The sequence below is a fragment of the Coregonus clupeaformis genome, chromosome 29, assembly GCF_020615455.1.
Source record: "Coregonus clupeaformis isolate EN_2021a chromosome 29, ASM2061545v1, whole genome shotgun sequence".
Lineage (NCBI taxonomy): Eukaryota > Metazoa > Chordata > Actinopteri > Salmoniformes > Salmonidae > Coregonus > Coregonus clupeaformis.
Genome location: NC_059220.1, coordinates 60298509 through 60435876, shown reverse-complemented (window position 1 = coordinate 60435876; position 137368 = coordinate 60298509). Strand labels below are relative to the sequence as shown.

At 46.1% G+C, this 137368-nt stretch overlaps 2 protein-coding genes across 2 annotated transcripts; one reads left to right on the top strand and one right to left on the bottom strand.

Annotated features, from left to right (window-relative positions):
- Nucleotides 1-37114: 37114 nt before the first annotated feature.
- Nucleotides 37115-100560, bottom strand: nrp2a (neuropilin 2a). The gene is given in 18 exon segments (XM_041855669.2): nucleotides 37115-39544; nucleotides 39735-39794; nucleotides 45704-45736; nucleotides 47189-47285; nucleotides 47972-48237; nucleotides 52941-53102; nucleotides 53255-53335; nucleotides 62023-62167; nucleotides 62310-62500; nucleotides 62503-62658; nucleotides 64055-64199; nucleotides 72194-72349; nucleotides 73061-73230; nucleotides 73564-73719; nucleotides 75245-75475; nucleotides 81003-81184; nucleotides 91003-91180; nucleotides 99687-100560. Coding segments are annotated over 18 exon segments (2799 nt in total). The 5' UTR covers nucleotides 99760-100560; the 3' UTR covers nucleotides 37115-39227.
- On the top strand, nucleotides 49232-50803 carry LOC121545200. The gene is made up of 2 exons (XM_041855671.2): nucleotides 49232-49684; nucleotides 49896-50803. The coding sequence occupies exons 1-2, from the start codon at nucleotides 49529-49531 to the stop codon at nucleotides 50637-50639; spliced, it is 900 nt and encodes a 299-aa protein (XP_041711605.2). The 5' UTR covers nucleotides 49232-49528; the 3' UTR covers nucleotides 50640-50803.
- Nucleotides 100561-137368: the final 36808 nt, after the last annotated feature.

Here is a 137368-nt window from a genome sequence, read left to right as displayed (position 1 = left end):
CCATCTGGTTTGCGCTTAGTGGGACTATCATTTGTTTTTCAACAGGACAATGACCCACAACACCTCCAGGCTGTGTAAGGGCTATTTGACCAAGGAGAGTGATGGACTACTGCATAAGATGACCTGGCCTCCACAAGCCCCCGACCTAAACCCAATTGAGATGGTTTGGGATGAGTTGGACCGCAGAGTGAAGGAAAAGCAGCCAACAAGTGCTCAGCATATGTGGGCACTCCTTCAAGATTGTTGGAAAAGCATTCCTCATGAAGCTGGTTGAGAGAATGCCAAGAGTGTGCAAAGCTGTCATAAAGGCAAAGGGTGGCTACTTTGAAGAATCTCAAATATAAAAATTTGTAGAACACTTTTTTGGTTACTACATGATTCCATATGTGTTATTTCATAGTTTTGATGTCTTCACTATTATTCTACAATGTAGAATAATAGTAAAAATAAAGAAAAACCCTTGAATGAGTAGGTGTGTCTGTTAGGCCTACTGCTGCTAGGTAGCTCTCTCTCTGCTCTCCCCCTCCCCTCTGTCTGTCCTTGATTGCAGGAGTGAAGTCTGGTGTGCGGGAGTCAGGGTTCCAGCTGCAGCTCATTCACCATAATCACCTCAGCCTTTAAGACCCGGTCAAACTTTCCACTCATCGTCAGATCATAGTCAAGACAACCATGTTAGTCTCGCTGCCGACTCAACCGGTCTGTTTTCGCTCTTGTGTTTTTTGGACTGTTTATTTACTTTTTCTCCTGTGCCACAGATATTTGGAACCTGACTCCTGCCTCCGCTTCACTCCTGCCACCACCATCCTGCTCTCCACTATCGGGCCTCTCCTTTGGACTCACCACGGACACTAGGACATTACGGTACCACACCTGCCCTGACCTGGATCTGTACCCTCCCTGTAACCTGGACTTGCTCTTCCCCATTTATTGGAAACCTGGACTATTGAACATTATAATAAACCTGTTAAAACTTCTCTGGCTTGGTGTACTTGTCTGCATTTGGGTTCTATCCAGTTAAATCATAACAGTATGATCTGACCAACATGAACCCAGCAGACAGTAGCTCGGATACCACCCCAGAGTGCACTCAAATTTGGACTGCCATAGCCAATCAGGGCATTCTACTTGGCCAACATGATACCCTGTTTAAGACGATTGCTGAGGACAGTCAGGTGCTGCTTAATCAGGTTCAATTACTCACCAATCAAGTGTCTGCCCTTACTACCCCTTCAGCCCAGATCAGAGAGCCTTTTGTTCCTGCTCCAGAGCGCTATGACGGGAACATGGGAACCTGTGGCGATTTTTTGACTCAATGCTCGTTAGTGTTTGAACAACAGGCCCTCACCTACGCCTCAGAAAGAGCCCGTATTGCCTACCTTATCAACTCTACTAGCGGTTCCGCTCGTGCCTGGGGATCCGCGGTCTGGGAGAGTCAGTCGGACATTTGCAACGCTTACGTGGCCTTCACCACGGAGATGAGGAAGGTTTTTGACCACCCCGTACGAGGCAGGGAGGCTGCGAAACGGTTGTTTTCTCTTCGGCAGGGGGCTCGTAGTGTGGCGGAGATGGCAGTGGAGTTTCGGACTTTAGCAGCAGTGAGTGGTTGGAATGACGAGGCATTACAAGGAGTGTTCATCAATGCTTTGTCTGAGACTTTAAAAGATGAATTGGTGTCATATGATGAATCGCCTACGCTGGATAATCTTATTTCACTCACTATCAGGTTGGATAATCGGATTCGGGAGCGCCGCCGGGAGAGGAGTGCTAGTTCCAAGCAACCTGTCTGTCATCAACAAACTCCTCCCTGCATCGTCCCTACGGAGAGAGCCGTGTCTTCCCGAGTCGATACGAGGAGCACTGAACCCGAAGCCATGGAGGTGGGTCGTGCACGGTTGTCCTCAGAGGAGCGTGCACGTCGTATTCAGGCTCGGGTCTGCCTGTATTGTGGAGAAGCTGGTCATTTCGTTCCTTCCTGCCCAGTTCGTCCGGGGAAAAGGGCCGGCTCATCATTTATGGGAGAAGTTTTGGTGAGCCGAGCAGCGGATTCTTCCTCTTCTCCCCGCATTCTGCTCCAGGCATCCCTCCAGTGGCAGTCCCAGAATTTCTCTGTTAGTGCGCTGATTGACTCTGGTGCCGACGAAAGCTTTTTGGATAGAGAGTGGGCTCAACAAATGGATTTGGAGACTGTTCCTATGGACTGTCCGCTGCAGGCTAAGGGTCTAAATGGACAATTGTTGACCCGCATTACCCATCAGACTGTTCCTGTTTGTCTTAGAGTGTCGGGAAATCATCAGGAGAACATTCAATTCCATATTATCGACTGCCCACAGACTCCCCTGGTCCTTGGTATCCCCTGGCTCATAAAACACAATCCACACATTGATTGGGTGACAGGTAGCATTGTTTCATGGAGCACATTTTGTCATGTGAATTGTTTGTGTTCTGCTCAGACTCCTGCCAGTACTGTGCCTCAACCTCCACTGGAGTCCATGGATCTTTCTGCTGTTCCTGACGTGTATCATGACCTGGCATCCGTTTTCTGCAAACACAGAGCTACTTCTCTTCCTCCTCACCGGCCTTACGACTGCGCCATTGACCTCCAGCCAGGAGCCCCGCTCCCCCAGCAGTCGCCTGTACAATCTCTCCCGGCCGGAGACGGAGGCTATGGAGAACTACATTCGGGACTCCTTGGCGGCAGGTATTATGCGTCCTTCCTCGTCACCTGTAGGAGCGGGATTCTTTTTGTTGCTAAGAAGGATAAGACCCTCAGACCCTGTATTGATTACCGTGGACTTAACAACATCACCATTAAGAACAAGTATTCTCTGCCTTTGATTAATTCTGCTTTTCCCCTCCTTCATGGTGCTACCATCTTTACGAAACTGGATCTACGAAATGCGTATCACCTGGTGCGCATTCGTAAGGGTGATGAATGGAAGACTGCCTTCAACACACCCTTGGGACATTTTGAGTATCGGGTTATGCCTTTTGGGTTGTCTAATGCCCCTGCTGTTTTTCAGGCACTAGTCAATGATGTCCTTCGGGACATGTTGAATCGGTTTGTTTTTGTCTATCTGGATGATATCTTGATTTTCTCAGAGTCCTCCCAGGAACATGAACTGCATGTGCGCCAGGTGTTGCAAAGGTTGTTGGAGAACAAACTGTTTGTGAAGATGGAGAAATGTGAATTTCATGTGTCTGAGACCTCTTTTTGGGTTACATCATAGCTCAGGGGAGCTGCGGATGGACCCAGCTAAGATCTCTGCTGTCACGGACTGGCCAGCTCCCTCTACCCGCAAACAACTTCAACGATTCCTGGGGTTTGCGAACTTCTATAGGAGGTTCATCAAGGACTACAGCCGCATTGCGGCGCCACTCACCGCTCTCACCTCCATCTCACGACCGTTCGCTTGGAATGAAGGGGCCGAATCAGCGTTCGACGAACTGAAACATCGCTTCGCCTCGGCTCCCATTCTGATGCAGCCGGACCCCGACCGCCAGTTTGTCGTGGAGGTGGATGCATCCGACACTGGGGTAGGTGCAGTGTTGTCACAACGTTCTCCTGAAGATAACAAACTGCATCCCTGTGCTTTTCTCTCAAGGAAACTTTCTCAGGCAGAGAGGAATTATGATGTTGGAAATCGTGAACTGCTCGGCCGTTAAGCTGGCTCTCGAGGAGTGGCGACATTGGTTGGAGGGGGCGGAACAACCCTTCATCGTTTGGACGGATCATAAGAATCTGGCTTACCTCCAGTCAGCGAAGCAGCTCAACCCCCCGTCAAGCCAGGTGGGCACTATTTTTTGGGAGATTCAATTTTTCTCTGTCTTACCGTCCTGGGTCACGCAACGTCAAGCCTGACGCCCTGTCTCGTGTTCATTCGGCTGTTGATACTGGTAGTAACCCTGAACCCATTTTGCCTCCTACCTGCAGTATTGCAGTCATCACATGTGACATCGAGGGGATTGTTAGACAGGCTCAACATCATCAAGCTGACCCTGGGAGGGGTCCTCCTAACCGGATGTTTGTCCCTGAGTCTGCTCGCTCCCAGGTACTTCAGTGGGCTCACTCGTCTCCCCTTACCTGTCACCCTGGAGTTTCGCGGACCCTTGACTTTGTGCGACGGAAGTTCTGGTGGGCCACGATGGAGGCGGACACTCGAGCCTTCATTGCTGCTTGTACGGTATGTGCACGAAGTAAAAACTCCACCCAGGCCAGCGCTGGTCATCTACGACCTCTACCTATACCCAGCCGGCCCTGGTCGCATATCGCTATGGATTTTGTCACTGGACTTCCCCCCTCATCTGGTAAGACTGTCATTCTTACGGTGATTGATCGTTTTTCTAAGTTCGCTCATTTTTTGGCCCTACCTAAACTGCCCACTGCCAGAGAGACGGCTGATATTTTGGTTGAACATGTGTTCCGCTCTCATGGTCTACCCACGGATATTGTCTCTGACAGGGGTCCCCAGTTTGTCTCCCAGGTGTGGAAAGCTTTCTGTAAAGCTTTGGGCATTACATCCAGCCTGTCCTCTGGATATCACCCCCAGACCAACGGGCAAGCCGAGAGAGCGAACCAGGAGATGGAGACCGCACTTCGCTGTGTCACTGGGTCTAACCCTGGGTCATGGAGCTCCATGCTCCCCTGGGTGGAATATGCTCATAACACCTTGACTAACGCTTCCTCTGGTTTGTCTCCTTTTCTGTGTGCTCTGGGTTATCAACCTCCCCTGTTCCCTTCCCAAGAGAGGGAACTTGCGGTACCCTCGGTGCAGTCCCACATGCGCCGCTGCTGCAAGGTCTGGAGGAAGGCCAGGGTAGCTCTGTCCCGAGCTTCGGCGTACATGCAGAGGCAAGCCAACCGTCACCGGTCCCAGGCTCCCGGTTACTCTCCTGGTCAAGAGGTATGGCTGAAGTCACGGGACCTTCCATTGAAGGTGGAGTCGAAGAAGATGGCGCCTCGTTTTATAGGACCGTTCAAGATACTGTCTATTGTTAACCCCTGCGCGGTTAAGCTACAGCTTCCTGCCTCCCTACGGGTTCATTCCACCTTTCATGTTTCCCAGATTAAGCCTGTGTCGGTTAGCCCTTTGTGCCCGCCCTCTCGTCCCCCTCCTCCGCCCAAGATCGTGGGTGGGGGTCCGGTCTACACTGTCCGGCGACTTCTGGATGTTCGCCGCCGGGGTCGTGGTTTCCAGTACCTGGTGGATTGGGAGGGTTATGGTCCTGAGGAACGTTCCTGGGTGCCCAGGAGCTTCATTGTGGATCCTGCTCTGGTTCGTGAGTTTCATAGGTTACATCCTGATAAACCCTGTCGGCCGCCAGGTGGCGTCCGTAGAGGGGGGGTACTGTTAGGCCTACTGCTGCTAGGTAGCTCTCTCTCTGCTCTCCCCCTCCCCTCTGTCTGTCCTTGATTGCAGGAGTGAAGTCTGGTGTGCGGGAGTCAGGGTTCCAGCTGCAGCTCATTCACCATAATCACCTCAGCCTTTAAGACCCGGTCAAACTTTCCACTCATCGTCAGATCATAGTCAAGACAACCATGTTAGTCTCGCTGCCGACTCAACCTGTCTGTTTTCGCTCTTGTGTTTTTTTGGACTGTTTATTTACTTTTTCTCCTGTGCCACAGATATTTGGAACCTGACTCCTGCCTCCGCTTCACTCCTGCCACCACCATCCTGCTCTCCACTATCGGGCCTCTCCTTTGGACTCACCACGGACACTAGGACATTACGGTACCACACCTGCCCTGACCTGGATCTGTACCCTCCCTGTAACCTGGACTTGCTCTTCCCCATTTATTGGAAACCTGGACTATTGAACATTATAATAAACCTGTTAAAACTTCTCTGGCTTGGTGTACTTGTCTGCATTTGGGTTCTATCCAGTTAAATCATAACAGTGTCCAAACCTTTGACTGGTACTGTATGTGCAATGTGATTTCAGATTTAAATAGCCCTCTTAATGGGTACATGTTGATAATTTGTTGGGGATTTTTGTTCAAGTTTACGCCATATTGGCTTAAATAGGTAATACTCCATATTGGCTTAAATGCGTACTCCACCCATGGTCTACCAAGGTTTACAAGTGCCAATCTTTGAACTACTACAGTGGCTATGTTGGTCTATTGTACTTCAAACAATGAGTAGGCAGTTTGCTTAGGATTCAAACCTTCTTCAGAGGGATAATGAATTTTCAGTGTCCTGTTATTAAAATGATGTATATACTGAACAAAAATATAAATGTAACAGGCAACAATTTCAATGATTTACTAAGTTACAGTTCATATGTGAGAGGTGATTTGAAGGAGTCAGGCGCAGGAGGGTAAATCACAGAATACAGAGTTTATTCCGTAGTACAGAGTTACGCTGGAGAGCGTCAAACAGTCCAGTGGGCAAAACAGGCCCACTGGAACAAAACAGGCACACAGGGAAGATATACCCCGGCAATATAAAATACACGTAGCTCAACCGAACTACTCTCTCCTCACATTAAACAATCACCCACAAGGACAAGGGGGCAGAGGGAACACTTATACATATACTAATGAGGGGATATGAACCAGGTGTGTGTAATAGACAAGACAAAACAAATGGAATGATCACAGACAAGAGCAGGCACGTACTGCAGCCAAGCTGGACACTGAGGTGCTCTATATCCGTGTCCATCACCCATTCTACTGGCGCCACAATGCAGGAGGCTGGGAGTATGGGGATGTTGTCTCTGGGCCTCTCCTCTGTGTCATACAGCCGTGACAGTGCGTCTGCCTTCACATTCTTCGTACCCGGGATGTATGATAGTGTGAAATCAAACCGGGTGAAGAATAATGCCCACCTGGCCTGGCGAGGATTCAGCCTCCTCGCTGCCCGGATGTACTCCAGGTTACGGTGGTCCGTCCAGACGAGGAAACTGTGTTTCGCCCCTTCGAGCAAGTGCCTCCACACGGTCAGGGCTCGGACAACAACCAACAGCTCCCGATCACCAACGTTGTAGTTCTGCTCTGCCGGGCTGAGCTTCTTGGAAAAGAAGGCACAGGGTCAGAGCTTGGGTGGCGGGCCCGAGCATTGAGATAGGACAGCGCCTATCCCTACCTCGGATGCATCCACCTCCACTACGAACAGTAGTGATGGATCAGGTTGGGCCAGTACCGGGGCTGAGGTGAACAGACCCGTCAGTTTACTGAAGGCCCTGTCAGCCTCAGCAGACCAGCGGAGCCGGGATGGCCCACCCTTCAACAGAGATGTAATGGGAGCTGCGACCTTGCCAAAGCCCCGGATAAACCTCCGATAGTAGTTGGCAAAGCCAATAAAGCGCTGCACCTTCTTAACCGTGGTTGGAGTCGGGCCAATTACGCACGGCTGAAATGCGATCTCCCTCGATCTCCACACCTGAGGTGGTAATGCGGTATCCGAGGAAGGAGACGGACTGCTGGAAAAACAGACACTTTTCTGCCTTGGCATAAAGGTCATTTTCCAACAGTCGGGCCAGCACTTTGCCAACCAGGGACACATGCTCGGCGCGCGTAGTGGAATACGCCAGAATGTCATCGATGTAGACCACTACACCGCGACCAAGCATGTCCCGAAACACCTCGTTCACAAAGGACTGGAAGACGGCTGGAGCATTCATCAAACCGTAGGGCCTCACAAGGTATTCATAATGCCCTGTGGGTTTGCTGAATGCTGTCTTCCACTCATCCCCCTCTCGGACACGCACCAGGTTGTACGCACTCCGGAGATCTAATTTGGTGAAGAAGCGCGCCCCATGCATTGACTCGATCACTGAAGGAATGAGGGGGAGAGGATAACTAAATCGTATTGTCTCCTTGTTCAGTGATCGATAATCAATGCAAAGGCGCAGACCGCCGTCTTTCTTCTTCACAAAAAGAAACTCGAGGAGGCGGGTGAAGTGGAGGGATGTATAAACCCCTGGCGCAGGGACTCGGTGACGTATATTTCCATAGCCTCCATTTCAGCCTGTGACAGGGGATACACATGACTCCTGGGAGGCACAGCGTCCAGGGCGAAGTCCTGCGCAGTCCTCGTCCCCTGCCTCAGGTGGACCAGCTGCTCGCCCGCCTCTCGACCCTCGGGCGGGTGATCGAAGACAGCCCGAAAGAGGCGAGCGAACTCCCCGTAGTTGTCCAACGCGGCTCCTCCTTTGTTCCAGACCGCATTTGCCCACTCCAGGGCTTTCCCTGAGAGGCAGGAGACGAGGGCGGACACCTTCTCCCGCTTCAATGGGGCCGGGCTGATGCTGGAATAATAGAGCTCTAGTTGGAGGTGGAATCCCTTGCAGAGAGCAGCCGTCTCGTCAAACTCCCGTGGCAGGGATATATGGATCCCTCTGGGTGCTGGGGTGTGGGTGGCTGGATCCGGTCAGCCAGCTGGAGAACCCGATCCATCGCTTCTCCCAAGCTGGCTAGCATCGTCGAATGCTCCTAGACCCGTGCCATGACTTCAGGCATGCGCTCCTCTCCCGCTGACTCCATAGTTGGGTGGGTGATTCTGTGAGAGGTGATTTGAAAGAGTCAGGCGCAGGAGGGTAAATCACAGAATACAGAGTTTATTCCATAGTACAGAGTTGGAGAGCGTCAAACAGTCCGAACGAAACAGGCACACGAGGAAGATATACCCCGGCAATACATTTACGTTTACATTTACGTCATTTAGCAGACGCTCTTATCCAGAGCGACTTACAAATTGGTGCATTCACCTTATAGCCAGTGGGATAACCACTTTACAATGTTTTTTTTTTTTTTGGGGTGGTGGGGTGGGGTAAGGGGGGGGGTAGAAGGATTACTTTATCCTATCCCAGGTATTCCTTAAAGAGGTAGGGTTTCAAGTGTCTCCGGAAGGTGGTGAGTGACTCCGCTGTCCTGGCGTCGTGAGGGAGCTTGTTCCACCATTGGGGTGCCAGAGCAGCGAACAGTTTTGACTGGGCTGAGCGGGAACTGTGCTTCCGCAGATGTAGGGGGGCCAGCAGGCCAGAGGTGGATGAACGCAATGCCCTTGTTTGGGTGTAGGGACTGATCAGAGCCTGAAGGTACGGAGGTGCCGTTACCCTCACAGCTCCGTAGGCAAGCACCATGGTCTTGTAGCAGATGCGAGCCTCAACTGGAAGCCAGTGGAGTGTGCGGAGGAGCGGGGGTGACGTGAGAGAACTTGGGAAGGTTGAACACCAGACGGGCTGCGGCATTCTGGATGAGTTGTAGGGGTTTAATGGCACAGGCAGGGAGCCCAGCCAACAGCGAGTTGCAGTAATCCAGACGGGAGATGACAAGTGCCTGGATTAGGACCTGTGCCGCTTCCTGTGTAAGGCAGGGTCGTACTCTCCGAATGTTGTAGAGCATGAACCTGCAGGATCGGGTCACCGCCTTGATGTTAGCGGAGAACGACAGGGTGTTGTCCAGGGTCACGCCAAGGCTCTTCGCACACTGGGAGGAGGACACAACGGAGTTGTCAACCGTGATGGCGAGATCATGGAACTGGCAGTCCTTCCCCGGGAGGAAGAGCAGCTCCGTCTTGCCAAGGTTCAGCTTGAGGTGGTGATCCGTCATCCACACTGATATGTCTGCCAGACATGCAGAGATGCGATTCGCCACCTGGTTATCAGAAGGGGGAAAGGAGAAGATGAGTTGTGTGTCGTCTGCGTAGCAATGATAGGAGAGGCCATGTGAGGATATGACAGAGCCAAGTGACTTGGTGTATAGCGAGAATAGGAGAGGGCCTAGAACTGAGCCCTGGGGGACACCAGCGGTGAGAGCATGTGGTGCGGAGACAGCTTCTCGCCACGCCACTTGGTAGGAGCGACCGGTCAGGTAGGACGCAATCCAAGAGTGAGCCGCGCCGGAGATGTCCAGCTCAGAGAGGGTGGAGAGGAGGATCTGATGGTTCACAGTATCAAAGGCAGCAGACAGGTCTAGAAGGACAAGAGCAGAGGAGAGAGAGTTAGCTTTAGCAGTGCGGAGAGCCTCCGTGACACAGAGAAGAGCAGTCTCAGTTGAATGACCAGTCTTGAAACCTGACTGGTTTGGATCAAGAAGGTAATTCTGAGAGAGATAGCAAGAGAGTTGGCTAAAGACGGCACGCTCAAGAGTTTTGGAGAGAAAAGAAAGAAGGGATACTGGTCTGTAGTTGTTGACATCAGAGGGATCGAGTGTTGGTTTTTTGAGAAGGGGTGCAACTCTCGCTCTCTTGAAGACGGAAGGGACATAGCCAGCGGTCAAGGATGAGTTGATCAGCGAGGTGAGGTAAGGGAGAAGGTCACCGGAGATGGTCTGGAGAAGAGAGGAGGGGATAGGGTCAAGCGGGCAGGTTGTTGGGCGGCCGGCCGTCACAAGTCGCAAGATTTTATCTGGAGAGAGAGGGGAGAAAGAAGTCAAAGCATAGGGTAGGGCAGTGTGCGCAGGACCAGCAGTGTCATTTGACTTAACAAACGAGGATCGGATGTCGTCAACCTTCTTTTCAAAATGGTTGACGAAGTCATCCACAGAGAGGGGGGGTTCAGCAGGGAGGAGAAGGTGGCAAAGAGCTTCCTAGGGTTAGAGGCAGATGCTTGGAATTTAGAGTGGTAGAAAGTAGCTTTAGCAGCAGAAACAGATGAAGAAAATGTAGAGAGGAGGGAGTGAAAAGATGCCAGGTCCGCAGGGAGTCTAGTTTTCCTCCATTTCCGCTCGGCTGCCCGGAGCCCTGTTCTGTGAGCTCGCAATGAGTCATCAAGCCACGGAGCTGGAGGGGAGGACCGAGCCGGCCGGGAGGATAGGGGACATAGAGAGTCAAAGGATGCAGAAAGGGAGGAGAGAAGGGTTGAGGAGGCAGAATCAGGAGATTGGAGGGAGAAGGATTGAGCAGAGGGAAGAGATGATAGGATGGAAGAGGAGAGAGTAGCGGGAGAGAGAAAGCGAAGGTTGCGACAGCGCATTACCATCTGAGTAGGGGCAGAGTGAGTAGTGTTGGAGGAGAGCGAGAGAGAAAAGGATACAAAGTAGTGGTCGGAGACATGGAGGGGAGTTGCAGTGGGATTAGTAGAAGAACAGCATCTAGTAAAGATGAGGTCAAGCGTATTGCCTGCCTTGTGAGTAGGGGGGGACGGTGAGAGGGTGAGGTCAAAAGAGGAGAGGAGTGGAAAGAAGGAGGCAGAGAGAAATTAGTCAAAGGTAGACGTAGGGAGGTTGAAGTCCCCCAGAACTGTGAGGGGTGAGCCATCCTCAGGAAAGGAACTTATCAAGGCGTCAAGCTCATTGATGAACTCTCCAAGGGAACCTGGAGGGCGATAAATGACAAGGATGTTAAGCTTAAATGGGCTTGTGACTGTGACAGCATGGAATTCAAATGAGGAGATAGACAGATGGGTCAGGTGAAAAATAGAGAATGTCCACTTGGGAGAGATGAGAATTCCTGTGCCACCACCCCGCTGACCAGATGCTCTCGGGGTATGCGAGAACACATGGTCAGACGAGGAGAGAGCAGTAGGAGTAGCAGTGTTTTCAGTGGTAATCCATGTTTCCGTCAGCGCCAAGAAGTCGAGGGACTGGAGGGTAGCATAGGCTGAGATGAACTCTGCCTTGTTGGCAGCAGAACGGCAGTTCTAGAGGCTGCCTGAGACCTGGAACTCCACGTGGGTGGTGTGTGCAGGGACCACCAGGTTAGAGAGGCAGCAGCCACGCGGTGTGAGGCGTTTGTATAGCCTGTGCGGAGAGGAGAGAACAGGGATAGACAGAGGCATAGTTGACAGGCTACAGAAAATGGCTACAATAATGCAAAGGAGATCGGAATTAAATGAACTAAACATCTGGGAAAGGAGAGAGCGGGGCCTCCCTCACCACAACACCCAAATATAACTCTCCCAACTTCCACCTCAGAAACTATAATTGTTGTAAACTACAGCGGTTCAATGTTTTCTAGGAATAGACTAACTTAGTTTATTCAGCTAGCTAACTTGGTACAGTATTCTTCTGTGAAAATCGTCCAGGGCACCTAGTCATAAGACGCCACAGCCAGCTAGCATGCCGGACTCCAACAACACGGTTTAGCACCAATACTCGGCCACAACAAACCACCAGTGTGTCAACACGCCAAGCAGATCATTCGTGTCCGTGTCTAACGTTGTGGGTTAGTCCCGACAGCTTGAGCGAGTCCGTCGTCAACTTATTCAGCCAGTTAGTTAGCTAGAATAGTTAGCATACTAGCTAGCCATTGCTTTCAGACAAAGAAGAAACCACTCCTTTCACGGCACGAACACACAGAGAGAGCCAAGCTAACGTTAACTATTCACCCATGTCCCGAATTCCCTTGAACGACTCTGGCTACCAATATGTAAAAACAAAACACAAATGTAGGTTATAACTTACCCCTAGCAGCTACTGTTAGCTAGCCAAGTACAAAGCTATCCACTGAATTGACTCAGCCAGTTCGCGTCTGTTCGCTAGGTCGTTCCAGCTATTGTTTACTAGTAGCTATCCAGGTAGCAACAAGCTAGCTAAATTTCAAGCACAGTAGCCACTTACTACCTAACGTTAACGCTTCAGACAATGAGGTTAGAAAACAGCTGAATGGTAGGCATTATTGTATGTAATTATTGTAGGCAGCCAGCTGGCGTAATTACAGGCACTCTCAGGCGTGAAACAACTATCCACCGTTGCTAATAGTTGCCAGTAGCTACCCGCTAGCTAGTCCAGGTAGTGGGTTAGCTAGCTAGCTTAGTGCTTCACCGGAACGAATACAAAATACACGTAGCTCAAACGAGCTACTCTCTCCTCACATTAAACAATCACCCACAAGGACAAGGGGGCAGAGGGAACACTTATACATGTACTAATGAGGGGATATTAACCAGGTGTGTGTAATAGAGAAGACAAAACAAATGGAATGATGAGATATGGAGCGGCAGTGGCTAGAAGGCCGGTGACGACGAACGCTGAAGCCTGCCCGAACAAGGAGAGGAGGCAGCTTCGGAGGAAGTCGTGACATCATATGAGGAAATCAGTCAAATGAAATAAATAAATTAGGTCCAAATCTATCGATTTCACATGACTTGGTCACAGACACCTTTAAAAAAAATGGGCCACACAATGGGCCTCAGGATCTCGTCACAGTATTTTTGTGCATTCAAATTGCCATCGATTAAATGCTATTGTGTTTGTTGTCAGTAGTTTATGCCTGCCCATACCATAACCCCACCGCCACTATGGGGCACTCTGTTCACCAGGTTGACATCAGCAAACCGCTCGCCCACACGACGCCATACATGTGGTCTGCGGTTGTGAAGCCGGTTGGACGTACTGCCAAATTCTCTAAAATGACGTTATGGTAGAGAAATGAACATTCAATTCTCTGGCAACAGTTCTTGTGGGCCTTCCTGCAGTGAGCATGCCAATTGCACGCTCCCTCAAAACTTGAGACATCTGTGGCATTGTGTTGTGTGACAAAACTGCACATTTTAGAGTGGCCTTTAATTGTCCCCAGCACAAGGTGCACCTGTGTAATGCTCATGCTGTTTAATCAGCTTCTTGATATGCCACACCTGTCAGGTGGATGGATTATCTTGGCAAAAAAAGTAATGCTTACTAACAGGGAATTAAACAAATGTGTGCACAAAATTAGAGAGAAATAAGCTTTTTGTGCATATGAAACATTTCTGGGATCTTTTATTTCAGCTCATGAAACATGGGACCAACACTTTACATGTTGCGTTTATATTTTTGTTCAGTGTATATATATATATCAAAAGGGCTGTATGTATTTTTAGATATAGGCCTACTGGAAATATGTATTATTATAGCGTCATTATCTCTGCAAAAATAAATACAAATACAAACATCACTTTAAGGTACATATTCATTTGACAGAGGTAATGAACTGTCCATTGATCAGCACAGCAATTGATAAAACAGGAACATGTTTGCAAAACAAGTGGTTCTGAGCTAATGTCAATATTAGGTAAGCTAATGGTTACAGGAATCAGGAATGCAGACAGGCTAGCTCATCATATCTATATGAGTGCCTGTGTCTAACACACCACCACCAGTTGTTATGATGGGCACCTACTGACAAAAGAAAAGGATGGTATTATAAAAAGAATGTCTCAATGACATGTATTGCTAAAATAAAGGTTTAAGGAAATACAGACAGGCACCACATTACTACAAGATAAAACAGCTCACTTGAACAAGCCTGATGGTCTTGTAAGTATAAAAGCAAAGCCAACTTTCATCTAATAAAACAAATCTTGAAAAGGTAGTGGAATGGGATAATGGCTTAGTGTGGTGTGTGAAGAATCAAATAGTATGCGGTACAAATCACATTATTGTGAATTAGGCTGTTTTTTGTCTTTAATAACCTTATAGTTTATATGATAGGGTAAGAAATATGTACTAAGCTCATTATATTAAGTTATCTGGGTATATATCATTAATTGAAATGACAAATCAAATGAGGTGCAGGACATCTTCTAGATTGTGGCTTTAGCAATATTCCTTAAAATCCTTGAAAGCAATTTTACATATAATTAATAAACTATTAACAATAATAATTAAAAGCAATTTTACATAGAAGTAACACATTATTAAAGTAAAGTAAACATTTTCAAAGTAATGTTAAGATCTTTTTTCTCAAGTGGAGCTATTTTTAACGAGTGGACCTATCAAAACTTACTCAATATCAATGCTTTATGTCTAAAAAAAACAAACAATATATATTCATATGTGCACACTCCAAAGACAAAGTCACTGTACAGGATTTAGTAAAACAATTTTTAGCACTAAGGTATAGCTGCCCTACGCAATTACATTAGCTTTGTTACATGCACAAAAATATTAGCCAGAAGCTACTGAAAGTAAGAAAACAACCCGAATGTGCACTTTAAACCTGTCTGGATCAATTGAGCAAGTGAAAAAAACAGATTAAAATGTTAAAGTCCTCTCTTTATTCTTCACTTTCTTTTCTCTTCCCTATCCTCTCTCTCTTCCCTTTATTCATTCTCCTCTCTCGCTCTCCTCTTCCACTCTGCTGTTCTGCTGCCCAGCATCTTGGCTGCAGACCTCATGTTCTTCAGGGAATCCTGGTTTCTTCTCCTGGTCTTCAGGGAAGCCTGGTCTCTTCTCATGGTCTTCAGGTTCACAATGATCACAGCAAAGACCATCCCCAGCAGAGCACAGCCCAGCATTCGACGCCAAACGGGTCTCTCTCCCCTTCGATCAAGAGGGTTGTAGTTATTGATAAACAGACCATGTTCTTCTGGTCAGAGATGAGAGCACATCAGTATTCCCCACTCTCCTCCAGTGAGAGGTTAGAGAGTTCCAGAGAGACTTATCCATATATCTTGTGTCCAGAATAACATTACCCACCTTTGTAGTCTTTCTGTACCACACAACCCTGTCATACTCTGGGACATCAGAGCTGCATGTGAAGGCAACCTCCCCTCCCTCTGAGAAGAACTCTTTGAGGGGCTCAGACTTAGGGCACACATTTACATTTACATTTACACCATTAGACAATATGATATGATAACTCTTGATGGCGGCTTCTTCTGGCGATCATAAAACCCTGAGTGGTGAAGCATCAGTGATGGGATGACTAGGGAGTAATTTCCTGACAATTTTCCATCCACGTCTTCTTCCCTTGATGACTTAGGATTCTCCCCCACCATGTCTTTGTCCCATTGGGGTCTGGGTTGAAACAGGGAAGCACAGCCTTCTCTCCCACATAATACTGACAATACTGTCTTATACAGTAGATCGCTAAGATGGTCTGACTGTAAACACAACGCTGTCCCTCCACTACCAGGCAGTAGTACATGTATCTGCCTATGTAATTAAATGTGAAGTTGGTCATATGAAGAGAGGATCCGTTCTCATCCAGCAGCACTCGGCCCCTTACATCCTCCATGAAGGGCTTTGCGGATTCGTTCATGTCCCAAAAGTGCTTGCAGAGCCATCTGACTGTAAAGTTACCATCCCCCAGGAATCCCCACACTGCAGGTCTAATTTCCCTCCCAAATGAGCATACAGATAAACTGATGATACAGCTACAGTACTGCAGACTCTGAGGTTGATGCTTTTCTGGAGTTTCACCTTGCCAGCTGTCCAGCACTCTGCCCTGTATAGTCCAGTGTCTGACAGAGAGGTTCTGGCTCAGGACAGTTGAAATGTTATGAATCAATTTCAGTTTCAGTCGATCCCTTAATTTTGCATTCAGTGTGGAATTTTCAGGTGAAGTGTTAGAAGTGTTCCACAAAAGCAGGCTCTCTTCAGCTTCGGATTTAACAATCAAACAGTAGTCTTTTCCCACATTGTTGTAAAAAGCATCATTTTCTCCTTCTGCTTTAATTTAATAGATTTCTTGGACAGCATGTATGGTTCCCATCAGAACAGCCAGTAGAATGTTCAGCTTTGTGACAGAAGCCATTGTACACACTCTGTCTCTGCTGATATAAACCATGGTTGCATTATGGGCCTGTCCCTGTCAACTGAAAGTTTCCACTTTTTTTAAACATTTGACCAACACTTTACATGTTGCGTTTATATTTTTGTTCAGTATATATTATTTTAGTCTTACACAAAGAGATTCTGTTTAAAAAGTAATGATTTTCCACTCAAAAATATCTATGTCAAAATTATTGGCACCCCTTTTTTTCAATACTCCAGCACCCCTTGCGAGGATAATGAAACTGAGCTTTTTTCTCAAAAATGTTCATGATGCCTTTGACCTTAACAAGGGCCCCAGGAGCAGTGGAAGCACAAGGGGCCCTTGTTAAAAGGTCAAAGGCATCATAAACTTTTCTAAGTACCTGGACATTTTTGCCAAAACCTGGTTGACTCTGCCAGGAGGCTGAAACTTGGCTGCAAGTGGATCTTCCAGCAAGACAATAACCCCAAGCACACACCAAAATCCACAAAGAAATGGTTAATTCACCACAAAATCTAAATAGTGCAATGGCCATGTCAGTCTCTAGACTTGAACCGCATTGAAAACCTGTGGTTTGAATTGAAGAGGGCAGTCCATAAGCGCAGTCGAATTATATGAAGGATCTGGAAAGATTCTGTATGGAGGAATGGTCTAAGATCCCTACCAATGTGTTCTCCAATCTCAGAAAACATTTTAGAAAAAAGCTCAGTCTCATTATCCTCGCAAGGGGTGCTGGAGTATTGAAAAAAATGCTAATCATCTTGACACATCTTTTACATTAAAAAAAAACTTGTTAAACAAAATCTCTTTCTCTAAGCGATTGTGTTAAGACTAAAATAATATCATACATTTTTTGAGCATACAGTATTGCTCAGTATTTGTATTATTTTATACAGTCTTTTCAAGGGTCTTTATCAAGGGTGGCAATACCTTTGGAGGTGACTGTATACAGTGCCTTCGGAATGTATTCAGACCCCTTGACTTTTTCCACATTTTGTTACGTTACAGCCTTATTCTAAAATTGTTATTTTTTTTAAACAGCAATCTACACACAATACTCCATAATGACAAAGCGAAAACAGGTTGTAATAATTTTTTGCAAATGTATTAATAATAAAGAACAGAAATACCTTATTTACATAAGTATTCAGACCCTTTACTATGAGACTCGAAATTGAGCTCAGGTGCATCCTGTTTGCATTGATCATCCTTGAGATGTTTCTACAACTTGATTGGAGTCCACCTGTGGTAAATTCAATTGATTGGACATGATTTGGAAAGGCACACACCTGTCTATATAAGGTCCCACAGTTGACAGTACATGTCAGAGCAAAAACCAAGCCATGAGGTCGAAGAAAATGTCAGTAGAGCTCCTAGACAGGATTGTGACGAGGCATAGATCTGGGGAATGGTACTAAAAAGATTCTGCAGCATTGAAGGTCCCCAAGAACACAGTGGCCTCCATCATTCTTAAATGGAAGAAGTTTGGAACCACCAAGACTCTTCCTAGAGCTGGCCGCCCGGCCAAACTGAGAAATCGGGGAGAAGGGCCTTGGCCAGGGAGGTGACCAAGAACCCGATGGTCACTCTGACAGAGCTCTAGAGTTCCTCTGTGGAGATGGGATAACCTGACAGAGCTTGAGAGGATCTGTAGAGAAGAATGAGAGAAACTCCCATACAGGTGTGCTAAGCTTGTAGCGTCATACCCAAGAAGACTTGAGACTGTAATCGCTGCCAAAGGTGCTTCAACAAAGTACTGAGTAAAGGGTCTGAATACTTAGGTAAATGTCATATTTCAGTTTCAAAATTCTAAAAACCTGTTTTTGCTTTGTCATTATGGGGTATTGTGTGTAGATTGATGAGGAAAAAAATGTATTTAATCAATTTTAGAATAAGGCTGTAAGCTAACAAAATGTGGAAAAAGTCAAAGGGTCTAAATACTTTCCGAATGCACTGTATATCTGTTTTTGCTCTGTTATGTTATGCCTCGATGTTGCAATACTGGGGACCCTGTGATGTTGAGCCCAATATCTACTAATCTCTTTCTCTGAAATGTTGAGGGCCTGACATGTCAGAGAGGAGAGAGCAGAGTGCAGTGGAAAGGTCACTGATAGGTTGAACCATAACAGATTGAAAATACTGATGTGAACCATGATTGCATCATGGGCCTGTTTCTTGCTTCTTGACAACTGAAGGTTTCCACATAAAAAAATTTATGTTCCAATATGAAGATGCTTTTTCTTACTTCTAACCTGACTAGGTTCTCCTTTATCCACTCCACCCCTGTCACAGAGACATCATTGTACCAACACGTTTTTTTGTGCATTTACATTACCTAAGAGCATAATTTAGCAGATGCTCTCATCCAGACCAATTTACAATAAGTGGCTTATGTTCTTGCCCGTCACTAACACACCTGATTCAAGTATTGAATCAAGCAAAGTCTTCTCTCTGGACTACAAAACAAAAGCAGGTGTGTTACTGCAGGCCTGGACCTAAAGCCTGCACACCCAGTAGCCAAGGAGCTAAATTATACAATTATATAGAATAGTTGTAATAATTTACAATAGAGTAGAATAACCTTATATTTTGGGTTATGATATGATAAGACAGATGTAATAAACTCATGAGGTATTTAGTATTAGTTATATTCTCCAAGAATCAATGGGTACTGTTGCAGAGCACTAGGTTAGGTCCTCAAGGTGTCAAGCTTTTACTGTTAATGGTGTTGAGCATTGGAAAAAAGTAAATGCTATGTGGCACAGAACAATGCGTGATATTACATTTCTTGGCAGTTTTATGCTTTTTAAGAAGATACTTGAAATTAGATATTTCTGTTGTGTAAGTATGCTTTATATTCTACAGAATGCAGCAGGCCTAATCCTGGAGAGGATATTGGAGTATATCGACTTTTTCATGATGAGGGCCACACTTTAAGCCCTATAGCCTATCACCAGTATCCTGCTTTCAATTCAGCCAAGGGACAATGAAGACCAGAGATGGAATGAAAAGGCAGCTGCCACATCTGAGCTGCTTAAAAAGAAGGGGAATAAAAGAACCTTTAAAAAAACGGAGACTATAGTCCTATGTCCATCGCCGTGCAGCATACGCACATAAGTAGGAATCGAAAAGGGAAATCTTATCATTTGGCCCACTCACAAAAGGTCTAGAGAGTGGCTTATCTGCTTCATCTCTCCGGTCTTTTGTGCGAGTGGAAATGGGCCCTCTGTCAGTCAGCTGCCTCTCACACGTCTCCTTTGTCCCCAGTGACTTCGATGGCTGCCATGGCCTGTCTGTCACATTGTGCATCCCAAATGTCAACCTATGGGCTCCTATGGGCTCTGGTCAAAAGTAGTGCACTACACAGGGAATAAGTTGCCATTTGGGATGCAGCCACAGACTCACAGTGCTCATATCTCCTGTTCATTGTGGGGCCTCGCTCTACCTCACTGTGCAGCACAGCAGGACCGTAAGGCCTCTTTTAGGTACATCTTTTATTTATTTAATTCCTCTCCCTTTTCTTTTTTCCCGTCCATGTCTTTGTTTTCCATCTGAACTGAAGTGGGTTGACTGACTGACAGTTTGATGGGCAGAGTGAGAGAAGGATAGGGGGTGTATCAATCAAAAGCTTTGGCACAGAGGTAAAATGGTAGGCCTATATGATTGCACTTTGGAGCATGGAGAAATGTTACATTCAGATCTCAACAGAGACCAAAGGGATATCGGTTTATGAACCCATTTATAAACTGGGTGGTTCGAGCCCTGAATGCTGATTTGCAACATTATACCACGGGTATGACAAAACATGTATTTTTACTGCTCTAATTATGTTGGTAGCCAGTTTATAATAGCAATACAGCACCTCGGGGGTTTGTGGTATATGGCCTATATGCATAAGAACAGCCCTTAGCCGTGGTATTTTGGCCCTATAACACACCCCCTCGGGCCTTATTGCTTAATTAACTTTGTGGTATACCTTTCTTTGGAGGGGAGGGTTGTTTTGACTTCAGCTCATGTCCTCTGTTGAATCACACAGTGAGATTGTGATATTAACACCTTAGGTTGTTCTCATTGTACACAGTTTGTGTAGATGTTCCAACCTCATGACATCCAAAAATTTTAATGTAATCCCTTAGTCAGGTGATGTCAAATTTCAGAATCTCAGAAAGAGCAGGACATCATGTTTAGCACCACAAATGCCACAGGCTTTCATAAATCTACCCAGAAAATACAGAAAAATATTTTTCAACTTCTCTCTTTTAATAAGTAGGAGAGCACTCCAAATGTTGTCTTTCTTAATATTTACTGGAACTCCCCCGAAGAGACAAGCCAGTCTGTCAATATCAATTCTCTGTAAGATCATATTAAACAACACTGCCTTGACAAACCAACTTTGATAATGTCGGTTTCCACTGTGAGGGCAATCTACTATCTTGTTTTAAACACAACATCCTGTCTAAAATTAAAGTATTTGTTAATATTTTTATTGGACAGGAGAGAAAGGGAATAATAGGAATAGAGTGTGTCATAGGAAGTGTGTAGGAACGTGAATCACAGACACTGGTACATGAGTGCTGTAGGCATAGCACAAACCACTATACCACAGCCTTTAGGTATTCAATACACTTTACACACAGGTGAAGTGGTTTAGAAGGACACGTCTTTGGTCCCTGTAAGCACTGTCCTCTTATTGAGGAGTGGGAGAGGAAGGCAAAGGAGGAGAGAGGAGAGGAAGAAAGAGAAGGGGTGAAAAGAGGAGAGGGGAGAAGAGGAGAAGAGGAAGGGATTGGAGAAGAGGGGAGTGGAAGAAGATCTCTCTCTGTCAGTCAGGCTCTCGCTGACAAACACAAATAGACGCTTTCTGCAAACACTGAACCTTTACCACACTCCTCGCGAGAGTGGGAGACAGCGAGAGAGGGGGGAGAGGAAGAGAGAGATAGAAGGGGGAGTTGAAGAGAGAGATTCGCATAGACAGAGAGCCAGAAAGGGAGATATGAAGAGAGAGTGGAAGGGGAGAGTGAGAGATAGTGCCAAAGTTAAGATAAGCTTAATGAACATGTCAGTGAGCATGGCTGTGAGAGAGACAAAAAAGAGAGGTAGCTTGAACGAGGGATGCATTAACTCCACTGTATACAGTATGAGTGGGTGGGTAGCACAGTAAGGTAGTATGCCATGCACTTCTTCTTGACAAGCTGCAGCTTTTGTACATCTTTACTCATTTGAGTACCATGACTACCATGCTATAGTGCGTTTTGGGGCAGTCTCGTATCATAGCTAGAGTGACTCCGAGGCTTTCTGTAACCGAAGGTCTGAAAGCATTGGCAACTGGCAAGAGAAAGAATACGTTATTTTACTGTAAAAAACAGAACATTTACGTGACTTTACATTTTTCCAAATTTTGTTGTGTTACAGCCTGATTTGAAAATGGATTAAACTGAGATTTCTCACTGGCCTACACACAATACCCGATCATTTCAAAGTGAAATTATGTTTTTTGAATTAATTAAAAATAAAAAGCTGAAATGTCTTGAGTCAAAGGGTATTCAACCCCTTTGTTATGGCAAGCCTAAATAAGTTCAGGAGTAAAAATGTGCTTAACAAGTCACATAATAAGTTGCATGGACTCACTCTGTGTGTGATAATAGTGTTTAACATGATTTTTAAATGGCTACCTCATCTCTGTACCCCACACACACAATTATCTGTAAGGTCCCTCAGTCGAGCAGTGCATTTCAAATCACAAAGACCAGGGAGGTTTTCCAATGCCTCGCAAAGAAGGGCACCTATTGGTAGATGGGTAAAAAAATATATATATATATCATTTGGAGCATGGTGAAGTTATTATTTACACTTTGGATGGTGTATCAATACACACAGTCAATACAAAGATACAGGCATCCTTCCAAACTCAGTTGCCGGAAAGGAAGGAAACCGCTCAGGTATTTCACCATGAGGCCAATCATGACTTTAAGTAAAACAGTTACAGAGTTTGATGGCTGTGATGGGAGAAAACTGAGGATGGATCAACAACATTGTAGTTACTCCATAATAATAACCTAATTGACAGAGTGAAAAGAAGGAAGCCTGTACAGAATAAAAAATATTCCAAAACATGCATCCTGTTGGCAACAAACGTGGCAAAGCGATTAACTTTTTGTCCTGAATACAAAATGTCATGTTTTGGGCAAATCCAATACAACACATTACAGAGTACCACTCTCCATATTTTCAAGCATACTGGTGACTGCATCATGTTATAGGTATGCTTGTAATTGTTAAGGAATGGGGATTTCTCATGAGGCTGGTTGAGAGAATGCCAAGAGTGTGCAAAGTTGTCATCAAGGCAAAGGGTGGCTACTTGGAAGAATCTCAAATATAAAATATATTTTGATTTGTTTAACACTTTTTACTGGTTACTACATGACTCCATATGTGTTATTTAATAGTTTTGATGTATTCACTATTATTCTACAATGTAGAAAATAGTAAGAAATAAAGAATAACCCTAGAATGAGTAGGTGTGTCCAAACCTTTGACTGGTACTGTATGTAAATTGAAAAACGAACAAATATGTTTTCACTTTGTAATTATGGGGTATTGTGTTTAGATGGGTGAGAAAATAATCTATTTAATCCATTTTGAATTCAAGCTGTAACAACAAAATGTGGAATAAGTCAAGGGGTATGAATACTTTATGAAGGCGCTGTATATATTGGCATATATGCTTTTTTAGTTCATATTTTGACTTGTGGCTATTGACACTAATGATATCAGGCTATAGTCACCTACCTAGACTATTGATCTACACTGAACAAAAATATAAACGCAACATGTAAAGTGTTGGTCCCATTTTTCATGATCTGAAATAAAAGATCCCAGAAATTGTCCATACGCACAAAAAGCTTATTTCTCTCAAATTTTGTGCACAAATTTGTTTACTTTCCCTGTTACTGAGCATTTCTCCTTTGCCAAGATAATCCATCCACCTGACAGGTGTGGCATATCAAGAAGCTGATTAAACAGCATGATCATTACACAGTTGCACCTTGTGCTGAGGACAATAAAAGGCCATTCTAAAATGTGCAGTTTTTTCACACAACACAATGCCATAGAAGTTTTGAGGGAGCGTGCAATTGGCATGCTGACTGCAGGAATGTCCACCAGAGCTGTTGACAGAGATTTAAATGTTAATTTCTCTACCATAACCCGCCTCCAATGTGATTTTAGAGAATTTGGCACCACGTCCAACCGGCCTCACAACTGCAGACCACATGTAACCACGCCAGCCCAGGACCTCCACATCCGGCTTCTTCACCTACGAGATGGTTTAAGACCAGCCACCCAGACAGCTGATGAAACTGTGGTTTACCCCACCGAAGAATTCCTGCACAAACTGTCAGAAACCATCTTAGGGAAGCTCATCTGCGTTCTCGTCGTCCTCACCAGGGGCCTTACTGCAGTTCAGCGTCGTAACCGACTTCAGTGGGCAAATGCTCACCTTTGATGGCCACTGGCACGCTGGAGAAGTGTGCTCTTTACGGACGAATCCCGATTTCAACTGTACTGGGCAGATGGCAGACCTTGTGAACAGAGTGCCCCATGGTTGCGATAGGGTTATGGTATGGGCAGGCATAAGCTAAGGACAACGAACACAGTTGCATTTTATCGATGACAATTTGAATGCACAGAGATACCGTGACAAGATCCTGAGGCCCATTGTCGTGCCATTCATCTGCCATCACCTCATGTTTCAGCATGATAATGCACGGCCTCATGTCGCAAGGATCTGTACACAATTCCTGGAAGCTGAAAATGTCCCAGTTCTTCCATGGCCTGCACACTCACCAGACATGTCAACCATTGAGAATGTTTGGGATGCTCTGGATCGACGTGTACGACAGCGTGTTCCAGTTCCCGCCAATATCCAGCAACTTCGCACAGCCATTGAAGAGGAGTGGGACAACATTCCACAGGCCACAATAAACAGCCTGATCAACTCTATGTGAAGGAGATGTGTCGCGCTGCATGAGACAAAGGCTGGTCAGACCAGATACCGACTGGTTTTCTGATCCCCGTCCCTACATTTTTTAAAGGTATCTGTGACAAACCGATGCATATCTGTATTCCCAGTCACGTGCAATCCATAGATTAGGGCCTAATAAATGTATTTCAATTGACTGATTTCCTTACATGAGCTGTATTTGTAAAATCTTAGAAATTGTTGCTTGTTGAGTTTATATTTTTGTTCTTGATGATCATATTGGCAGCTTCTCCTACCCCTCTGTCAAGAAGGCTAGCATGTGAGTAGCATAGCACATTGCTACAGTCTGACTTTGCCTTGATGTACTGGGTCGCCTTTGAACATTACTTTCATTTCTATCATTATGCGCTTTTACAGATACAGCATACATCTGTAAAAGTAAAACAGTTACAGCAATTTACAGTGGCACGTGCATACATTTTCATAAGAGGGAATTTAACGCACAATCCTGACATTGAAGAGTCATGCTCTACCAACTGAGCTACACAGTTCAGGGTCCCCAACGTGAACAGAGGGTCTCCCAAGGGTTCTATGCATTTATAGTCCCAATCATAGCAACTACAGTATGAATAATGAACTATAAGAACTATAGGAAGTGTTAAATTAAGCGTAAGGGCAGTGATCTGGCACCCGGGGAGCACTCGGAGGAGGGGTATCTTCTTTCCGCAAGAGTGGGTCCTACTCCCGGCCTGACAGGTGGCTGGAGAAACTGCCTGAGAGTAAGTGTAAAACATTTAGTAACATATATTGTTTCTCTTTGTATGTTTTTGAGATAAAGACAGAGGTGAAAGAGAGAGATAGAGAAATTGCTGAAAGAGCACTGGGCTGGATTTAAACCCATACTGGCAGACCGCTGGGCAAACCCAGACCACGTAAGTGTAAATTTTAAAAAGAGCTACTCCCTCTGCCTCGGGGCAGGCCGTGACAGATAATGCATTTGTGCATTACCGAGAGGGGATAGCCATCCATCATGTTGGTGTGTGATCGTTCGCAGGCAATGCGATCCCCCTCTGGGTGTCTGTCTGTGGGGTTGGTGGGGATGGGGAGGCCTTGGGTAGTGCAGATGGACACAAGACAGACAGGCAGGCATATGTGTGTGAGGGTTAGGGGGTTTTGTGTGTCAGTGTGTGTCAGTGTGTGTGTGTGCGTGTGTGTGTGTGTGTGTGTGTGTGTGTGTAGGCAGACACGCCAGGTCAGAGCATCTGGAGACAAGGGGCTCTCACTCTGTCAAACAGTGCCGGTTATTTATTTGGTTGGGGACATGGGAATTCGGGAAACATCTACTTTTTGATGAATAACGGTGTGTCCGGCTGGCATGTTCCCCTGCCAGTATGTTATGGTACCATGCAAACATACATGGAATCACGCAAGTACATGTACACATACACACAATCACGCAGTACATACATGATGTCACACGCACAGGCATGCACAAACACTGATCTTATCTGCTCATACTCTATCTTACAAACATAGAATGCAGCAGATTTCATGAGTCATATTCGTTGGGATAATGTTTTTATTGTACGTCTCTGAGTTTTCGACACCCTCGCCCAGACTCAGCCCAGCAGGGAGCCAGTGTCTGGAGTAGAGTGAAGTGGAGTTTCTTTCCTAGTCTGGCGTACAGTGAGGAATGATCTGTTGTTTCCACTACTATGTGAAAATCACCTTGAATAGCTCAAAGGGCCATTGATGTTTTACACAAATATGCATATATTTAACTCAGCCGCTACAATTTGTGTATTCAAAGAGTAGGAACATCTGGAAAAAATAGAACTTTGTAGCAGATTTTTTTTGTGTTAATGTTGCATGCCAGATGGGCCATTTCTGGGCACATATTTCTTCTTCTAAGGTGATACTGATGGTTAATTTGACCCACCGCTGACCTCTGTTCTTATGTTATTTTATTCATAGTAAATCCTGTTGTGCCCCTTTTTGCCTACTGTACAACTATTCATTATAACAGCCATTGTTGCTTCTACAAAATACAGAGCTCAGGATAGCACTGAATATGCACGAGTGCACATACATCCATGTGCGCACATACACGTGCACACACATACAGCCCCCCCCACATACAATCCCCACTCAAACACACACGTGTGAAGTCTGTGTTTCCTCCCCAAGTGTGTTTGCAGGACAGGCCAGGCAGTTGGTGGCGAGCTCCAAGGGTCCCTCCACTGGTGGTCCCTCACAGAAATAAGCCTAGGGTGACGCCTTTTTAAACAGTTGAAAAAATAAAGACCGGATATTGATGCATTACGTGGTATTTGGAGAGAGATATTTTGCACGGCGACTCTCAGGTGTTTGTTGTTTTGAGTAGTGTATTTATGGAAAGTGCAGTGCTGCCTCTTTGTGTGCGGTCTATTTATGAGAGGAAGGCCTTTTGTGAGGCTTGCTTATCCTACAGAGAACTGTTTACAGCTAGTCCCACTGTCCCAGTGCTGTTTTGTCTTTGTCCCAAATGGAACCCTATTCCCTACACTCTTAGAAAAAAGGGTTCCAAAAATGTTCTTTGGCTGTACCCATAGGAAAACCCTTTTTGGTTCCAGGTAAAAACCCTTTTTGATTCCAGGTAGAACCCTTTTGGGTTCCATGTAGAACCCTCTGTGGAAAGGGTTCTACATTCAACCTAAAAGGCTTTTCCCTGGAACCAAAAAGGGTTATTCAAAGGGTTCTTCTATGGGGACAGCCGAAGAACACTTTTAGGTCCTAGATAGCACTTCTTTTTTTTCCTTCTTTTTTTATACAGTGCACCTTTTTCTTTTATCAGGGCCAATATTTAATAGGGTGCCATTTGGAATGAAGCCTTTGTTGCAGAGGCCCAGCAAAATAAAATCTTGAGAGAGACCGATAACAGCATTGGGCCCTATTTCTTATCAATTCCATTTTGCTGTATGTATAACAAAAATTAAACAAGACTTTTCCTTTGTCTTATCTCTCCGTTACCATCATCCCCAGCTATTTTTTCATCCTTGCACCATCTTCTAGCTATCTTAAACCCCCTCCTCTCTCCACACTGTGTGCAGGGATCTCACCACACTGTGCCTAGAGATTCTTATCTCCTTACTGGGAATTATCATATTCTTGCTAAAACAATACCATGCAGGAACATTCCTGGGATTTGCAAAGATAAAATTTTACATTCCAAATGTCTTCCATAAATTCCTCATGAACACTTCCATGACATAATTCAGCAGTGATTGAAAGAGGTTCTGATTTGAGTGCACCTGTGTGTGCGCGTGTGCTTACGTGTGTGAGCGCACGTGTGTGTGTGCATCCTTTCATGTGTGTGTGCGTACCAGAGTGTGTTTAAGTGCACGTGTGTGCATGTAGGAGGCAGTGGTTGGAATGATGCTAAACTGAGTCTTTGAGCAGCTGACTGGGGTTGTAAATCCCTTCTCCCCTGGGTGCTGTTACTTAGAGCAGCACAAAACTATCAGTCAAAGAGAGAGGGGAAAGAGCTGAGAGGGGTGTCATCACAGTCATTACATAAAGTACACTCACACACGCGGGCACACACACGTGGACAAATGTGTGTGTGTTTATGTGTGAGCACGCATGTAGGCACACATACACACACTGTCAAGGCCTGTGAACATACCTCCTACAAGGCATGGGAATGTACCGTCAACAAAACCCCTGCTCACTCAGTGAGTGAAAATGAACAGAACAAACCATCAGTCAACTTTAACCAAACATAAAAGAGTACATAAAGTAAACGTACCCATACCAGACCCTTCATACTGCAAAAACACACTACACATACAGTACATTCCTCACCCAAGCTTCTCACTCTAAAAATTATTAAACAGTTGGAATATGACTAGACTAGCTAAATAATGTAGATTGGGTAAATAATTTGTTGAAGAAGAGTGAATTTAGATGCATATTATTTATGGCCAAACTTTGTAGGCTCAAAGGTTGTTTTTTCGTAACAGAATTGTCAATTATTCCGAAACAAATTGAAGTGCTATTGAATTTTATTATCTCTTCAATGGAGTCTGTAATGAAAGAGAAGTAATTTGAGGGAAATTGTGAGAAGGCCATTTGAATTGTTATTCACAAAACAAAAGACAAAAATCTGCCTGCCACATAATAGAAACAAAAGAAAGCTCTTGAGAACAATCGGCTGAATGATGGGCCTCAAGTTGCATTCGGTTGTTTAGGCTGACTCATTTCTATTGAAAGTAAAGGATTTTCATTTTTACATTTTTGATTGCTGGTTTTCAATATGAAATACAGTATGTCACTTTGTCTTTCACCCGGATTCATACTGACTCACTCCCTTTCAAATAATTGGTTAATAATATGGCAACCAGACCTGGACAGAAAATAGTTGTATTTTGTAGTTTATAAAAAAATACCAACATTTCAAATACTCAAGGTAGTCAAATATAGTTTATATAGAGTTTAAACTAAAAGGCAACTATTTTCTTTGATGTTCAAATACAGGTCTCAGAAAAACAAATAATATTTGGAAGTATTTTGAATACCTCTCAGAAAACCAAATAATATTTGAAGGTATTTTAATATATGCAAAAATATTTGATGGCTGCCAAATATTTGATGAAGAACCAAAAACTACAACAGTTAGTTGAATTTGTCTAAATAGATTATCATAAGCACATGGTTTGGAGGGCTCTTAGATATGAATCTTAATATATCCTACAGCCCAGAATGAAATACATGAAGGGCATGGAATCACCTCAACATAAGAGTAAACCACTTTTGCAGCATCAAAATTACTATCAAATATATTTTCTTAATGAGTAAGATAAGGTAATACGGTAACACTTGACATCAAGTTATTTTTTAAATTTTTTATTTAACCTTTATTTAACCAGGTAAGCCAGTTGAGAACAAGTTCTCATTTACAACTGCGACCTGGCCAAGATAAAGCAAAGCGGTGCGATAAAAACAACAACACAGAGTTACATATGGGGTAAAAAACATAAAGTCAAAAATACAACAGAAAATATATATACAGTGTGTGCGAATGTAGTAAATTATGGAGGTAAGGCAATAAATAGGCCATAGTGCAAAATAGTTACAATTTCGTATTAACACTGGAATGATAGATGTGCAAAAGATGATATGCAAATAGAGATACTGGGATGCAAATTAGCAAAATAAATAACAATATGGGGATGAGGTAGTTGGATGGGCTAATTACAGATGGGCTGTGTACAGGTGCAGTGATAGGTAAGCTGCTCTGACAACTGACGCCTAAAGTCAGTGAGGGAGATAAGAGTCTCCAGCGTCAGAGATTTTTTGCAGTTCATTCCAGTCATTGGCAGCAGAGAACTGGAAGGAATGGCGGCCAAAGGAGGTGTTGGCTTTGGGGATGACCAGTGAGATATACCTGCTGGAGCGCAGACTACGGGTGGGTGTTGCTATGGTGACCAGTGAGCTAAGATAAGACGGGGATTTGCCTAGCAGTGATTTATAGATGACCTGGAGCCAGTGGGTTTGGCGACGAATATGTAGTGAGGGCCAGCCAACAAGAGCGTACAGGTCACAGTGGTGGGTAGTATATGGGGCTTTGGTGACAAAACGGATGGCACTGAGACTACATCCAATTTGCTGAGTAGAGTGTTGGAGGCTATTTTGTAAATGACATCGCCGAAGTCAAGGATCTGTAGGATAGTCTGTTTTACGAGGGCATGTTTGGCAGCATGAGTGAAGGAGGCTTTGTTGCGAAATAGGAAGCCGATTCTAGATCTAACTTTTGATTGGAGATGCTTAATGTGAGTCTGGAAGGAGAGTTTACAGTCTAACCAGACATCTCGGTATTTGTAGTTGTCCACATACTCTAGGTCAGACCCACCGAGAGTAGTGATTCTAGTCGGGTGGGCGGGTGCAAGCAGCGTTTGGTTGAAGAGCATGCATTTAGTTTTACTTGTGTTTAAGAGCAGTTGGAGGCTACGGAAGGAGTGTTGTATGGCGTTGAAGCTCGTTTGGAGGTTTGTTAACACAGTGTCCAATGAAGGGCCAGATGTATACAAAATGGTGTCGTCCGCATAGAGGTGGATCCGAGCGTCACCAGCAGCAAGAGCAACATCATTGATATACACAGAGAATAGAGTCGGCCCGAGAATTGAACCCTGTGGCACCCCCAGAGATTGCCAGAGGTCCAGACAACAGGCCCTCCGATTTGACACATTGAACTCTATCTGAGAAGTAGTTGGTGAACCAGGCGAGGCAGTCATTTGAGAAACCAAGGCTATTTAGTCTGCCAATAAGAATGCGGTGGTTGACAGAGTCGAAAGCCTTGGCCAGGTCGATGAAGGCGGCTGCGCAGTACTGTCTTTTATCGATCGCGGTTATAATATTGCTTAGGACCTTGAGCGTGGCTGAGGTGCACCCATGACCAGCTCGGAAACCGGATTGCATAGCGGAGAAGGTATGGTGGGATTCGAAATGGTCGGTGATCTGTTTGTTAACTTGGCTTTCAAAAACTTTCGAAAGGCAGGGCAGGATGGATATAGGTCTGTAACAATTTGGATCTAGAGTGTCACCCACTTTGAAGAGGGGGATGACCGCGACAGCTTTCCAATCTCTGGGGATCTCAGACGATACGAAAGAGAGGTTGAACAGGCTAGTAATAGGGGTTGCGACAATTTCGGTGGCTAATTTTAGAAAGAAAGGGTCCAGATTGTCTAGCCCAGCTGATTTGTAGGGGTCCAGATATTTCAGCTCTTTCAGAACATCATCTGTCTGAATTTGTGTAAAGGAGAAGCGGGCATGGGCAAGTTGTAGCGGTGGGTGCAGAGCTGGTGGCCGGGGTAGTGGTAGCCAGGTGGAAACATGGCCAGCCGTAGCAAAATGCTTGTTGAAATTCTCGATTATTGTAGATTTATCGGTGGTGACAGTGTTTCTTAGCCTCAGTGCAGTGGGCAGTTGAGAGGAGGTGCTCTTATTCTCCATGGACTTTACAGTGTCCCAAAACTTTTTGGAGTTAGTGCTACAGGATGCACATTTCTGTTTGAAAAAGTTAGCCTTTGCTTTCCTAACTGATTGTGTATATTGGTTCCTGACTTCCCTGAAAAGTTGCATATCGCAGGGGCTGTTCGATGCTAATGCAGTACGCCACAGGATGTTTTTGTGCTGGTCAAGGGCAGTCAAGTCTGAGGAGAACCAGGGGCTTACACATGTGTAGTAACTTTGTGATTATTACAATAGCAACATTGTTGTTCCATAGGACTTTGGAAATTGCTTTATAATTGCATAATAAAGGAGTTATTACGTAAATGGAATAAGGAACAGTCACTATTCCTCTTGTGTACAGTAGTTACAAAAACTCTCAGCTCATTATGTATGCAATTAAATGTAACTAGAAAAGTATTATGTAACAACATGCTAATAAAACGTGCTCCAAAAGTAATTACAATTTTATTACACAGGCACAAGAACAGTTTAATGTTAAGTGTTACTGAGAATGCTAACAGTAACAAAATATGGCTATTAAGTGTCGAAAGGAAACTAGATATCCCAAAACTTCATTTTTGAATCAACTACAGCCAAGGTAGGTGGACAATCATGTTAGTTTGTATTCTGGGTAAATTATCCCTTTTAAGATAGTATAGTGTGTGTTTGAAAATGGCTTTGAATTACTCTGCAGTATTTCAGCTATAATACAATGAATTGCAGCTTTCAACCTTTTCAGTGGCATGTTGAAAGAGTCATACAGTATTTGAGCATCAAAACTTATTTATACTTATCTGTACAAAATATAATTGGTTAATTGGGTTGACTTGATAATGTACTCCTGGGACAATGGACATTCAGGTGAATGGACATTTACAGATTTTTTTCCCATATAAATGTATTGTGAATGTGCTAGAGCAGGGTTCTTCAATTCCGGTCCTGGAGGGCCGAAACACTTCTGTTTTTTATTTCTCCCTGGTAGTTAATTGCACTCACCTGGTGTCCCAGGTCTGAATTAGCCCCTGATTAGAAGGAGAGGATGAAAAACAGAGGTGTCTCGGCCCTCCAGGACCGGAATTGAAGAACCCTGTGCTAGAGTGATGAAACCACTCTCCTGCTGCGCTACGATGTAATGGTGCTTTCAAGACAACTGGAAACTCTGGGAAACAAACGTGGGCAAATCATGACGTCTGTGATCTCCAGGTCAGAAATTCTGAGCTCTAGAAAGATGCCAGTGTTTCCGACTTGGAATTCCGAGTTGGATGACCCTTCAAAACGATTTATCCCTATTGGAACTAGTATTGAACGTGGCATAAGGATTGCAGGCATGTGCTTTATCAGTTGCTGTAAGGTAGGGTTCAGCCAGGAGTTGATGGACAGTCGTAAGAGCGAATGAAATGGTAGGGGAAATCCCAGCTTCAAGTGGTGTCAAATTTCACATCCTACGTCACACAGGCGGAAGAGAACCAGGGCACCGCTCGATGTAAGCCATTTCGATCTACGGTGTCCACAGATCGATGTACAAGCAAAAATGTTGGTCGGAACCGGTGCCAGAACCACGCAGGTCCCCTAAACAGGGGACTTTAGATCTTTATGAAAAACATTTGACTTAAAAGGTCGACCAATAACTTACCATCTGAATGGTAATCACAAACAGAGCAATACATTGATAATTGAAGGTTTCCTCTTGGAATGCTGTCTTCAGCTTTAAGGGCGCATCATTCAATCAGCTCACAGGGAATATGTATACTGAGTGAATTTCCTGTATGATGACCTTCCATGACAGGGGAGCGAGAACCAGGCTGCGTCACAAATGGCAACCTATTCCCTATATAGTGGTGCACTGACACTACTACAAAGTTGTGCACTATGTAGGGAATAGGGTTACATTTGGGACACAGATCCACATTGAGTCTGGCCTAGTTTGAGCTCACAAACAGAGATACTGTATGTTCTTGTTCTAATATTTCCTCCATTTATTTGCTTTCAGAAGCCATATCCTGTAGTGGCGGAGATGAGAATGAATCGCCAGGAAAGAGTGACAGCCTGTCTTTCTGTAAATGTTTAGAGAGGTGGCTGTGGATGTCACTGCGTTGGGGCGATAGCGGTCATAGAAATATAATTACTAGAAGGGAAGTAATTAGGTTAGTCCATGGAAATACTCCTATGGGTACACTCAATGTGGCCGCTGGTCCACCTATTACAGAACATTGACTTGAATGGGATAGTCTATTCTAGAATCTAATTCCATTTCTATGGCCGCAGCAGCCCGGATCCCCTGTACACCCCTCCTCTGACCCAGATATAGGCTTTGAACCATTGGCAAATGGGACAGGACAGGCAGGGATGTGACTGGGCTGACTTCCCAGGGTGCCTTGTGGGACAGGGGGGCGGCTCAGTGGCAGGGAGAATGATTGTGTGGGGGGAGGGAGGGAGTGATGTGAGGGGTCTGGATGCTGTTGAAAGGCATACTGGGTCAGTCTCTTAGTGCTTCTCTGGGATCCGCTCCTGTTCATCACTAATGGGGAGAATGGACTGTCACTCCGTCTCGTTCTGATCCAACTCTCTCAGACTGTCAATAGGTCTATCTCTCATCTGTTGATTCAGTCACAGAGAAAATCCACTCAATCCAACTAAACTACAGTCAACAAACACACCAACAACCAACAAAATATACAGCAACACCCAATCACACCACACTCTCCTCTCTACATATAATCAAGATACAAATAAATGATTGGACCTACAGTGAGGGAAAAAAGTATTTGATCCCCTGCTGATTTTGTACGTTTGCCCACTGACAAAGAAATTATCAGTCTATAATTTTAATGGTAGGTTTATTTGAACAGTGGGAGACAGAATAACAACAACAAAAATCCAGAAAAACGCATGTCAAAAATGTTATAAATTGATTTGCATTTTAATGAGGGAAATAAATATTTGACCCCTCTGCAAAACATGACTTAGTACTTGGTGGCAAAACCCTTGTTGGCAATCACAGAGGTCAGACGTTTCTTGTAGTTGGCCACCAGGTTTGCACACATCTCAGGAGGGATTTTGTCCCACTCCTCTTTGCAGATCTTCTCCAAGTCATTAAGGTTTCGAGGCTGACGTTTGGAAACTCGAACCTTCAGCTCCCTCCACAGATTTTCTATGGGATTAAGGTCTAGGCCACTCCAGGACCTTAATGTGCTTCTTCTTGAGCCACTCCTTTGTTGCCTTGGTCGTGTGTTTTGGGTCATTGTCATGCTGGAATACCCACCCACGACCCATTTTCAATGCCCTGGCTGAGGGAAGGAGGTTCTCAACCAAGATTTGAAGGTACATGGCCCCGTCCATCGTCCCTTTGATGCGGTGAAGTTGTCCTGTCCCCTTAGCAGAAAAACACCCCCAAAGCATAATGTTTCCACCTCCATGTTTGACGGTGGGGATGGTGTTCTTGGGGTCATAGGCAGCATTCCTCCTCCTCCAAACACGGCGAGTTGAGTTGATGCCAAAGAGCTCGATTTTGGTCTCATCTGACCACAACACTTTCACCCAGTTCTCCTCTGAATCATTCAGATGTTCATTGGCGAACTTCAGACGGGCATGTATATGTGCTTTCTTGAGCAGGGGGACCTTGCGGGTGCTGCAGGATTTCAGTCCTTCACGGCGTAGTGTGTTACCAATTGTTTTCTTGGTGACTATGGTCCCAGCTGCCTTGAGATCATTGACAAGATCCTCCCGTGTAGTTCTGGGCTGATTCCTCACTGTTCTCATGATCATTGCAACTCCACGAGGTGAGATCTTGCATGGAGCCCCAGGCCGAGGGAGATTAACAGTTATTTTGTGTTACTTCCATTTGCGAATAATCGCACCAACTGTTGTCACCTTCTCACCAAGCTGCTTGGTGATGGTCTTGTAGCCCTTTCCAGCCTTGTGTAGGTCTACACTCTTGTCCCTGACATCCTTGGAGAGCTCTTTGGTCTTGGCCATGGTGGAGAGTTTGGAATCTGATTGATTGATTGCTTCTGTGGACAGGTGTCTTTTATACAGGTAACAAACTGAGATTAGGAGCACTCTCTTTAAGAGTGTGCTCTTAATCTCAGCTCGTTACCTGTATAAAAGACACCTGGGAGCCAGAAATCTTTCTGATTGAGAGGGGGTCAAATACTTATTTCCCTCATTAAAATGCAAATCAATTTATAACATTTTTGACATGCGTTCTTCTGGATTTTTTTGTTGTTATTCTGTCTCTCACTGTTCAAATACACCTACCATTAAAATTATAGACTGATAATTTCTTTGTCAGTGGGTAAACGTACAAAATCAGCAGGGGATCAAATACTTGTTTCCCTCACTGTAGCCCTCACACAGACACAGTGATTACAGAATGAGTAATGACCTGTGCGTCCACTACTGGCCCTGCCTTCATCTCCATTGCATAACAGTAGAGATTAATTAGCTGTGTGTTGGATACATTTCCTGTTGCGACCCTCAAACGGGGCCTCTCTCAATCTGGTCCTATCAATTTACAGATGCTTTGAAGGCTGGTCTGGCCTGGTGCAACGTTAGAAGCGAGACGTCTCTCTGATGTCAGGAAAGGAAAAGGCCCCTGTGGAGTATTCCTTTTCCAACAGATAGAGAAAAGGGAAAAACATAATTTGGCAAAAACATTGTATTTTTTTTAGTGTTAAGAACAGAGAGCACCCCAACCCAAACCAACCCCCCCCCTGGGATCAATCAAACTTGCTTGCTAGGTAACAGATGGTGGTGCGCTCCTCTGTTGGTTCGGGTATTGTGTTTAGGGACCATAATTGGGCCGTTATGTTGCACCGCAGAGCGTGCTAACAGCCACGCACCCACTTTGACTGGGTAACTACATGTCAAGGCTCTGAATCACTGGTTGTGGAGCAGTGGATGTTACACCTTCAGTAAAGAGCCCACTCAGAGCGGAGCAATGGTTCCCAGGAGGTAGCTAACAGTGAATGCTGTCAATCCATTGTGAAGGATATGAAAAGTTATGAGACATTTACCTTTTTGGTCTGTTGTAATAATTTCCCCCTTCAAGGGATATTTTAGCAAATTATGTAATTTTTGAACTTTCCCTTTAAATTCAATACAAGGTCTCTTCATATTATGACTGTATCCATTTTCTCCCTCTTACCAATACCAGCCAATGAAATCCTTGAAGTCACGGATATGTTGCACGCCATACCTTCTGGTTGTGTTAGCGTTTAGGTATGAGGGCTGACATGGCTAAACAAAACCATGTGTAGGAGATGGGGAGCCATGTAAATGGAGGAAGCAGAGTAATCATGTGTGTGTGTACGTCTGTGTGTTATTGTGTGTGTGTGTGTGTAAGATGCTGGGCACTTCAAAGCTTTGATGTTGGAGCTCCTAAATAAGGGCGACTAGAGGTCCGGGCTAATGGGACGCCATGGAGAGATGAGAGGAAAACTGTGGCTGGCTGACACTGTGTGTATGTGTGTCTGTGTTCATGTTTGTGTTTGAAAGCCTGTGTGTGTGACCTATACAGAGAGTTTGTCAATACAAACGGTGTACAGTGTGTGAATAGAAATGTGCCTGTGAGGGTGTTTGTTACAGTGTACGAGTGTGTACATGGCTATGGACCATACAATGTACTGTGTGTGTGTGTGTATAAGCTGAGGTTACCTCAGTATCCTCATACTAACAACCCATCTTAAACTCACACAAACCAAGACAAACGAGCACATCCAGGGATGACCACCTACACTCTCTGTATGGTATAAATCCTTTATTAAATAATCATAATAACAATATTAATAACAATCATAAAAAGAACATTTCTGTACAAAGTCCCCAAGCAACAATTAGGTCTAACCAGTGTCAGGGTGGTCCTTGTGAGGTTTAGCACCTCTCTTGCCCAGAGGGGTGAGTTTGACCCATTCTTGCCCAGGGAGGTGCGTTTCAGCCCCTCCTGCCCAGACAGATTAGGCTACTGTTCTGTATCTGTAATCTGATATGGGCTCCAAAGGCAAGCTGGATCACAGAAGCTCCAAGGCACTTGGAAGAGAGTCAGTGGGGTCCAGTGATGAGAGCCTCTGGGATAGGAGAGGGAAGGTGGGTTGGTGGGGTGTAGGGGATAGACTCTACCTCACGGCCCAGCGACCCCCCCAACAACCGGGGCCTCTCGGTCAGCACTAGCCTGGGTCCACTCCAGTGCATCCAGACGCACACAGCCCTATACATGCCCAGCATTTCATCAGAATGACCGGGATACTCCGTCTTCGGTGTGTTGATGTGTGTGTGTGTGTGCTAGCATGTGCACGCTGTGTATGCATGAGTGTGTGTGACAGTGTGTGTGAAAGTGAGAAGTCTGAGGTACAGCGGAAAGATTTACAGTTCTCTTTCCTTCTCCTCCTTCACAAGGCTAGAGAGTCCAGAGGGAGCCGATGTGTGTGTTTAAATCCTCCTGATTTACCTCTCCCCATAAACCTGTGTCCCGTTAAAACTCCAGCCTCACCGTGACAACACAAAATGGAGTCAGAGTGTGAAAACAAGAGCAACAAACATCAAACGAGGAGAGCACGAGTGAAGAACCATGACAACAAGACCACATTGGTCCACTCTGAGGAAATGGTGTCCTTCCATTGGTATTTCCTCTACTAATCGCTGACTTAAAGCTCAGATGTGTGTCCACTGTCCAGTCAATGGTCTAGAATAGATATATTTAAAAAAATATATGTATCCCACTGTGCGTTTTATCGTTCATTTGTTCCTCATCCAACACACAGAGAACATTGTCCCCGGAGAGAGGTTGATTTAGGATATAGGTTCTTTATTATTATTTTATTTATTTTTTGTTCTCATTTGTAGATGGCTATTCAGTGTCTGCCTGGATTTCCCAGCAATCCATGGGTTGCACTGACCAAAACCATCTTCACCTTAACCTTTTGCTTCACCTAACCACAGTTTACTGTAAACACGTCCTTCGACCTTCTCTTTGATACAACCCACCGGCAACAACAGCCTGAAACTAAATCTAACAATAAACTCCTTTGCTTTCTATCTTCAACAGAACACGTTTAGAACAGAACATGACTAGAACCCCCCCCCCTCCTTCCCCCATTCCCTCCTTCTATCTTTATCAGCATTCACAGGCTGGCGACGGGCCAAAACGAGAAAGAAAACAGATAAGGTCGGAACAAATAACAAAAAGACATACACCAAAGACAGTGCTTAGTCTAAAAATACCACAGACCTGTCAGAAAACAGGGTGGAGAACTGAGGCTGATGTGTTACAGAGACGCAAGAGTCTAACTGAACAAAAACGCTTCATAAATAATTCACTTCACTAGGTTCTAGGCCACTGTGTCCATGTGATAGAGAAACACACTTTCTAAGCACTAAATGATCACCTGTCTAAGGCGTTGTCTGTGTCAATGAGTTTAGCCTACCGTCTTCCTAGTTTAAAAACTAGACCTAGAAAACGATGATGTATTTATATGGAGTTCTCAATTTTTTGGGGGGAAAAGTAGGTATTTGCGGCTTGATATGTGTTGATATTTGATTTAACACCCCCCAGCAATGGAACAGTCCGCTATAGGGACCGCTCTGGGATATCCCCAGTCCTTCCCTCATTGGTTTTGGTCCAGAAAACCCCACCCTGGACTGCACTACTTTGAGTGAAGCATGGGGGGGAGGGGTCTCAAGATCAGTCTAAAAAGTGGCTTTTCCCCAAAATGTCCTTCCATCTGGCAGGTGTAGTCCTTCAGCTCAGAAAGGAAATTCACGGTCCAAGCAAACCAGAGAAAACAAAGGAGAAGATAATCTCCTCAAAATGTCCGCCTCTCTCCTTTCCTCTACCCCTCTCCACTCTTTACTATTTCTCCTCATGCCTCGGTGCAGCAGCGCTGCTGGTTGAGCTTCACCTTGTGCTTGAGGCCGTCGTACAGCTCAAAGTTGTAGTTCTCCAGCGTGGTAGAACTACGCGATGACAGGCCACCGTAGGAGCATGTGCAGTAGAGCAGCAGGCCGGCGCACACAGCGCCCAGCAGCACGCCCAGGGAGCTCATAACGATGATGGTGACCAGGATGGGGTCCAGCGTGTACAGCCACGAGTTGTCCTTCTCCGCCGAGGAGGAGACGCGCGTCTCCGGTGGCTCGGAGGACGGGGCGGCCGTACTAAACTCCTCAGGGAACGCCCAGCCTGGACGAGAGGAGGAAAAGAGAGAGAGAGAGGGAGAGGCAGGAGAGAGAGAAGAGAGAGGGAGAGAGAGGGGAGATGAGAGAAAAAGAGAGATGCATGGTTATTAGAAACTAGGCATTTTTTCACATTTGGAAAAATGTATTGTAGTAATGGACACATAAAATACATTGTAGTTGATGGACGCACTTACCTCCATCTAACTGGTTCCTGCCATTAAAAAGTCTGCTGTCTCCAAACTCTGGTCTCTTATCTATGAGAGAAGACGATACAACAGAATGTTTTTTCAACGTATGTACAATGGCAAGCATCCAAACAGTACATTTTAGTTTCATGCAATAATGTAAACTGTCTATGTCAATCTTCCTTCACTGTAATTACTAATTACACTAATTAATTACTATAATATGTGATGGGGCTGCTAAAGCCCAATGGCATACACACACATACCACAATGTTTAAAAATATCACTTTATTATCACAGATCATACTATATTCATCACATTCATTTAACTATTTCAAACACACTTTCCACATAGCTCACAAAGAGGTGCAAAGCCCAAGTAAAGTATCAGCAAACAATTGTACCATCATCATCATCATCATCATCATCATCATCATACAAATAGATTATGCATTGAGCTCACAGATAATCAAACACAGTTCCCTCCTGGCTTCCACCCACTGCATTGGGATGTGGTGTGATCATCATGAGATACCAATGAGTATCATCACTGAGAGTGGTGCTTAGGACTGCTCAGGCCTAGCCCTCCACCTCGAACTCCCAAAACTCACCCCGACGCTGTTTTTGAAAACGGCACTTTAACTTCAGGTTTAGTTTCATCCTGAGAGGTGTGTGTGCAACACTTGGCATATGGACAAGGGTGGGAGTAAGTGCTTGGCAAGGAACACCTTAACTGGAGCCCTCAACGAGAATCATTAATATTGTCTCCAGGGGCAACTGCTGTTGGCTGCTGGTGTGTGTGGGTGGGTGCAGTGTGTGTGTGTGTGTGCCGGGGGAGGGGTGCGCGTGTGTGCATGTGTGAGAGAGAGTGTATGTGGGTGTGTGTGTATGCGTGAGAGAGTGTGTCTGTGTGTGCAGGAGATGGGAAAAGAGAAAAGTGCTTACTACAGCCTAAATAAATGTTATCGCTCCATTACCTAATTAGAGATATTAAGAGCTTGGAGCGGAGCTACAGTGAGATGGACATAGTGTGGGTTCCCAACCCCCCAGTTGATTTAAAAGCACATTGCGAGAGGGTGCCAAAAAACTCCTCTTCACTCTGAGAAAAGTACAACTAAAAAGCCTGATTGCCACACACATTCACCTCACTCAATGGAAGACTCTATGGCCCTTATAGCCCTCTTCAAAACGCCCAGATAATGTAGTGGCTTCCACAGAAATTTTCTATTTAATTCTAACCCAAACACATTCGGTTGTCCTGCTTAAAGGGACAGTTTATTCCAAACTCAACGTTTGTCAGATGCGTTCAGACCTGGGAATTGGTCTTATGTTGAGATAAGTTCACATCCCAGGCCATCGGTTGTAAATGGAAGCACCATCATTTACTGATTTTCTTTGGTGTTTATCTTTTCCACTCATTCGGGTTTGAGGCATATAAATTAGCTGGATCTACACAACTATGGGACGTGGACTCATCTTGATATTAGACTACTTTTGAGATCGGAACACGTCTGACATATTTGGTGGTTAAATGGCTTAAATGGGCAGGTATTGAGCTAAACTACCTCTGGCTGTACAATAATGGTGAGATATATAACTGTTTATCATTAACGGGATAGTTCACCCAAACTACAAAATTAAATATTGTTTTTCTTCCCCTGAAAGCAGTCTATGGAATCCATATTTAGGCTTTGTTTACATGGCCACTGTTTTGTAATTTGGGTGAACTTCCCCTTTAAGGGCCATCTGATTCTCACAGCTCTACATAACCACTAACAAACCAACTTAAATATGTGCTAACTATTATCATAATTGGGTCTGGTCCCATTTTAAACATATTTCCAATTCTCTTGGCCACCAGTTTTTATATCATTAGATTCTTTGCCATTTTGTTTATGCCCTCAATGTTCTAATGAGGGATGCATCCCGCTAGCATCCATCTTAAGTTATTGGGAAGCATCGTTTATATTTTGTCTCTGGTTTCCATGATGTTTTGGAGCATTCTCAACTAAGAGTACACGCAACAGAAGAAAAAAAAAAAATGGCTTCCAGCTGTTTGAGAGTATTGCATAGAGTTGGATAGAGGGCTCACTTGCCACATGTTTTCGCATGGGTGGCGCCATTGACGACTTTCAACATTTTGTTGAAAGTCGTCAACTGGGTGGGACTTCCTATGGGTTAAGGACAGACCCCAGAATCCAATTCCCGTCAGCCAACAAATTATACTGAGCAAATAATTGCAATGATAGAAGAGCCCTCAATCTAACTTTATGGAGTATTGTGAGATTTAGTCAAAGTATAAATCAAGAAGAAGGTAGTGATAGTGGACAGCTGTGTCTGTTTACGACCGTTGAACACAAACACATATTCACATTGAGAAAAAAAACGCCTCTTCCACTTGGCTTTCACTGGGGTTTTGGTTTCCAGTTTGTGGCCACAAGGAACAAATAAAGTGGCTGGTGTGTGTTGAATGGAAGGGAGTGGATCTCTGTCATCGAACACACCCGGGAACCAAGATAGAACACAAACAATGTGGGAATGAGCATTTATCACTGATGATGATGTTGATGACATTATAAAGACAGGGACTCCGCTCACAGACTGACTGAGGGGTAATATTCAATCAAAAGCTGGATGTGGGGTTTCCGGTGTGGGACTAAAATATTATTCTTGAGCTGCGTGATTGAGATTAATTCCACAGGTCAATAAGAGTGACACAAAAAAGCTCAACTTCATATTCAAACATGCTTTCTTGCAACGCAAGAAGAATCCTATATTGTCTTACATAACCCGGTCCACTCACAATAAACAAAACATATATCATCGTTACAGTGTATCTATTTAACATCTCCTTCAGTAATAGTAACACTGACATCTTAGCAGCCTGTCCTGAAGCACTATCTTTAGAATGAAGTCGCTCCTGTAGCGCACCCATTGTCTCTGACTTTGTAACGTTCCCCCTCCTCTCTCTGTCTCTCTGTCTCTGTCTCTGTCTCTCTCTTCTCTTCTCTTTCTCTCTCAGTGTTCCAGCAGAGCTGTCAGTAGAACAGTATCTCTCGCTTGTCTGTTTGTGGTCTGACAGCGCTGGAGGTTTTACATTGCTGAACCACTTCACCCACACCGGGCCGGGAGGTTAGCCCACACTGAGTGTGTCCATGCTGGCGTGATTCCAGGAAGCCCAGGGGGTAGGAACCAGAACTACAACCACTAGTCCTGTAAGGCTGGAGATTGGGTTTGAAACGAGCCACTCATATAGATGGCTTGATATCTCTCTGAATCACATCACCACAGCTTGAAGTGTGAAATGTCAACGACCAAGTCCCCCATAAAAAACAGTGACCAAAACTACATCCATAGTCCGTAGACAGATTAAAGTTATAGAAATAGTGTTAGAAGAGTTAGTCTGTCAACAGTAACATCCACTGCTGATGAAAGCAGGACCCAACAGAAAATGTCACTGTCAATACCACTCCGATCCTTGTTCCCCGTTGCATCATCCATGATCCATGTCATCAAAAGGGGAGGGGTTTAGCTTTAAGCCCCGCCTCTTCCTTTCAGCAGAGGGCATATTGTTGGTGGCCGTGGTTGTCTAGCCTCACGGTGAGCACGGGCTCCGTCCCTGGAGCGGCTGTTACCGGGTTACTGGCTGAGGACTGGGAGTACTGAAAGTACTGGGATTGGCTGTGGTAGGCCACCGAGAGCTGGCTCTTCTTCGCTGCCAGCCTTCGTCGATGGCAACAGAGCACCCGTACCAAGATGGCCACTGCCAGGAGTATCAGGGCACCCCCGGCGGCCACGAGGTAGTACCAGAGGGTGGGTATGAGTGGCAGCGCCAACGTGTCTACTGTGGGGTCACTCCCGCCAGGAACACCTCCCCCTGGTGGAGAGATAAGGCATATGTTGGCTCGGGGGGAGGAGAGAGGAGGCAAGCAAAGCACATCCAATGGACTGCTTTGTTTTTGTGTTTTATTTCTCCCCTGTGGCTTTCCATCACATGAACAGCAGGCATACGAGCACATGGGCATGCACAAGCATGCCGGCTCAAACGGAAAAAAAGTATTCATCACAGATAATGGCTAAATTAAATCAAATGCATCCAGGGTTTTCTTTATCTTATGGCTGAAGCTTGGGTTGCAGTCGATGGTGAGAGAGGTGATTTTCACACCAAGAGCAGTAGAGTATAGCTACGGATTTTCAATTAGTCTGGGGGGGGTTGAATTGATCCAATGCTCCAATGAATAAAGCTCTCATGTAATAATTTGGTGTGAAACAAAGGGCATGATAATTAGCTGTAACAGAACGGATGCACGCACACACACACAGATACACACACACAAGAGACCCACTGGACAAAGACGTCTGAACAATGCCCAATATGAATTGATACCTAATTAACTTGTCAACAAACATCAATTCAGTTTGTAAGCAATCAAATCAAAGAGGTTTCAAGCCCTGTGGTCGATTTATGATTGAAACCTGGGTTGGATCAAGACACAAACTGTGTAAATTGTTGACTTTTTGTAAATTCAATTGAAAAGTCACCTTGATGCAATGTTACGTGACTACGCTGATAAAGTAAAATAATTTTGGCCCAATGAGGAGCCACTACTTCCTGTTGGTACAGGAAGTTCCAATGCTCCACTGACCAATCATAAGACCCCATGGAGCCTAAATAGAAATGTTCTGGATCCTTCTCTCTTTAATTTGGAGACAGTGATGGAATTTGTGTTTGGCAGGTTCATGTGGATTTCTTTGGAAGACACATTGCCCTGTTCTGTTCTAGTCTTTGTTTTCGTTGCTCTCTTGGCCAGTTCTTTCCTCTTCAAGCCAAGAAGTATCTCAGTGGAGACCCACCCAACACCCCAACACAGCTCCTCTACTTCAATCCTTTGAACCCTTCTCACATTCTTTGCGCAATCGCCCTAACAACGTCTTTCAAGGCTTAAGCTCTCCTATTCATACAGGTCTGGTATGTGAAATCATATGCTGACAACAGTTTCCAAGCACTCTTTGGTCTAAGCTAAGAAAATGGACCAAAACCATCAGTTCAAGAGCCCGAGAGAAGGAACGGGAAAGAGAGAGAGAGAGCGAGAGAGAGAGAGCGAGAGAGAGAGTCATACAGATGGGGACAGAGAGAGAGAGAGAATTAGAGAAAGCGAGAGATAGCTGAGAGACTCCATGTACGGTGTAGATTTGAAGCCACCCTGAGTTTTCGACCATGTCACATAATTACAGAGGGAAATGGTGCGTGTACCTGCCACTGCACTGTGCACACGCTCATTAGACAGAGCTGAGAGGATGAGAGAGACACCGGCGTCGCAGCTCAGTCACTCTATTTGATTACTTTTCACTAGGGAGTGTGTGTGTTTTTTGTGTGTTTGTGTGTGTGTGTGTGGTGTGTGTGTGTGTTTTTGTGTGTCTGTGTGGGTGTGCGTGCATGTGTGTGTGTATGACTCTGTGTGTGTGTGAGAGTCTGTGTGTGTGTGTGAGAGTCTGTGTGTGTGTGTGGGTGCGTCACGGTGGAGGAAGAAATTGCACACATCACACACACGCTCTTATCTTATTAGAACCAGCAGCCAAAAACGCTATATCAAGCAATAACATCAATCCCCTATAGCTCTCCCAATATTTCTATTGAGGCAGACAGTTATTTTAAAACCATGGATGTCAAAGCAATAGCCTGAATTTCTCTGCAATAAACTGGATTCTGCTGGATTCAGTGGGCTCTGATGTCGTTTGATGATGTCTGGATGCTGATGATGATTTTTGGAATCGTTTGTCACCAAGGCAGCATTAATCAAGCGGCGAACACAGCTCTTGCACACCCATTTCTATTGGTTGGACCGGGCTTGTCACATGGGTGCCATCAAGCAAAGCTCCCATGAGCCAAAGCTGTACAGTGCAGCGCAGCGAGCAGGAAGCAGAAACATATGCACAGGAAGTGACATCATTACACGGCTAAAGGGGATAAAACTCACCTGTCATGTCAGGAGGGAAGGCAGCGAAGGGTTCTGAAAGAGAGAAATAAAGAAAGAAACAAGACTGTTTATAACCTAAATAATAGCTAGGAAAGTCAGCCAAAAACATTTAGACAAATTGTTGAATTCGGATTCAATTTCTGTTGGCACTGATATCACTCTATAGCCTATTGACAACTTTCTTAGTACTGCAACTGAAAAGAAATAGAATGAAAGAGCATGTGGGTATGTATGTTAATGGGGTAGAATGTAATGTCAAAGAGGGTGTGATTGTGAGTTGGGAGACTTGGAGGCGACTGTGTGAAGTTTGAGTCATTCAAAGTTGTTTATCGGTGGAGTCCAGTTAAGCTGGGGAAGGTTGCTGCCTGGATGGCTGACTGCACACACAACGTTCAGCCTTATTGACTTGGAATGGCAACAAAAAGAATGGGGGCCTGTGAGAGGGGAGACTTGGGACGTGGGGCCTTTTTGGCGGTAACACCAATGTGCTGTGAACAAACTCGACTGCGCTGGTTGATAAGAGCACTCCCAGCATGCCTTGGGAAGGAGGAAGAAGGAGGAAATGGGTAGAGAGGGGGAGAAGAGTGGAGGCACTTCCGCACCGGTTGACATAGGAGGGACGGGTTTTCATCTTTCATCTCAGAACCACACTACCGTACACAAGTGCACACGCACACTCACTAACACACACAACCCCCCCCGCCACACACCCACACACACAGCCCAACTCTATGGCCCGATGTTCAGATTTGGAAGTTAAAGTAGATGATGGCAGGTTTTTGGCTCGGAACCCACGGTCTGTCTGTGATCTGTTTAAGACCTACTCCTAAACCCCCCTGCTCTGGCTAGATTAAAAAGCCCAGCTCACTCACACACACACACACACACACACACACACACACACACACACACAAACACACACACACACACACCAGCGCAGGAGCTATTGCTTTGACGGCTCTGGAAAGCTCTGTTTACAGATACGAGAGGAAAGGAGCCGAAGATATCTAATGAAACATAGATTAGCATGGTGGGGCCCACGGGGCGTTTATGGCCTACTTTCTATTCTTCCTTTCCTTTTCTGGAAGAGGAATAACACTCCACTCTTTCGTTCATTCTCTCTCCTTTCATCTCTTCGCTCCGGCTTTCAGAAGTACCAGTCAGTCTGTACCCAAGACTCTGCTGAGGGAACTTGGGGTGTGTGTTTGTGTTTGTGTGTGTGTGGTGTGTTTGGAGCACAACTGGAGTGACAGGTCGGGGACCCCAGGGCAGGAGAGGAGGAGGAGACGGAGGTAGAGAAGGAATGAAGGGATGATGGAGAGAGAGAGATGGAGGGGGGAACAGAAGTTGAGTGGTGTGGTGGTGGGATGATGGAGGAAAATAACTGGGGTGCTGGAGGGTCAGGTGTGTGTATGCACATGTATGTGTGTGTGTACACATGTTTGTATGTGTGTGAGTGAGTGTGTGTATGATCTGCAGACTTACGTGTGCACTCCTCCAAAGGTGTACCAGAACTCATGTGGATGTTGTCGATCATGATTTGGCCCTTGGTTCCGCGGTCAAAGAAGCCTTCCATAACCACCTGAGAGGAGGAGGAAGAGTAGGGGAAGGAGGAGGAGGAGGAGGAGGGGAAGGAGGAGGAGGAGGAAGAGTAGGGGAAGGAGGAGGAGGAGGAGGAGGAGGAGGAGGAGGGGAAGGAGGAGGAGGAGGAAGAGTAGGGGAAGGAGGAGGAGGAAGAGTAGGAGGAGGAGGAGGGGAAGGAGGAGGAGGAGGAAGAGTAGGGGAAGGAGGAAGAGGAGGAGGAGGAGGTGGAGGTGGAGGAAGAGTTGGGGAAGGAGGAGGAGGAAGAGTAGGGGAAGGAGGAGGAGGAAGAGTAGGAGGAGGATGAGGAGGAGGAAGTGTAGGGGAAGGAGGAGGAGGAAGAGTAGGAGGAGGAAGAGTAGGGGAAGGAGGAGGAGGAAGAGGAGGAGGAGAAGGAAGAGTAGGAGGAGGAGGAAGAGTAGGGGAAGGAGGAGGAGGAAGAGTAGGGGAAGGAGGAGGAAGAGTAGGGGAAGGAGGAGGAGGAAGAGTAGGGGAAGGAGGAGGAAGAAGCAAATTAACTACATGTGGATGCAGGGATATATCTTATACATAGAATCGATAACCATGAGTATGGACCACTGCAACACATAACCACTACTAATATACTACTTCTACTTGTTTCTCCAGCTAACTCTTCACAGACTATTTTTTTGGAAGGTAGAAGGGAGTATGCCAACGCTCGAATACCTGGAACTCCTTGGGGGATCGGGGCAGGATGGTGCGGCCCTCCTTCCAGACGGGGCCCTGGTCGCCGCGGAGTGCCCAGAGAAGGGTCTCCTCGTGGTGGGCATCGCGGAGCAGGACGTGCAGGGTGCCCTGGGCCTCTCCCCACAGCTGGTAGGAGAAGAGCAGGCAGAGAGGCCCCGTGTCGGGCCCCACCACGGGGCTTAGGATCCTGGCTCGCTGCTGCTCCGTCTTGGTGTTGGCCTCGATGTACAGGTAGCTGTTCAGGTCTGTGTGGGGGGATGGGGGGACGACGACAATGCAGTGGTGGGTTTAGAGACTTGAGATGTTGCAGTGAGGGGAACACAGTACGTGTACACACGTATGGGCAATACATACACATAGGCACACGTGCACACACACACGAGGGAGTGTACACACACACGTACGCACATCAGCGCATCTGCACACACACTCACACACAATAATAATACCACAACTACATGGTCAGACCTACAATAGCACAGGGATATGATACATACCAAAACACGCCTAACAGAAGAATAGGGTCAGTGAGAGAGTCAAGCACTAAGGGAAGGTGAGGAATTCACAGCCAACCCAAGGGAGCCATTCCCATTGGTATTCAGGTAGAACACTTACACAATAGCATTGTGTTAAACACAGACAGTTGTTTACAGAAAGGATGTTTAGTTAGTAAATTGGATGTGGACTTGGAATCCTTTGTGGGATTGAACCTGACAGGGAGTGTGTGTGTGTGTGTGTGTAGAGTGAATTCTTCTAAGAGTTAAGTGGCCGATGGTCCAGTATCAACACATTCCTGACAAGATCACCTGTGCTTTATCGCAGTGTGTGTTAGAGCAGTTAGGTCAGAGAACTACAGATAAAAATCATTGTGTGTGTGTGTGTGTGTGTGTGTGTGTGTGTGTGTGTGTGTGTGTGTAAATATTGTCCAAGAGGCACTAGGTACAATGAAGTTATGGATATTAGCATCACCATATTCCAACTGAATGTTCATGAATAAACCGTTATATATTACCACCTGACATGGAATTATGTAATATATGTCAAATATAAATAGTATATGATATGTCCCCTGTACCCAGGCAACAGGTGTAAATTGTAAACAATGTCTGAGTAAACAATGTCTATCTTCAAAATATGATTAAAACTATCATTTTGACCCCATGGACTTTCAGTCCTTGCATCTATAGCTCCATCTACGAATTGTTCGGTTATTACATTTCTCCAGCTCCATCCCTCAGCTTCATAGAAAACATGTATTTAATTTTTTTAAATAGAAAACTACTTTTTATTAAGGAATGGGCCTTCATTGCTTTTTAGTTGAAGCCATAGAAACAGAATTCTATGAACTTGAGTACAGTGCACGATGTCATAGTCATTGACCTCGATTGTGATGCAGCTGTGATGTCATCAGAACACCTGTGAAGCAACGTTCTAGAGTTCAACCATATCATTTAGACACTTGAAAGCATTGCCTATCACATTGCTTTCTGCTCTGAACTATCTTTGATTTAATAATTATACCAAGTTCTTGCAATAATGGACTATCTCCAATATCTGAGCCAGTTTGGGCCCCTCCATCCCTTCTCATTGTTGACGATGGTTCCTAAGGACGTTCTTGCCTCATGGCTGATCACACAGATGACTGGAGGATCTCCCGTGCCTGGAGTGGCTGCCTACCAGATCCTGAACCAGGTTTGTTTGGCCTAGATTATAGTGAGTAGCCTGAAATGGCAACTTGTTCCCTATATAGCTAGTGAAATAGTTTTGACCAGAGCCCTGGGTCTAGGGTGGGTTACTCTAAAACACTTTGTGACAAATGCTGATGTAAAAAGGGCTTTATAAGTACAATGTGATTTATTGATTATGGCAAAGTAGATTTTTGAGTACCCCCTCTGCTTGCCAGTTCCAGCCCAACTCAGCCCCTGCCACCTTCCAGTCAAACTCCAGCTATGGACAAGACCAGGACGATTTTATGGACTGGAAAGAGGGGCCCCAGATCAACAACAGCAATCAAGTGCCTTGTCATCAGGATGTGGAGCCAATGGATGTCGATGTTGATCAACAGATCAACAACAGCAATCAAGTGCCTTGTCATCAGGATGTGGAGCCAATGGATGTCGATGTTGATCAACAGATCAACAACAGCAATCAAGTGCCTTGTCATCAGGATGTGGAGCCAATGGATGTCGATGTTGTTGTGGAGGTGAAAGACAACAGCCAATCAGTAGCCACTTGGCAGGCAACATTCTGGCCCAGCCAATCATCAGCTAAAGGCCAGGGAACAGTCTGGCACAACCAATCAGCAGCAACTACCAAGACAACAGTCTGGCCCAACCAATCAGCAGCCACTACCAAGACAATAGTCTGGCCCAGCCAATCAGCAACCACTACCAACACGACAGTCTGGCCCAGCCAATCAGCAGCCGCTACATTTTGGTCATCTAGCCAGCAGAATGCCGCTGCATTTTGGCCATCGAGCCAGACAGCCGCTAAACAATCATCCACTAGTCAGACAGCTACGAGCCAGACAGCAGTCTCCAACAACCAATCAGCAGCCTTCACTAAGAGAGATGGTGGTGATAAGAGGAGCAGCAGCACTCACCAGGACTCTGACCAGGACTCTGACCACAAGAGAAGGAGGATGTAAATGTGAGGGACTCTAAGGGTAGTTTTAACCTAAAATGGAGGGTCAGTGTCACTGCCAAAAGACTCAGTCCAACACAGAGCATTCAATGTGTGGATCACAGCATAAGCTGTGGAACCACAAGCTTGACTATTTTTTATAGACAAATAAATTGCAAACTGAATTCAGCATGGTTCTTTTGTGTCTATGTTATAGTTACTGTAGCTACATGTACATCGTAAAAATAATGTGCTGTCGTGGAGGGAACTAAATAGTTTATTCGATTATATTAAAGGTTTAGACTACCTGTATAAGGACAGCAATCAGCATCCACAATGTAAATGCAGATAACTCACTTGTAATCAATTTGACACTTTGTCTAGGAAATGTACACTCTAGAATTTGCACCTAACTTGGATCTGGGAGACCACTGAAATTGTTATTGTATGTGAGAGGGAGAGAAAGCTTAAGTACATTCAAGTGTGTATCATACTGTGCAGTATGTCTGTAGCCACTCTAATAGTCTGTCTAGCAGATCACACAGTCGTAACTATGGAGGGGAAGAAGGCTTCCTCCAAGATGGCAGCCCCCCTCTGCTCTCTAGTGTGTGTGTCACATCAGACAGTGTGTGTGACAGGGTCTCCCTTGGCCCTTCCAAACACCACAGAGTGTGTGTGTTTGTAAGGAGCCCTCCCATGAAGCACCATACGGCACTGTCTATCTCTGTGTGTCTATCTGTGTGTGAGTGTGTGTGTGTGTGCGCGAGTGTGTGAATGCAAGTGTGTGTGTGACTGTGTGTGTGTGTATGTGTGGGTCTTCACCACACAGAAAACATCCCCACTTTATCAAACTGATCTTAATGTGTTTGCAGAATCCCCCCTCTCCCTACACCTCGGGTGAACCCAGCGTCTCTGAAAGCTCCCCCCATTGTTCCACAGCTTGTTCAGCAGACAGCTCATAATCGAGAGGGGCGCGTTCGCGTGATATGATGCAACAGCATTATTAATCAATTTTCTCAGCAGTCTCCTGCAGCGAGCGAAGACAACGAGAACTCAATCTACAAACACAGGCCTCGTTATCGACGCCGCCAGCACCACACGTTGATATGCTATGGCGCTAGTTCTCCAGCTGTTATGTTTTTACATTTTAGAGGAAGAGATCAAGAGGTTACTGGGTCTGGGTTTTCTGGGTCATGAGAGAGAGAGAGAAAGGAAAGTTAGACAGGGAGAGAGAGAGAGAGGGAGAGTGAGAGCGACAGAAATGGAAAATGAGAGCGAGAGAGCAAGAAGAGAGAGAGAGAGAGAGAGAGAGTCTTAGGCTAACCATTAACAGAGCGATCCGATTGGATGTTTTGGCTACGATCCTCAACCTACATCCCAGAGATTCCCTGATCTAAAGCCCAGGTGACATCAGAGATTCCGAACGCCCTTGAGCGCAAGCAGAATGGTCCTGAAACTCCCCTTTTCACTCTTCACAGCTGCAGCTTGTTAAATCTTTCATGGGCCCCATTTGAAATATATCAAAACCAATGAATTTTAAAACAAGGTCAGGATAACAATCCCTTTAACCCTCAGTGGCTAAGTCCAAAATGGCCCCCTATTCCCTATAATAGTGCACTACTTTTGACCAGGGCCCATAGGACCGGCTCATAGGGACCTGGTCAAAAGTAGTGCACTATATAGGGAATAGGATGCCATTCATAGCACAGTCAGTGTAAGAAAACATCAAAGAAAAACTCCAAACTGCTCATATCTTTAATTAATATGCCAAAAGCTTCACTCTTTTTTGATCCGGGTGTATGTATAAAGGGAACTTAATAATTGCTCTAAGTACATGGAAGTCTACTTAGGGAGCCAGAGATTTGCCTGCAAGGTAATCGAGGGGCAGGAAGGCGCGGCTGGGAATATGGTTTTCCTGGTTTTTCCTCTTCTTGCCTCTGTAGTTAATAAGTGCTACTGGGTCTTAACTTTTTCCTGCCCAGAACGCTCCCGGAACGCCCCGTTAGCATCACAGAGTTGTAGCGCAGTCACATAGAGCAGAGTGGATGAGTTACACATTATAAGTGTGTGTGTGTGCGTGTTTGTCTGTCTGTGTGGTTGTGTGTTTATAAGTCACAAAATCAGCCTTGGCTGGGGCTCAAACAGAGTTTTTGTACACCCACATGTTTACAAACACCAAACAAGGACTTTACTGTATATCAAGCTAAATTAGCCCAAGTGGCTATCTAACCTCTTTCTTGCCCTCTGAACATGGTTGTGGTGAACCACCTTTGCCAACCCTGACTTAGGGGGGGAAGCTAGCTGTGCTATGCTCAAGGAGACTCACCGGTGGGGGGCAGAGCGAGGTCCAGGCTGGGGCCCTGGGCTGGGGCTTTGGAGCTGCTGTGGAGGGACCAATGGAGCGGGGCGCTGGGGTCGTGAGTCCAGCCACACAGACCCTGCTCAAAGTCACACACACCACCCATGGACGGAGGGGAGGAGCTAGCTCCTGGAGAGAAAGGGTGGGAGAGGGACGGAGAAAGACAGAGAGAGAGAGAGAGATAGAGAGACATCAACCATTAAACATTCTACAATAACATACATATAAACATAACTTATCTATTTGCAACATTTCCACACAACAGGCTTACAGACACTCACCTCTGCCCGACCGCTGGGCGGTGCTACTCTCCATTGGACCAGACAAAGTGGGCGTGGCTGTGTCGGCCAGTGTGCTGGTTTCTATGGAGACAAGATAAGTGTTGCCAGTTACATCCAAGATGCTCAAAATGTAACATACAAAGTTCTACTCAAATTCATACAAGACACACACTCACACTCAATGAAACATACTCAAAGAAACATACTCAATGAAACATACTCAATGAAGCATACTCAATGAAGCATACTCAATGAAGCATACTCAATGAAACAACACCGCTCTGTGAATGTGACCACAGCTTTCTGACTAATCAACAGTTTGCCCATGAATACAATTTCTCAATCTCTACTTTTCACAGACTAGTGCTCACTCCACATGCCTAAATGAGAGTCTGAGGTCATCTCCCTCCCTCCCTCCTCCCATCCTCCCTCCCTCCCTCCCGCCCTCCTCCCTCCTCCCTCCCATCCTCCCTCCCTCCCTCCCCCTCTCCCCCTCCCTCCCTCCCTCCCTCCCTCCCTCCCTCCCTCCCTCCCTCCCTCCCTCCCTCCCCCTCCCAGTAGAGGTGACAGGCTAAGCCAGGCGGTGATAGCCCAGTCATGTTGTGTCTCCTAGCCCAGACATCTCCCTCCCTCCATGGGTCTTTTAGCCCAGACATCTCCCTGCCTCCATGAGTCTCGACCGTCTCCACTGTCTCCACCTCCATCCACAGCCCAGTCAGACCAGCGGCTGGGGCCCTGGTAGGACAGGCCAGACACCACTGGCTCCATGGGTGATGGATGAGCCTAGCTAGTTCACCTTGGAATGGATGATCACACACACCGAGCATGCACGGACACACACACATGGATGCATGCGAGTACACACACGCATGCACACACACACACACACACTCCTTCCAGCGGCACATGGTCTACAGACTGCATTAGGAATGTTATCGGGATAAGTGGGCATGTTATTGGGACCAGATGGGACAACTCTGGTTTTGTTATGCAATGACAGAGGGAAAGGTTTGGGTCATCTCTGCTTTCTAACCACAATCTAACCAAGGTCCTAATCATATTATCATACACCAATGGCCCAATTTATCACATCATGGGAATTTGTGAAAACTCTGTTCCAGGCTCTGTTCCAAAGGTTTGGGAACCACTGCAGAGTATACCGTACATTCAACTTGTGCTTTCTGATCCCTCATAAGTGCAATTGAAGTGAGGTGATTTCTATGTAAAAATGTGTATCCAAGATGGCAAAACATTTCTTTCCCCAAGATGTAATTTAGGAGAGACGTCATTTAGGAGAGTGCAATGACTAGAGAGAGACACCAAACTCACACGCAAACATCTGGAAAGCAAGACTGCTATTGCAGAATCTGGATGCATCTGCAGTCCAAAGACATAGCTGCTAGCCTGCTAGCTAATAGCTACATCAGTGTAATGATGCTTCCTGGGCATGGCTAGCACTATTAGCGTTTAGCAGCGTTTGAGAAACACCGACGACAACAAACATGGAGGGAAGTTGATTACGTTGTCCATATTAGGACAGATTGAAACAAGTCCTGCTGAGAATGAAACGAGTCCTGCTGAGACTGAGGCTGTCCACACCATAGTCATGGACACCATAGTCGATTGATCCGTCGACATTTTACCGTGACACAACTTCCTGTGAGGAAACAAATGAAACGGATGAAATGAATTAAACGAACGCAGCCGGACGTCTGGAGCTGTGGAGAAACACAACTAAATACCGCTACATGAAAGGATAGTGCCCAGCTGTTGAGGTCTCTGACTGAGTGACATTAGCCTAACGTTAATGTCACACCCTTTACTGAGGCAATTAGTTGGCTAATCAGATTTTAATCACCAAGGAGCTACGGGGACCCCACCGGCAATACGTTAACCCCCTACTCCTCCCTAACCTTTTTCACATCCGAGAGCCTCCCTCGTTCTGCTATCCCCTTTTTCCCTCTCCCTCTGTTCTCTCCATGTATCCTATTATTTTATCTCCCTTAGCGCAAGCCATTCCTCCAAGCCATTGCATCTCTGTGCTTCAAAGGTCAGGCCTTGTCACAGTGTAAACGGCTTGACCTTTGTAGGGTGTGACAGGGGTGTGTGTGTGTCTGTGTGTGCGTGTCTCTGTGTGTGTATGAGTGTGTGCGTGTGTGATAGAGGTGTCAGGGGTAACGGAAGAGTGACGAGGAGCTATGACCCGCCTGCCTCTCCCCGAGGGCTCTCCACTCCTTGACATGTGTGAGGAAACAGCTACAGAGCTGCACCGAGAGGCCTCCCTTATACAGTATCACTGTGCCTGTCTCCTTGTGCAGAAGGCCACCTCGTGCAGGAGGGCCTCCACATGCAGCAGAAGTCCGACTCAAGCAGGAGAAGGCCTAACCGTGCAGGGAGAGGATCCCCTCATGCAGGAGAAGGCCTCCTCATGCAGGGAGAGGGACCCTCAGGCAGGAACAGCCCCTTCAAAGCACTGCACTTCAGACCGGAAAGGAGTACAGGGCCCATACGTATTAAGTGTCTTATAGTAGGAAGGCTGTTCTAGGATCTACTCAGCCCTCTATCTATGTTATGTCATTTATTGTGATTTAAAACGCAAAACCGATCCTAAATCAGCAGTCCTACTCTGAGACGCTTGATACAAATGGCACCAGGGGAACTGTTATGTTACAGAGAATACACTGAACAGCGCTCAACCCCCTCACCCCTTCTCACCATTCTCAATCCCCCCACGCCGCTCCTTCTCTTCTGGAAAACTGCCATCGTTCTCTCCGAAGAATCTGACTCAGCAAAATATGTAAAACGCACAAACGCACGCACTCCCACCCACACACTCCCACGCACTCCCACAACTCCTACAGATGACAGAGTGCATGCTGGGAAAAAATGCTGTTTTCCCTCCCTGCCGGACATGTAGGGTTAAGTGGTATAAGAGTGAGGTCACCACCCCCTGTGACACCCAAGTCACATTGTAAGGGAGAAAACGCTGGCGCATACAAGAGTGCAGATACACAAACACACACAGCAAAGCCTTAGCATCATCCCCACATACGCACGCACATGCACACACAAACACACACTCTCTCTCTCTATCTGGTTTATCATTATCAAAAGGAATAGGACAATGGGCTCTATTTCCGGCAGGCATTAAGCCAGTGCAATTGTCAAACATGCTCGTTTGCAATTTCGACCTGTTAAAGCCGGCGCTCTTCTATTTTCAAACCCTAGCGCCAGGATTGGTCATTTACCTGTCTTATATGAGCTCGCTTGTGCTGAGGTGGGAGGGGTGGCAATATTTGAGGTGTGCGCCAAAGTGCCAATTTCAGGCAGCGCTGGTGGGGATATTTAAGACAAACCAAAAGCTGTTCTTTGGCATGGATCTTGACAGCAGAAGTGCAGCCTATCCAGCCATGACGCACAGTACCCATATGCACATGGAACAAGAGAGATGTACTTTTTGTGCCCATAAACCTCGTATTTAGAAACGTTCCAAAAAAAAATTATTTTTTCCATTTCGTTTCATTTTATTAAAAACCAAGCATAGCCTCCCCTCCTCTCAATGAAGGCTGTTTTTTTTTGTCCTGCTCAATGCATTCGCTCACTTTGAAATAAATCTTCATCACCAAAGCTTTATTAAAATATCAAATTTGGGAGCCGCAAAACAGTGAGCGGACATCCCCTTTTAATCTACAGTAGGCATCACTTTACATTTTAGCCAGCTCCTGTTATTATTTTGGATGTGCATAAAAACCCCTCCATGTAGGCTATATGCCCATCATGGAAAGAGAGATGAGATAATACGGTGACACTCGTATTTAGAAACATTTGTAATGTTCATGTAACAATTGCTTGTTTTCTGTTTCGTTTGATTAAAAGACAAGCCCTTATAGGCTACCCTTACTCTACTATAACGAAAGCTGGTTCAACAGCAATGTGTCTGGTGTCTTTCTTATCATGGCCATGCATTAGCCAAGTAGCCTATCCATAAAAGGAGTCTAAATGGTCCAATCGTGAGGCTTTACTCGTCATGAATTCGCATTATTCACAATTCACATAGACCTACCTGCGGTGCATAGGCTACTCCATTCGGCTTGTATACATCCCCATTTCCAAAGAGCACATCTTGTCCAGTTACCAAAGATGCCACGTATGGGTGGTCCTCTGTAGCTCAATTGGTAGAGCATGGCGCTTGTAACGCCAGGGTAGTGGGTTCGATCCCTGGGACCACCCATACGTAAAAATGTATGCACACATGACTGTAAGTCGCTTTGGATAAAAGCGTCTGCTAAATGGCATATTATTATTATGTACTCCTCCAAACATATTCAAATTATTCAGTCCTATAATGCCATATCAACGGTAGGCCCTAGGCTATATATTGCTTATTGAGAACGTGCCTCACACATACAATACAATTCACGGGAGCCTAGTATTTTTTATTTGAGAAGTGCGATGCGTAAAGGCCTACTATACTCATTGAAGCCAATTACAACAATGTTGACTGTCAACACTCCAAAAATATTGAGCAAACACTAGATGTTTATTTTTACTGTTGCTATTACTCATTACTGTAGCCTATGCTATTTAATAACCTGTATCAATCCACAATGTGCTAGGAAGAGAATATTCCATGCCCCCAGCCTAATTGGAGTTGATGACAATGCAAAGGCCATCAACAAGAAATGTGTTGATAGGCCAATGAGTGGCCAAGCCCTAGTCACACCTATAATTTCTTTTTTAATCAAAACATATAATGTTACTAATATTTTTCATAATTTCATAATTAATCAACATTATCTTTAAAAAATCCAGTGAAAATCCGGTGTTTCTATGTCAAACAGTTGTGTTATACATATTTTTTGTCTTCTGTGATGTATACAGTGCATTCGGAAAGTATTCAGACCCCTTGAATTTTTCCACTTTGTTGCGTTACAGCCTTATTCTAAACTGTAAAAAATTATTAATAATCCCTCATCAATCTACACACAATACCCCATAATGACAAAGCAAAAACAGGTTTTTAGAAATTGTTGTACATTTATTACAAATAAAAAACAGAAATATAACATTTATATAAGTATTCAGACCCTTTACTCAGTACTTTGTTGCAGCATCTTTGGCAACGATTACAGCCTCGAGTCTTCTTGGGTATGACGCTCAAGCTCTGTCAGGTTGGATGGGGAGCGTTGCTGCACAGCTATTTTCAGGTTTCTCCAGAGATGTTTGATCGGGTTCAAGTCCGGACTCTGGCCGGCCCACTCAAGGACATTCAGTGACTTGTCCTGAAGCCACTCCTGCATTGTCTTGGCTGTGTGATTAGGGTCGTTGTCCTGTTGGAAGGTGAACTTTTGCCCCAGTCTGAGGTCCTGAGCACTCTGGAGCAGGTTTTCATCAAGGATCTCTCTGTACTTTGCTCCGTTCATCTTTGCCTCGATCCTGACTAGTCTCCCAGTCCCTGCCGCTGAAAAACATCCCCACAGCATGAAGCTGCCACCACCATGCTTCACAGTAGGGATGGTGCCAGGTTTCCTCCAGACGTGACGCTTGGCATTCAGGCCAAAGAGTTCAATCTTGGTTTCATCAGACTAGAGAATCTTGTTTCTCATGGTCCGAGAGTCTTTAGGTGCCTTTCGGCAAACTCCAAGTGGGCTGTCATGTGTCTTTTACTGAGGAGTGGCTTCCGTCTGGCCACTCTACCATAAAGGCCTGATTTGTGGAGTGCTGCAGAGATGGTTGTCCTTCTGGAAGGTTCTCCAATCTCCACAGAGGAACTCTAGAGCTCTGTCAGCGTGACCATCAGATTCTTGGTCACCTCCCTGACCAAGGCCCTTCTCCCCTGATTGCTCAGTTTGGCCTGGCGGCCAGCTCTAGGAAGAGTCTTGGTGGTTCCAAACTTCTTCCATTTAAGAATGATGGAGGCCACTGTGTTCTTGGGGACCTTCAATGCTGCAGAAATGCTTTGGTACCCTTCCCCAGATCTGTGCCTCGACACAATCCTGTCTCGGAGCTCTACGGACAATTCCTTCAACCTCATGGCTTGGTTTTTGCTCTGACATGTACTGTCAACTGTGGAACCTTATATAGACAAGTGTGTGCCTTTCCAAATCATGTCCAATCAATTGAATTTACCACAGCTGGACTCCAATCAAGTTGTAGAAACATCTCAATGATGATCAATGGAAACAGGATGCACCTGAGCTCCCTTTCGATTCTCATAGAAAAGGGTCTGAATACTTATGTAAATAATTTTATTTTTTAATAAATGCGTAAACATTTCTAAAAACCTGTTTTCGCTTTGACATTATGGGGTATTGTGTGTAAATTGCTGAGGATTTTTAAAAATGTAATCCATTTTAGAATAAGACTGAAACTTAACAAGATGTGGAAAAAGTCAAGGGGTCTGAATACTTTCCGAAGACACTGTATAAAGTGTAAATTGAATACATTTCAACTCTATATCTGACATGGTGTCTTCTTTTACAGTGGTCTTCTTTCTTTTAAGCCCATAACCATGTGTGTGAGGTGTATACTTTTGTTTCAAAGTAGATTTGTTTAAGACTACCGAGAAACACTCCGTGTGACCCTGATTTAGCCCACTGCAGTAAAAGGTTAAAATAGAGCCCAATATGTCCTTGAAGACTGTAAAACAAAGCCTAAGAGAAACCTCCGAAGTTGATCTTGAAGGAAGACAGAAGAGATATCCAGGCAGAGTTTTGTGTTCAATGCGTGTGCATGTGTGTGTGTGCATAAGTGTGTGTGAGGTGTGTGTGTAAGAAATTAGACCAAAGAGCCTGGAATGGACAGCAGAGAACAGAGAGGGGGAATGTGTGATGAGAAACAGAGGAGTGGAGAAAGAATGAAGAAAAAATACATTTACAGACCCACGCACTATGCCTAAGGGTGGGAACAGAGAGAGGAGAGAAGAGAACAGAGCCATGTGTGGGATTTAACAGTGAGAGAGCGATAGAGAGAGAAAGGAAGGAGAAAGAGAGGGAGAGAAAGAGAGAGAAAGACAGAGGATAGAGGGAGAGCGAGTGAGAGACAGAGAGAGGTAGAGAGAGACAGATACAGAGAGAGGACAGAAAGAGAGAGAATAAGAACGAGAATGAGAAAGAGAGGTGGTGGGAGCAAAAAGGAGGGGTGACAAAAGGAGGGGTGACAAAAGATTTACAATCCTCCCTCCTGTTATGAGGCACAGCACTCCAACCCTCCCACTCATGCACTGTGAACACTTCTGAACCAAATGCTCTGTTGAACACCAGTGTTGTGTTAAACTACTCCATCTCTCTGGGATCTCATCCATGTCCAATAAAGAGAAGCCTGTGACAGATTGCATTAACACAGGGCTTTCACCTGGTCTCAATGCCTTTTACATGTGGCAGGGTTAACATCGGGGACGGCTGTGGCTGTAGCCTCAAGGTGAACGGTTGCCGGTTTGAATCCCAGGGCCTATGTGTAGCCCCCACTGGGGGCAGGAGTAGGAAGAGATGGGGTGAGGAGGGAGTGACAGAGGACAGCAAGGAGAGAGAGAGAGAGATGTAGGGAGGGGAGGAGTGCAGCTCTCTTGTCAGTCATTCATGTAGGCCAATCATGGGTGTGGTACTGAGGGTCCCTAACAAAGGGCGCTAGCCTGTTATACTGACAGAGAGAAAGCGTGTGTGTGTGTGTCCTATTGTTCTGTGTTAATGGAGGGTTCTGGCCTTGTTTCTCCTCTCTAATGGCGTAGTGAGTGAGTCAGAGAAGAGTGGGATGAAACATTAAGAGGTCCACATCATCCTTACACCACCGAACAGGGCTGTGTACCTTACACACAAACACACGCGCACACACACACACACACATCCTGTGTAGGCCTATTAGGAGCCATTATAGTATCTGTCTGTCTGTGTCTGTTTATGTGTTTATGTGTATGTGTTGAACAGAGAGCGGAGCCTAGAACCAGCTCAAGGGAGTTGTGTGTGTGTGTGTGTGTGTGTGTGTGTGTGTGTACTGTATGCTTGCAGTGAGGGTGTGTGTGTGTTTATGTGACAGGTGGAGCTGAAGTGTTGTGTGTGTGTGTGTGTGTGTCGAACATCCTAGTCAGGGTGGGAACAGAGAGCGGAGCCTAGAACCAGCTCAAGGGAGTTGAGGTGTGTGTGTGTGTGAGTGTGCGTGTGTACTGTATGCTTGCAGTGAGGGTGTGTGTGTGTTTGTGTGACAGGTGGAGCCGAAGTGTTGTGTGTGTGTGTGTGTGACGAACATCCTAGTCAGGGTGGAAACAGAGAGCGGAGCCTAGAACCAGCTCAGGGGAGTTGAGGTGTGTGTGTGTGTGTGTGTGTGTGAGTGTACGTGTGTGTGTGTGTGTGTGTGTAGGTGTTGAGCCCACTGTCTGGTGCTGTAGCTCCTGCGTAGGCCCAGTGGGAGTAGTGAGCAGTGAGAGACCAGATGTGTCTACTGCCTCACATCTGGATAGCAGACCATACCAGCAGTGTGTGTGTGCATGGTACCCTTGGGACAGATTCCTCAAAACCCGTCCAACCCTTTCTCCACTCCCTGTAACTTTAACCTTCACTCTCTCAAAGTCCCCCCTCACTTTTCCACTTCCACTTGCTTTCCAACTCCCAAATTGTGTATCCAGTAGACTCACAGATGATATATAATACGTGCACGCACTTAAAAATATATATATTTGTAGGGCATTTTGACAGTTATGAAATGACAGAGAGGAGTAACAGATTGAAAGTTTGAAGCCGGGAGTGTTCTTGCTAGACCACGGGCTCAAGTCTTACCTGGCACGTCACAGCCCAGTATTTCCACTCTCATCCCGATCCCGGCAGGAGACCACCTCTCTGGATAGATCCTGATGAACTGGGCCAGGGTCTCCTCAAAACGCCGTAGCTCAGGGGTGTCGTAGTGGGTGTTCCCTTCAAATATCTGCAACACACACACACAGAAATAAAGCATAAATATTGAAAGGTACTGTGGCAAAAATCTTTATATAGATGATTTAAATGAGTATAATCACACTTTACACTGACACACACGCACACACAACCCCCACATCACCCCCACCCACCTTGGGCAGGCTGGTCTTGCTGTCCATGACGAACCCCCAGTCCTTCCCATCTAAACTGTGTGCCACGCGGTACTTCCTCACAAAGGCCCTGTTGTCCGTGCTGCTTGTCCCCTCTCCGCCCCTCGCCCCCTGGGTAATGATCCCCCGGACCGTCTTGGGGACACCCAGGTCCACTTGGAGCCACTCCTCCCGGCCAGGGGCTGAGCGGGTCCGGGGAACCAGCCTGACCGGCTGGCCACTAGGCGGGCATTCCCAGGGGACCACAGCATGTCCCGAGCCGACGAGGCCGAGATCTGGGTGTCGGGGAGCTGGCCGGAGAGGAGGCCTTGCATCTCTGAACACGGAGCATCTTGAGGTGGGGAAGAAGAGGATGAGGGAGAGGGACGGGGAAGAGGGGGGAAGGGAGGGGGAGTGGGAAGTGACATTAAAAAAAATCCTCTTATTGGGTCAATATCATACATTACACAAAACTATCACATTTCAACCCTCACATATTATCTGTAAAATAAACAATGAGAGAGGAGGGAGACGATAGAGGAGGAGGAGGAGGAGGAGGAGGAGGAGGAGGAGAGAGAGATGGAACTAGGAGAGAAAGGGCAGAAAGAGAGAGGGAAAGAGAGAGAGAAAGAGGTAGGTAGAGGAGAAGAGACCGAGGGAGAAACAGCGGAGAGAAGACCAGAGACAAGACAAGACAGAGGGAGTGAGACCGAGAGATGAGAAAGAGAGAGAGGAGGAGGAGGAGAAGAGAGGAGAGCATTAGTAGGGTTGACGGTTTAAGAGTACACAGATCAAAGTTTCATGCTGTTATGTCACAGCACTAGCAATGAATGTAAATTATGGATAAATGGCAACAGAAATGTATGTGTGTATGTGAATCGACGTGAGGTCATTGTGTGTGTCTTCAAGTGAGTATGTGTGTGAGAGGCAGTCTAACATACACTTGCAATACTAGCTAATGAGTGACACTCTCTCTCTCCCTCTCTCCCTCTCTCCCTCTCTGTGAATCACAGTTCAAGATGTACAACTGAACAAGAGTGTCATGAATGATTGATTGTGACCCTTTCTTGTGACATACTGCATCTGCGAGATTGTAGGGGTTGAGAGAAAGTAGGTTGACATCCTGACAGTGGAAAGGGCAGGAGAGGAAGAGGGAAAACGGGAGAGACAGAGAGGAGACAGAGAATTATTCAGAGGTAAAGAAAGGAGGTTGATAGAGAGAATTGGAGTAGGTGGAGAGGGAGAGAGCGAGGGAGAAAGAGGAGAGGGAAAAACAAGGACAGAGTATGGAATGACAGGGAGAATGAAAGTGAGAGAAAATAATGATCACGAGGGAGAGAGAGAGAGGAGAAAGAGAAGAGGAAGGAGAGCAGGAACATAGAGTGGAAAGATAGAGAATGGAGTAAAACTTGGCTGGCTGAGAATGGAGTAAAACTTTGATTAGACTACTGATCCGGTTGCTGTCGGGAGTTCTTATGTGTGCGTGCTCATGTTACTGCGTAGTTAATGCATAGACCGGCTGCCATTTCTTCTAAGGGGATTTTCTAAGCTTCTTCACTGACAGGGCAGGAGATGCCGGAACACATTTGTGGCTCTCAACATTTTTTGATGTGCAGTGTGACAGAGGTGTAATGTAAAGGATGGCTCAGGTATCTAAGGCAAAATAAACATCTCTTTTTCCCATGGCTCGCTCTCTATCACGCAAATATGTGCACGCGACACACACACACACACACACACACACACACCTATGATCTGGCAGCCGTAGAGTTCGAAGCGCAGGGCGATGCCGTTCTTCCAGGTCTGGGGCCGGATGCGTACGAAGCGGGCTAGGACGGGCTGGGGCACGCGGTTCAACACCACCTCAGACGGGTCTGTGTTAGCATGGAACGTCTGTAGAACACACAGAGAGGGGGATATGGTTAGACTTTTATACCAATCAAAAGATACCACACACATTTTATACCACACACATCAGCAGTGGTAGGGCACAATGTTGAAGATGGCCAAAGACCGACAAAAGTGGAGAGCCTTTGTTGCTGCCCTATGCATCAGCCGGCGTGATGGGGATGAGTGGATGAGTGAGTGACACAGCGAAAGGAGATGATTGCTGCGTTCGATTTCTTGACCATAAATCGCTCCGCATTAGAGCACCTGCTAAATGACCAACATGTAAATGTAAATTAAATCAGTGTGCTGCAGGTGCATGGAGCTAGGAGATGTGCATGTCAAAAGAGGGGATGCTGTCCTCACATTGCAAACAATAATCTTGGGACATTCTTTTTTACAAAAGTGAAAAAGTGTGCGAGCAAGTTAGAGTAAATGTTTCAGCTACATGCTATCTTCAGTTTTCTCTCTCTTTCTCTCACTCGCTCGCTCTCTCTCTACCACACACACATCCAAAGCCTGCAGTGTGAGTCTCGCTTCGCTGCACACACACACAGAGCCCCAGCTAAGCACAGACAGCCTAAACACAGATCCAATGACACCCACCCAGCTGTCTGTCTGTGTTTGTGGGGCAAAAGGTGAGGGCTGGTAGGGGTTCGGAAGGGCAGACACAAACACGCACGCACGCACACACACACACACACACACACACACACACACACACACACACACACACAACCAAGCACACACCCACACACACCCACTCCCCTTCCCACACCGCCCACACACACTACCACCCTGGGGGGACAGAACAGTGGACAGAAATGCTTGAGGGACATGACAGGGCAAGGTCGGACAGGATTAGGCATTCTGTAACAGTAACAGGAAGTCTCCGCAGGAGGGCAGGACATGAGCAAGGACTACTTCCTGTGGCATCCGCCCCAAACGTCCGCACCAAAACATCCCTCCCCCTCCTTATACCTCCCTTCCTCTCTTGACCCCTCAGGGAGAGGCTAGAGGTCAGAGGGTAAATGTGACTGTAGGAGAGAAGCCTCTTCCTTGTTTAGAGGAAGGACACAGACAGACATGACGGACAACACAGGGACAGACAGATAGATTTCCCATTATGCTCGTGGGAGGAGAGGAACCAATGGAGAAAGACATCTGATCCATCTCATGTCCTATCCCTCTATCCAGTCTGGAGGTCTTCCTCCAACCACACCCCATCAAAACACCTCAATAACAACTCTATTCATCTCTCTCTCGCTCTTATTTCTGTCTGTCTCTCTCTCTCTCTTTCCCTCTCTCATTTCTCTCTCTCTCTTTCCATCTCTCTCCCCCTCCCTCTCTCCACTCTCTGTCCATCTCCCCCTCTTCCTCTCCAGTGAGGCTCATTGCCAGTCTGAAACCACACAGATACAGGAAACCACAAGACCGTCCTCTGCGATGCGATAACACATGCACCCACACACATACACCCCACGAGAAAGACAATCAAGCTTCGATAAGAGGAAGTATGAGCCCTAAACTCACTCTAAGTGACAGTTATAACGGTTAATTTAGGGTTGGACCAAGTTTGGACTGTCCAACTCTGGATATAAGACGGACTCAGAGGAAGAAAGGACCACAGGCAAAAGCTTAATATCAGTTAAAACAGACACTGACTGTGTTCCAAATGGGACCCTATTTCCTATGTAGTGCACTACATTTGACCAGAGCCCTACAAAGGTAATAGGGTGCCATTTGGGACACATACACTGTAGAAACATGTACAGTGGCTAGCGAAAGTATTTTGTTGCCTTACAACCTGGAATTAAAATGGATTTTTTGGGGGTTTGTATCATTTGACCAGAGTACCTTCTTCCATATGTTTGGGGAGTCTCCCACATGCCTTTTGCCGAACACCAAACGTGTTTGATATTTTTTTTTTTAAGCAATGGCTTTGTTCTGGCCAGTCTTCCGTAAAGCCCAGCTCTGTGGAGTGTACGCAATCTCTGCTGTGGAGCATTGCAGCTCCTTCAGGGTTATCTTTGGTCTCTTTGTTGCCTCTCTGATTAATGCCCTCCTTGCCTGGTCTGTGAGTTTTGGTAGGCGGCCCTCTCTTGGCAGGTTTGTTGTGGTGCCATATTCTTTCAATTTTTTAATAATGGATTTAATGGTGCTCTGTGGGATATTCAAAGTTAAGGATATTTTTTTTAGAACCCAACCTTGATCTGTACTTCTCCACAACTTTGTCCCTGACCTGTTTGGAGAGCTCCTTGGTCTTCATGGTGCCGCTTGCTTAGTGGTGTTGCAGACTCTGGGGCCTTTCAGAACAGGTGTATATATACTGAGATCATGTGACACTTAGATTGCACACAGGTGGACTTTATTTAACTAATTATGTGACATCTGAAGGTAATTGGTTGCACCAGATCTTATTTAGGGGCTTCATAGCAAAGGGGGTGAATACATATGCACGCACCACTTTTCCGTTATTTATTTTATTTAACTTCACCAATTTGGACTATTTTGTGTATGTTCATTACATGAAATCCAAATAAAAATCCATTTAAATTACAGGTTGTAATCCAACAAAATAGGAAAAACGCCAAGGGGGATGAATACTTTTGCAAGGCACTGTATTATTGCCTAAGATTCACCAGATAGACAGCCAGGGCTAGAGGTTTAAATAAGGCTTATTTAAAGCAATGTGTTTGTATGAAATGCAGGCCTATTGTCATATGCAATGTAGGCCTATAGTCAAATACTTGAATGTGCTTTCAATGTGTCTCTTTCGCTCTTCTCCTTTGTGTCATTCTCTCGCTTTCCCTCTCTCTCTTTCACTCTATATATCCTTCCTGGTCTTTCCTTCTCTCTGACTTTATTTGTATTATCTTTCCCTCTCCTCTCCATGTATCTGAGGCTATAATTATTCTACTAACTTTTCCTTCACTCTCTCTTCCTCACTTTCACCCTCGCTACTGTCTTTTCACTCTCTCTAGCTCTTCCGATCTTCCTCTCCCTGTGTCCCAGGCCACTCTGTCCCCCGGTATTTTGTAATGCTTCGCTTCAGGTATGGAATATTCTGATTGGCTGAGACGGGTCAGTGGCACCTTAGCCCCCCCCCCCAAAGGTGGGAACCTAGAAAGCACTGCTACTTGTCCTCTGGCCCTCTGCACTGTGTGTGTTCACACGCATGTGTGTGTGGGTGTTAACCTAACCCCCATGAGTCCAAACCACAAACCGTCCTCCAGAAGTAAACATAACCAGTTCTCACTTACTGCCAGACGGTATAGAGATAATGTCACTTATCTTTTAACGGCCCCAACCACCATTCACCACACAGATTCGTCCTTAGACTTAAAACTACATTTTAGAAGAACTTCCTTTTTTCCACAAGGAAACTTCCATTTTGTGATGTCAGGCACATTCAAGAAACATTTTTTTGGGGGAAAAACACAAGGGCGAGAGGGCGAGTTTTTTTTAGAAAATAAAGAAGGATATGAGAGAGAGTGAGAAATAGAGCGAGAGGGAGCGAGAGAGAGAGAGAGAGAGAGAGAGAGATGAGGGTGGGGGATAGGTGAAGGAGAGTCGTGCTGCAGACATCCCCAGTGCCCTCTGTTTCCTCTTCCTCTCTCTAGTCACATCCTGACCCTTAACCTCAATATCCCTATCCCCAGGGTCAAAGGTCATTCAGCTCATTAGACACCTGGACATTTGCTGGAAACAGGTGAGGGGTCATAAAGTTGTGTGTGTGTGTGTGCGCGTGTGAGTGTGTCTCTGTGAGTTGATGTTTGGGTATATGTGTGTATATGAGTGTGTATGAGTTTTTGTCAGAGCATGTGTACGCTCTATGTACATCATATGTCTTCATGCAAATTACATGAGTGTGTTATTGTATGTGATGGTATGGGATGTGCCATTGTTGCTATGGCAGACTGTGTGTGTCAATCAGCCAGTCGTCTGGGCGACCCTTATAATCTGCCTGACGACGGGAGGGAATAGGGGGGGTAACCAGTCTAGTTCCGCCCCTACTCAGCACACAGGGCGAAGAGGGCTAAATAATTAACATTGTCATGTTGTCTCCTCATGTGGCAGGTCATTAAATTATAACGAACCCCCCAACGAACCCCTTAACCCACCCTACCCTAGCCCTCCTGCGCCACTTCGCACACACTCACGCCGCGGAACCCCTCCCACATTTATGTGACGGTCAAACGCCTGGAGCGGATGGACACCGGCGGGACAGAGGCACCATGGATATTTAACTATTGATGACCCTCCGGAGAAGAATGGGGTCACCGCGAAAGAGAGAGAGTGTGTGTGCATGTGTGTAGAGTAGTGGAAGGAGATAGTGTCAGACTGGGCTGAGTCTCCCAGATGAAAACACTTCTCTAAAAACAAAATGGAGAGAAAACAGAAATAACAAATGGAGACCTACTGCAGCTAACATGATAGTGCTCTATTGTCAGAGTAGAGAGAACATCCCCTGTACAGAGAGAGAGAGAGAGAGAGAGAGAGAGAGAGAGAGAAGAGAGAGATACAGTAGAGAGAGAAGCTACTCATCCTGAGATTATCCATTTGCCTTCTCTCTCTGTCCCTCCATTTCCCCCTCCACCTCTCTTCCTCCCCCTCTCTCTCCCTGTCTCTGTGCTTTTGGCACACCGCTGCCGTCTCTGCTGTGTTTTCCTTGAAGCTGATGGCACCACAGGGAGATGTGGCCAAGCTCTGCACAAGACATTATTCTCTCTGTCTCTCGTTCTATCCATCCCCCTACCTCCTGCCCTTCGTTTCTCGCTCCGTATGAAGATGTTGACAGTAAGAACTGGTTCCAACTGGCTGCTCTCCACTAGTGGCTCAAAGAGGAGGCCAGGATGGAGGGATGTGTGCGTGTGTGTGGATGCTGAGGTACAGCACTCCTTTGAAATGGTCTCCCACCCCCTCACACAGTTGTTTTTGTCAATGTCTCCCACTCCGCCCCACTTATTTCATTTCTCTCTCATCAGATTGCAAGTGTGTGCGTGGGTTAGTGTGTGGGTGAGTGTGTGTGTGATAGGTTTATGTGTGTCTACATGCCTATGTGTGTGTATCTATGTGCCAGAGTGTGTAAACATGCCTGTGTGTGTGTGTGTGTGTGTGTGTGTGTGTGTGTGTGTGTGTGTGTGTCTGACACAGCTAGTGTTTGTGACTGAGAGTAACAGGCTGTAACTGCAGTGTGGGCTGTTTTTGTCCCAGGTTACAGAGTGACAGATTTAGCACAGTAAGACAATGCATTTCCGCGACACACACCGTGTCTGTTTATTATTTGGGCTAATGTGATTCCCCCATTCAGGCACAATGTGTGTGTGTTTGTGTGTTTGTGTATGTGTGTGTGTGCAAATGCATGTGTGTCAGAGTGCTGCTGATATACCGCTCCTATGCGTGAGAGTGTGCGAGAGCCGTGTCAAGTAACGATGTGCATGTGTGAGTAGCATGATGCCTTTTTAATAAGTCACACATGCTCCAACAACAAACTGCCAGTCACACAGAGGAAGAGGAATAGCAATTTGGCACAAATGGAATTCTATGCTATGATGCCATTTCAGTCAAAATCATAGAAATTGTGTGTATTTACCAGGAACCAAACGGATGCAAACACGCTGAAACAGGGAGGGAGCAAACTGAATTTGTCCAATAAGAAATGCACTAATGAATAAGACCCTGGTGTTCGTTTGTGTGATTCTTCAGATCCGCTTTATGAGAACTGCTGATGTTTCAAACCTTCTGTCGCTCGCTACGGAACAATGACTTGGGACCTCCTGCTGCGGTTTCCGTGTGTCGGCCCCCTGCTCCCCACTGCTCACACACACACACACACACACACACACACACACACACACACACACACACACACACACACACACACACACACACGCACACACACTTCTGCACATAAATAAATACAGACGCAGACATACACAGATCCATAGACAAACACATCCTGTAAACACACACACACTCAGCAGACGGACAGGAAGTCCCAAGCCAATCCCTTTACTCATACTGTCGTTGACTCATACCTGACAATATACCACCAAAGCCACATCTGACGACATATCACCAGTGGCACACGCACACACACACACACACACTCCGACACTCCCATAAACAGCCCATTAATTTAGCTAGGAACTAACTGTTAAATGACAATCAGAAGGGCAAATCCCTCTCCTTTCATTGACATGCCCCCCATCGTGTTTCCTGGTTTAAACACTTAAAGGATCTCTAAGGGCTTAGGGCCTTAGGGCCAGGCTAACTCGAACTCTGTGTGTTTGTCCGCACGCCACCATTGATGGATTAACTGTCACGGAACATACATAGGGACATGGGACATTATACCTTGTATGGATCTGGATAACGTCCACTGAGAGTGCATTGAAAGAGGCTAACGTCCACTGAGAGTGCATTGAAAGAGGCTGTTGACCTGTATATTATGACCTGTTTCTATGATGCTTAGGGTGCGTGTGTGTGTGCACCTGTGTACCAGACGTGTGCGTGAACCAATAGAAGTCTAAAATGTACAAACCCCGCCCATCTATTTGAACCTACGTCTGGTATGCACATACTGTATGTGTGTCTGTACGTACATGTACATGTATGTTCTGGTTATTACTAGACAGACTGTGTCCCCCCCCCCAACCCTACACACACACCCCTGGTCAAAACTGATCTCCAGTCCAGACAGTCAGCTCTAAGGTCAGCGGTGGTGTGTGTGCGGGGAGGGGGGGGGGGGTTCCCAGCAGTTGAGTTTTTAATTTAATTCTAAATCCATTTCCTCAAATAATCGCATCACAGACATTGTATGCCCCCCACCGCCACCCAAAGCTGAAACAGACAGACAGGGGCCCCAAAGGGAGAAAGGAGGTTGGGATAAAAAAGCAGATTACTCTCCCCCTCTCTACAGTCCACTGTGGCTTTAACATTCATATCTGGGTCAAGAGTTCGCGTTCACATTGAGTACGAGTATTATATTCATACTTTATCCAATTGACAAACATAAACAAACTCAATCAAGCGAGCACGCACACACATACAAACACACACACCTCTTCCACGCTCCAGCTGTGTTTGCAACCCCACTGGTGTGTACGTATGTGTGTGTGTGAAAGGATGATGAATAGCAGAGATAGATATGGGCACACAGAGAACTCTATTGTTCATGTTTGGCAGGTTCCTCCCTCCTTTCCATCCCTCCCTCCTTCCAAAGTCTTTCAGGAAGACACTTCATGGGCTAGGGACATGACTCATGTCAATACACATTCCCAACAGGAATCTCAAAATAATTCCCAGTAATTCCCAGTCATTCCCACAGTATCATCGGAAGAGCAACAACAGAGCAGCTAACTTTCCTGGCCTTGATAACTGGGATATATTTCAGACAAATTAAGAAGGTTTTAATCTAGTTTTAGTTTTAGTCTGTATATTTTATTAAACTGCCCCAATACAACAGATTCAATACCTCCTCACTTAGGGCCAAACTACTCCCATTTTCAATATGGTTTAAATGCTTAGGTCAATCACACAAGCTTAATAGAGATTCGTCTTGGGAGCAGTGTACTTTTGAATTACATGACCCATGTGGGAATTACATTACATTTACATTTGAGTATAAGACACACTTATCCAGAGCGAATTGAACCAGCTAGTCTCCCAGTGGGCAAAACTGTTTGAAATTACGTCATTACAACCAATTTCACATTCCTTACAACGTTGTTTCAACCAGTTTTGCCAGCTAAGCTGCAGTTGAAAGAACAGATATACAACCAACTGAGACTTTGAGAACCGGGTTGCACATTGGAGTTACATTTTACATTCCATTTTAGTCATTTAGCAGACGCTCTTATCCAGAGCGACTTACAGTTAGTGAGTGCATACATTTTCATACTGTTCTAGGTTTTAGGTTCCACATTGGGGTTCTAGATTTCAGGTTCCACATTTGGGTTCTAGGTTCCAGTTGCTACATTGGGGTTCTAGATTACCTTGTGATTCTTGCCGTAGCGATAGGTCATCCAGTCCTCTCCATTGGTGCTGACCTCCAGCTTGAAGGTGGTCACGTAGTAGGACTTCTGTGTCTCCTTGGAGACCGCTCCCTGGGTGGAGATACCTGTCAGCACCTTGAGGAAGTGGAGGTCCACCTGGGAGAGAGAGGGAGAGACAGAGAGAGAGAGACAGAGAGAGAGAGGGAGAGACAGAGAGAGAGACAGAGAGAGAGAGGGAGAGAGAGAGAGGGAGAGAAAGAGAGCGAGAGAGACAGAGAGAGAGAGAGAGAGAGGTGGAAGGGGGAAGAGGGGAAGAGATTGAAAATGATGAGATACATTTCAGAAGAAGCAGAATATATATTTACATTTATTACAAAATAATTACAATAAAGTTAGCTATTTGTTTGATTCAATACAATTCAATTCAATTATATTCTGCTCAATTCTACCTCCCTCCATTTTTCCAGGCACAGAGAGAGAACGAGAGACCTAGTAGGTGAGGTTATTGGTACAATAGAGATATGAAGTCACTATGCAGATCCTGCACTCTTTTGAGTCATATACCCCCATAAATAGATCAGGTTAAGAGCTATGTCCATCTGTTACATAGACAGGGGGGAGTGCTGCCAGGCCCTATGGGGCTGCTGTTGGGGAGAGAGAGCGGGATGAGGGATAGGAGGAGGTAAAAATCAATGGCACACTCTTCCACTGCTAACAGCGCATTCCTGAGTAGCAAACTCATCTATCTAGTGACAGATAGCATCCTGCATCCGCTCCGCACACTGCATATTGTCAAAACAGTGTTTGTGTGTGGTGGGGGGAGGGTGTTCTCTCTCTCTCTCTCTCTTTTTGGGGGGGCTGTCTGACCTGGATGTACTCCTTGCCGCTGTCCTCGCTGGGTGTCCAGGCGTTGTCGATGTTGTTGAGCCTGGCTTGGCGAGGAGACCAGCGGCCGTCGTAGAAGGAGGACGAGGCTGAGATCTGGTCGTCCGAAATCTTCCCTGACTCCAGACCAAACGCTGTACTGCAATGGAACGCTGTGGAGAGAGGAGGGAGGGGGGGGGATAATTACAGGGGGAAGTGAGAGAAAAGGGCCAGGGGAGGGAGGGTGGTTAGGAGACAGAGAAAGTTTGGTGGAAAGAAGGGAGAGAGACCAGAGTTAGAGGGGGAGAGATAGAGCGAGGTTGGGGAGAGAGGGAAAGAGAGAGAGAGAAGAGGGAGTGAAAGGGAGATCAAGAGAGGTAGAGATAGAAACAGACAACAGGACACATATAGAATGGTAGATGGAGAGAGTGATGGAAGGAGAGAGAGAGAAAAAGAAAGGCAGACGGACAGACAGACAGAGGCAGATAGAGTGGTGGGCTACTTACTGTCGCTGACTTCCTTGTGTGTCATGTTGTAGCGGGCAGAGAAGCCGTCTTTGGCCACAGCCATGTCCGTGTGGAAGGAGAGAGACAGTAGACCAGACGACGACTTGATCTCAGGAGGAATCTTAGTACCACAGTAACGACCGATCAGAGGGCCCACTGGAAACACACACAGACACAAATAGTTAGGAGGGATCTTCATACAAAATGTACAGTATGTTTTCAGTGTTTGATTTAAACTGAAGAAAATCCTTGTTAGACCTTTTAATATATTTATTTCATAAAATAAAAACTTGCACGTTTATTCGATATCATCAAATGATTCCTACACACCTGCAAATAGCAAACTCAGATGTGTTTCCTATTTTTTATATATTTACTTAGGATTTAAAATGTTTTATTAGCACCAGTATATTTTATGGAATGTGTGCATTTCCATAGAAAGTGATTTTTAGTCCAGACATAGGCTTAAACTGGAGTAAGCACCTATAGACAAAGCTGAAGGTCTGTGTCTCAGCATGAGTCTCTCCGTCTCGTGTGGTTTAGGCTGGGATTAAGACCCACTGTGGGGCAGACTTTAGATTATACACTGCTGTCACCCAATCTTCTCAATCCCACCCAGCCCCCCAGGATTACAGACACACACACAATGTTCCTAAAGATTCCCCAAATCAGCTTTCCATTCCTTTCCTTCAGATCTAAAGACTCTTCAGTGTTTCGACTAATGTGCTCGATGGGGTTGGGATCAATTCCATTTCAATTCAGCCAATCAATGAAGTTAATTGAAATTCTTAATTCAATTAATGAAAAATCCCTTGTTCAAAAAAAATCTATTCTTGAATTAGAATTTCAATGCATTTCAGTGAATCTTGTCTCTCTTCTCTGAGTTGAAATGGAACTGATGCCCAATACTTTACAGCCGCCATTTCAAGTTTCAAATATTTGAGCAAGTGAGAGTCAAACTTCTCCTCTCTAATAATCTATCATCATCTTGCTCCCAGCCCCAGCAGCAGATACGAAGAGCTTTGATACCGCTCTCCAGAGCTTTCTCCCACTAGTGCTTTCCCCTTCCCTTCCTTCCTGATCTCTCCTGATACCACTAGCGTGGAGCTATGGTGCATGATGTAACTCCGCCCACAGGCGCCTCACCGCCACGGCAACCGATACCCCTCATGCCCTGCACTCTCACTATCGCTTCAGTGTGAAGTTTCCCTTAGGTACAGATCTAGGATTAGCTTCCCCTCCCCCAATCCCAACCTTAACCATTTGTGAGAAAAATGCAAAACTGACCCAAGATCAGCATCTAGGGGCAACTTCACCATACTCCCTATTCCCAAACAGGAAGAAAGTGCTGTGTGATAAGGGCAGATTGAAGCGAGGGGGAAGTGGGGCCAAGTCGGCCTGATGAAGGGGATGAATGGGAAACAGGTCATGGGAAAGGCCTAGTCCTGGGAGGTGAACTAATGTGCCCACTGTAGAATGGCTAATGGAGGAATGGGCTAGTTCCTGGATTGTTATTGAGACAAAGGCTGCAGGAAAAGCTCCATTGAGGTATTGTAGATGCTGTGTATGTGTATGTGTGTGTTTCTGTTCAAATACATGCATGTGCCTCATACAGTGTGTATGTGTGTGTGTATGAAAGTGTGTGTGTGCATGTGTGTGTATTTGTCTGGTAAGCACTCACCCTGGGGCAGACCGTCCCAAACGTCCAGCCAGTCATACTTGCAGTCTCCCTCTCCTGACAGCAGGGGGTCGTTCTCCAGGTCAAAGGTCAAGAAGGTCAGGGTCACGTCCATGTGGGGCGGAGTTATGATGATGTAAGAACATTCCAGGTTGTGGGGGTACTTGTCAGGGAAGCCAGGGGATTCGATCACTCCGGAAGGACTGGTGAAATTCCGGAAACAGAATTCCGATCCTATGGAAAACACACACAGGACACAGATATGAGCAATGTATCCCCACATACACACACACACGCATGCATGCACACACTCTCACACACACACAGGGCAGCAGGTACCCTAGCGGGTTAAGAGCGTTGGGACAGTAACCGAAAAGGTCGCTGGTTCAAATCCCCGGGCTGACTAGGTAAAAAATCTGCCGATGTGCTCTTGAACAAGGCACTTAACCCTAATTGCTCCAAGTTCACCGTCAATAATGGCTGATCCCTGGCCATGACCCCACTCTCCGAGGGTGTCTCAGGGGGAGTTGGGATATGCAAAAAACACATTTCCATTTCACAGCTCACACTCGTACAGGTTATCCACTTGTACATGCAGTGAAACAGGACAAATATAAGCACCCCCATTTGACCTTTGACACACGCCTCATCATAAACCTCATATTCGTCCCCACGGCCCAGTAAGCCTTGCATTCACTGCCTTGCTTCAAAAAAAGAAGAGAAAAGAAAAACACATGCCAAAACAAACAGGAGTAAACTCGCTAAGCGGCCCGGCAGCTCATTAGCTATGCAGATTTATGCGCCCTGGGCGGCTCACCTTGAGCTCTCGACAGATGTGCCTCCCATATAAACTTCCCCCTGGGTTACTGAGTGTTTATGGACGTGCACATTAATGATTTGTGATCTCTCTCTCTCTCATTTATTCAAAACACTGATCAAATATACTTGCACCTTACAATACCCAAACTCTCTGTTTTCCCACCTCTCACCCTCTCTTTCTGTCTCTCTCTCTTTTCTTTTCTTCTCTTCTCTCTCCTCTCCCTCTCTTGTTATTCAAAACATTGATCGGTCACACACATATACGCATACTTACAAAACGCAAACTGTCAATACACAGACAAGCTCTACCAACAGCACATAGCAATGATATAGCCCTGACATGTCTTTGAGGTGTGTCTCCAAAGGCCTTTGTGTGTGTGTGTGTGTGTGTGTGTGTGTGTGTGTGTGTGTGTGTGTGTATGTGTGTGTGTGTGTGTGTGTGTGTGCGTGCGTGCTTGCGCATGTGTGTTGTCCATCCGTGCATGTGTACATGTATGTGTGTGTGTGTGTGCGTGCGTGCGTGTCTCCTGTGCCTCCGGTGGTCAGTCAGCCCCTCTCGTTTAACGAGTAGAGACAAGGCCAGTGTGAAGCCTGCCTTAACTAGTCACCAGGCCTCCACACTTTTATAGACCTCATGGAGATGGGGACTGCTGCCTTTCACCACAGGAAGAGAGGAAACACACACTCACACAGACAACAGACAAATCCAGGAGAAAGCATGTTAAAACACTACTCCAGCAAGGGCTACTACTGCTCATTGACTGCCCCTCACTAGGGAATGCTGTGTGTGTGTATGAGAGAGGGTGTAATACTGTTTGTGTAGAATAACATGCGTGACACTGTGAAAGTGTGCCAGTGTGTGTAATTAGATGAAAACGCATACTACATTCTACATAGGTTTTGTGGTATATGATAGACAGGGTATGTGTTTGTGAATGAAAGTGTGCCTCTGCGTGTGTATGTGAGTGTGTGGTATGCCTCTGCGTGTGTATGTGAGTGTGTGGTAAGCCTCAGCATGTTGTGTGAGACACACTGGCCCACTGGCCCTGTTTTCCTCAATACTGGGTCAGGGTGCACCAGACTCTTACCCAGGCAGAAGAAAGAGGGCTTCAATCACACCATTGCACGCCTATATTAACCCATTGTGTGTGTGGTACCACCCGTCTCGCACGCTCACACCGCCACATGCCAAATATGTGTGTGGCGTGTGTGTGAGAGAGGGTGTGTATGCATGAGTACTCTGGCTTTTGTTAGTCCTTATTAGTTCAAGTATATGAACATGCCAAAAACAACCCCCCCCACTCGCCTGGCTTGCACATTTCACCACGAGCAGCCATTTGGCAAGAGCTGTCTGCCGGCGGGGGGTTGAGGGGGGGGGTAGTTGCTGGGTAGAAATGCGTTGGTGCTTTCCGCTCGAGTGCCTGACGGAGTAGTCTCTGCACATGTTGTGTCAGGGAATCCCCCCTCCCTCCCTCCCTCCCCCGCTCCATTCCTTCATCCCTAGGAGGGATGTGTAGTCTGTTCAGTCACCCTCTTCCTCCTCCTCCTCTTTTCATCTTCCTCTCCCTCTCCTCATGCACCTCATGCTGTGAGAGTTCACCTCCACGTTTGTGCACGTCTGTTGCACATTACAACCTCTTTAACACGCTCTCTCTCCCGCTCTCTCTCTCTTTCTCTCTCTCCGTCTCGCGGCCTACTCTTGCTGGAGTCAACTCAAGGGTTTCACGGAGATACACTTGAGGGGTGTGTGTTGTGTGTGTTTGTGTCTGTGTGTGTCTGGAGGGGGGTCAGGATAAAAACAACAACAACATCGTCAGGAAACCCAAGAAAAGCAAAACAACATTGTGAGCGTGCCACAGCTTGGCCAGTTTACGCACAGCAGTCTATTTAAGCACAGCAGTCTATTTACGCACAGCAGTCTATTTACGAGTGCATGTATGCTCGCACAACCATTGGATCAGAGAACACTACACTTAAGTCATGCTTTATTCAGTTAGGAAGGGGTCACAGCCAGGTCAGTAACCCTTGTCAATCTGGGCTACATTCCACTACATTCCAAAGGTGACCCTACAGACTAGGTTAGGGGGGAGCGACCGGGTGACTGCGACCGGGTGACTGGGGGGGGGGGGGGACAGAGTCAACCATGACCCCAAGGGGAACCACAGAAAGATGACTCACGATTGGCTCCGCTAGTGGTGGAGGCTGGAGGAGGTCGCTTTGCTGGAAGTCTTCCCGCAGTAGCCGTGGTAACAGCGTCACAGTAACAGAGTCACATGACAGGGGGCGGAGTGGGGGGCCGGTTTGGTATGAGGGGTTAATACGCCAGTGTGTGTGAGGAAAGTAGGGCACAACAATAATGTTGTGGGGTGGGGTTATGCAGTGGGGTGGGGTTATGGTACATGTGTGTGGGATGGGGGTGGGGTTGGAGGGTTGTTGTTTTGGGGCACACGCTCCCTCAGGGGGATGGGGGCTCAGGGGAAAAGGGATTAGGGAATACAGTTAAGGGTGAGAAGTCAAATATCTTATCGCTGTTTATTATCCCTGTATCCATTATTGGCACTGAAAATAGGAAGGGGTGTACAGTATACACAAACGCATATGCATGTCTGCACACACACACACACACACACACACACACACACACGCACACACACACTCTGCTTACGTAACAGTGTATTCTCTGAATGAAGCTATTACCCCTGGGTGCTGAGGGCAGTCTAAGAGAAGAGAAGAGATATTCTGCAGGGTTGTGTTCATTTGGCACCAAACTGAAGAAAACAGACTGAAACAGTGAGGGACTATTACCTGGACGTGTAGTTTCCATTGCAAACTGTTTTGAAACGTTTTCCATTGTGTGCCCTAATGAACACGACCCTGATCAGCAGCGAAAGTAGGACTGAAGGGTCAGGCTCTGGCTGAGGACAGCCGCCAGCTGGACAGACACACCTCCAAGCTGTGTATTGACCTAAGATCATATCTTTCAAAACACATACGGATGCATAAACACACACACTGCACGCACACACTTAAATAAGACTAGAACATGTACACACACACACACACACAATGCAAGTGCACACAAATAAGACTAGAACACACATCCCTCATGCACAAACATCATTGTAAATAAACAACAGCTCTCTCGCTGGGGGGTTTGTGCCTGGCACTCTCTAATGTTCTTCCAGAACTCGTAAACTACTGTGGTTTGCGGAACTATTTGGCCCAAGCCTGACATGTTAAAACAAACAACCATGATGGGTGAAGGATGCAAAGGGACTCCAAAACATATGCTCTGCGTGCCGATCTCTCTCACACAGAAACAGGAACAGACACATGCACATGCACATGCACACACCCACAGAACCATTGAGCATACACGCACACACACACACACACACATCTATACGCCTACATAGACACAAACAGAATCCTATAACGCCCAAGCACACTGTAACCACCCACGACCACATATCACACATATATAAATATACACCTACATACGCATACCATTGGTTTTGCACCCCAAAAGCATAGCAGGCTCTTGTTAAAACCATGGCAACAGCATACCCATCCATTCTGTTACAGAGTGTGTGCATGCGTCCATAATATTAGCCCTATCGCATCATCATATCATTAGGGTTAGTGCTGGTGGCCTTGGTAACAGAGCTAAATGACAAAACTGGGCCACGTTCAAAACAGTCGTTTTTCAAATCACGTTTCAAAACGTTTTGAAACAGAGGAGGTACTACTATCTGAATAAGAAACAATCTTTTTTTGTTCAGTACTCTTTCTCGCACAAGTCAATCCCACCCAAACAAATCAATGTCAATGGGATCTTACCAGCAAAGCACAGCTCAGTACAGAGTGTATCAGTATAGCTCAGTACAGGGTATCAGCACACTACTGCAAGTGTACTGTATGTCAAGTACACTTCCTCTTATGCACTACCACCACCAGCACCATCGTTAAACTCAAATCCCAACCCATCCTCACCCTACCCTCTCCCTCTCCCAATAATCATCTCCTCACCGCCTGTAGCCCCTCTCAATCACCCTCCCCCATCCTGCCCCTTCCTCTTCACCCCTCCCTCCTCATCATCTCCCTATACCGCCTGTAACCTCTCTCCATCACCCCCCTCCCGCCCCTTCCTCCCCCTCAAGATGAAGCAGATCCCAGGCCAATTAAAAGAGGCATTCCTGAGATGCTTTTCAGACAGGATGAAAAGAGTTAAGGGCTTTTTTCCCCTTTCCTGTAAAACCATGTTTATTTTCCTCCCCGCCTCTCTTGAAGTTAATTGGTCTGGGAGTGTCGGGGTGTGTGTGAGGTTGCGAGGTGAGTGAGTGTGTGTGTGTGCGTGTGTATATGTGCGTGCATGTGTGTGGTAGACGCCCCTACGTTAAGGTGAAGGTCATCATAGGTCGTTCTGCCCGAGGCATCCATAGCAAGAACTCAGTCAACCATCCATGTTCCACAAGGCTAGTTAGCTAGTTAGGGGAATGGCCACCCAGAGCCATCGGAGAGAGTTTGGCCATTGTGGTTTCAACCCCAAAATGTATTAGTATGAACTCAGTTTGATGAAATCCATGTTAGCGCCTCATCTGCAATATTGACCAATAGCAGCCCAAATACACATTTTTATTGGATAAATAGAATGCTCAGAGGCAACAACTTGGCATCCATCTAAGATTGGCCAAAGTCTCTTTACATATGTCTCCATCCCAACCTATCAGCAACCAGTCAAACAACAACGTCCCAATACACAACCAATAACATCGACACCCCAATGATCAGCAACCAATCAAAACACTCCAATAAGAGGTCATCAGGCAGAATTAGAGAATTCACTCACCTGTCGTAAAGATCACGGAAAACCCCCCAAAATAACAACCCATCAAAACGCCTCAATAACGAGGCACCGAACATCATTTGAGAATTGGCTCACCTGTCTTGAAGATCTCGTAGCGCAGCGAGAAGCCAGCCCCCTGGTGGGCGTAGTCTGAGACAAATTTGATGTGCAAGGCGGTACCAGAAGAGATGATGGCTGGGGGGGCGATGTTACTGCAGTGTTTACCCAGCAGCTCAGCCGAGTCCGAACCACCATCACGGATCTCAATGAAGTCATACCTGAGAATGCGATAGAGAGAAGTTCATGAAAAATTCTTGCAATGTTTTGATGTGCGGTGTCCATATTAGGACAGCCTCAGTCTCAGGAAGAGTTGTTTAAATCTCATCAAAACTAAGACTGTCCTAATATGGACATCGTACCTACAGATTAATTTAAACATGTATATGTTAAAAGAGGTGCTTTGAGAAGGATGCATTGATTTCAGTAGAATGCTTGGATAGATCATTCAAGCTTAAAACCAAGAGAAAAAGAGAAGAATAGAGAAAAAATGGCTTTGGGGCTCAACGTGCTTGAACTCTAGTCCATATGACCTTTGACCTCAGACCTATTGACCTCCCTGAACTAACCCAAATTCTTAACTGTCGTTTCAGAGACAGAGAGAGGGGAAACTTGGACTCAGACAAATCCCACCTGCCTCTCCAAAATTAGCCAACTCAACAGAAAGGAAGCTGGGAGAGGGGCCAAAGTACTGTGTATGTGTGTGCTTGCGTGTGCGTGCATGCGTGTGTGTTCTTCCACATAGAAGATCATAGGAAATCCCAGGACATTGTGTCTATAATACTGTAATAAGCTCACATAGTTGCTGTCACAAACTCCAAACAGATGTCACTGACTAGTTGGATATTCATTTCCCAGTGAGCAAACAATTTCTGTACTTTTCCCCCTGATTTTTTTATCCGGTTTTTGCTTGGCAGACCTTATAACTTTATTGACATTTGTCAATAAAATTCATGAATGCAACTGTTTATGTCAAATTGTTTTTCGACTTGTAGCCCTGGTTGTCCTGTAAGGAAAAGGGTAAAACACTTCAATGTGAGGCTAAATATGAGCGCAGAGCAAGCAGATGAATGAAAATAGGGAATTTCAGCTTTTCCACAGTGGATTTCCTGGGATGGATAATTAATAAGTGTCCCCCTCTCTCTCTTTCTCTCTCTCTCATGTTGTGATCTTCCTCGTCATGAACCGCATGGCACCAGGAACCCTCTGACACACACACACTTCCTCTGTCTCAATTGGATATGTGACAGAGCTGTCAAACAAGAGCCGTTGAAACAGTCTCACATCTAATTACAATGAAAGGCCTTCAGCAGCCTTCAGCACAGTACTGGATAGCTGTTCAGTGTTGGACCCACGCATGCACACACACACACACACACATGCAAACACAAAAGCATGCATGCACACACACATGCACACACACACACACACACACACAAATAATACAGGCCAATACACTGTTATTGGGAGCAGGAATGTTTAGATTGTCTCTAGAGATCAGTGTCCGTCAATGGTGGTTCAGGGAACCTCACAGGGTGTGCACATATTTGTTTGAGCCTAGCACCAACACTCCTGATTTAACTCATCCGGGCTTGGTGATTTAGTTGATGTGAAGTGTGTTTGTGCTGGGCTGGAACAAAAGCCTGCACAGGCCCAGGATGGAACTACACTGATGAGAGGGCCTTGATCCAATTCACACGCATTCCAACCTAATGCTACATCACGGTGGCTATTGAAGAGGCTTACTGCAGAGCTCCCTTGGTGAAGCTTAGAAAGCTAGCAATCCATGAGTGTGTGTGTGTACAAAGAAAATGTGTTTTTGGGCTGTAACTGACACATGCTTAAGGAAAACACACACACACACACACACACACACACACACACACACACCACAGTGTGTACGTAAAAGATAAAAGGCCTGAGAAGGAACTGAGAGCCTAATTAGGTTTTAATTGATTTGGGAGTGGGCTCTCTTGCCTGTCGTGGATTAGAAGCGATGACTGAGTGTTTCTCAGATGTGATTATTGACCTGAGCTCTCCGTCTCCCCAGGCCCTGATGAATACATGCATGAAGGCTGGCCGAGCGGGAGAACAGAGTCTCTCACACACACACACACAGACAGACAGACAAACACCCTAACACTCACACCCTCATCCCACTCAGTCCATTAGAATTCACCTTGAAGTCCCCTGTAGCTCAGTTGGTAGAGCATGGCACTTGCAACGCCAGGGTTGTGGATTCGTTTCCCACGGGGGGCCAGTATGAAAATGTATGCACTCACTAACTGTAAGTCGCTCTGGATAAGAGCGTCTGCTAAATGACTAAAATGTAAATGTAATTGAGCGCTCACATTTTCTGACTCCTTCCTCTCCCCCACTATGTGACTGGGTCTTTATGGGTTATGGAGTCCTGCTTGTTGGGAGCCATGATGGTTTCCACCAGCTCTCCATAGAGGCCAGAAGAAACCCACAAGGGGTGGGACAGTGGAAACTTAAGGACGTCCTTCAGGGCTGTTGTTCAGCACCAGTCCAGACATGTCTGCTCTCCTCTCCTCCTTCCCCCCGTCCTCCTCTCCTCTCCTCCACTGGCCCTGCTAATTACCTTTCACACCTTCCTTGTTTTTCTGGAACTTTTCTCCACCTCTGTGCATTCCCTACAGGCGCCAGGCCAGGGACGCCCCTCAGACAGATATCCTCGTCTGGGAGTGTGTGTGTATGCGTGTGTGTGCGTGCTTGCCTGTGGGTGTGGGTGTGGGTGTGTACGCTTGCATCTGTGTGTCTGGGAGAGGGAGACACAGCAGCAACCCTGGTGACGCCATGGTATAACTAGGGTGAAACCATTTCTCCTAACCCTTGACCCCAGACTGTCAATCTCACCACTGAGAGCAACAACTAGAGTCTAGAGTCTAGTTCACTTCCACCACTCTGTGGGATGACTGTTGCACTTGACAAAAATGCAAATATCTGTTCCTAAAATAGTGGCATGGCAGGTGTAATCTACACTCGCAACTGAACTGTGTAGTTTATATTGACAAAATGCTATTTTGAGGGGGATACAAAAAAATTATAATGGCTATGAATTTGTACGTGTGTGTGTGTTGCTTCCATTCCAGACAATATATATTTGTTACCACAATTCCCTCATAATCTAAAGTGCTCAACAACCACAGCTATATCAGGCGCTGATGGTCAACAACAGGGCTGTGGCCCAGACACTAAAATGAAGTAAGGCTTCTTAGTCTGCCTAGCATTGAGCCGCCTCATGCACCTCATGTACGCCTAATAAGGCATAAGTGCCTCTGAAATATTAAATAGACGCTGGGAGAGAAATCCCAACAGATTCCCCCGGCTGCCATCTTCAATCTGGCCTTAGAACAAATAGCACTCAGAGCAGCCATCTCTGAACCGTTGCTTACAGTTACAGACAACAGGGGCTGCGTCCCAAAAGGCACCCTATTCCTTATATAGTGCACTTCTTTTGACCAGGGCCCATACGGTGTGCACTATTTAGGGAATAGGGTGCCATTTGGGACGCAGATTGGGGCTAAACCGCTAACAGCTAACCACAAAGAGTCTATATAGACCTATAGGCTACGGCCCGAGGCTTTTCAAAAGGGCATCACCATCGATCCCGCCAGTCTGGTTGGTGTGAGTATCTACTGCTGGGATGCCCTATATGACCTTCCTACGTCGCTGTCTCTCTCTCTCTCTCTCTGTCTGTCTGTCTGCCTGCCTGCCTGCCCTGCCCTGCCCTGCCCTGCCCTGCCCTGCCCTGCCCTGCCCTGCCCTGCCCTGCCCTGCCCTGCCCTGCCCTGCCCTGCCCTGCCCTGCCCTGCCCTGCCCTGCCCTGCCCTGCCCTGCACTGCCCTGCCCTGCCCTGCCCTGCCCTGCCCTGCCCTGCCCTGCCCTGCCCTGCCCTGCCCTGCCTGCCCTGCCCTGCCCTGCCCTGCCCTGCCCTGCCCTGCCCCTGCCCTGCCCTGCCCTCCCCTGCCCTGCCCTGCCCTGCCCTGCCCTGCCCTGCCCCTGCCCTGCCCTGCCCTGCCCTGCCCCTGCCCTGCCCTGCCCTGCCCTGCCCTGCCCTGCCCTGCCCTGCCCTGCCCTGCCCTGCCTGCCCTGCCCTGCCCTGCCCTGCCCTGCCCTGCCCTGCCCTGCCCTGCCCTGCCCCTGCCCTGCCCTGCCCTGCCCTGCCCTGCCCTGCCCTGCCCTGCCCTGCCCTGCCCTGCCCTGCCCTGCCCTGCCTGCCCTGCCCTGCCCTGCCCTGCCCTGCCCTGCCCTGCCCTGCCCTGCCCTGCCCCTGCCCTGCCCTGCCCTGCCCTGCCCTGCCCTGCCTGCCCTGCCCTGCCCTGCCCTGCCCTGCCCTGCCCTGCCCTGCCCTGCCCTGCCCTGCCCTGCCCTGCCCTGCCCTGCCCTGCCCTGCCCCTGCCCTGCCCTGCCCTGCCCTGCCCTGCCCTGCCCTGCCCTGCCCTGCCCTGCCCTGCCCTGCCCTGCCCTGCCCTGCCCTGCCTCTGCCCTGCCCTGCCCTGCCCCTGCCCTGCCCTGCCCTGCCCTGCCCTGCCCTGCCCTGCCCTGCCCTGCCCTGCCCTGCCCTGCCCTGCCCTGCCCTGCCCTGCCCTGCCCTGCCCTGCCCTGCCCCTGCCCCCTGCCTGCCCTGCCCTGCCCTGCCCTGCCCTGCCCTGCCCTGCCCTGCCCCTGCCCTGCCCTGCCCTGCCCTGCCCTGCCCTGCCCTGCCCTGCCCTGCCCTGCCCTGCCCTGCCCTGCCCCTGCCCTGCCCTGCCCTGCCCTGCCCTGCCCTGCCCTGCCCTGCCCTGCCCTGCCCTGCCCTGCCCTGCCCTGCCCTGCCCTGCCCTGCCCTGCCCTGCCCTGCCCTGCCCTGCCCCTGCCCTGCCCTGCCCTGCCCTGCCCTGCCCTGCCCCTGCCCTGCCCTGCCCTGCCCTGCCCTGCCCTGCCCTGCCCTGCCCTGCCCTGCCCTGCCCTGCCCTGCCCTGCCCTGCCCTGCCCTGCCCTGCCCCTGCCCCTGCCCTGCCTGCCCTGCCCTGCCCTGCCCTGCCCTGCCCTGCCCTGCCCTGCCCTGCCCTGCCCTGCCCTGCCCCTGCCCTGCCCTGCCCTGCCCCTGCCCTGCCCTGCCCTGCCCTGCCCTGCCCTGCCCTGCCCTGCCCTGCCCTGCCCTGCCCCTGCCCTGCCCTGCCCTGCCCTGCCCTGCCCTGCCCTGCCCTGCCCTGCCCTGCCCTGCCCTGCCCTGCCCTGCCCTGCCCTGCCCTGCCCTGCCCTGCCTCTCTCTCTCTCTCTCTCTCTCTCTCTCTCTCTCTCTCTCTCTCTCTCTCTCTCTCTCTCTCTCTCTCTCTCTCTCTCTCTCTCTCTCTCTCTCTCTCTCTCTCTCTCTCTCTCTCTCTCTCTCTCTCTCTCTCTCTCTCTCTCTCTATATATATATATATATATATATATATATATATATATATATATATATATATATATATATATATATATAGTGACCATGACTTGTGCACTGGGCAGATCAGACCTGAAGCAATGACCTCACTAATCTGTCTGTCCCCACCCCCACATACACATACACACACTCCCCACGTCTAAGGCCCATCAATTCCTCATTACAAGCGGAAAACAGCCATTGATCTGATTCCAACAGCTCCCGTCTCCCCCCAGGGAGTATAGCAGACACAGAGGATGATATCACACTCACACGTTGAACCTCTCCATTGTTATGCCTCAATGACACTTCCCCCGTGATGAAACTAAGGCTGCGTCCCAAATGGCACCCTATTCCTTATGGGACCTGGTCAAAAGTGGTGCACTAAATAGGAAATAGTGTGCCATTTGGGATGCAACCTGAGGCACATTAGTATGGGGTGCCGTTTGTAAAGTTAAATAATCAGTTTTACGGAGGATGATAGGCTGATAGAACTCTACGGATATCAAAGCTCTTTTAAATCGTCACCTCCCGTTGCCAATGTGAGCCCTGGGCCCCACAACCAATAAAAACGACCTAATAAAAAAAGTTGAATAAAAACAATATGGGTGGAAAATTGATCTTTGCGAAAGTGTGTGTCAGTTTTTATGGTGTGTGTGTGTGTACTGTGTAGGTGTGCCGCAAACATCCTTCAATTAGTTTAATCCCACTGTGCAAAATAAAACACTTCCACCCCAGAGCAGAGAGAGAGAGAGAGAGAGAGAGAGAGAGAGAGAGAGAGAGAGAGAGAGAGAGAGAGAGAGAGAGAGAGAGAGAGAGAGAGAGAGAGAGAGAGAGAGAGAGAGAGAGAGAGAGAGAGAGAGAGAGAGAGAGAGAGAGAGTGCGCTAAGGAGAGAGTGGGATGCACCTCCTGCACCCCATATCGGTATCATCCCTTCAGTCCTGGTCTCAGCCAACGGCAGATTGCATTAGAGATATAGGCTTGATATTTAATCTCAGACTTTATTGCATTTATTTCACATCAATCTACTCTGGGCTTGGAGGTAAAAGCCATTTGGCACCCTGCCGGACTCTGCCTGAAATGAAATTCTGAATTAAAGTGCCACCTCAGATATGTGAAGTCTGCATAACACTGGATATTTTATTGCTGCAGCAATGATGGTCTGTGCGGTTGAAGCTACCAGAGCCTTTGACTCTTTGAACCCAGGGAAAGCGCTGGTTGGCCGGGAGAGGGATTCATTCATCAGTATGGTGTGGGTTATAAAGTAAGGTTGACCTTGGTTGGGCCAACCGAACACTTTCCTTGAGGTCACTTGCTCAGGGTCTCAGAGTAATCTACTCTCAGGAGAGACCTATGGCTAGTGCCGTGTGTGTGTGTGTGTGTGTGTGTGTGTGTGTGTGTGTGTGTGTGTGTGTGTGTGTGTGTGTGTGTGTGTGTGTATGAGGTGATGAGACATACAAAAGACATAACTTACATAGAACTGTAATTGTAATTGAACTATAACTGTAATAGATTAAAGCCCTTTACAACTCTCGCAACTATCTCACCTATTTACAATAAACACAGTCCATTTGTAATATTTACATTATATATACAGTATATTCAGATTACATTTAAATAATACCCTGACCAAGTCTTCTGCCCCTCCATGGGTGTATTCACTAAGAACGAAACGGGCTGAAACGAGGAGGGACAAACCTGAACTTGTCCAATAAGAAACTCTTGTTTTCGTTTCAAAATGTTTTCCGTTGGAAAAAAATTGCTACGTTTGCTACGGTGTGCACTAATGAATACAGTCCAGCATTACCGCTCCTCAAACCAGAAGAGAAAAACTCCAAGTCTCCCTCCTGTCTCCTCAGTCAGACATACTGCTATGCCTAATCACTCAGGAAAGAAGAAACAACACACAGCTGCACCACAAAGACTAACTGGAAGCTATTTGAACCCAGTCTAAAGCACTCTGTGGGAGGAGAGGAGGGCGTGTCGGCCTGTCGGGCTGCACTTTGGCTTTCTCCACTTTGTTTTGTTGCTGTTTTGGCACTGAGAGCCTAGGAACACATCTTCAACAAACTAAATCTATGTGTGTCCCAAATGGCACCTTATTCGCTATACTGTACAGTGCGCTCAGGTCAAAACGTAGTGCACTATATAGGGAATAGGGTGCCATTTGGACGCGGCCTACATAAAAAGGCTATAGCAGCATTAGTGAGAAAAGGGAGTTCTAGGTTGTTCCATGAATAAATAACGTTGTTGATGTGGCTCTCTTTTCTAATGGGGCTGTAAAGTATGGGCCTTTTTCTCTAAGGATGTGGAATGGATAGAGTGGTTGCCATGTGTTTCTCTGCCGATCACAAACGTGTGTGCATGTGCATGTATACACGCATAAATAAGGACATACACACACATACGGAGAATGCACACGCACGCACTAAGAAACACACACCCACACATGCATGTGCACGCATGGGCACATGCACACACACAAACACAAAAACAGAGGCATGTGCACCCACACACAGCGTTTACAAAATGCACCCACACACAGCTGAGTGGAAGTGTGAAAAGGGCAAAGCTTGAGTTCACACACAGTCCCCTCAGGCTAATACAAAACCCATCCCAGAAAAAGTTGAGCATTCCTGAGGAGGCTTTTCAACTTTCTCTTTCTCTCTCTCTCTCATCCCCCTTCTCTCTCTCTGCTCTCTCCCTCTCTAAGCCCTCAATACAGTAATAATAATAATATGCCATTTAGCAGACGCTTTTATCCAAAGCGATTTACAGTCATGTGTGCATAAATTTTTACGTATGGGTGGTCCCGGGGATCGAACCCACTACCCTGGCGTTACAAGCGCCATGCTCTACCAATTGAGCTACAGAGGACTTGAAATACTGCTTATCGACAGCGAGCACATTCATTGTATCCGTCTATCACAGAACTACACATGCTATCTATGACTAGGGGGATTTTAAAAGGGCATTACGTTACACAAGACCAGATAACAGGTGTGTCTAATTGGAGTTCTAATGACATCTAGACGAAACATTGGCTACTATTTCTCTTATTATGATTTTTTATTAAAACTACAATTATATTTTTCCTGGAGTATGTCATGTCCTTATAATTTTATCAGGTAATAGCGAACTTGCATAAAGATGGCAGAATTCAGATATGACGTCATTGTTTTAGCACTATCCACTGAGTTTTTAAACTACGGTGCGCAACATGGTTCAATGTGCCAATAAATCAGCACAATCAACTTTTTTGGTTTTTCGAATTGCCGGTGTCTTGAAGCAAAAATTGGGATCATGTATACTGTACTAATGAACTTTTTTTTTTAAAGAGTAACGGGGAGCAATGTACAATACGGCTAACTTAGCAAAACTAGGGATTTGTGTTAAGTGGATAGGGGCCGCCATCTTTACGCACCTCCACTATTACAACTTTACACCATAAATTAAAGTTACAGACTGCCCCTTTAAGAGACCAGTATGTTCCAGACTGCCCCTTTAAAGCTGCAATATGTCACTTTTTGGGAGACCCGACCAAATGCACATAGAAATGTGAGTTATAGATATGTCATTCTCATTGAAAGCAAGTCTAAGAAGCGGTAGATCTGTTCTATGTGCGCCATTTCTATGCTTCCCGTTCTTACATTTTGTTTTTGCGTCTTCTACTTTCTGTTTTGTACACCAGCTTCAAACAGCTGAAAATATTGCTTTTGGAAAATATATTTCACAGCGATTTAGATAGTAGAATGATTCTCTACACCATACTTGCTTGTTTTTTGATGTAAACTGAAATTAGGCGAACTATTATAATTTTTGCTACCAGGAAATGGCAGAGCAATTTCTGCATAGTGCAGCTTTAAGAGAGCAGTAGGAGGCAGGGGTTAAGGCCAGGCCAGAGCATGGTGACTGACTGCTATGAGGTCAGAGAGACAATAAAAAGGCATATGATTAATATTATACATCTCTATGAAAGAGGAAACTGACCAAGCTGGTTCCCATCTAGCCTGTAATAGCTGCACTGAACTCTCTCTCTCTCTCTCTCTCTCTCTCTCTCTCTCTCTCTCTCTCTCTCTCTCTCTCTCTCTCTCTCTCTCTCTCTCTCTCTCTCTCTCTCTCTCTCTCTCTCTCTCTCTCTCTCTCTCTCTCTCTCTCTCTCTCTCTCTCTCTCTCTCTCTCTCTCTCTCTCTCTCTAGTCTGTTTTCCTGTAAACTTCACCACATCATCCCACACTTTCTATCAACCATTCTCTCCATTCTTTCATCCACCTTCCTTTTCTCCTCCACCCGATTAACCTCATCCACCTCTCTATTATCAATCAAGTCTATTCGTTCATCCCCACTCACCAATCTTCAGGTATTAACCCTGACAGTCTTGGCCCTCTCTTACCTGCTGTAATGGCCCAAACTGTAACTATGGCTAACTATGAACACTCTGTTACATATGTATAACCAGCTGAAGGCAGATCTGAAGTTAAATCCATCCCTGGTCAATCTCCCTCCTTCTCTCCTTCTCCTCCTCCCTCTACCATTTTCTAGCCTAAGCATATCCAAAAAGCCTCCCTCTCTCCCTTTCCCCCCTCTCCCCCTTCTCCCCCTCCTCTCTCTCACCTGCAGTCCAGCCTCTCCAGTTCAAAGTGAGGGTTGAAGTTGAGGACGATGCGCTGGGAGGGCTCCGGGGCTGTGATGACCCACTGGCAATTCTGGTGGGGCGGGTACTCCAGAGGGTAGCCCGGTGACGTGATGTACCCTGCGTCGCTGGCATCCAGGGTGCCCCCACACACCTCACCTGAGAGAGGGGAAGAGAGAGAAAGAGAGGGAGAGAGCGAGAGAGAGAGAGAGAGAGAGATATGGTTAATACACAGACTCAAAACATCTACTAATAAAGACTTTGTTATTCAAGTGATAACTTATTGATTTGAGTGATGTGATTTGTGATGTGATTTGTGATGTAGTGATGCACGATTTGTAATAATATCTGTGTGTTGGAGATACATATTGTTCCCATGCACACAAACTAACCACACACCCTGGCTCTTATCTCTCCTCTGGGATCATTCTATAAGTGTAATTGTTGCTCTGGCAAGGCAATCTGAAAACATTAGGACACATTCCCTGATCCTATCGGCTCTCTCCCAGGAACAATAGCCTGCCAATAGCATTGCTTGGCTGGCCCAGACAGGAAGTGACAGCAGACCGCCTGTCTGGGGGTACAAGGGTTCACCCCGAATCTGTAATGAGAAGCTGGAGTAACAAAGCCTTTATTTTCGGCGTACACCCACGCCTCGCTCGCCGTTCCCTATCTCACACAAACACGCAAAGCACACACACTAACACGTCAGCCGACAATACAGTGAGGCCTCTCATCAGTCATTTTACTGCAGTGTATGATTCTCCAGTCATTATTATTCTAAATGGAAGGCGAGATTAGGAAGACAAAAATGTCTCTCCACAATGTTCACCATGACAACGATGCTAGGGGTGGTTAACTCTTTCCCTGCCTGACGGAGGCTGCGTTCCGATTCTTTACCCTTCTCCCGAAGTGTGCACTCGTTCACTCTCCCTCATGCATTTAAAAGCATTGGTTTGGTGTAAGGCTGAACGATTTTGGAAAATAATCTAATTGCGATTTTTTGCCCCCAATATTGCGATTGCGATTTAATATGCGATTTAATTTATTTATCCTTTTTCCCCTACAAAACATAATGAATGATTTAAATATGACCAACACAATAGTATATACATTTAGTGTGAAATGTTCTTTCCCATAGGCTGGGTCTATTTGTTAGAATTAAATTCAAACATGTATGACTTGAAATAAATGACATTTTTATTGAACTGCTCATTACAGAAACATCTGTGGCTTTGCCACTGTGCATTTAAATAATTTAAACAAAGGCATGAACTTTGTAAACACTGTGTGCAAAAGGTACAGTCTTAAGAAAAAAATAATTTTAAATTGTATGTATCTTACTGCTCCCAAGTCAGTAACATTTCACACAACTGAAACAAGGAATTTGCTTTGAAAATATTTTGTAAAATCTAAGTAAATAAAGTTATAAATAAAAATGAGAAATGCACTTTTAATTTAGACAAACTATTTTTTATAAACGATTTGAATATTATAATATAAAATAGATGAGCCTCACTTATCTCAAGTACACAACAATAACACACCACACAGACTAAAGTTCACTACGAGTATGGCACTGCCAGCCATACTTATCCAACAGTTCTGATCAATAAAATGGACTGTAAGACTCTGGTACGGCTCAGCTGTGCGGCTTGACCACATATCAGTAGTGCTAGCAAAAAACTCCACCGTTTTAAGTTCCGCGGCGACTTTCTCTTTGCACTTTTTGTACAGCTCCGGTATGGCAGTCTGACTGAAGTATGTGCGGGAGGGTATACTGTAACGTTTATCAAGCGTATGTATTAATGCCATGAACCCAGGCTTGGTCACCGTGCTGAGAGGCATCATATCTTTGGCTATGAACTCGGTTATTGTCCGAGTGATTTCTCCGTGCCGTTTTGAATTACGTTCATACGGAGTGACACTTTCGAACATTTCTGTCAGTGATCCCTGTCTTGAGGTATTTGGCTTGTCTCGCGCACTGATGCTCGGCATTTTGGTCATACAACTGTCATGCATTGATTTGTGGTATTTTTTTAAGTGCTGAAACAGGTTTGTAGTGTTACCCCGTGAAGTAGCAATCGGAGCACGGCATGCTCTGCACAACACCTGACGCTGCTCAGCATCTTCTTTTTAAAACCAAAATAGTTCCACACCACCGACGTGCTGTTCCTCTTCGATATTAAAGTATCAGCTGTGTCAGTTTCTGACTGTTCCGTCGAGCAAGAGGCCATTGCGCTGGACAGCATGAAAAGTCGCGTCACGTGACCACCTCCAATCGCGCACGTTGCGATTAGAAAATCGCGTTCAGTCAAATCGCGATATTATCGCGAATGCAATTAATCGTTCAGCCCTAGTTTGGTGCAAGCATGGCTGGAGGGAGTTTGCACCATATTCCCTACACCAGTTAATTCCTTTTAAATCCATGAGGGGGAGTGTACAAGTGTACACTTCGGGAGAAGGGTAGAGAATCGGAACACAGCCTGACCATCGGAAAAGGAAGACTGAGTGTGAATATGAGGATATGTGAAGAAATACGAGGATATAGTCCCCTGTAGCTCAGTTGGTAGAGCATGGCGCTTGCAACGCCAGGGTTGTGGGTTCGTTTCCCACAGGGGGCCAGTATGAAAATGTCTGCACTCACTAACTGTAAGTCGCTCTGGATAAGAGCATCTGCTAAATGACTAAAACATGTAAAAAATTATAAAATAAAGATATATCAATGAAAACGGCAATGACTCAATATTCTGTTTCATCTGCTTCACCTATTCTGAGTTATGTGAGCACATCATCAAAGGAAGCGGGGAAAAAGACCGGAGGGTTGAAATATAATAGACTGTTCAAGTGTTGACATTTTCAAGGCTATTGCGTTTTAAAAAGGCACTTAGGATTTGGTGACATTTTATATAATAGCGAAACCCTACCATCCTCACTTGGATAGAAACTCACACACACTTATGTATACACACGTGTGCATGCACACACGCAGACACACACACACACACACACATGCACACACACACTCCCCCCACATGCCAGTCCAGCCTATCACTCAAAACACCTAACACTCAATACCGCAGCCAAAGCTAAATAAAAAGATAACCAAAAGAAAATAAAAGAGTCTCTTTATCTCTCCTGGAGGATTCAGACAGGCAGGACTATAAATGTCTCCACATCTGCATCCTAAATGGCACTCTTATCCCTATTTAGTGCACTACTTTTGACCAGGGCCCATAGGGAATCCCATAGGGTTCTGGTCAAAAGTAGTGCACTATATAGGGCAGGGGTACTCAAGTACTATTTGAGAAGGTCCGGTCACACAAATTTCCTAGGTGGGAAAGGTCCGGATGGATAATGTCATTTATCGGCGTAGTAACAAACCCCCACCTCGCAACCCATGCAACCCCAAACTGTTCACACCCTCTTGTTGGCGGAGAGTAAATGTTGCAGTTTTTAAGTTCATTTCCCACAATTCTACACATTTTGCATGGGGCAGAGTTTTTTTTTGCTGTTTTAAAGCTAATTTCCTGCAACTCCACGGATTATTCCATGTCTTATGTGTGTTTATATGATACCAGGGGTCAAAGTACGAACTAGTAAAAAAAAAGAATATATATATATTTATTTATTTTGTATTTTTTCCGGGACCCGCGGTCCGTATTGAACCCGTTCTGGGCCCGGATCCGGCCCGCCAGTTGAGTATGGGGGATATAGGGAATAGGATGCCATTTAGGACGCAACCCATTTCTCCTATTGTAATAATAAAATAATAATACGCCATTTAGCAGACGCTTTTATCCATAGCGACTTACAGTCATGCGTGCATTTTTAGGTATGGGTGGTCCCGGGGATCGAACCCACTACCCTGGCGTTATAAGCGCCATGCTCTACCAATTGAGCTACAGAGGACCACATTGTGTTCTCCAAAAGGTGTGCGGTCTGTCAGTGGTACCGCCAGGGGAAGATTAAGCCGTTTGGGAGAATCCTGCAGCCTCTGCACTTTTACGCTCCCTGAGCTGAGCAGACCATTCATGTGCAGCTAAGGAGGAGGGGGAGGGGGGGATGGAGAGAGGGACGCCAGCAGGGAGAAAGGCAGGTAAAGAGGGATGAGGGGGGTGAGGGAGGAGAGGGAGAGAGATGGAGGGAGAGGGACAAAAAAGGGGGAGATAATAAGAGGGATTGAGAAAGAGAGGGGTAGAAGGAATAGAGAGCGGCAGAGAAAGGTTGTGAGACGGAGAAGGATTAAGACAGAGAAGGAAGGGAGGGAGATGATTTAGGGGGATGAGGAGGAAGAAAGAGAGTGTGAGGAGGAGAGAGAGAGAGAGAGAGCCTGACGAGGCTCATTAAGACAATCCCTATGGGGACTGACCCTGGAGGAGCTGATGGGCTGTCAGTAGGATATACAGTCCATGCAGGGGAGAGGTGTGTGGGGTGTGGGGGTGTGCGTGCACGTGCGCGCGCAGTGTGTATGTGATCGACTGGGTATGTCTTTGTTTAGGTCCTCTGTTAGGGTGGAGAATGTGTATGTGAATGTTTGTGTTTTTATGAGTATACAGTGTGTGTTTCAGGGCACTATGTCTTATAGGTGCAGGTGTGTTTGTGTGATAAGGAGGGAGGATGAGGAGGGAGGATAAGGAGGGAGGATGAGGAGGGAGGATGAGGAGGGAGGATGAGGAGGGAGGATAAGGAGGGAGGATGAGGAGGGAGCGTTCAGTAGAGAGGTAGCCTCATGAATTATTGTCTCCGTCTATATATACAGTATCTGCATTTGACTGCATATCTGTCTCTGTGTGTGTGTGTGTATGCACCAATTTCTATTAGCGGTATTATCAGCATACTGTGGCATCACACTTTGGGATAAGCTGCGAGTGTGTGGAAGGGCCATTATAAATCTCTCCTTCTCTCTCTCTCTCTCTCTCTCTCTCTCTCTCTCTCTCTCTCTCTCTCTCTCTCTCTCTCTCTCTCTTTCTCTCTCTCCCCCCCTTTCTCTCTCTCTCTCGCTCTCTCTCCCAGCTTAATTAAAAAGTGCTATCGCTTCAAGTGAGGGAATCAGGGGGAGAGAGAGAGGAGAGGCACTATTCGTTCATCCATTCATCCCTACACAGGGGCTGTCTCCACGACTGTTTTTAATCTAACCACTCCACACAAGACTGGACAGAGGGAGGGAGGGAGGGAGGGAAAGAGAGATTTTTGACTTTCAAAGTTCTTTACTTTAATCATTAGGCACCTACCATAAGGCCCTACCTACCTTTAGATAATATTAAAGTGTCCTGTATGGCTCAGTTGGCAGAGCATGGCACTTACAACGTCAGTATCATGGGTGTGAGTCCTGTTGGGGCCACCCATACGAAATTGTATGCACACACTGTAAGTCGCTCTGGATAAAAACATCTGCTCAATGACATATTATCATTTATATTCTTATTATATTATGGACTAAGAGAAAATGTAACAATCCTAAATGAATATGCAGCAGAAATCAAAGTTATAACATAACCATTCAAGTGTACACGTTTAGACTGCAGTTCCAATAGGAACAACACACAGATATGGTACCCTAATTCACCAATAGCAAGCTAGACTAAAGCTTCCTCTCCTCTTAGAGCACCCACGCACGTCTCTTCCAAGAGGCTAAGTGGTTTTGGCTAATCAACTAAATGCATTGGGGTGGGTACAGCAATCAATTAATCAATGGATCAATTGACCAGAAGCAGATGGTTGCGTTTCGCTGGGGTTTGCTTTACTAAAATACTGCTGTCCAGATAAACAACCTGTGTGCGTGTGCAGTGTGTGTGCACACACTAAGCAGCAGACCGAGGGGCCACCAGCTAGCCGATAGGTGTATTATTTATGGTGGTCTTGTTTTTAATTTCACCCAAGTCGCCCTGTTCCAGGGGGTTGGCGTGTCCCCCTCCTCCTCCCCAGCACCCCAGCCCTTCTCCTGGCCAAGGTATTGAACCACAGCCCCTTTGTTTTTCAGGTCTTGAATGCTAATAACTACAGTCCTGACCTTGTTTCTCCGCTGCTGATGTGTTATAGGAGTCTGGGGCAGATTAAAAAAGATGCTGGGGGAGAGGGGGGATAGGGGGCATGGAGTGGGGGAGAGTGAGGTGGGGAGACAAGAGAAAAAAGCAAACAAGCGAGAGAAAGAAATAGAAGCAAGCAGAGAGAGAGAGAGGAGGAAAAGAAAGCTTTTCATTAATCTACATTAAAACATATAGAAAGGTAAACGTACAGAGACAGTGAAGACACACACTGGTCCTGTATGTTCACGTCCATGAGTTAATTACTAGTTAATTATTATGAATGACTTAATTATACTAAAACAATCATGAGTCACACTGTTGTGGTTACATTAGCCTGCGTCCCAAATGTCACCCTATTCCCTATTGTAGTGCATTACTTCTGACCGGAGCTTATTCCCCTCCTTTAGCTCTATGGGCTCTGGTAAAAAGTAGTGTACTAAATATGGAATAGGTTGCTATTTGGGACAAAGACACAGACTTAAAAATAGGGTCTCTACACTTAGATACATGGTCCCCCTTCTGCTCTCTGACCCCCGGTGTAGTGTTCATTTTTGTACCCCCAATATCATCAGTTCCTCTGCTCTTAAAACTCAGTGAGCCTGCTGTTATCTGCTGTTTGGTGCTCAACCCCCTCCTATCAAATGCTGTACCCTTCCTTCTCGTCTCTCTCTCTCTCTCTCTCTCTCTCTCTCTCCCTGAAAAACATGCTCTTGTTCTGCACTACATTTCTGTCGCTCTCTCTCTCTCACAACCTCCTGTCTTTCCCACATCTCCTTTCTCTCTCTCCCCCTTCTCTCCCTTTCTCTTTCTCTCTCTTCTGCTGCTGTGTGTAAGTGACAAGCTGTGCTGTTTTGAGGAGGTGAGGAGAGGAGAGGAGAGGAGAGGAGAGGAGAGGAGAGGAGAGGAGAGGAGAGGAGAGGAGAGGAGAGGAGAGGAGAGGAGAGGAGAGGGGAGGAGAGGAACAGCGAGTGCTTTGGCAGGCTGAGGTATGTGAGCAAGCTAGAGGAGAGCTGCCAAGGGCTCACATCTGTCTCTGATCAACGGGCACACAGGCAGCCAGCACTGCAAACAGGCCATACTGAACCCCTCTAAATGGCAGGTCCAAACCCATTCACACACACACATACACATACACACACACTTGAATGCATGCAAACATGAATCACACTCACACACACCACACGAACACTTTGGAGCACATTCTGAAGAAGAACCATAGGACTAGCCCTGTAAACCAGCCAGGGAGGAGACACTGAGTAGGGCACAGAGACAGAGCAGAAAAGCAGTGAGAGACCAGACCGTGTTCTAAAGCTCAGGAGAAAAAACAACTCATACTCATTGATTATGGCTAAAACTACTGCGACTTGAGAAGCAAGCCAGCTAGCGTAAAATCAGCACGATTCCCTGAATGGAATGGAAGGTTTTTTTTGTCAAAATGTGTCATCTGGTCTTAATGTTGCAGCGCGAGCGGAGAACCGCCAAGGCACAAGCGCAATTGAGGCAACAACTATCACCATAATTATTGCGAGACTTGGCTCTGGAGATAATGAGCGAGTTGTTGTTGTTGGTGTACTTATTGATGTTAATGATGATGATGATGATTATGATGGTGGTGGTTAGTCTAACTAATATTCTTGCCATTATCCACTAATAGCAAAATACCACTTCGAGGCGCATTATTTTGGATAGGCTATGGATTATGTTATGTCTACAGACGCGTTTAGAGTTTAGCATTTATTCATGAACTCAACCAAGAAACACAACAACAAAAAGAAAGTAGGACAGTTTTTTTCTCTCCATTTTTTTATTCTATTATCACCCTACAAAGAAGAGGCATTAGGATATTATAGGCTAATGTATGTAGGGTTCATCTTTCTTTTCTTTTTTTGTGAACATAAGATTACAAAACCTGCCAAACATGAACGGCAGTGGAACTTTTTAGCATGTCCCCCCATGCTATGGCAACTTCTATTACATAGTAATGACCTCCTATTTTTTGGCATAATATAATGGCTTTTGTGTATCAAATAGCATACCACCCAGTCATTTTTCATGGGTGAAATATTGTCAAATTACTCTTGGCGTACGAAAAAGGTAGAATAGCAATATTGTTCTGGACAACCTAGGATAACGAATGGGAACGGCTTCATCCCCGCTGCTAAACGAAACGGTTCCCACGTTAACGCGGAGAACCGGAGCTCATATCACACCCCACGGTTCCTTAGGCGTGCACCGAGAGAAATTGTGTTTGTTGTCTTTCAAGCCTAGGTTGAGAGAACATTTTGTGTGAAATATCAGTACGCCTACACTACACATAGTAGCCTACTGGTTATCAGACAATGTCTATCTGATGCCATTCACTGCCTATGTGTTGAAATTCCTGATTTGAAACAGATGGAGCTTGCGCTTTAAAACCAAACGAGTTTTTCCAACGCTGAGAAAAACAAGCTATTTTCCCTGTCAGTCTCCAAGACGCAGGCCTGATTAAAAAACTGTGAGGTTTCAGTTTTTTTCATAGTTTAAAGCAAATTCAAAAATTTGATCACCAATGAAGGGTAGTGTCGGATACATTCGGACACGTTTCTTGACAGCCCATGCGTTCTTGGGAACTGACCAACAACTGACGGTAAACTTACCCTTGTCTCCACGGACTCCCAGTGTTAGACAAATTGCAAGTAAAAATCCAATCAACGATGATAGCATATCCATTTTGGCAATGTTCAATGTCTTGTTATTTTTTTATGTTACCTCCCAGCATCAAATCAGCTGTCCATCAAAAAAATCCACACCCTTTTTTGGCAGAAAATGTAGGGACCCTTTTTTGCAGAAAATGTAGGGACAAATGTTATTACTCCACGTAGCCTATTTTACTAAAACAAGCAACGAATAACGTTTGTTCCAAGTGCACTTAATTTAATAAAAATAGGCTAAGACAACGGTGAACAGCTTTCCCTCTGAAGTAGGCCTACAGGCTACTTGAACGACACACTGGGATGCCACCTTATAACTTTCATCTTGTCGTCATGACTGAGTTATTGAGCCTCGTGGAGCAACGTGGATGAAATAAATTCCTCTTGATTCCCCCGTTCCATACAGAGCTTGTCCACTGATTTGGAACCTCCGGGCTATTTCCCACAGCGAGAGTCTGTCTGATAAGCGGCTCTTAGTTACCTCCAAATCCGATTGAAGCGGTTGCCTTTCCCCCCTTCTCTCTCTAGCTCTCTCTCTTGTGCTCGCAGGGATTCCGGGACTCCGGTGATTTACTCCTGCATTTACGACCACTGAGACACAGCTGCCTAAACTATCAACAGACAAGAAGACTCCGTATTTCGGACAAGAATGGAGCGCAAATCATGACAACTGTGACGAACATTAATACACGGTCTTCCGAAGCATCATTCATTCCATCTCTGGCAAGGCTCCTCTCGTCTTCTTGTATTTAGCGGCGTGTCTCTGCGCTCCCGCGGCGTGTTTATGTGAGCGAGTGAGAGTGTGTGTAATAGCACTTTTGAACAGAGCAGCTATCACATTACAGTCAGCGCCTCCGCTCCGCCTCCCATTGGTCGTTGATTATAGAGAGGTGCGCGCACACACCCGTAAAACACACAGTGAAGAAAGAGGGATGGAGGAAGGGGAGTAGTACATGCATGAGACAGCAGCATACAGTCAACAATATATCATACAGTGGCATACAGTGTGTGCGCCCCTCTATACAGCGGCTTTCTCACCCCAATACCACAACACACATCAAACAGTGATTCCAGGCTTAAAGGTTCCATCCCAAATGGAACCCTATTCCCTATGTAGTAGGGCCCTGGTCAAAAGTAGTGTACTACATAGGGAATATGGTGCCATTTGGGACACAATCGAAGTCATATGTTCCTGCAGCCTTGTGGAGGGAACTCACCCAGCCCGGCCCAAAACAGCCCTACAATAAGCCTGCCTAAATACAGCCACGCTGGCTTTATATAATAACACACTGCCTGACTCAAAATAATCTGCTGCCTGAGAAATGCCTCTATGGTCCAGCTCAGGCAGATGCCCACTGCTTACAGTACATTAGAATGTAGGTCTGGTCCAGGCAAAGGACAGGAAGGCTCAACATTAGCACGCTGCTCTAATGCCCTGGACCAAGAGCTAATTGAAAAGTGACATTACATTAGCCTGGTCCCAGATCGGACTGTGCTGTCTTGACCAACGACCAGATCTGTGACCAGGCTAACATTAGCTACATTACATGAGAGAATACTGTATATATTAATCAGTTAGCGAGTCCATTAAGACTCAATGGGAGTGCAGTGGAGATAAGTCATGTAGGACATTAGTTAAATGTTAGTTAGACATCTGACCACAATGCCCTTGGTGCAGGTCATGTGACTTGTGTGTCATGGCATGTATGTAGCCTCCATCTACTGTCAATCTCAGTTGGTCCTCAGGCACCCAGTCATTTCACAGTTTTCTAACATCCAGTCAATCAATCGGGACTCTACCTATAGCCTCAGGGGATCCATGTCTCAAGTCACTTGTGATTGGCTAATTTGAGCTCCTGGGCATCGCCCCCAGACAGGCTGCCTGCCCCTTTGGCCAATGTTGCAGAATCCTGCAGTTATTTGTCAATGTCTGTATGTTTTATGGCCCCCTAGGGGTTATGCATTCTGTGTGTGTGTGTGTGTGTGTGTGTGTGTGTGTGTGTGTGTTTGAGAGCATGTTCGTCCACATGGTTATGCTGTATGTACCTCATGTGGTTTTGAGTGTGTGTGTTAACAATTACTTACCCCTAAAAATATATATATAAAACAAATAATACCTAGAGTGTATATGTACGCTACAACTAGCGCATGTGCATTTGTGTTGTTTTTGTGTCCAGTTGTTTGTGTGTGTACGGGCGCGCATGTGTGTGTGCGCCCATGTCTCTATGTCTCAATGAAACAGAAAGCGTCTGTGCTGCCGAGGCATCAGGCCTTCCTCACTCAACAGCCCCTTTCCCTGAGAGAGAGAGAGAGCGAGAGAGAAAGAGAACAGTCCACCAGGACCCTCATCTCAGGCAAGGTCACTTCCTGCTCACCACATCCCTGAGGTGTCACCTGACCTACATGACATTCTGACTCTGTCACCCTCCCTCCACACCCCTCCACTCACTCACCCACAACTCCGTCCTCCACCAATCCTTCCCACCGTGGTCCTCTGTAGCTCAGCTGGTAGAGCACAGCGCTTGTAACGCCAAGGTAGTGGGTTCGATCCCCGGGACCACCCATACACAAAAAAATGTTATGCACGCATGACTGTAAGTTGCTTTGGATAAAAGCGTCTGCTAAATGGCTTATTATTATTATATTATAAAACAAGGGAAGCGCTTCTCTCTCTCTCTCTCTCTCTCTCTCTCTCTCTCTCTCTCTCTCTCTCTCTCTCTCTCTCTCTCTCTCTCTCATATGTTAGGGACTCATCAGTCAATTTACCAAACACCCTTTGAAATAGTTTGGTCAATGGAGGTTGAGTGAGCATGGTTATCAGCTATCTCTCCCCTCTGATAGAACAACAGATGCCTTCTAATCTTCCTCAGAGCAGAAGATAAGGCCGGGCTGAACTTTATTTGACCCTATGTAGGGTCGGTTGACCAAGTCCTGGGTTTTGGAAGTGAAGTTAGGGATGGTTACGCAGTATGAGCAAAACAGAGGGAGGTTTTGTTATTCATTGTAATCAATCACACCACATGCAATCGGTCTACTATCTGAACCTGCTCTCCATACTCACACAGACCACAAATTCCATTGCATGGCCTTACTGGTCTTAAATACTCCTACTCATTTTTTTCTTTATTTAGAATATTTCTTTATTTAGTTATTTTTCAAATCCTAATAGTAACTTGTGTGAACACAATCTGCATCCTAAGGGAACGCCTATACCCTCTTTATTTGTCCACACAGTGCCCTGCTTCTTTAACAAATTAATTCCCAATCCAACACATGCTGATGTCTGATGAGCAAGATCTCCCCTTCTCTTCTCCAGGACCATGAGAATAGACCTTGCCCTGGAGCACCCGCCTGTCTACTGTCCAAAATGGCTTCTCTTCACCACCGAATTCCAGCCCACCCACTGCATAGGCCTGCCCAACCCAGGCCAATAATTATACACATACACTATCCACTAATCTGCCTGGCGACTGTCTCTACTGTAAGATATGTGCACATCTGGACTGGAGTCTAAAAAAAATATCCTCCTCACTGTGTTCTCCCCTCAGCATGGAAAATACCTCCTTCACTGAAGCTAGAAAACCACTGTCACATCTATAGGTGAGACAGAAAGTATTCAATACCTCGCAATCCTACCAAAGTCTTCCTGCTAAAATAGCAACCAACCCCAGACTTAGTTATTTTGCAGATATCCATTGAACCAAAACATGATAACAATATAAGTAATTGTTAAAGTTCATACACTCAATTGGCAGTGACTATTTGCGGTGCAGTGCATGTTTGGGCCATATGGGGGCAGGCTATTTTTGGAGTGTTCTAAGAGACAGTTCATAGAAGGACCCAAACATAAACAAGTGAAATAAAAGTCCTCTGCACACACCACTAGACCATCTAAGATTTCAGGAGACCATAAAGAGACTTCTCTCGACAATGATAGGCCTTCCTTGTCAGATTTCCACTGTTGTTGTTATTAACCTGTTTCCTTAATTACAATATGGCCACCTCAAATATGTAGCTCCTTGGTCTTATTTACTGGAAATGAACACTATACCCTGGCACTTCAAGAGCAGATGAAGAGATGGGGCTTTATTTATGTTTAACAGAAGCCAATTTTCTCTTCTTTCCTACTCTGTCATTCTGTAGTCTCAGAAGCTCTAGTGTGTCTTTATAGACACATCAAAGAAGCCCAGTAAGACTAGACTCTTTCCTCTGCTTCGGGGTGAAGTTTCCCCTTGGTACAGATCTAGGGTCAGCTTCCTCTTCCACAATCCTAACCTTAACCATTAGTGGGGAAAATACTAAGTTGACCCAAGATCAGCGTCTAGGGGCAACTTCACCCTAATCCCTTTCCTCTACAAATTCCCCAGTCCAGAGAAAGGCTCTGTGGAATGTGTGCATGTATCAAATGTTTTTTTAAAAATCAATCAATATTAGTTAAGTGATAATGCCCGAGAAGCCTTTGTTTGGAGGATATATTGGCACGGGTGTTGTTAGGCCGTGCAAACCGTGCCAATATATCCTCCAAACATCGGCTTTGAAGGCATTATCACTTTTATACAATGGGTTACCAACATATTCAAATAATGATAAACATATTTTCATTAAAAACGTTATTTTGAGGAATTTATTTATACTATTTCGTCCTTCCACAAGATATAGTCCCGACACAAATCTAAGGTTGCTACCCAAGCCGGCTGGTCGTTCGTTCAATCGGTTCGGTTGCCAGAGTCGTTCAGTCTTTTTGTTCTGTATCTATGGACTCTAACGTCTCTAATCTATCCCAGTCGTTCGTTCTAAATGTTCCATTGCCATACTGGCTGGCAACGTTCTTATCCCTTGCTTGCTAGCTAGACAACTACGGCTAATTTACAGTCACATCAAAAAGTGCAGCCAGAATAACAGCAAAGTAGCTGCATTTGAGTTTGTTTAAGCTGTTTTCTAATTACATTTATTTGGAGACATCCATAACAATGAGCTAATGAGGCTTGATTTCGCTTGGCATAGAACATGTGCTCTCTTGTCAGGCCACTGTTGTTCAGAGGAGCAAGCCAACAACACAGCTAACACAATCACTTCAAACTGAAGCTGGAAAGACTACAAACTAGCTGCACTTTGTTTCGTTTGACCTTTTTACATTTCTTTGTATATATCCATAAAAATGATGCCAGCTGATTCATGATTTCGACTGGCTGAGAAACGCTGCCTGCCTTTCTGTCTCGTCCGGACACGTTCATTACTATGGGACAGCTGGAGATCAAATTTGAATATTGAAACAATGTTGCAAATGTCGGAGAGACTGACAGCAAGGTTTATACAAATCTCCGCTGTTGAAAACTAAATGTTAGTCTAAAAGAAATGTGAGATAATGTCTAGATGCTTTTTATAGTGGAGATGAAGTTTATAAAGTGCCTGGCTGGGCTGATGAGACAGTGGATTGCGCAGTCAGATGGAACAGAGTAAATAAGCATTTTAACGTAATAGATTTAGCCGGTGGTAACTTGTGGAAAAGACACCAGCTGGAATGCGATATTAACCAATCAGCATTCCGGATTAGACCCACTCGTTGTGTAATTTTCAACATTTAGTAGTTGATCATTAAATTTAGTGGCCTTCATTCAATTGGCTATAGATAGAAAGAGAGAGAGAAATAGGGAAGGAGAGACCGTTTACTTTTACAAGCTCTTTTTGTCTTGTGCGTATGTGTGTTCATATGTTCGTTTGTGTGAGTTGTCATACGTTTTCTTGTGTGTTTGTGTGTTACTTTTGTGTTATGCCACCTTGCTCAGCAATCACCTTAGAATGGAGATTAAATTAGTTCTACATCTCGGAAGCCAATCTTCAGCTTCCAGTTAGTCTCTCCAGACTCTCCCACACCTTGTTTGCTCTGTGGGGATTAGATCACTTGTCCTCAATATGCAGGAGCAGCTCTCGACAAACTGGGAGAAGATAACAGTGGAGGCTACAAGTGGATGTTAATGATCCCCAGCCCATTCAAGTGGGTGAATCACCAAGCCCTATTGTTTCACTGTGAGGAGGTTGGAATTGCCCCACCACATCCTGTGTGTGTGTGTGTGTGTATATGAAAGAGATAGAGGATAGGGAGATCATGAGGTCAAGGAAGACACGCAGGCATTCTCGCACGCACACCCACGCACACGCACGCACACACACACACACACACACACACACACACACACACACACACACACACACACACACACACACACACACACACACACACACACACTAACCTTGTGGGGACACACAATTCAGTCCCATTCAAAATCCCATTTTCCCTGACCCCTAACCCTAACCCTAAAACTAACCCTAGCCCCTAAACCTAATTCTAACTCTAACAATAATTCTAACCTTAACCCTAAACCCCCTAGAAATAGCCTTTGACCTTGTGGGGACCAACAAAATGTCCCCAGTTGGTCAAATTTTTGTTTGTTTACTAGGGGACTTCTGGTCCCCACAAGTATAGTTAAACACATCCACACACACACACACACACACACACACACACACACACACACACACACACACACACACACACACACACACACACACACACACACACAGAGAGAGCGAGAAGTCAGTGGAGTGTTCTGTTTAGACAGGAAATGAGTAAATTGACCACCCTTCTTGCTTCTTCCTCTGTTAAAGGTGATTTATTGCGACTTATTGCGGAATTCCATTGCGTTTACAGTTTAGTTTAATGGAGTCTATGGGAACGCCATAGTATTTATGAGTATGTTGTATGTCTGTGATAAACTCCTGTCAGGTGATCTCTTCACTTGCCTCTCTCACCCACCTGCCTGGAGGCTTTGACATATAAATTGCTCTGGCATTGTCAGTTGAGGATACTGTGGGCAGGGTTATTCAGCTCTTACCATACGAGTTCTGGAGTCTGCTGGTTTTCTGTTCAACCTGATAATGAATTGCAACCACCTGGTGTCCCAAGTCTAAATCAGTCCCTGATTTAGAGAGGAATAATAAAAAATAAAAAAGTAGAACTGGCTTCAAGGTCCAGAGTTGAGTTTGAGGGCTGTAAGGTAATACCAATACCTTTCTGTTTCTAACAGGACTGGCTTAACAAGTCTAGTCCTATAACATCCACTTTATCATAGTAATTTAATGAAAAGGGAAATAATAATGCGTGTCCATGGCGCTGCGAGGCTGTGTGTGTATGTGTGTGTGTGTGTGTGTGTGTGTGTGTGTGTGTTGTTGTGTCGAGGCTGATGAGGAAACAGGAGATGTCTATGGGAAATTAAGAGAGGGCATCTCAGATTTGATTTAGTGTTAGTGGCGTGGCGTGGAGACGGCTATCTGCCCGTCCCCATGCAGACAAACCTAATCGACTTACAGCCTCAGTCTGAGCACCAAGGTAACATGTCACTCATGTACCCCCTGTCCCATCACACACACACACACACACACACACACACACACACACACACACACACACACACACACACACACACACACACACAGAAAGACGCACACACACACAACGGGTGAAAATGAGCTATCTAGCTAAATCCAGCACTGTTAAACCGCAGTATTGTTTGAGATTTCAACTGTTGTGCATGTATGTGTCAAATAAATGAGTTCATAACATTTACATTTACATTTTAGTCATTTAGCAGACGCTCTTATCCAGAGCGACTTACAGTTAGTGAATGCATACATTATATTTTTTTCCTACCCCCTGTGGGAATCGAACCCACAACCCTGGCGTTGCAAACGCCATGCTCTATCAACTGAGCTACATCCCTGCCGGCCATTCCCTCCCTTACCCTGGACGACACTGGGCCAATTGCGCGCCGCCCCATGGGTCTCACGTACAGTACCAGTCAAAAGTTTGGACACACCTACTATTCAAGGATTTTTCTTTCTTTTTACATTGTAGAATAATAGTGAAAAAATCACAACTATGAAAAAAACACTTATGGAATCATGTAGTAACCAAAAAAATTTAAACAAATCAAAATAGATTTTATATTTGAGATTCTTCAAATAGCCACCCTTTGCCTTGATGACAGATTTGCACACTCTTGGTCGAATTGCTACAAAGAAACCACTACTAAAGGACACCAATAATAAGAAGAGACTTGCTTGGGCCAAGAAACACGAGCAATGGACATTAGACTGGTGGAAATGTGTCCTTTGGTCTGGAGTCCAAATTTGAGATTTTTGACAAGCTTGGCACACCTGTATTTGAGGAGTTTCTCCCATTCTTCTCCGCAGATCCTCTCAAGCTCTATCAGGTTGGATGCAGAGCGTTGCTGCACAGCTATTTTCAGGTCTCTCCAGAGATGTTAGATCGGGTTCAAGTCCGGGCTCTGGCTGGGCCACTCAAGGGCATTCAGAGACTTGTCCTGAAGCCACTCCTGCGTTGTCTTGGCTATGTGCTTAGGGTCGTTGTCCTGTTGGAAGGTGAACCTTCGCCCCAGTTTGAGGTCCTGAGCGCTCTGGAGCAGGTTTTCATCAAGGATCTCTCTGTACTTTGAGCCGTTCATCTTTTCCTCGATCCTGACTAGTCTCCCAGTCCCTGCCGTTGAAAAACATCTCCACAGCATGATGCTGCCACCACCACCGTGTTTCACCGTAGGGATGGTGCCAGGTTTCCTCCAGACGTGATGCTTGGCATTCATGCCAAAGAGTTCAGTCTTGGTTTCATCAGACCAGAGAATCTTGTTTCTCATGGTCTGAGAGTCTTTAGGTGCCTTTTGGCAAACTCGAAGCGGGCTATCATGTGCCTTTTACTGAGGAGTGGCTTCCATCTGGCCACTCTACCATAAAGGCCTGATTGGTGGAGTGCTGCAGAGATGGTTGTCCTTCTGGAAGGTTCTCCCATCTCCACAGAGGAACTCTAGAGCTCTGTCAGATTGACCATCAGGTTCTTGGTCACCTCCCTGACCAAGGCCCTTCTCCCCTGATTGCTCAGTTTGGCCGGGCTGCCAGCTCTAGGAAGAGTCTTGATGGTTCCAAACTTCTTCCATTTAAGAATGATGGAGGCCACTGTGTTCTTGGGAACCTTCAATGCTGCAGAAATTTTTCGGTACCCTTCCCCAGATCTGTGCCTTGACACAATCCTGTCTCGGAGTTCTACGGACAATTCCTTCGACCTGATGGCTTGGTTTTTGCTCTTGACATGCACTGTCAACTGTGGGACCTTATATAGACAGGTGTGTGCCTTTCCAAATCATGTCCAATCAATTGAATTTACCACAGGTGGACTCCAATCAAGTTGTAGAAACATCTCAAAGATGACCAATGGAAACAGGATGCACCTGAGCTCAATTTCGAGTCTCATAGCAAAGGGTCTGAATACTTATGTAAATAAGGTATTTATGTTTCCTATGTTTTATACCTTTGCAAAAATGTATAAAAACCTGTTTTCACTTCGTCATTATGGGGTGTTGTGTGTAGATTGTTGAGAATTTTTATTTATTTAAAACATTTTAGAATAAGGCTGTAAAGTAACAAAATGTGGAAAAAGTCAAGGGGTCTGAATACTTTCCGAAGGCACTGTAAATGTCTTATTTCCATGGAGACTTACCAACACACAAACCAGTGTGTCGCCAGTGTTTTTTGTTAATGTAGGGTCTAGTGTAATTGTGTGTCCATTAGGTGTGACACTAAGAACTTGGGGAGAACAGAATCAACAACCTCTGCATCGTCAAGACAGTTACTTTGTGAGAAGATGTTGAAGTTCACAATTGGAGATTGTTATGTAAATGCCAGCTGAAAAATACCAGTTACCCCAGGTGCAAGCAAGTCCGCCGGAGCCATGGCCCAGTGAGACACAGTTGCCGGCCCACGTAGATGAAAACAGAAAACCCACTGGGCACACACTGGTTGAATCAACATTGTTTACATTGCCTCCCGAGTGGCACAGCGGTCTAAGGCACTGCATCGCAGTGCTAGAGCCGTCACTACAGACTCGGGTTTGTAGCCGGCCGTGACCGGGAGACCCATGAGGCGGCACACAATTGGCCCAGCGTCGTCTGGGTTAGGGGAGGTTTTGGCCGGCCGGGATGTCCTTGTCCTATCGTGCTCTAGCGACTCCTTGTGGTGGGCCGGGCGCATGCACGCTGACTTCGGTCGCCAGCTGTACGGTGTTTCCTCCGACACATTGGTGCGGCTGGCTTCCGGGTTGAGCGAGCAGTGTGTCAAGAAGCAGTGCGGCTTGGCAGGGTCGTGTTTCGGAGGACGCATGGCTCTCGACCTTCGCCTCTCCTGAGTCTGTACGGGAGTTGCAGCGATGGAACAAGACTGTAACTACCAATTGGATATCATGGAAATTGGGGAGAAAAAGGGGTAAAAAGTACAATTTTTTTCATTTACACGTCATTTCAAATAAATTACGTTGAATAGATGTCTGTGCCTAGTGGGAAGTCTAAGCCTTTTTTTATAAAACACTGGGGTAAATCCTGTAGGGAAATGCGCCAAAAGAGAGAGAGAAAGAGAGAGCAGGTTAAATTGACAAGGCAGGGATGAATCATTATTAGTTGAGGATATAGAATATCAACAATAGGATACAAGACTCTCCTATCAGTATTATATTATTGAGACAGGCTCTAATATGATATAATGATGAGGGCGAGACGAGAGACGACGGAGATCTGCTCCAATCGGACCGCCACTCAATCTATTTGAGTGGTAATTCAATAAGACCTTCCTGGTTTTCCCTATAGCCAATCAATTGCACTCTGTGCAAAAAAAGCATCGCCACTCCAATAACCGTCAGTCATAAAAAATATTTCAGCTCAACTGACAGTGTTTATGAAAGCTCAATGTATATTTCCCAAATGGCACCCTATTCCCTATATAGTTCACTACTTTTGACCAGAGCTCTATGGGCCCTGGTCAAAAGTAGTGCACTACATGGGGAAAAGGGTGCCATTTGGGACGCAACCTACGTCTCCAGTTTCAGCAAATGTGCAAATTGGAGGGAACAGAGGGAATGAGTTGACAGGGGTATGTGCCATCACTCCCTGACGTGGCTAGTGACCAAGATAACACAGATAATAAAGAGATAGTGAAGAGATAACAAAGAGATAGCAGTCACCCCCTGCTACTTGTGAACCCGAGCTTGACCAAATAAAACAGATTGGGGGATTTACGTTGGCTTGTAAACAAAACAAACAAGTTCATTGAGGAACGAGTACTACAGCTTTCTTAGGCCTAACCCCCACATCACACACACATAAATTGGAGGGAACAGATGGAACGAGTTGATGGTGGTATGTGCTATCACCCCCTGTGGTGGCTAGTGACCAAGATAACAGAGATAGTAAAGAGAGAGATAACAAATAGATAGCAGTCACCCCACGCTGCGTGTGAACCCGGGCTCGACCAAGTAAAACAGATTGGGTGATTAAGTTGGTGTGTAAACACACACATACAGACAGAGGGATATACACATTTTTTAGATAGTTGGTCAATCACCTCACAAACACATTGATTACAGGAACACCACGAAAGGAGTGTATACAGGCAAGCTGATCTCTTGTTTTCTCTCCCTCTCTCTCTCTTTGTCATTACATTTTAAACTTACATTTTTCAATTTTAAAATTCCTTTATTGGCATGACATAATGTGCATATTGCCAAAGCATACATTGGAAATGGAATGATTGTCATGAACAATGTTGACATCATTGTCAACGCTAAAGGACAATTGGTAAAAACAATATTGGACAACATTCTCTCTCTCTTTCTCTCTCAATCTCACACATACACCAACATTAACTAGGTGAGAGCCCTTTGATGTTGGCTTGGGTGAGACTAAATCGCATTGAATGGCCTTCTGAACAATTACTCAGATGAGTACACCAGTGAGGGGAGGGAGGGAGGGAGCGGGGGACACAATGGAAGCTGTCATGGCACAGTGGTAATAGGGAAGGGGTGCTTCCCTGATTTGAGTTGCCATGGCGATGGCAATAAGTGTGTGTGTGTGTGTGTGTGTGGGGGGGGGGTGTATGTGTGTGTTGTGTTTATGTTTTTTTGTGAATCTTTCATATTTGGGTATTAGCAATGTTGTCAATAGAAACTGAGTAGGGGACAGTTTTTTCTTTTTTATGCACTCGAATGATCAAACGCTATGGGTGACAACAAAGAACTGGCGACGCCGCGGTGGTGTGACATCAATGTTACTGGAGGTGCTTGAAATACTGTCTTAATCTCCGGACTGAACACGAGCCATCAAACCCACATTCAGTTCTATGCAAATGCAATCTTCTATCCATGAGCTGCCACCCACCCTCTTACCCCACCAAAATGACACAAAAATCCCAATTCCAAAACCATTTCGGCATGATGACTGCGTTGATCAAATACATGCCCAGACATACACACTGTCTCTCTCTCTCTCTCACACACACACACACACACACACACACACACACACACACACACACACACACACACACACACGTGCACACATGTAAATTAGTGTTTCGCTGCTCATTATTTTCCAAAACACTGTTCTGGGGTCAGCCGGTTCATGTGAGAGGTTATTTCTTAAAGGCTGCTCTTAGGTCAGCTAGTCATTTGTTGCCAATGCTAAAAGGTTAAACCAACAGCACCATTATGCCATGGTCAATAATACCACTAATCACAATAAATGATTGTAGTCCCATAGCGAGGTAGAGGAAGAAAAAAAACAGTTTGTTCATTTCCTTACTACTTCACTCCTCAAAAAATTGCTCATGCACAAACATTTTCCATATTTGTAGATGATAGGAGTTGACCCAAAGCCAAGTAACCTGTGATCCAACAAGATCTCAACCCCACCTCAAACATACTACATAAGGCTTGTGTTCATTATTGGACACCACAGCAAACCGTAACAAAACATTTTGCAACAGAAACTGTTTTAGTTATGTTGTAAAATGCTTACTGTGAGTAAAGTGAGTAATCGGTTTACGTTGCAAAATGGTTTGCTACGGTTTGAATACGATCCTGATCTACCAGCACTGGAAATAGAACTGTTGGTATTACGGTGTCCATATTAGGATAGCCTCAGAGTCATAATTGTTAGCACAGTGTTGTTCTTCCACTTATTGGTTCACTGTTGTTATCTAATGACATTTGTTGCACGTAAACATTTGGAAGCAATTAAATATTTGTGGTTGGTGTGTGTATGTGTGGCGAGGGAGGCTGGACATCAATGAGCAATTAGGTTGACAATGTATTTAATGTGGTCGCGGACGGCTCATTTCAATATCAAACAAGCATGAGTTGTCTTCCATATTGATTAATCTGTTTTAGAAAAATATATTTAGCACACACACTCTAGCATGCAGGCCCCACCGCCCACACACGTGCACACACACACAAGTGCGTGCGCACGCACGTACACACATACATTTCAGATGCAGTAAATGGCTCTTAATTGATGCACAACATCCTTTGTTTCATTATTTAGGAGCCTAGCTCATTACCCTGCCATTCCAAGCTGTAACTAAGTACTGCACTGTACAGCCTCCTTGGAATAAACAAATACAATGAGAAGCACCCAGAATAGCAAATGGTGCCACTTCATCATTCTGGAGACGAGACGAGACGAAAAAGAGAGAGAGAGAAAGAGAGAGAGAGAGAGAGAGAGAGAGAGAGAGAGAGAGAGAGAGAGAGAGAGAGAGAGAGAGAGAGAGAGAGAGAGAGAGAGAGAGAGAGAGAGAGAGAGAGAGAGAGAGAGAGAGAGAGAGAGAGAGAGAGAGAGAGAGAGAGAGAGAGAGAGAGAGAGAGAGAGAGAGAGAGATTGGAGAGAACGAGAGAGAGAGAGATTGGAGAGAACGAGAGAGTGGTGTGTGAGTATGTGTGTGTGTGTGTGGAGATGAGGCACTCTGGTGGATTTACCCAGTGCCCAGGGATGCTGTGTGTACGCTAAGCCCAGGTTTAGAGTCCACGACGGCGTGACATTCTAACATGCTGCTCTGTAATTGACTCATTAGTCTCTGTCAGTCAGGGGCAAGCTCACCTGTTCAGCTCACATCCAGAACCAATGATTGACAAGCTGTACCCTAATGCCCTAGCTATTCATTTCTCATTGACCTAGTTCAATGACTCTCTCTCTTTCTCTATCCCTCACTCTTTCTATCTTTCTCACCCTCTATTTTCCTCTCTCTCTCTCTCTGTCATTCCATCTCCCTCTCTCTCTTTCTAATTCTCTATCTCACTCTGACTCTCGTTCCTTCTCTATTTACCTCTCTCTCTGAATGCAATGATGATATCAATGGAGAGACAAGTCCTTCCTTTCTGCCCCCCCCCCCCCTCCCCCCTCCTTTCTCTCCCTAGATCCACACAGATCACAGCATAAGACTGCTAGTTGTGTCAATCCTGCACCACTCTGAGGACCACTTTCAAGGTTCAGTTACTGTGCTCAAAGTTTCCATAGTCATCCTATAGGTATGCCCTTTTAAACTGTTGCAGTCTTTGGCTGTTGTCCAGCTGTCTAACTCCAATAGGCGTTTCTCCATATGTTATCCCCAGTGATTGAGGGATTGGACTGTTCCATGGGAACATTATCTATTTAAGGGTGTCTTATTATCTGGGTCAGATTGGGATCCTGCTTCTTAATGGCAGGATCCCAATCCTGCCCCCCCGCCACACGTGTTACTGTACACTCTCTCACTTGTGTACTGATGCTTATCATGTATTTTCGCTCATGCATATGCACACACACTATCTTTCTCCCATGTCTATCTCGCTCTCATCTCTCGCTCGCACACATGCGCACGCACACCGAGACAATTGATCCGTGTTCACCGGAGACTAATGTCTTTGTAAACAAAGGCAAACAAACACATCATGGAAATAAGGATTTGACATGTGAACGGGCCAACCCCTCTGTTTCTCACAGTCTTAGTTTGAAAATAAGATTCTGGGATCAAACCTCAAGGAAGGTTCAACTTAAATTCAACACAACAAAGGGAAGCAAATATAAAGCTCACTTTAAAGAGGCTCTCTCGGATTGGTACATCCAATTGTGGACTTTTAAATTATTTATGTATAGCCATTGATTCTTGAAGAATATATAACCTATACAGTGGGGAAAAAAAGTATTTAGTCAGCCACCAATTGTGCAAGTTCTCCCACTTAAAAAGATGAGAGAGGCCTGTAATTTTCATCATAGGTACACGTCAACTATGACAGACAAATTGAGGAAAAAAAATCCAGAAAATCACATTGTAGGATTTTTAATGAATTTATTTGCAAATTATGGTGGAAAATAAGTATTTGGTCACCTACAAACAAGCAAGATTTCTGGCTCTCACAGACCTGTAACTTCTTCTTTAAGAGGCTCCTCTGTCCTCCACTCGTTACCTGTATTAATGGCACCTGTTTGAACTTGTTATCAGTATAAAAGACACCTGTCCACAACCTCAAACAGTCACACTCCAAACTCCACTATGGCCAAGACCAAAGAGCTGTCAAAGGACACCAGAAACAAAATTGTAGACCTGCACCAGGCTGGGAAGACTGAATCTGCAATAGGTAAGCAGCTTGGTTTGAAGAAATCAACTGTGGGAGCAATTATTAGGAAATGGAAGACATACAAGACAACTGATAATCTCCCTCGATCTGGGGCTCCACGCAAGATCTCACCCCGTGGGGTCAAAATTATCACAAGAACGGTGAGCAAAAATCCCAGAACCACACGGGGGGACCTAGTGAATGACCTGCAGAGAGCTGGGACCAAAGTAACAAAGCCTACCATCAGTAACACACTACGCCGCCAGGGACTCAAATCCTGCAGTGCCAGACGTGTCCCCCTGCTTAAGCCAGTACATGTCCAGGCCCGTCTGAAGTTTGCTAGAGTGCATTTGGATGATCCAGAAGAGGATTGGGAGAATGTCATATGGTCAGATGAAACCAAAATATAACTTTTTGGTAAAAACTAAACTCGTCGTGTTTGGAGGACAAAGAATGCTGAGTTGCATCCAAAGAACACCATACCTACTGTGAAGCATGGGGGTGGAAACATCATGCTTTGGGGCTGTTTTTCTGCAAAGGGACCAGGATGACTGATCCGTGTAAAGGAAAGAATGAATGGGGCCATGTATCGTGAGATTTTGAGTGAAAACCTCCTTCCATCAGCAAGGGCATTGAAGATGAAACGTGGCTGGGTCTTTCAGCATGAAAATGATCCCAAACACACAGCCCGGGCAACGAAGGAGTGGCTTCGTAAGAAGCATTTCAAGGTCCTGGAGTGGCCTAGCCAGTCTCCAGATATCAACCCCATAGAAAATCTTTGGAGGGAGTTGAAAGTCTGTGTTGCCCAGCGACAGCCCCAAAACATCACTCTAGAGGAGATATGCATGGAGGAATGGGCCAAAATACCAGCAACAGTGTGTGAAAACCTTGTGAAGACTTACAGAAAACGTTTGACCTGTGTCATTGCCAACAAAGTGTGACACTCTGGCTCCATGGACTTTGATATTTGAGCCAGGGTTGTTCATTGTCATTGGTTTGGGTGTATTTCATTTGGTGGTGTTGGGGATGGGTGAGTTTCATTTTGTTTGTGTCTAGTGGTGATTGGTCTATGACTCCCAATCGGAGGTAACGAGTGTCAGCTGTCGGCTCGTTATCTCTGATTGGGAGCCATATATATTCTGTGTGTTTTCTCCTTTGGTTTGTGGGTTATTGTTCCAGTGTTGTATGTTCTGTCGGTGTCACAGAGGACTTCACGTATCGTCATTTGTTGTTTTTTTCGTGGTTGCTTTAATTAAATAAAGTCATCATGTTCACTCCACGCCGCTGCGTATTGGTCCGCTCCTTCAGACGATCGTGACAGAATAACCCACCAAAAAAGGACCAAGCAGCGCGTCCAGGAGCAAAGGGTCTGGACATGGGAGGAACTGTTGGACGGTAAAGGGTCCTGGACGTGGGAAGAAATCCTGGGCCCGGCATGGATCGCCGTCCATGGAGCGAAACAGAGGAGAGGCGACGGAGAGAGGAGCAACGGGCGTCGGCAGAGCCAACGTCGGAAGGACGAGGAGGCAACCCCAAGAAATTTTTGGGGGGCACATGGCTTGGGCGACGGAGCAGCAGGAGGCTGCCACAAGGCAGAGTCAGAGGGCTGCCAGGTTAAGGGGGCTGACGGAGGCAGAGAAGGGACGGATTCAGTGGGCTACCAGGTCAAGGGGGCTACTGGGTAAAGCAGGGAAGGAAGGTGTTGAGGCACGGCGTGAGGTACTGGGGTGTGTAACCAGTTCGGTCCGGCCCGTTCCTAGTCCCGAGGTGCAGCCAGTAGTGTGTGTTCCCCGTGCGGTACGGCCTGTTCCGGTCCCTCGCACTAAGTGTAAGGTGCGCGTCGCCAGCCCGGTTCGGCCTGTTCCTGCCATACGCACCAGTATGCGGTGCGCGTCGCCAGCTCAGCCCGGCCTGTTCCTACTCCACGCACCAGGGATACGGTGCGCCGCCAGCCCAGCCCGGCCTGTTCCTACTCCACGCACCAGGGATACGGTGCGCTTCGCCAGCCCAGCCCGGCCTGTTCCTACTCCACGCACCAGGGATACGGTGCGCTCCAGCCCGGCCCGGCCTGTTCCGGCCACTCGCACCAGGGATACGGTGCGCGTCGCCAGCCCCGCCCGGCCTGTTCCTGCTCTCCGCACTAGGCGTGAGGTGAGTCCCCAGGGTCCAGCATGCCCTGTTCCGGCTCCCCGCACTAGGCGTTATGGGAGTCCCCAGGGTCCAGCATGCCCTGTTCCGACTCCCCGCACTCAGCCCTGAGATGCGTGTCCTCAGCCCGGTACCTCCAGTTCCGGCACCACGCATCAGGCCTACGGTGCGTCCCCAGGGTCCAGCATGCCCTGTTGCTTCTCCCCGCACTAGCCCTGAGATGCGTGTCCTCAGCCCGGTACCTCCTGTTCCGGCACCACGCACCAGGCCTACGATGCGCCTCAGACGGCCAGAGTCTGCCGTCTGCCCAACGGGGCCTGAACTGCCCGTCTGCCCAAAGCCTGCAAAGCCGCCCGTCTGCCATGAGCCATCAGAGCCGTCCGCCAGACCGGAGCCGCTAGAGCCTTCCGCCAGACAGGATCAGCCAGAGCCTTCCGCCAGACAGGATCAGCCAGAGCCTTCTGCCAGACAGGATCAGCCAGAGCCTTCTGCCAGACAGGATCAGCCAGAGCCTTCTGCCAGACAGGATCAGCCAGAGCCTTCCGCCAGACAGGATCAGCCAGATCCGTCCAGTCGGCCATGAGCAGCCAGATCCGTCCGTCGGCCGTGAGCAGCCAGATCCGTCAGCCAGCCATGAGCAGCCAGATCCGTCAGCCAGCCACGAGCAGCCAGATCCGTTAGCCAGCCATGAGCAGCCAGATCCGTTAGCCAGCCGCGAGCAGCCAGTTCCGTCAGCCAGCCATGAGCCGTCCAGCCAGGATCCGCCAGAGCCGTCCAGCCAGGATCCGCCAGAGCCGTCCAGCCGGGATCCGCCAGAGCCGTCCAACCGGGATCCGTCAGAGCCGTCCAGCCAGGATCCGCCAGCCAGCCAGGATCCGCCAGAGCCAGCCAGCCAGGATCCGCCATTTAGTCAGGTGCTGCCCCTTAGCTCGGTGTTGCTCCTTATCCTGTTGCTGTCCCTTATCCTGGTGCTGTCCCTTAGCCTGGTACTGCCCCTTAGTCCGGTACTGCCCCTTAGTCCGGTACTGCCCCGTAGTCCGGTGCTGCCCCTTAGTCCGGTGCTGCCCCTTAGCCCGGTGCTGCCCCTTGTCCCGGTGCTGCCCCTTGTCCCGGTGCTGCCCCTTATCCCGGTGCTGCCCCTTATCCCGGTGCTGCCCCTTAGGCCGATGCTGCCCCTTAGTCCGGTGTTGCCCCTTAGTCCAGGTGGGGTTAGTTGGAGGGTGGTCATTGGGAGGAGGCTACCGAAGCAGGTTGTGACTGTGGTGGGGTGGGGATCACGACCGGGGCCAGAGCCGCCACCGTGGACAGACGCCCACCCAGACCCTCCCTAGTCCTGATATTGGTGCGCCCGGAGTTCGCACCTTTAGGGGAGTACTGTGACACTCTGGCTCCATGGACTTTGATATTTGAGCCAGGGTTGTTCATTGTCATTGGTTTGGGTGTATTTCATTTGGTGGTGTTGGGGATGGGTGAGTTTCATTTTGTTTGTGTCTAGTGGTGATTGGTCTATGACTCCCAATCGGAGGTAACGAGTGTCAGCTGTCGGCTCGTTATCTCTGATTGGGAGCCATATATTTCTGTGTGTTTTCTCCTTTGGTTTGTGGGTTATTGTTCCAGTGTTGTATGTTCTGTCGGTGTCACAGAGGACTTCACGTATCGTCATTTGTTGTTTTTTCGTGGTTGCTTTAATTAAATAAAGTCATCATGTTCACTCCACGCGCTGCGTATTGGTCCGCTCCTTCAGACGATCGTGACACAAAGGGTATATAACAAAGTATTGAGAAACTTTTGTTATTGACCAAATACTTATTTTCCACCATAATTTGCAAATAAATTCATTAAAAATCCTACAATGTGATTTTCTGGATTTTTTTTCCTCATTTTGTCTGTCATAGTTGACGTGTACCTATGATGAAAATTACAGGCATCTCTCATCTTTTTAAGTGGGAGAACTTGCACAATTGGTGGCTGACTAAATACTTTTTTCCCCACTGTATAAATACCTTTATAAGCTTAGTGCAACTGCTTACTCCATCACAATCCAAAATATATGCTTGTTTGTGTGTATGCTTGTTTTACTCCATGTGAACTAGAAGTTTGGCAAAAAAAAGGTAGTTGTATAATTAAGACAGTATCTTGCAGGATTCAATAGTTTGAATTGTAAGAGTTGTTGCCCTGTCCCTTTCTCTCTCTGCGATCGCAACACACAACCTAACCAATACAACACAGGCAACTTATAGAACACGTAATCAGACACAAACGGACACAGGTGTGACAGACAGACAAAAGCAATCACACATAGAAACATTCAACGGTGGCAGCTAGTACTCCGGGGACGACGAACGCCGAAGCCTGCCCGAACTAGGAGGAGGAGCAGCCTCGGCAGAATCCGTGACAGTACCCCCCCCTTGACGCGCGGCTCCAGCCGTGCGCCGACCCCGGCCTCGGGGACGGCCAGGAGGACGCGGACCCGGGCGCGTGGGATGCCCACGGTGGAACTCCGTCAGGAGGGATGGATCTAGGATGTCCCTCCTAGGCACCCAGCACCGTTCCTCCGGACCGTACCCCTCCCACTCCACGAGATACTGGAGACCACCCATCCGGCGCCTCGAGTCCAAGATGGTCCGGACTCTGTACGCCGGGGCCCCCTCGATGTCCAAAGGGGGCGGAGGGGTCTCTCCTATCTCATGTTCTTGGAGTGGGCCAGCTACCACCGGCCTGAGAAGAGACACATGGAACGAGGGGTTAATATTCTTGTACTCAATAGGCAATTGTAACCTGTAACACACCTCGTTCAATCTTCTCAGGACTTTAAAGGGCCCCACAAACCGCCGACCCAGCTTCCGGCAGGGCAGGCGGAGGGGCAGGTTTCGAGTCGAGAGCCAGACTCGATCTCCCGGTGCGTACACCGGTCCCTCACTGCGGTGGCGATCGGCGCTCGCCTTTTGTTGACGGATGGCCCGCTGCAGATGGACATGGGCAGCGTCCCACGTCTCCTCCGAGCGCCGAATCCACTCATCCACCGCAGGGGCCTCGATCTGGCTCTCGTGCCATGGTGCCAGGACCGGCTGATAACCTAAAACACACTGGAAAGGTGTTAAATTGGTGGAGGAGTGGCGGAGAGAGTTCTGGGCCATCTCTGCCCAGGGGATATACCTAGACCACTCCTCCGGCCGGTCCTGGCAATAGGACCTCAGAAACCTACCCACATCCTGGTTGACTCGTTCAACCTGCCCATTGCTTTCTGGGTGGTACCCCGAGGTAAGGCTCACCGAGACCCCCAAGCATTCCATGAACGCCCCCCAGACTCTGGAGGTGAACTGGGGACCTCGGTCAGACACAATATCCTCGGGGACCCCATAGTGCCGGAACACGTGGGTAAATAGGGCCTCAGCGGTCTGTAGGGCAGTAGGAAGACCCAGCATTGGGAGGAGACGACAGGCCTTGGAAAACCGATCCACAATGACCAAAATGGTGGTATTCCCCTGGGAGGGGGGTAGGTCGGTCACAAAATCCACCGAGAGGTGGGACCATGGTCGTTGTGGAACGGGCAGGGGATGTAATTTTCCCCTGGGCAAATGTCTAGGCGCCTTACACTGGGCGCACACCGAGCAGGAGGAGACATAAACCCTCACATCCCTAGCTAACGTTGGCCACCAGTATTTCACGCTAAGGCAGTGCACTGTCCGGCCAATACCTGGATGTCCAGAGGAGGGTGATGTATGAGCCCAATAAATAAGGCGATCACGAACCTCGAGCGGAACGTACGTCCGCCCCACAGGACACTCGGGGGGAGTAGGGTCGGTACGCAGTGCCCGCTCGATCTCCGTATCGACCTCCCACACCACCGGAGCCACCAGACAAGACTCCGGCAGTATGGGAGTAGGCTCAATGGACCTCTCCTCTGTGTCATACCGCCGGGACAGGGCGTCTGCCTTACTGTTCTGGGACCCTGGGATGTATGTGATCTTAAAAACAAACCGGGTTAGGAACATATTCCACCTAGCCTGACGAGGGTTCAATCTCCTAGCTGCCCGGATGTACTCCAGGTTACGGTGATCAGTCAGAATGAGGAAAGGGTGTTGAGCCCCCTCAAGCCAATGCCTCCACACCTTTAGGGCCTGGACTACAGCTAACAGCTCCCTGTCCCCTACGTCATAATTACGCTCCGCCGAGCTGAGCTTCTTAGAATAGAACGCACAGGGGCGGAGCTTAGGTGGCGTGCCGGACCGTTGCGACAGGACTGCCCCAATACCGGCCTCGGACGCGTCTACCTCTACTTGGAATGGTAAAGAGGGATCCGGATGCGCCAGCACCGGAGCCGAGGTGAACAGGTTTTTCAGTTTGACAAATGCCCTGTCCGCCTCAGCTGACCACTGCAAGCGAACCGGACCCCCCTTTAACAGGGACGTAATGGGAGCTGCAACCTGTCCAAAGCCCCGGATAAACCTCCGGTAGTAATTAGCAAAACCCAAAAACTGCTGCACCTCTTTTACAGTGGTTGGAGTTTGCCAATTACGCACGGCCGACACACGGTCAACCTCTATCTTCACACCAGACGCGGACAACCGATAACCCAAAAAGGAGACGGACTCCTGGAAGAACAAGCATTTCTCTGCCTTGGCATACAAGTCATGCTCCAACAGTCTCCTCAACACTCGGCGCACCAGGGCTACATGCTCGGCTCGTGTAGAAGAGTACACTAGGATGTCGTCGATGTACACTACCACACCCTGCCCATGCATGTCCCGGAAAATCTCGTCAACAAAGGATTGGAAGACTGAAGGAGCATTCATTAACCCGTATGGCATGACGAGATACTCGTAATGACCCGAGGTGGTGCTAAATGCTGTTTTCCATTCATCCCCCTCCCTAATGCGCACCAGATTGTACGCGCTCCTGAGATCCAACTTTGTGAAGAACCGCGCTCCGCGTAATGATTCCGTCATAGTCGCAATCAGTGGAAGAGGGTAACTGTACTTAACCGTGATCTGATTGAGACTACGGTAATCAATACACGGGCGCAAACCCCCATCCTTCTTCTTCACAAAAAAGAAACTTGAGGAAACCGGGGAAGTGGAGGACCGTATGTATCCCTGTGCCAAGGACTCGGCTATGTAAGTCTCCATAGCCGCTGTCTCCTCTTGAGACAGGGGATACACACGGCTCCGCGGAAGTGCCGCTCCTGTTTGGAGATCTATCGCACAATCCCCCTGTCTATGAGGTGGTAGCCGTGTTGCCCTCGTTTTGCTAAACACAAGTGCTAAATCCTCATATTCAGGGGGAATGCGCATTGCGGGCACTTGGTTCGGACTCTCTACCGAGGTCGCCCCTAAGGAAACACCTAGACATCTCCCTACACACTGGGCAGACCACTCCATAAGAGCCCTCTGTTGCCACGCAATGGTAGGATCATGGGCGCTTAACCAGGGAAGCCCCAACACCACGGGATACGCAGGAGAGTCAATCAGATAAAACTGAATGATCTCCTCATGACCCCCTGCGTCGTCATCTTAAGTGGTGCTGTGACTTCTCTGATCAGCCCCGACCCCAACGGCCGGCTGTCTAGGGCGTGAACAGGAAAGGGGGCTTCTACCGGCCGAAGGGGAATTCCTAACCTATAACAAAATGTACGATCAACAAAATTCCCAGCTGCGCCTGAATCTACTAGCGCCTTATGCTGGGAATGAGGTGCCACCTGTGGAAATCTCACAGGTATACTCATGTGACCAACAGAGAGCTCTGGGTAAGTGGGGCGCCTACTCACCTGAAATGACTCCCCAGTGCGTGACCTGTTGTCCCCTCTCCCAGGAGACCCTCCCCAGCACCTGGCCGCGGTGTGTCCTCCACGGCCACAGTTGGTGCAGGGGATGGCCCCCCTCGGATTCTCTCTCCTCCTCTCTCTAGCGCCAGCACCCCCGAGCTCCATGCGAATCGGCTCGGAGGTGCTGGAGGGTGGAATGAACGACCCCCACTCGGGATGTCCGCGGGTAGCCAGCAGGGTGTCGAGACGGATGGAGATGTCCACCAACTGGTCGAAGGATAGGTTGGTGTCCCTGCAGGCCAGCTCACGACGAACGTCCTCTCGTAGGCTACACCGGTAATGGTCGATGAGGGCCCTCTCATTCCACCCCGCATCCGCCGCTAGAGTCCGGAACTCCAGGGCGAACTCCTGTGCGCTCCTCTTCCCCTGTCGGAGGTGGAACAGACGCTCCCCCGCCGCCTTCCCCTCAGGTGGGTGATCGAAAACAGCCCTGAAGCGGCGGGAGAACTCCGCGTAGGTGATGGTAGCGGCGTCTATTCCCCTCCATTCGGCGTTGGCCCACTCCAACGCCTTGCCGGATAGACAGGAGATGAGGGCGGAGACGCTCTCGTATCCCGAGGGCGCTGGGTATATGGTAGCCAGGTAGAGTTCCACCGGCTGCAGAACCGTCATATGCCCTCGGGAGCGAGAGCCGTATGCCACTGGGTTCCGGTGCTGAGAGAGGAGGACTGGCCGTTGGTGATGGGATGGTGTGAGAAGGCGTGGGCACCTCTCCAGTAACCAACCGGCGCAGAGTGTTGGACACCTCGTTCATGGCGGCCCCAAGTTGCCGGATCATGGTGTCTTGGTCGCTGATCCGATCCTCCAGCGACTTGGGTGCCACCACTGCTCCTGCTGACTCCATAGTGGTGTGTTGTTCTGTCAAGGCTGAGGTGTATGATGTGTGGAAGTCAGGCGCAGGACACCGAAGCTTAGTCCAACAACGTTTACTGAGAAAAACCACCAGGCAAGGATACAGTAAACGGCCTCAACAAAGAGAGGCGAGCAATACGCAAACCATGCGTAAAACAAATAACAAAGAAACAGAATACAAAAACACGCAGCACTACGGACAGGCGAAAAACAACACACAACCTAACCAATACAACACAGGCAACTTATAGAACACGTAATCAGACACAAACGGACACAGGTGTGACAGACAGACAAAAGCAATCACACATAGAAACATTCAACGGTGGCAGCTAGTACTCCGGGGACGACGAACGCCGAAGCCTGCCCGAACTAGGAGGAGGAGCAGCCTCGGCAGAATCCGTGACATTTACATTTTGTGTATTTAGTCTTCATAATCTTCATCAATTTTGTCTTTTTATTTTATTGCCTTTTTTTTTTTTTACGCCACTTTGGAGGTTTCAAATATCCCTCTGGTGCCCAAGTTGACCTATTTTAAGAAACGCCATTGGTTGGTGGATATAAAGTCTGAGATCTTTGATAGGCTGAAGCAGCATTTGTTACAGGTTAGCATAGAGCTAAATGTGCCAGGTTATCTAATGGGAACAGCTGAGATGTAGCGTTTTATCACGTGCAACTATGTCAACAATTTCTATTGGCTGATGCACATTTTGAGACGGAGAAAAAGTTTAAACTTAAACTTTTTCCAATGTTTCTCAAGTATGGACCCATCATTTTCATCTCATGGATGATCAATTCTTGCATCCATAGCTCTGTCTATTCAGTTGAGAGTGGAAATATTTCTCCAGCTCCATTTCTCAGCTGTTTACCAAAAACGTGGCAGGGGTGCCTACTTTCTTGTAGTTTGAATCGCAGATTGCCCCTTCAAGGTGTCGTGTGGTACCATGTCTCCTGTAATCTTGGAAAAGAGAAGCAGAGATCACTCCATACAGTAACACAGTAGTAACACATTCTCCTGCGATGACTCACTCATCCTCAACAGCCATGAGTGGAGCCTCACGCCCTGCCTCCTGACTGGACATAGAGAGGGTTCGGCGAGGGGATGAGAGGAGATCACTTAGCCCTCATTGATGCCCTGTGTGTGTGTGTGTATGTGTGTGAGTTTGTTGGGGGATCTAGTGTGTGTGTGTGTGTGTGTATCTGTGTGTGCTTGTTGGGGGCTCCAGTGTGTGTGTGTGTGTATATGTCCAGAAGGAATCTTTCATGAGTCATTTGTCAGGCCAGTGTCTCTGCCTCTGGCTTTCGTGTGGCTGGAGTCTCAGTGCAGGATGGGGCCTGGGTGGCTACACGCACTGGGGGCTACAATGGCAACATTATTCTCTCACTGGCTGTATCTCTCTAAGAGGCCTTGTGTGTGCTGGGACTGGGCCTCAACCAAAACAGAAGGGCAATCCCCCACCCACGGGTGTGTTTGTGTTTTGAGATATTATATTATTAGATAAGACTTGCTATAATGACTCACACTCACAGGGTGGTCAGAGGGGCCAGGTCAGTTATCCAAAGTGTTTATAGTGTGTGTATTGGAGGGTGGGGGTGGGTTTACTTTCTAAACTTAGGCTGGAGAGTCATCTGTACCCAGTTTCTCAAAAAAATTCTGTTCGGATTTCAGAAATCGGATAGAATTGGGTATTTAAAAACTGACAAATTTGATTCTGATCCTCTGAATAGGGATTTGGATTAGGTAATCCAATCTGACCTGTAATCAGGATTAAATGTTAATTTTGCTCAACAGTAGTGATTAGGATTGTTTTGATGCTGGACATCTGGATAATCTTGATCCCACTGGAAGGGTGGATTCAGAAAGGTGAAAAGCACTACAACCAAGATATTTCAATGTAACGTTCTTACATAAAAAAAAAAAAAAGCTTCATTCTGTTAAATTGACTGCCGTATAGGTATGTGGTCAGACGTTATATTGAGTGTCATATAAATGCATGTACTTACTTACAAGTGAAATGCAGCCTCTATTTCTTATCTTAGTTACCTTCATTCATGTAGTTTCCTCATCTCTGTTTCCCTATGACAGTGTAGAAGTAGTAACATAACCTATTCAAAGCATTGGAAATCTGGATTCGGCAAACTTGATATTGTGGTATCTGGATCAGAATGATCCTATTTGATCCTTTCTGAAAAACTGGCTCAAAATCGGCCAGATTGATCTGATGCTGGATCGCAAAAAGGGGACTACAGAATCTGGATCATTGTTATCCAGATTAAACGTTTTGAAAAACTGGGCTCAGAGAGCAAAGATTGTTTGGTGGAAAATGGATAATCTCTCAAAGCAAAATTGTGAGTATCTTATTGTGATTGTATGTCTGTGTGTGTGTTTATGTGTGTGTTTCTCAGAGAGCCAACACTAAGAACTGACTATTCTAGGTTACTGTAGGTCATATGCCTCACTGTAACCAGAAGCACAACCACTGTTTGCCAAGTTTCCTTACTGCTTCCAGATAATGAGGCCCCTGCCTCTGTTGGGCCCTTGGACTCTTTCGGCCCTGGTCATCCCTACTTTGTTAGATCCTGGTCCTGAGCCAGAGAGTCAGGCCCAACAGAACTCATTAGCACCAAACTAGAATGGACCCACCTCATCAAGCGCTTCCACCCCGGTGAGAAGGCACTGATGTGGGGTAGAGGTCAAAGGGCACTGCCATGGCAGTGAACCACCACAGCTCAGACAATCAGAGGAGCAAGGCACATAAATCACTGCTCTGGACTCCCGGCATCCAAACCACACAAAGGACAGGGTGGAATACACAGACAGGTGTGTGTGTGCGCATGTGGGTGTGTGTTAAGTGTGAGGCGGTAAGTACATTTGTGTATGTGTGCCATCAATAATATTTGTAATAATATTTGTGTACATGTGCTATCAACTATGTGTGTGTCTTCTCAGTTCAGTGGTTCAAACCTGTGTGTGAGTGTGAGGGAGTAAGCCCTCTCTCTCCTCATTTTGTGCCCAACATTTGTGTATGTGCAATCAACTCTTTGTGGGTGTGTGTGTGCGCAATCCGCTGTGTTCATGTGTGTATGGCTAGCTCTGGGACTCTTGCTGTTTGTCTACGGCTGTAGGTAACTGGAGAAGGTAGCGAGGGAGGGATTTGGGGGGGATGGGAGATGGAGGGAGGGATGGAAACTTGCGTGGAGGAGAGGAGTGAGAAGGGCAAGCAGTTGGTTATGACAGGGTGCCGTAGTGAGATGTGAAGGGGTGTGTGTGTGTGTGTGTGTGTGTGTGTGTGTGTGTGTGTGTGTGTGTGTGTGTGTGTGTGTGTGTGTGTGTGTGTGTGTGTGTGTGTGTGTGTGTGTGTGTGCATTAATAGATGGGTCAGGGAGGTTAGTGGACTGTTATGTCTGGGAGATCTAGGGAATGTATAGAAGAATACAATGTAGACATATACAAAGGAACTTGACTCTAATGAGACACTCATATCATTGTGTGTGTGTGTGTGTGTGTGTGTGTGTGTGTGTGTGTGTGTGTGTGTGTGTGTGTGTGTGTGTGTGTGTGTGTGTGAATGAATGGATACTCTTAACTAAACACTTGCATGTTTACTCTACAAATTGCATAATTTCACCATCTAAAGAAATCTGATAGAGGCCCGATATTTCAACATGTCTGCAAAGATACATGTTCAGTTTCCTGTAAGTCTCAAAGGCTGCGTTTACACAGGCAGCCCATTTCTGATACTCTTTTTCACTAATTGGTCTTTTGACCAATCAGATCAGCTCTGAAAAAGATCTCGTGAAAATATCTGATGTGATTGGTCAAAATACTATTTAGTGGAAAAAAGATCAGAATTGGGCTCCCTGTGTAAAAACCCCTAGACCAAACAAACTCTGAAACTTCTCAAATATATTCCTCTCCGATTCCCAAGAGCCATAATGTGCCAAATACCCCCAAAAAACAACCTGAATGTGAGATTCAATTCTGCAAATTGGTCAAGATTTAGACGCATGGGCCGGAAAGCTGAAGAGTCAAAGTAACCATCTTAGTTTGTTTTCACTCAATTAGCCACTAATTGCTTTGCCGTAATGAGCAGCACATTTCTCAGCCTTAATGAAGCCACTGGCAGCCAAGCCGGTGTCACTCAAGAGGCTGTGTGTGTGTGCGTGTGCAAGTGTGCAAATGAGTGTGTGTCTAATATGTTGATGTGTATGCAAGAGTGTGTGTGTGTGTGTGTGTTCCAGGGTTGTCTCCACCCTGTATCTATAGCTCATTGGGATGTTTACAATTCTCCATCAGGAATGTTTCTCTGGATTACATGACTGTTTTCCAGAGCAACTAACCAGTTAATTCTTCATGGCTTTATGTCTATTCTATGTATCCTCTTTGCTGTAAATGACAATGTGTTCTCAGCCAACTTACCTGGTAAAATAAGGGTTATAAAATTTATAAATACTAACCCAACATACTGTAACATGAGTCCAAAACATCCTTAAGGAATCCAAAGTCATTAAAGGGGCACTTTACTCTTTTTTATAATATAAAAATGTAATAATAATATAATATGCCATTTAGCAGACGCTTTTATCCAAAGCGACTTACAGTCATGTGTGCATGCATTTTTACGTATGGGTGGTCCCGGGGATCGAACCCACTACCCTGGCGTTACAAGCGCCATGCTCTACCAATTGAGCTACAGAGGACCAGCACCAGCCCAACATCAACATATATAAAAACAGCAGGTTTCTATGTTGTGTAGTCAAAAAGATAGATAGATAATTCGCTTCATATACATTGACATTGTGATGGTACTGGAGATGATGAATATGAGTTTGAAAAGTTGTGGATTTCCCGTATAACCTATGCGACAACGCAAATTGTCCTCTTTTCAAACTCCAACACCACTTGATATGGTAAATGATGACCTGGGAGGCTTTGAGGTACCGGAATGCATAAGGAAAAAAAGTGACTAACACAATGCACAGCAGACAAATCAAACAGGTAGCCTATCTACTATCTATGATAGGTGTACTGGAATGGACAGCGCTCTCCAAGGTGCTCATTAATTCAAAGCATTTCAGACACTGCAGGTCACCTATACACATATGAAAATTCAAGCCAAACCCTACCAGAGGCCTATATTAAAAATATTTTATGAGCCCAAGCCCGAATTATAAAACATGATTGTGCCGTTATACAATACTTTGGCCTACCGCATATCCTACGCACAGCAGGAAAACAGTAAATAAAGCCCATAGATTTAAGATGTCTTTGGTATTGGTCTACAGCTAAATTAATCAAACTAATCGTCTTTGATTGTGGACTGTATGTATACTGTATGGACTGGTTAGAATAGGCTACGTTCCAAACTTTCTATCAATGAGGATGGGAGAGGCCTATGTGATGCTGATGGTTCATTGATTGTGCAGGCGGTCTACAGAGTTACAATTATAGTGAATTTGTATTTGATTTTGAATAGTAATAATAGGGCCTATTTTATATTTTAAAACCTCTTAAATGTAATTAAATGTAATAAAAAATGTAATCTACGTAATCCCCAAAAGTAATTATTTTTCATGAGGACCATAAATAATAACTAGTAATGTTGCATAATCCAAGAAAGGTTCAAATCTCACCTTTCTGGTATAAATAGTTATAAATTGCTGAGGTGTAGTCACTTTTGAGGACACAAGCTCAAGTACACAGTACAAATATGATTAAAATATGAAAATGTTAAATATGATGTATTTCCTATTCAACAAAACAAGGCTTGAAATGATTTATTTTATTTTATATAGTATAATCAATTTATAAAATGACTAACTATAAGATTTCACCATCCTTATAACTGTAAAATACATATTTGTATATTTAGTGTTAGAGAAAATGTGCATATACTTCTAGAAACTTCAGTTAGTGCTAAATACGGCTGCTAGAATCTTGAATAGAACCACAAAATTTTATCATATTACTCCAGTGCTAGCTTCCTGTTAAGGCTAGGGCTGTTTTCAAGGTTTTACTGCTAACCTACAAAGCATTACATGGACTTGCTCCTACCGATCTCTCCGATTTGGTTCTGCCATACATACCTACATGTACGCTATGGTTACAAGACACAGGCCTCCATTTTGTCCCTAGAATTTCTAAGCAAACAACTGGAGGCTGGGATTTCTCCTATAGAGCTAAATTTTTAGGGAATGTTCTACCTATCAATGTGAGTGACGCTGACTTGGTCTTGACCTTTAAGTGTTTACTTCACTAGGTCCTATGATTGAGTGTAGTCTGGCCCAGGGGTGCGAAGGTGAATGACAAGGCACTGGAGTGACAAACCGCCCTTGCTGTCTCTGCCTGGCCGGCTCCTCTCTCTCCACTGGGATTCTCTGCCTCTGACCCTATTACGGGGGCTGAGTCACTGGCTTACTAGTGCTCTTCCATGCCGTCTCTAGGAGGGGTGCGTGACAGGCTTTTTTCGTTATACTCGACTTGAGTGGGTTGAGTCACTGACGTGATCTTCCTGTCCGGTCTTGCGCCCCCTCGGGCTCGTGCGGTGGAGGAGATCTACGTGGGCTATACTCAGCCTTGTCTCAGGGTAGTAAGTTGGTGGTCTGTTGATATCCCTCTAGTGGTGTGGGGTCTGTGCTTTAGCAAGGTGGTTGGGGTTATATCCTGCCTGGTTGGCCCTGTCCAGGGGTATCGTCGGACGGGGCCACAGTGTCTCCCGACCCCCCGTCTCAGCCTCCAGTATCTATGTTGCAATAGTCTATGTGCCGGGGGGCTAGGGTCAGTCTGTCCTATCTAGTGAAATTCTCCTGTCTTATCTGGTGTCCTGTGTGAACTTAAGTATGCACCCTCTAATTCCCCCATCTCACCTGACCTGTTCACCGGACGTGCTACCTTGTCCCAGACCTGCTGTTTTCAACGCTCTCTCTCTCGTTTTCTCCCTCCCTCCCTCTCTCTCTCTACCACACCTGCTGTCTCGACCTCTGAATGCTTGGCTATGAAAAGCCAACTGACATTTACTCATGAAGTGCCGACCGGTTGCACCCTCTATAACCACTGTGATTATTATTTGACCCTGCTGGTCATCTATGAACGTTTGAAAATCTTGAAGAACTATCTGGCCTTGATGGCCATGTACTCATATAATCTCCTCCCGGCACAGCCAGAAGAGGACTGGCCACCCCTCTAGGTTTCTTCCTAGGTTCCTGCCTTTCTAGGTAGTTTTTCCTAACCACTGTGCTTCTACATCTGCATTGCTTGCAGTTTGGGGTTTTAGGCTGGATTTCTGTATAAGCACTATGCTGATGTTAAAGGGGCTTTATAAATATATCTGATTTGATTGTTGACCAAAACATCTGCCCCCATCACTGTGAACGCCTCATAAAGCTCTAGCTTGGCTTCCTGAACTCGTTAGGAACTCACCTTTTATTTCATATTAATCTTGTCCATCTATGACAAACAGAAAGTACATTTTTGTTTAAAATCTATTAATTATTTTAGATGACTGGTTATGAATCGATCTCTGAATGTGCTACAGCGACGAAACCACTCTCTCCTGCTACATTATGATGTAAGGATTCCATGCATATGCATTGTTAGTGGCTGTGACATAGGGTTCAGTCAGGAGTTGATGGACAGTCGGAAAAGCTAATTAAATGGTAGGAGGGACATTCCAGCTTCAAGTGGTGTCAGATTTCACATCCTGCTTCACACAGGCAGAAGAGACATACTCCTGTGTCCATGAGAATCAGGGCTACCACTCAATGCAAGCCATTTTGAGCTACGGTGTCAACAGATCGATTTATAAGCAGAAATTACGGTCGGAATCAGTACCAGAACCATGCAGGTCCCCTAAATAGGGGACTTTACATCTTTTAATCATTAATATGCTGAGACATTACAGTAAAATTCTATAAGGAAAAAAAGCAACTAATGGGCATATTAAATCATTTAAAATAAATGATGAAGTGCAACACTGGAAAGATGGAGAGAGAGAGTTGCAGGCTCATGTCTATCAGAGCAGAGAGAGATACAGACGCTTCTCTACAACAACGGCCACATACAATGTTGCACAAACCTAAGCCCAACCCGAATCAATTCTCCAATTAGAATGGATCATTTCGACACCAAACCCACCACTTGTGTGCGTGGCCAAAGAGCAACTCTCTCTCATCACTACCAGCCAGCTATAATGTGGTTACAATGATACAGTAGCCAAGGACTATCCATATTGACTCATATGTTTAGATACAGCCATCAATCATCATTTATATATCAGAATATCTGTGTGAAAAGAGAACATTATGCAGGTTTCCATTGAAAACAATGTCGCAAAAAACATATATTACGACATGTGCAATGGAAACGGCAGCTATAGGAGACATTTTCTAAAGATTGACAACATTTTTGTCCCTTCGATGGGGTGGATTTTTCTTTTGTCATACTTTCCTTACTTTCCTTATGTTTTTAACCTGAACTGGTAAAAATGAATTTAAATGTATGTAATATAAAAACCACAAAACAAAAATATAGCGAAGTCGGCAGTGGTGAATGAAAATGCAATTAAAGTGATAAAAATGCATCATGCATGTTAAGTAATGACTGTAAGTCGCTTTGGATAAAAGCGTCTGCTAAATGGCTTATTATTATTATTATTATTATTATTATTAAGTAATATTTTAAATTCACTATGTGTTTATTGCATTAAATGCATTAAAAAAGTTTAGTAGTGACTTAAATGCATATAAGGTGGATCCCGGACACAGATTAAGCCTAGCGCTTGTCTAAAAAGCTAGGCTTAATCTGTGTCCGGGATCCACCTTATATGCATTTAAGTCACTACTAAACTTTTTTAATGCATTTAATGCAATAAACACATAGTGAATTTAAAATATTACTTGTGTCCTTGAAACCATCCCATAGTGTTTTAAATTAATCATACATGTTTAGTAATGTTTAATTGCACCCTGAGGGAATAACAACACACATCTAGGTTTCGGAATTACGCTTTTAACATGGTGGAAAACGGCATCCGGTTTTAAAAGGGTAGCCACCTGAATCAAGTGGCTAGAGCAATGGTTGAGAGGATGAAAATAATACAATTGGAATACAACCATCAGTGGTGGATAAAGTACCCAATTGTCATACTTGAGTAAAAGTAAAGATACCTTGATAGAAAATGACTCAAGTAAAAGTGAAAGTCACTCAGTCAAATACTACTTGAGTAAAAGTCTAAAAGTATTTGGTTTTAAATATACTTAAGTATCAAAAGTAAAAGTATAAATCATTTAAAATGGCTTATATTAAGCAATTTATATTATATTAATTATATTAAGCAATTTTCTCTTTTTTGGGGGGGGGGGGATAACCAGGGTCACACTCTAACACTCAGAAATAATTTACAAACAAAGCATTTGTGTTTAGTGAGTCTGCCAGATCAGAGACATGACCAGGGATGTTCTCTTGATAAGTGCGTGAATTGGACCATTTTCCTGACCTGCTAAGCATAATAATAATAATATAATATGCCATTTAGCAGATGCTTTTATCCAAAGCGACTTACAGTCATGTGTGCATACATTTTTACGTATGGGTGGTCCCGGGGATCGAACCCACTACCCTGGCGTTACAAGCGCCATGCTCTACCAATTGAGCTACAGAGGACCATAAAAAATGTAACGAGTACTTTTGGATGTCAGGGAAAATGTATGGAGTAAAAAGTACATTATTTTCTTTAGGAATGTAGTGAAGTAAAAGTAAAAGTTTTCAAAAATATAAATAGTACCGGCCGTGACCAGGAGACCCATGAGGCGGCGCACAATTTTCCCAGCGTCATCTGGGTTAGGGGAGGGTTTGGCCGGACGGGATTTCCTTGTCCCATCGCACACTAGCGACTCCTTGTGGCGGGCGGCCACCTGCAAGCTGACTTCGGTCGTCAGTTGTACAGTGTTTCCTCCGACACATTGATGCGGGTGGCTTCGGGGTTAAGTGAGCATTGTGTCAAGAAGCAGTGCGGCTTGGCAGGGTCGTGTTTTGGAGGACGCATGGCTCTCGACCTTCGCCTCTCCTGAATCCGTACGGGAGTTGCAGCAATGGGACAAGACTGTACCAATTGGATATCATGAAATTGGGGAGAAAAAGGGGTAAAACTACAAAACAAACAAACAAAACAAATATATATATAAAAAGAGTGAAGTAAAGTACAGATACCCCAAAAAACTACCTAAGTAGTACTTTAAAGTATTTTTACTTAAGTACTTTACAACACTGACAACCATAATGTCATAAAAGAGGCCTAGATAAGGCCAACATTTTCATAAATGTCCTTAGGCTTACACTAAATATTTCTCACTAATCATTTTAGCTATTGAGAAAATGCGTACAAATGTGAACGTAGCTTATCAATAAAAAGTAAATTACAAACATCTTAACATGTCATTAGCAGACGCTGTTATCGAGAGCGTAATACAAATGGCACAATTATTTGTGCTTCTTAAAAATGTGTGATGGAGTAAGGTTTTCAGAGCATCAAAATAGTTGCATAGTTTGCCTAATTTCATAGATGTAACTCTGCATTTACCCATATGTATCTTTGTTTTCCATGTTCAAGTTTGAACTTCATTGCAATCAGCAGCCACGCGATAATCTGTTTACACATCTGTGCATATACAGTGCATTCGGAAAGTATTCAGACACCTTGACTTTTTCCACATTTTGCTACGTTAAAGCCTTCTTCTACAACATATATTTTTTTAAATAATCCTCATCAATCTACACACAATACCCAATAATGACAAAGCGAAAACAGGTTTGTATACATTTTTGCACATTTATTAAAAATAAAAAACAGAAATACCTTATTTACATAAGTTTTCAGACCCTTTGCTATGAGACTCGAAATTGAGCTCAGGTGCATCCTGTTTCCATTGATCTTCCTTGAGATGTTTCTACAACTTGGTGTCCAACTGTGGTAAATTCAATTGATTGGACATGATTTGGAAAGGCACACACCTGTCTATATAAGGTCCCACATTTGACAGTGCATGTCAGAGAAAAAAACTAACCATGAGGTTGATGGATTTGTCCATTGAGCTCCAAGACAGGATTGTGTAGAGACACAGATCTAGGGACGGGTACCAAAAAATGTCTGCAGAATTGATGGTCCCCAAGAACACAGTGGCCTCCATCATTCTTAAATGGAAGAAGATTGGAACCACCAAGACTCTTCCTAGAGCTGGCCGCCCGGCCAAACTGAGCAATCAGGGGAGAAGGGCCATGGTCAGGGAGGTGACCAAGAACCTGATGGTCACTCTGACAGAGCTCCAGAGTTCTTCTGTGGAAATGGGAGAACCTTCTAGAAGGACAACCATCTCTGCAGCACTCCACCAATTAGGCCTTTATGGTAAAGTGGCCAGACGGAAGCCACTCCACAGTAAAAGGCACATGACAGCCCGCTTCGAGTTTGCCAAAAGGCACCAAAAGGACTCTCAGACCATGAGAATCAAGATTCTCTGGTCTGATGAAACCAAGATTGAACTCCTTGGCCTGAATGCCAAGCCTCACGTCTGGAGGAAACCTGGCACCATCATGTTTTTCAGCGGCAGGGACTGGGAGATTAGTCAGGATTGAGGGAAAGATGAACAGAGCAAAGTACAGAGAGATCCTTGATGAAAACCTGCTCCAGAGTGCTTAGGATCTCAGACTAGGCCGAAAGGTTCACCTTCCAACAGGACATTGACCTTAAGCACACAGCCAAGACAAAGCAGGAGTAGCTTCGGGACAAGTCTCTGAATGTCCTTGAGTGGCCCAGCCAGGCCCGGACCTGAACCTGATCGAACATCTCTGGAGAGACCTGAAAATACAGGTGTGCCAAACTTGTAGCGTCATACCCAAGAAGACTGGCGGCTGTAATCGCTGCCAAAGGTGCTTCAACAAAGTACTGAGTAAAGGGTCTGAATAGTTATGTAAATGTGATATTTCCGTTAAAATAATAATACATTTGCAAAAATGTCCAAAAACGTGTTTTTGCTTTGTCATTATAGGGTATTGTGTGTAGATTGATGAGGAATTATTTGATACATCTTAGAATAAGGCTGTAACTTAACAAAATGTGAAAAATGTAAAGGGGTCTGAATGCTTTCCGAATGCACTGTATTTATTTTACAAGGTTAAGAGTTACAGGTCTTTTTCTGTCTCATTTAGTAACAAAAGGTTGATATCCCCCCACCCTAAGTCAGTTTGAGTGTTGTTTAATATTGCTGGTTTTATTGACATGGAAATAAAATGAGGAAGGAGAGACTGATAGAGGACATACTGTGTAGAAGTGCGTTGGGACCGGGATTCAATTCCAAGCAGGCAGAGGACTGCCTATCTTTATAAATTGGTGGGTCACGACCAGGGTCACCATTTTCCAGGGCTAGCTGCCTTGCTCAAGAGCACAGCAACATATTTTTTCACCTTGTCAGCTCCTGGATACGAACCAGCAACCTTTCAGTTACTGGCCCAACGCTCTAACCTCCAGGCTGCCAAGGGCGGCAGCCTTAACTGCTCGACCAACCTCAGGCATGTCAATCTGAGTGTTAAGTTAACAGGAATACTTGACATACCATCACAGGCCAACCTAGTACTTTTGACCCTGTCACCCCTGTGACTGCCAACAAAAACATCTGGCATTTCTCTGGAAAGGGTGCCAATTTCAAACTTTGTGCCAAGTTGTCAGCGGAGTCTCGGTCACTCACATGGAACACAGTGTATTTGTGTAGGCTATTTGTCAGTGTGTGTGTGTGTGTGTGTGTATGTGCATGTACAGACTGTGAGTGTATGTACAGTGGGGAAAAAAAGTATTTAGTCAGCCACCAATTGTGCAAGTTCTCCCACTTAAAAAGATGAGAGAGGCCTGTAATTTTCATCATAGGTACACGCCAACTATGACAGACAAAATGAGAAAAAGAAATCCAGAAAATCACATTGTAGGATTTTTAATGAATTTATTTGCAAATTATGGTGGAAGATAAGTATTTGGTCAATAACAAAAGTTTCTCAATACTTTGTTATATAGCCTTTGTTGGCAATGACACAGGTCAAACGTTTTCTGTAAGTCTTCACAAGGTTTTCACACACTGTTGCTGGTATTTTGGCCCATTCCTCCATGCAGATCTCCTCTAGAGCAGTGATGTTTTGGGGCTGTCGCTGGGCAACACGGACTTTCAACTCCCTCCAAAGATGTTCTATGGGGTTGAGATCTGGAGACTGGCTAGGCCACTCCAGGACCTTGAAATGCTTCATACGAAGCCACTCCTTCGTTGCCCGGGCGGTGATTTGGGATC

Coding starts and splice junctions, on each gene's coding strand:
- LOC121545200 (XM_041855671.2), top strand. CDS start 49,529: ATGGACTATCTCCAATATCTGAGCCAGTTTGGGCCCCTCCATCCCTTC. Junction 49,685..49,895: donor CCTACCAGATCCTGAACCAG/GTTTGTTTGGCC, acceptor TCTGCTTGCCAG/TTCCAGCCCAACTCAGCCCC.